The sequence below is a fragment of the Pholcus phalangioides genome, unplaced genomic scaffold (assembly GCF_987345545.1).
Source record: "Pholcus phalangioides strain wild (caught in Gottingen) unplaced genomic scaffold, Ppha-v1.0 ptg000017l_1, whole genome shotgun sequence".
NCBI lineage: Eukaryota > Metazoa > Arthropoda > Arachnida > Araneae > Pholcidae > Pholcus > Pholcus phalangioides.
Window position 1 is genome coordinate 57,651,904 of NW_028301610.1, and position 144,179 is coordinate 57,796,082.

At 36.5% G+C, this 144,179-nt stretch overlaps 1 protein-coding gene across 1 annotated transcript; it reads right to left on the reverse strand.

Annotated features, from left to right (window-relative positions):
* Positions 1-57,218: 57,218 nt before the first annotated feature.
* rl (Mitogen-activated protein kinase rl) lies at positions 57,219-118,521 on the reverse strand. Its single transcript, XM_089246602.1, has 11 exons — positions 118,260-118,521; positions 113,883-114,009; positions 106,532-106,587; positions 99,652-99,841; positions 92,153-92,285; positions 85,905-85,976; positions 83,826-83,905; positions 77,513-77,591; positions 73,595-73,704; positions 72,341-72,485; positions 57,219-59,298 (listed from the first exon to the last, which is right to left on the reverse strand). Exons 1-10 carry the CDS (start codon positions 118,379-118,381, stop codon positions 72,354-72,356), a joined length of 1,101 nt encoding a protein of 366 aa, XP_089102728.1. The 5' UTR covers positions 118,382-118,521; the 3' UTR covers positions 57,219-59,298; positions 72,341-72,353.
* Positions 118,522-144,179: the final 25,658 nt, after the last annotated feature.

The following is a 144,179-nucleotide window of genomic DNA, read 5'->3' on the forward strand; positions in this document are numbered from 1 at the left end:
TCATGTAAGTGCTAGCACGGCCTTTATCTCATCAACCGTCCGTCGAGAGAGGTATGATTCAAATTCATACATTCATTCACTCCCGAAATTGGTACGGGGTAATTTTTGAACACCGGATGAGCATATTTTTTAAATTGGAAATCATACCTCTATGACGGACGGTTGATGAGATAAAGGCCGTGCTAGCACTTACAGGACACCCTGTATCACACATTAGCGATGAAAAGAATGCATTTAAAGCTTATTGGACCGTCTTACTTAAGCACGTCGAACTTTCTCCAGGGATCTCCAGCCACTTCGCGAATTGACCGGCCAAAGAATGAAAAACCACTAGTCATTTCAGACAATCGGACTTTGACCAAAACTCTCGGCCAATCCGTGAACTGGCCGCACTTCGAACTTTGATCGTAACATATACATAATCAATATCAATACATAATATTATGTATTATTATGATTAAAGTTATATATATGTATATTAACTCACGCCACCATCTCTTGCGCACTCCCTTCCAAAACCCCTACTTACGTACCAAATTTCTTTTGCAAGTTTCACTTTTATCGCTAATTTTTAGTCCTTGTAAGATGGAATTGAAAGAAATCATATTTTAATGTATTTTCGTTCGTTTGAAGGAAGTGGATCTACATTCCAGGGTGTGTACCACCTCCTAGTCCCTAGAGAATCCAGAAAGTGCACCCACCTGCTTGTTTTCAATGTAATCTCCTCATCCTTAGACAGTGCTTGTTTAGAATTTGGTGCCTGTTCCTAAGGATAGTAAAATTTCACTAGTAGAATTTCTTTTTTTTGTCCTATTCGAAGGACTAAAAAAAACCATCAAGATGTGGTTCACAAACATTTGCCACCCACTGCTTCCTTGACCAAGTAATCGTTTATCTGCGGTTCCACAGAATAGTCTAGAACATTAAAACGAATAAACATCGTTAAAAAAAAATGGGACAATTGTATAAAAAAATTCGGAACCACCAAAAATACAGGAATGTGCCGTAATACGGGACACAAGCGGTCCGTTGAATTGTTTCACACATTTTACTGGTCCTTGGATTCAGCTAGTCTAGCAAAAGAACACTCTAAAGCAGGGGGTGCCCCACCCTTTGTAGTCCGAGCGACAGATATGTATTATTTCTGTAACTAGCGAGCCAAAAATTGCATATAATAGTGGGGTGACCATATTACCTGTATTTTACTGGGCATTCCCGTTATATTGGCCGTCCCAAATACAAAAAAAATTTCTGGTTTTTTTCCCTTATTTTCAACGAGACTTACTTAAATTTTTGAAATTTAGATTACGATTATTTTCATGACTTATGAGTTATATTATGATAATTATGACTAACATATATATATATATATATATATATAATTTATCATTGTCATATAAATATATTTATCTCGCATATTTTTCAAATAAAGTATATATATTTTTTTGGCGACTTGTAGTGCCCCCCCCCATTACCGCCATTTCCGATTTTTCAATACTTTTAGCGATAGTTTGCAACTATATACTTAACCTTTTACAATTTTTTTTACTCGCATTTGACAATGTTTTGGTGATAGTTGACCATATCCGTATGGATAACGATTTTCCGTATTTTTATGAAAGAAATATGGTCAGCATAGGTATTCATCGTATACTGTTTTGTATATACTGATACTTTTCTACCGGAACACATTTCGTGTGCCTTATGGAACACATTTGCGGGCCGCAGGTTGTGCACCCCTGCTTTAAAACGCTGATCGTAACCGTGGATACACAACAATATCACATATCAATACAAATCAATGACAAAGATTGGTGACGCCCCTGGAAGCCGCCACACACATACACTCTGGGAACCACTGGCTTAAGGACTAGATTTTCGTTAAGGATGACGAAGTGGTAGAACCCAATCATTTTATTCTTCACATAAGGACGGAAAAAATTTCATTTAGAAACTTTAATTGCCATATGAACCTATTGACGACCAAGTTCCAAAAGATCCAAATCCTGTCTAAGGACTACGAAGTGGTGGACCTGCACCCCGAGGAAGATAACTCCCAGTGTTGGATCAGACAGAATGCGATACGATGACAGGAAGCCGGTGATTCCACTCGCTTTAACCCTAGTCTGAAAAGCTTCCCCTCCCACTAACGCACAAAATTGGGAGATTAAAATTAGCCAGATGAGCAAAAATACAATTACACAACATTATGGGTGGCTTTAGAAACATTCTAGTTTCTCAATTACTCTATCCAGGGGAACCGTGTTATCGAAATTATCTATTTTATAAGTTGTGTTACTAATCAAGTGATGGTAAAGATGGCATACCTCCAAATCATGCATGCACACATTGGAACCAAGCCTCTCCGCAGTGGCAATGCTCATCGCCGGGGGGAGGTCAGAAAATTAATTTGGAGGGGACGCCTCCCCCCCCCCCCCACTATTCTATATCAAATTAAAAAAGTCACAAACCATTGTTTGGGAACCAAGTAACCGAAGTAGATATTCCAAAAGCATTGTTGCTGGACAGTTTTTTTGCCCCTATCGGTCATTTGCTCAACTCTGACAAACTCGAAAAAAAAGACTATCGTTTAAGTTGGAGCTTGTTTGGTGCATATATAAAATTTTACAAAGATTGGTACGAAATTGTAGATTTGTATGGAAAACAGACACACACACACACAGAAAACATAGGCGGAGATAGACTTGGAAGTCTGGGGGGGGGGCACATTCATTATTGCTGGGGTGGGACACGATGATGATGATGCCAATTCATATATACGTCAGATCAGTCGACTCTGCCCCCCACGCCCCCCGTATCTCCGCCCGTGACAGAAAATCCATTTTATATAAATAACTGTCCAGTTTTTCGTTTTACAGCGCCATCGGAGAGTGAAATTTGAATTTTCTTATTTATCAAAAAAGAACTCTAGGGGCCACGTGAATAGTTATTTTAGTGTAAACCGCACCTTTTTAAGTCAGTTGGGTGATTTGTTATTAATTTGATATTTATTCTTGGCTTGATATTTATTCTTTGGAGATGCGGTCTTTGGTGACGTCATTTCGTACACGATAGGGGATAATCGAATTCAAAGAAATCCTTGCACAAAAGTTCCGTAGTTTTTCACGATTTACCGTAGTTCTGGATTTTATGGTAGAAACTATGGAAATTCCGTAGTAGCTGGCAAATATGCTCAAAATGGTAAACTTAAAAATCGAAATTATTGAAGAAGCAACGGTAATGGGTTCGACTGGGGCCATCAGTCGAGATTAATTAGTGATGAATCAGGATTTGTAATTAATTAATTTTTGTTTTTCTTCAAAAAACGCTGTATAAAAGGAAGAACGAACAATGCCGTCTCATCATTCGCTCTCTTTTTTGGTTTTCCGTTAGTCCCGTGTGTTCTGCAGCTACGAAATAATGATGTGAAGAATAGATCTTTTTGAATAGAAGCAGGAGAGAAAGGCCACTTGAAACTTCGCAAGGAACGTGCCTCGATCCTTGATGTAATGCCTCGATAAGACGAGACTCCCACAAAAGAGCGGCTTTGGCATGTTTCAAGCAGCTAGAGTGTAGTGAGCTTTGGTTGCTTACTTGCTACAAAATTATTATCGAGCTGACTCTCACTCGTTTCCAAAAAAGCTCTCGAGGTTTGAAACAGCAGCATGCACCATGACAAGACATCTACAGTGGAACCTCGTTTATACGTCGCTCAGTTATACGACTTTAAAGTTTATGCGAACGGCGATGTTTGGCTTCGGTCGCTATTAGTTCATTTTAATGTTGAAATAATTCATTTATTCGACGCAAAACCACAATTATTCGATATTTTCACTTCGACTCAAACTCGAATCTTTTGAAAAAACGTCATTTATGTCCATCAAATGCCCAAACATTTTGTATGCAATGAAAATCCGTTGCTGTAACAGTTCTCTCTTGCATATTGTCACCGAAGAGGCCATATACGGTACACATACACAACAAGTTCTTTCGATCGTTTCCTGTAGAATTTTCTTTCGTTCTGGTGCTTTCCTTACTGGCTATGTCGAATCTGCCGTTTGTAATGTCGAGAAAACGAAAAGCGCTTTCTTTTTAAAAAAAAATGGAAATTTTGAAACAATTCAACAAGAATTTTAAATTAATGAGGAAAGTTGATCTTGTAAAACAGTTGAATATCTCTGTGACAACTTTCAAAACTGTTATAAAGCAGAAAAACAAAATCAAAGACCAAGCTGCTACCAAAAAATGAGAGTCCAAGATGGGAAATTTTCCCAAGTCGAGAAGATTTTGTTGCAATTGTTTACCCAATGTCCTAAAGGTAATGTTCTGCTACGTTTTATTACTTTAACCGCATCACGTACAAGCGTTTGGAAAGAAATTTGGATTATCTCCATTTAATAGATCGGCGATAAATCTGGTAACTTTGTCCAAACCTAACCGCATGTTAGAAAAAAGAAGAAGAGGGGGAGAAAAAACATAAAAGAATAAAGTATAATAGATAAGAGGTAAATAAGACTTTTTTTCTCAACGTCCTCTTCCCCCCCCCCACATGTTCTCTTTTGCTCTTACATGTATGTAGAAGAATGAATCCCATACATCATGTGCGTGGGAAAAGAATCATTGACAGGAGTACAGAAAAAGAAAAGAGGAAAAGAAAAGCAACTTCCGTAGATAATAGTGGTTACTATGAAGCTTCTCGATGATGAAGAAAAATGAAAGAAAACACAGAGAATTTGTTTGAATTTATTCCACCGGAGTTTGAACGCAATAGTACGCCCGTGATCATAAAGAGGAAAAGTGATTTTGAAATGCTATTTAGTTTTTTTTCCCCTCAAGTGTGATTGGAATGATATTTTTTTATAACAGAATTGGAGATGCAATTTAACACATTGAATTTTATAATATTTTGTATGTCTGTGGGGGGGAGTCATTTTTTTTAAAAAAGTCTCAGTTATTTGACTTACACATTTGACATCCGTTTACATGAGAAATGGATAAAGCAAGTTTAAAACCCACTTCAAGGATCTTCACCAAAACCAGCACCTCCTAGAGATAGAAGGCCTCTGCACTGTTTGCCATAAACGTCATTCAGACTACCTAGCGAGTTTGCTACATTTTGAAACACATCATCCTATTTCGTTTTTTCTCATTTTGGCGTAGAATCTTCCTGGTTGGCTCACAAATACCGCATGGTGATTGGATGTGGGGGCATAGAAATCGCCAATTCTGAGCCCGATCATTTATTTTCCGCACAACGATGATACTGGCACGAGCAGAGAATTTTTTTTCCCCTGAATATTCTGAGGAGGAAAATAGACTACTTACTGGCGTCACAAGCAGACTGCTGAAAAATCTCTAGGAGGATCTTCTATCTCTACGAGGTGCTGCCAAAACCCGTTTACATGGACTGGCACTTTAGCCCCATGTTTCAGATCATCAGAGGTCACGTGGGTCAGCCGGTTCAATTCCCCACACAAAGGATTATAGGAGAGGACGTTACACTCCCCAAGTATCCCTCAACAAAGAAAGGGGGCAATTCCTGCACCTCATTCTTTTCCCTACGAGGGAAAAAGGTCGTCCAGTGGGTGCTCTAGAACCCTTAATACTACCGCAATATTGCACATGTAAACGGGACTTGATACGACGTTTTGACTCGGCCTCTTGAACGTCGTATAAACGAGGTTCCACTCTGCATCTCCTTTTGTTTCCTCTCTTCACTAAAATCAATCAAAAAATTTCTGAAGTTCAATTTTTTTTTTTTGGAAAGTTAACGCCGGCCTGAAATTTCTCACCTGCAAAATCTTGTGGTTTTCATGCCACTATCACATCAACTTCCACCCCCTAAAGAGCAGCTTCTTTTAAAAATAAACCGTTAAGGCCTGTTCTTTCTATGCTGTTATCTTTCGCATAGTTTGTGACGTTAGTTCGGATCTGCCAGAGCTTGTTTTTTTGAGTTTGTCTTCTTCTTGTTGTTGGTTGATGGTGCCCCATTGAAACTCTCTTAAGATCATATATATTTGGAAACACAACCGACGGGGTTAAAGCAGAACAGAAAAGAAGGCAATTCAAAAGTTATAATTGGGTATCTCATTTAACAATCTATTTAGAGCGAAGGTGTGATAAACGCTTCTCTGTTTGTGCTTCTCATTCTAAAAGGGCGCGCAAATTTTGAATTTTTTTTTTTCAAGTTTTATTTTAGTTTTGTTGCTCCTTGTTCGCCCCTCCCCCTTCTTTGTGTTGGCAAATGTTTTACATATTATATGTATATACGTAGTTTGTAACTGACTGTCAACGCTCTTCTACTGCCATCCGGAAACCCAATTTAGTAAAGATGGCGATGATGTTCAGTTTGATCAACAGGTGACTACGGCATGGTTTCCAACTGGTGTTCCGCGGAACCCTGGGATTCCGTGAGTTTTTTTTTTTGAGGTGAGGGTTCCGCATGATCAAGCGCCACGGAACCCTTAAAAATCCCGGAACCCAGATTTTACTAATTATTAAGACCAAGAACAGCAAATGGAGGAGAGAGGTTATGATGTTCATAAGGGGTCATTCAAGTATTACGTCAGCATCGGGGGGGGTTTCGGATTTGCTGACTTTTGATGACAAGGGGGGGACGGGGGTTTGAAGGTTACCTACGTCATCAACCACCCCTTTTTGAAGATATGAAATATTCTAAGCTGCTGACGAAATTTTGCTGACGGGGGGGGGGAGGGTGGTCAGTGTTTTGCTGACAAGGGGGGGGGGTCAAAAATGGCTGAAAATCTGCTTACGTAATACTTGAATGCCCCTAACCGGCCATAGTCCCTTCGCTGCCTACCTTGCAAGATTCAAGATAGCTTCCACGTGGATAGATGTGCACGTGGGGAGGTGGGGACAGCTCTTCACTATACGACAGCTAATTCCCCCGGCCAGTTGAAACCATGCACACACAAGGGATGAGCTGCATACTGCAGAGGAAGAGATCTAAGAGACAGCTTACTGACCTAAAGTCCGTTCCAGATAGCTTGGGTCCAGATGTAAATAAACCACTATACCAATTTTTGATATCACTCCGCATCCTTCATCTCTATTGGTTGTAATTTTACCCGCCCCTTCATTACGTGTTCCGAACACGTGCGTTTTTTCCTCAAACGTGAGATCGTAAATTTGTTATAAAAGACTTTTCCTGAAATAATTTTTTTTTTCACTGTTTTCCAAATTTCGTTGAAATAAAAACAGTTGATAACTAATTAAAATAGAAAGAGGTATATATTTCTTTAAAAAAAATTCGATTAGGTATTCTGTCTTTATCATGGCACCCTCCTCAAGAGTTGGGATGACAGGGCTCCAGCCCGGGTGCTTGGGACATTTTTTATTTTTTCACGATACAAGCTTACTATATAGAAGGACTGTTGAATGGTCTAAGGACCCGCTAGAGATCCCAGCCTGGGGGGTCTTGCGGCAGGATGGTCGACCATGGTCGTTGTAACAGCTTAAGAGATCTTATGTTACGGTAGATAGTGAGAAATCCTCATTTTTTCTTATTAATTTTTTTTTCTTCAAAATTCTACAATTTCATTTCTGAGCTAATTTACGCCATATGATTTTCCTGGGCCAGATATGCTACCAATTATAACATAAAACAAATTATGAACAACTTACCGTTGTGTTGCCGCTTTTTATTTTTCTTGCGGGTTTGTATAATTAAATATTTCGTAATTATCCACGGGCTGTAGCAGTTCCAATTTGACGAGAGAGTCATCCACACTATTTCGTTTCTTTACTTCAACCTGTAGTTGATATCCTGTTTTTTCCAAGACAATTTCGGTTTTTTATCTGTGCGTACGTTGGGAGCCATGACCCCAACATCTAGCAGCAGGAGCCTCCGGACTTGGATATTTAATGGGCCCCAGGAGAGACTTACTCACGGGCCACTCCGTAGTGGATCTATAGTGTCTGTCATAATGAGGCTAACTGAATCAAAAATTAACAATACGCTTTCGGGAACCAGATTTTCAAAACTTTACCTTCATGTCTTCGCGATAATCCTCAGACTTTTTCAACTCACCGCCTTCGTCGAAACCAATGTAACTGCCTTCCAACAAGCTGCTCAAACAGAAGTGCGAATTCTTTGGAAATGCGTATATTCACCCCTCCCCCCCCCCCTCAGTGTATGTCAAAGCGTGTGGGTGAGAAAAAAATCTTGTTGACAGCAACTTTGTTTATAGGAGTCACAAAGAAGCTGCAAAGAAATGAATTTTGAAATGGCTCTGCCAAACAAGATAGACACACACATTTCATTTATGTTATCAAGTGATAAAGAAGCAAGCTCTTTTTTTGCAAGAACTCTTGAAGAAGCGTATACAAGTGTATATCAAATCTATTTGCGAATAGGAATAATAATAATAATAAATGATACTTCCGTTAAAAAACGGACGGTAATGTTTGAGTGAGAAAGGCCTATTCTGTCAACACCCACCCTGAAGAAAGCAGCAAAAATACTTTGACCGATCCTTGAAAAAAAAATTTCTCCCCCATCTTCCAAATAACTTTGAAATAACACGGAATAAATATAAAAACAACAAAAATTATGAGGTATTTTATGATACGAGGGGCAAACGACAAAGAACTATATTTTTTGCGGTGTTGTACTGTAAGGAAGGTGAAATGTTCTTCAACCAATCATTTTGAGTATCGCACACGTGCTTTTGACGACATTCGGACCGAAGTTAGAAGGAACAAATTATAGTACGCTACCTGCAAGCGAATCCGCAGATTGTGCATGAGATGACCAAAAACGCAGTCCACTTAGAACCCACCCAACAAATGGTGAGAAGATCTACGAGGGTCAGGCAACCCAGGATTTTCTCCCACTCGTGATCCGGCGTATGTGCTTCTTGCGGGTTAACCCGTTTGTATACATTGTATATATAACTTTTTTTTGTATTTACTTTACATGTTTTTCTGTGTTCTTTATGTTTGTTTTCTGTGTTCTTTATGTTTGTTTTCTGTGTTCTTTATGTTTGTTTTCTGTGTTCTTTATGTTTGTTTTCTGTGTTCTTTATGTTTGTTTTCTGTGTTCTTTATGTTTGTTTTCTGTGTTCTTTATGTTTGTTTTCTGTGTTACCTTACACAAGTTCACAAGTTTTATTTTATTGCATGTATTATCATTATTCTCGTATAATAAAGTCCGCCACGGTCTAGCCCCATTGGGGGGATATGCTATAATTGCCCGACGGCGATAGAGCATGGACCGTGCTCGGTTTGAAAAAAAAAACAGAACCCAGAGAGCTTTCAAACAAGATGACTTTCTTGTTACTTTATTTTGAATTTTAAGGAGATACAGAGGCAGGAATACACTTGAAAGTCTGGGGTGGGGGGCAAGATGGTGATTTCTGGGGGGGTATAATAATGACGTCAGTTCATATATACGCATATACATTATATCAGTCAGCTCCAACTTTGACGATGGGGGGGGGGGGCCCCCGTGTCTCCGCCCATGACGAAATAATGTCTTTTTAAGAAAATCAGGCCACATGGATCACTTGACAACTTAGGAGCAGTAATATTACATTATTTCCGTATCAAATTTTCGAACAAAAAACTTCAGAAGTTCATGAATGTCATTTTTCATTTCATCAGGAAATTATAAGTTGCAAAAACGATTTTTTTTCTGAAATTTTTTATCTATCAGAACTGAGGATTCTTGAATTGCAGAATTAACGTATACTTTACGAGACACCCGGATCCATCCAAGAAAACGGATAGAAAGCCACCCCCGTCCCCCATACAAAAAAGTAAATAGAATGTTCGGTTTCATTTCTAAAAATTCATTCGCGTTCTCCTAAAGTCATTCTTCCGCTTTTTCGAAGCTTAGTTCGTCGTGGACTGGAATATGCTGTAAGGTTTTCGAGACCATACCTAACAGAGGGACATAGACTTGGTTGAAGGGGTGAAGAGAAGAGCTACGCGTGTCCTTGTTGGCATACGGGGCTTGAGTTATGAAAAGAGACTTCATTTTTTGAGTATGTTTATATTGAAAGAACGCATGTGTCGGGAGGATAAGATCAAAGAGCTCAAAATTTTCAACAGGATGGATAGGATGGAATATGAATTATTAATACGCCGTCAATCGACTGATTTTACAAAGGGACACCAGTATCGATTGGTAAGCGACAATTCCAGGTTGTGGTGTGTCGTGGAGAATTTTTCGCTAATAGAGAGCTGTTAATAAATGGAATATCTTACCCCCGGGGGTAGTAAATTCTAATACAATTATGATAAATCGAGAATCTATCCATACTTAGATAAAACAAACATAAATATTTTTTACGGGTATTATATTTTATCATGTATACAGGGTGTATACAGGCAAACAAATGTTTGACATTTTACTTGCGAACCGTTGATTTTAGAGGTATACTTCCAATGTGAAAAAGTTTCCAAATAACATGTAGAACTCAGGTATGTCGTTCATGTTTCAAGGGGTTGTATAGTTATAAAAATAAAAAAATTAACTTTTTATACAGTGTCCGTGTGCCCCAAAACCCAGTTGAAAAGTTTTTGCCCTGTCTCTCCTGATACCAACAAGAAAAAATTCCACGTTTTTAAGTGCAATATTCACTGGGACATTCGAATTCAAAAAACGGAGGAAAGTTGGGAAAAAAACAGCTCTAAATGCGGAAAAACCGTTTTACCCGCATTTAACGCTGTTTAATCCCAAATTTCCTCCCTTTTTCGAATTTTTTTTTCGAACGTGGAATTTTTTTGTTGGCGTCAGGAGAGACAGGGCAAAAACTTTGTAATTGAGTTTTGAGCCACACGGGGACTGTATAAAAAGTTAATTTTTGTATTTTAATAGTTAACAACCTCTTGAAACATGAATGACATATCTGAGTACTACACGCTATTTGAACACTTTTTCTAATTGGAAAAAGTATATCTCTATAGGATCAACGGTTCGAAATAAAATGCCATACCCCAGTTTGCTATGCACCCTGTATATAGTATTTCAGAAATGTCCGTCATCCATATTTGTTATGAGCACCTTTGTCTCAGCCACCTCGTTGGGCATTTTGGCTGTTGTGGCCTTGTATTTGTATATTAAGGCATGATTCCCACCCGGATACGGCACGGGAACCTCATTTGCATATTAACTTCCACGATCAGATCTGGAGCAATGATTAATTGTAATAAATATGTAAATTAAAGAAGTGGTGCTTTAAGCTCTCTTTCATTTTACCCTGGAGATATGATGCTGGTGAGACGGCAGAGGGACACGCATTTTTTTAGATAAATATTCAAAATTTGTTTGAGTTCCGTAGAAAAACCTCATTATCATCAAGGGTTCCACACACACACGGAACAGCCTTATAACTTCAAGGGTTCCGTGAGACCTTTAGCGTTGGAAGCCCTTGAACAATGGAGGTTGTTGACCGTGATGATTTCTCTCTTCGTCTTGATATTTATGCCTTTAGAGACGAAGAGGTATTAGGTGGGGAATTCTTGCCAGAAATTATAGGTAGCGCCAGACGAGCTGAAGTAGTCTGCTTACAGTCTAATTCGCATAATTACGATCGTTTTGAAAACGTTAAAGTGTGTTGTAGTAGTACGCAAAATTTTGTTTGTTGTTTGCAACTTTTAGGTGTAATACGGGACGTGTAAAATGTCTGTTGGAAAATCTTAAATTCGTCACATCATTTGGTTCCATTAAAAATCCAAACTTAGGGCTTTCAAGGCTGCAACCACGATACATTCCGTCTTAGGAGAGTCCACTGTTAGTTCCAGAACAGTAGGATACTGTTTCTACTATGGACAATTTCCCCCGATAATGCAGCTGGAAATTGCGGTGTGCGAGGGCAAAAAAAGTCACCAGACGCACGCTGATACACAAGATGGTCATATTGTGGGATATATGTCATATATATATCATATCTAGTGGGATCACCATGGAATAATCTTCTATGACTTTCTTCCGAAAAGATTGTTCTTGATTTTTTTTTCTACATTCTTTTTTCCAAACAATAAATTTATGGCAAGAACTTTGTTCCCCACTTAATAGAACCCGAAGATTCATGGTGTGGCTGAAGACGTGGAAGAAGACAAGCTGCTCGAAGCAGTTAAGAAGCACTTTTGTGGTGGATTAATTGCTCGGTAAAATTAAAGTACTGAGTGAATTCAAAATGCGAAGAGGTGGCAAGACTTTTGGGTCTGGCGCAGGAATCCGCTACTGTTCGACGAGATCTCGGAGTGATCATGTTTTTGCAGGTTGGTCTTGATGAGAAAGAGTTCCTCCAACCAGGGCTGGACAAATTCAGAGCCCGACATGCCCGGGACCTGTAAATATTATGACCGGGCATGTATTTTTTTAATCACATACCCGACGCTAGCATATTAAATATTGATTCGGACATGAATTATTTTAAATCGGGCATGTAAATTTTTGGAGATTATTCCAGCCCTGCCTCAAAGCAGTGCAATGTTTTCACTGTTGGGACTACGGCCATCTGGCGAAAACCTTCAAGGCGGAAAAAACGTGTAAAAATTGTGGCGAGGGTGGACACAGGAGATTAGTTGCATAAATGAGGTGAAATGTGTCAACTGTGAAAGGTCAAATCAACAAAGGAACACAAAAATATACACTTGTGTGTCTAATTGTGTTGTAATATGTTCATTAGGGAGAGGATGCGTTTTAAAATAGACCTCAATTATGAATCTTAAATTCGTAGAATAAAGTTTATGTGGGCTTGATTTGCAAAATTGATTAGAAATTTTAAATATAATGTCCTCAATGTGAATGTTCTCCCAAAATTGCCGCGTTTGTAAGATTGTAAATAGTCTCCAATGTAAATATCCCCTAGTAAATACTAATTTTGTGACTTTTTAAATATAAACTGTCGCAAAGGTCTATACCTCCCCAAACGAGAACTCCGCCGAAATGTTGGAGGGGTATTGCTTGTTCTCTCCAGATGTGTATGCATCCAGAATCGCTAGTCAGACTAAATCTGCTCTTTCATCCGTAAAGAGTACTCGACCTCAATTTTTCAGCTTAGCTTATAATTTTTGCACACCAGAGTATGAAGGTTCGGATCCTGGATGTCGACCCAAACAGCCAAAGCCAAAGGGCTGACTGTAGCCCACGGATTTGCTCCGTGGTTTAAAATCTGTATCCAAACAATAGACATCTGTGGAAAATGATATATAGGCACTATATTACGAATTAGCCGTCTGCTGACTATCAGCTCGGGGTCAGATCTATACTGTCAGGATTGCAGCGTTTGGTCTTCGTTAATCGAACTCGTATAACCTTGGGACTGGGTCGGAAAGTACAATTATAAGCCTTATCCCTTTAGATGACCGATATCGGTATATTTCGATCACCCCTGCAAAATTTAATTGCTATATACGCCCCCCCCCCCCGGGACTTTACAGACCTTGCAATTTGTCAGCATTTTTAGTTAGTGCGTCGTAACTTCGTGTTCGCATTAAATCGGCTGCACGGTCACGATTTCAGAATGCAATTCACCGTCGCTGCTGCTGCTGCTGATGTTATTTAATATATGCTACAGCACGCGACACGCATTCGTTAAAAAAAAATACATTATAACATGAGGCGTCGACAACAAAAGCAACGAGCATTCCATTCTCGTCAGGTCGTAAGGTTTCATAGCGGAACCTCAGCTATCAATCATTTCCCGAGGATTCTGCAGCAGGACTTGCCAAAGGCTACCATCCCCGACTGGGTTACGTAATCAAAATAGAAACTTTTTGGAGTAAACAGTCATCTGAAAAAAAAAATCTGAATGATTCTTCTCCGCTCTCAGTGTTAAATACAAATGCAAAGGTCACAGCAGGCAAAATGTCTAACGTAGCTGAAAAAAGATGCCCATAAAAATGTCGAATATATCTGCAATACAGAAACCCGAAATAACAGCAATTATCAAATAATTGTGAGAAAATATAATACGCTGCCCATAAAAGATTATGGCTGACAGTATAAGTGAACAAGTGAGTGGATGGGTGACTGTATGAGAGAGTGAGAGTATGTGATTGTATGAAAGACCAAGTGATATTGTTGTGACTAATCATACGGTCACCAACTTGATCACTCATACGGTCACTGCTTTGGTCACTCATACGGTCACTGCTTTGGTCACTCATACGGTCACTCGCCCAATCACTTGGTCATTCACACAGTCAGTCACTTACTTGGACTCTCACTCGGTTACTCGTAAATTTAGTACAGGCGAAATTTCCAGGGGCGAAATGTCGGGGGCAAAATGTTGAGGAAAAATTTCCGGATCCCGTTTTCATTATAAGGTGATGGTATGTTTATTGAAGTTAGAAGAGCTATTGAAAGTGTCCCCAAATGTTTCATATATTCCACACTTTGTAAAAGACGATTGTTAATATTACAGTTATATAAAAAGGAGTAAGCTTTCTGCTAAAGACATGATTTTACATTCGGTAATGTTCAAATTCAAGAAATTATGTTTTCACCATAAACTGAGCTTGTCTATAGAATGTTGTAGTTTCTCAGCATCTTTTCTACTGTTCACAAGGTGAAAAATTCTATTATCATCGGCAAACATTTAACACGTTAGAATCAATGAAATCGGACAAATCCCTAGTGTATAAAATAAAAAGCAAATGTCCGAAAATGGAGCCCTGAGGAATGCCAGAAATACAGGTGTAACAGGAAGATCAAATTCCATCAATGATATTGATGATAACCAATTGAGATCAACCAGTAAAATATCATAAAATATATTGAAAAAGAGCAGTAAATCTCCAGCTCTTAAGTTTCTGAAGTAGGATGTGTACCATGGTTTTTTTATAGGATCAAAAGCCTTAGTAAAATCAGCATAAATAACATCAAGTTGCTGATTGTTATTAACAGTTTTGGAAATGACTTGAGATTATTTCTACCAGATTGGATGTAGTGAATCTTTTGGAAATAAAACCATGTTGACTGTTAGATATCTAAGATCTGATATATGACCATATATTCTATCATACGTGATGAGCTCGAAAACTTTATCTAAATATGGATAGCTTTTCGATTCATCCCAATATGAATATCCTATTTCTTTTGAAACGTGTTGATTGTGGTAAAGTTCAAGACAGGCGGGGGTAAGTGTTTCCATTTATTCACAACCACATTAGAGAAAAATTCCCTGTGAGTCAACAACCTGGAGTTGTCCCTTACGAAATCATAATGGTGTCCCCTTGTCAGAACAGTAGATTAATGGTGTATTAATAACTCATGGTCCATACCATCCATCAGTATTATACATGATCATATTTTTTCCCTCACTTCATTAATTATCATATCTGGACCTTCATTTGCTCATTATTATCCCTTTTAGACCTACTGAAAGAATGATACATGGTAATGTATCATTTGTCCATAATTTATTCCTTTTTTGTCCCATTAATACATTAAAAATATTAAACACTTCGATCATATCTCCGCCCCCCCCCCACCTGCGTTCTTCAAATGTTGACATATTCAAAAAATCGTCTCTCTTCATAATTGTGTGCCCCGTGTATTCACAAGAGCGTGTGTAGTTCTCCGCACCGTCTCGACCAATTATTTTCCCCTCTGTAGGCATGGTCTCCAAAACCATAGTGCATAGGCCAGAACTAAGCCCCGGAAAAGCGGAAGAATAACTTTAGAAGAACTCGAGAAAAGACCTTTTTAAGAATGGAACCAAGCATTCTACTATATGATTTTTCGACCACCGCGGGACAATATACAGAAAACCTGAGTCGCTTGTCAATGAGAATGCTCGATAGGCAATAGATCGGCAATATGCAATATCATAGTTGCAATGGGAATGCCATTCAACTCGTAAGTGAAGCGTGGGTTGTTCACCACTGTAATCTTAAGGCCATTGTCATTAAAGAGCTACTAGCTGAGTCAGGGCTGTCCATACGCAATCCAATTCAGCGCACATATGCGCTCTAAGGGAAGAAAATGCCGGTCCTCTGTAGCAATGGTAGAGTAGTCCCCTGGCCTGCGAGAGGTTGGTGGTTCAATACCCCACAGAGGTATGTGAATTTTCTTTCCGTAATTCATCTTCGCTTAGCATCCAGTCATCTATTGTTCGTATGAATAGCGGAGAGCGGCATCGCGCGTATTTTTCTCTGTCTCTACATTAAAAGGCTTATTTCATTTACATACTCCATCTTTAGAATAATGACTAGAAATATGACTTGAAGATTGTGTGTACCACCTCCATATCCTAACGTGAATTCGGTCATCACAAACTCTTTTTCAGTTCTCACCTAATAACGTAGGAAATTAATTTTGCTATCGAAGTTTCGATTGCCTTATGAACCGATCCTAACTTTGAACAAAGCACTGTCTAAAGATAAGTAAAGTGATACATCCGCCGGATTTTCGTTAAGGGCGAAGAGATTGCATATCTCTTGGATACTCGTTAAGAAAGAAGAGGTGAGACACCTCTCTTGCAACTCTTTGTATTCTCGTTAAGGACGAGAGGTTGTGGTTAGCCTACCCCCCCCCCCCCAAATTCTCGTCGAGAGCGACGAGGTAACACTTCTCTCTGGATTCTCGTAAAGAGACCTGTACAACTGTACAGCCCTGTACTTTTGTTAAGAACGAAGAGTTGGTATATCTCTAAAAGGAAATGGTGCTTCCCCTCCTTTCTCGTTGAAGACGAAAATGTCCGTCAAAGCTTTAATTTAACCCATAATGTAAAGCTTGTATGTAAAGCTTAATGTAAGAATAATCCCCGTTAACGATGAGAATGAGGTGAATGCTTAGATTTGTGTTAAGAACGAGGAGGTGGTACATCACCCGGATTCTAGTCAAGGACAACGAAGTGGTACACCCTCTGCATTCTCATTTACCGCTTTAGGTACAGTCTTTTGGCAACAAGTTAAGGTGATCTGTATTTGAAGTATCGACGATGAAACTAAAAAAAAACTGGTTTCCTTGTTCTCATATTAGAAATGGGGGGAGACTACTGTAGTAGATTTCACTTTCAGCTTCCCCATTAGTTCTCTCTCTCTCTCTCTCTTATGAATATATATAATGAAAAGATACATTATGTTAAGGTGTTAAGGAGGTGGTACGCCACTGTATATTCGTTAGGGACACGGATCGAGTTGGTACACCACTGGGTGTTTGTTATGGACAAAGATCGAGGGGTGCACTTTCTCAATTCCCAGTTATGGAGTGATACACCACTAGATATTTGTCAAGGAGAAGGATCAAGAAGGCATTACGCCCCACCTGGATTCTCATTAAAGACGAGGAGAAGATCTGTCTTCTTGTATAACAACAATAAGGTGTTACATCCCCTGGATTCTCGTGAAGAGAGTGGCACACCCATGGATTCTCATGAAGAAGTTGGCTCACCCCTGGATTATTGTGAATAAGATGGTACGCCCCTGGGTTCTTGTAAGGGGACGGGCAGTGGTACATCCCTGGATTCCCGTAAACCCTTGCAGTGGCAATAGAGATATTTCGCTGAACTTGATGCCTTGTATTTCGACAATTCCGAGCCTTGTATATCACGCCTTCTTAAAACCCTCTTATTTCAGCAATACAGAGCATAAACACGTTTGTAACGATGCTAACTAAGAATATGTTTTCCATCAATCCAACCTGTCATATCAACTGCAGTGAGTGGAGTCACCTTTTTCTCAAAGTTTGATAACGGAAGGAGAGAGAGATGGTGTTTTTTCTTTTTCCTTACAGGGTAGTATAAGAATATGCGTATTGTATAAATGGAAAAAGCCAAAGTACTGCTCTTCCTCGATTGTTTTATTATTCTAAGAGTTCGGGGGAGGGGGAGGAAGCGTTCTCAAACACACAAAATCGTAAAAAACTTATCTGCTTTTAAACGGGTGTGGCATTTGATAGAGAGTTTAGTAATTTTCACTCTAGCAGTTGTAATGCGGATCAGTGAATTTTTAACTCTTCTTATGCGGGTGAACTTCAGCTGTTATGGCACAACACTGATGCGATATTGCAAACTTGCCATAGGAAGTATTTATCCTCTCGCACCTTATCTCGCTGTTACTTTTTTCCCCCTCTTAATTACACAAAGAGAAGGAAAAAATATTAAATTCGAAACACCACTTTTTTCCCCCACTGTTTTCAAGAAGGTATTTTCCACCTTCGGCAACTTTTCGCAGCTGAAGAACGCGTTTACATTCCATTCAGACGAGGTTGGACCGAGATCTCAGATCTCTCTTAAAATTTGAAATTAAACAGATCTCAGTCGCCCCCGCTTGCGTGTGTTAAAAACCGCTTAAAGGGTTAAGGAAGTGGTTCGGCCCTGGATCATTATTAGGGTCAAGGAGGTAGTACAACCGTTTGAATGACGAGCCAGTACCCATATCTTCAACGGAGCGAAAATACATTAAAAGACGATTTTAATTCCATCTTTTTCCCGGTGTTATTTATTTCTTCTTTTTAATTGAAATGGCGAAGCCCATCATTTGGCGGAAGGAACGAAACATTCGAAAGAACCTTCTTCTTCCAGGTGGAAAACGAATGTCAAAGTCTTTCATAAAGAAACTCATCGCATCAATCTCAATGAATCATGTTGGCTGTATAATTACGACTCTCTCTCTCTCTCTCTAGTATATTTGGCACGCATAAGAAGCAAAAAAGCTTCACAAAGGCTTTTTCCCGATTCCTAATTTTTCTATTTCTCGTTTTTTTTTTGTTTTTTTTTTTGTCCTTTCCGTCTTGGCTCCTGGTATATAAAGAATATATATATATGTACATATATTAACACCGTCATAACAAGGACTTACGATGCCGAAATTTTTGTTTGGCGAACAACATTGGCGGTGCTTTCACCTTCATTTATATTTTGGTTTTTCTTTTTTTACTATTTTAAATCCCGAGACAAGATCTGGATCAAATCCAAAAAAATTTTGTATGTGACTTCCTTTATTTCTTCGTCTCTTATACAATTAATTTCTTCTTATTCGCAGGCGACGAACGACATTTTGTTGTATGTATTATATATATATATGTGTGTGTTGCCAAAAAAAAAGACGTTTTAAAATTGGAAATCCCTCGGGATATTTTTAAGTTACTTTCTCTGGCTTCGTGGGCGTCTTTGGAAAAAACTTAGCATCTTGGGTGTAGGAAGGGCTAGGTAAAAGCTGCAGTTTTTTGTTTTTGATTTTTATATTTTTTGGTTTTCTTTTTTGAGGAAAATTTTCTTCGCCATTTATTTCTGTTTTTGCGTCTTCTTTTTTTCTATTATTTACCCCATTCATGCTCTTTCCTCAGCGTAACGTATTTAAGTGTTTACACCCCGATTGGCGGGAGTTTTTGTTGATTTTCCTTTTCTTTGACTAACTACAGTATCTGTTTACGAATGAACTCTGGTTAGCAAGACCCATTCCGAGTCCAAACATCACGTTTTGTTTCGTTTTTAATATATGACATTAATTATGTACAGTAATATGCAGTAATCATTCACGAAATTCTCTCAGATCTCGTCGTTGAAAATAAACGGATCGAAGCATTTAGTTTCGAATGAAGTTGGACTACCATGAAAACCGACTCATTTGTTAAGATCTTCAAGGATTTTCGTTAGTCGGAGAAAACGCTTCACTGCATTCAGAAATTGTACGAAACGCTTCGGCGAGTATTAAAATCACAAAAAGCTAGCTGTACCTCGAGTTCCTTGGAATACTAGGCTGATTCATCCACCATCTTTGATCGAAAGAATGACGTCAGTATTATCATTATAGCCAGTCGCTGTTCCCTACCCTGCTTTTTCCCCCACGATTTCCGTGAGATCACTTGGACCGGCAAATCAGTTCTGCTGCTCAAAGATGGACGACGAGCTAAAACACGAAAGTCGACTCTGTTGCTAAGTTCTTCAAGGATTTTCGTTTACCCCCCCCCCCAAAAAAAAACGCTTCGCTTGCAATCAAAGATGTTGCGAGATGCTTCGGCGTGTGTTACCGTGGTGACAAACCAACTAGACGCTATTCGTAATGCTCTGGCGTTTCCTGTCCGTTACCATGAAAATCATCTCTGTTGCTAAGTTTTTCAAGGATTTTTGTTTATCTCCCTCCCCGCAAAAATATACTGCAATTCTCATATACTTGTGTAATGATGTCAAAATAGTTGTGCTATGTACATGTAAAGACAGATTATTCGAATGCATTCTACCACATTTTAGAAATCAGTCCGTCTTATTTTGAAACACCCTGTATGTTTGCTTACGCCTGAAATGTAACGAAGCATAAGCGATTCTATACTCTATTTTTAGAAGAGAAAAATAAATAAAATAATTTTTTATTTCCTAAAAAATGCATTCAAAGTATATTTAAAATCTGAATAAAAAACGAAATTTCCAACTGCGGTCAAAATGACAGCTTGGCAGTTCTAGTGGCTTGCTTCTTTCACACGCTACGGATTCGTCCACATGTAGGATCGGGCGTACGGTAGACCCTCTGTACGGAGATTATTGTTTTCTGCTTTTAAGCTAGATTTTCCTAGAAGCAGGTTTCTACAGTGGCGGGCAGCGTGAAAACGCTGATTGGTCAAAAAAAAAAACCTGAATTTCGAGTTTTTTTAACCAATCAGCATTTTCACGCTGCACATGGCTCAGAAATTCTACTCCTAGGAAAACCCGGCTTTACAGAGTATCTCCGTGAGACTGAATGTGTGTAGCGTGTGAAAGCATGCATTTAGTCACGTAGGCCACTGTGTTATTGGAAAAGGCACGGCAGCGGACGGTAGCACGACGGCGACTTCTCCGTACGGCACTCGTCCGTATCATGTGAAAGCTATCATCCAATTGCTCACGCCACTAATGGAATGTCTCCGTACGGACGAATCCGTAGCGTTAAAAATTCGCAAAGTATTCATAGTTCGAAAATAAGCTGAGAATAATTGGTGTTAACTGGCGAAAGGCTCTGCTCGTCCAGTTCTTTATTCTGGAGTACGGAGAGGGCGACACTCCTTTATTTATTTTTTAGGTATAAATTTGTTTTGTTTTTTTCCTGTTTTTCGTATCGCGTTAAATGTTATTGTGCTTTTGCGGAGGGTCGCGATAAACGAATTAACCGAAAACCAAACAGGACACCAGTTGAGAGGTGCCGAATTCACTCGAGTAGCTTTTAGGCCTCCGACATTTTGGAGAGCCAATCTAAATTTATGGTTTCACCATATAGAGTCACAATTTATTATTTCGGGATAGTCGTGGATGAAACAAAAGATCATTTGGTTATTTCAGCTCTGAGCTCAGATATTCTCATTCATATGAGTGACTTGTTGCGAAATCCTACGAGCACTCAGAAATATGATGTTCTGAAGGCTAGAATTAGTCAATTTTTAGAATCGGAAACAACTAGACTTCGCATCTTGTTACAAGAGCTGGACTTGGATGACAACAAACGAGAGGAATGAGCTTGCTGATTCACATTTCAAACATGATGCCATACGTGCTCAATATGGCTACAGACACTTCCAGGTCTGTCCAGCAAATTTTGAGTGTTTCAGCCGATCCCACTTGAGACACAAACTACTTTACCGCACACCAACTCCGGTCACGTATCGCCATATGGCACTTTCCAGTGCCATATGGCGGAGTTGGGTGACTGTGGGAAATGAAGGCGCCATCTATATCGGTGGTCGCACCAAGGTAGGTAGGTATAGAACTTGTTTCTCTGATGTTCTTTGCCCGGATTCGAACCCATGGACCTGGACGGTAACTTTCATAGTGGGAGACGATCATCTTACCACTACGTCACTCGGGCAAACTGCGCCGCTTGACAAAATGGCTCTAAATGGCAGATAAAATCGTCGAAGTTTCGGCTATATCCGCAACAATCGCGCACGTTGATAATCGAGATCACCTTGTTACGTCAAGAAATCGCAACGTTGAATGAGCGAGTACGAAATATGATGCGATCGACATCGAGAGACAGGCAATCGCGATCCATAAGTAGTAGTAAGTCTAGAAAATTTGAAACTTACTGGTATCATTTTCGCTTTCATAATAAAACCATTAAATGCCGCAAGCCATGTAACTTCGAGTCGGAAAACTGAATCGTCCAACACTCGCGGCGGCGGATAATATTGGACTTGAAGCTAGTCGCCTTTTCGTTTTCAACAAAGCTACAGAGAATCGGTACCTGGTCGATACCGGTGCAGCGATTTCCGTGATTCCACGTAGTAAAAGTTTAAAATTGTTTGCTGCGAACAGCTCGCAAATAAAAACTTTTGGCACTCTTTTTGAAAATGTAAATTTAGGGTTGAAACAAAAGTTTCTCTACATTCTAGATCGCAGAGGTCACAAGACCTATTTTTGGAGCCGATTTCTTGAATGAATTTGAATTATTAGTAGACATAAAAAAATCGACGTCTTATCGATCAAGTGACTTCGAGCCGTATCAGGGCAAGAACCGTGTCTGTGGTCCTTCGACTGGCTTGAGTTCTGTTTCTAATAATAATCACAAAATTCATAAATTACTTTCGGAATTTCCGGAGATAGTGAATTCGAACTTGTCTCGATCATCCGTACTGCATAATACCACTCATTGCATTCATACTGCCGGTCCCCCAGTTTTCTCGAAGCCACGCAGATTGTCGTCAGAGAAACTAGAAATTGATCGACAGGAATTTGACCGTATTCTTCAAGAGGGCATATGTGTCACCTCAAATAGTTCGTGGGCCAGTCCCATTCACATAGTCCCAAAAAAAAAAAGGATTCGTGGCCCGTTTGAAGTGATTATCTCCGGCTATATGCGGTGACAATACTGGATCTTATATCCGATACCACACCTACACAATTTTACACACATAATCTATTTGGTAAAAATATTTTTTCAAAAATCGATCTCTCGTTCGTGCCTATAATCAGATACCGGACAAGGAATCTTTCGGGGCGTTTTAAATGCATGCCTTTTGGCTTGCGTAACGCTGCGAATACATTTCAAAGGATTATACATGAAGTTTTACGCAGACTTCACTACTACTTTCCATATTTGAATGACATAGTGGTAGCACCTGAAAATGAAAAAATTCATCGCGAAAATCTTCAGTTTTTCAACGATTTAAACAGAGTATAGGTTAGTCATAAATGTTGCCAAATGCATTTCTGGTGCCAACAAATTACCATTTCTTTGTTATTTGGTGAAAGCATCAGGTTTATCACCACTGCCCGAAAAAGTTTCAACTATCGTAAATTTTCCAAAACCTGACATTGTCAAAGAATTACGTCGATTTTTGGCGATTCTAAATTTTTATCACACGTTTATACCAAAAGCCGCAAAAATTCAAATTCCGCTATACCAATCCGTAAAATCTAAAAAGAAAAATGATAAAACTAAAATTAATTGAACAGATACAGCTCTCAACGCTTTTCAAAAGTGTAAGGAATCTTTGGCAACATCTACGTTGTTGGCTCACTCGGCAGTTGATGCAGAAAATTTCATTAATGGTTGACGCTTCTTCTGTCTCTCTCTGTTGGCGCAGTGTTACAGGAGGTAGTGGATAAAAATGTGAAACCTCTCTAGCATATTTCCCCCGTAAATTAACACTTGCTGAATCAAAATATAGTGCTTATGATTTATTTATTTACATTATTTGTGAATGGCAGGGTGGCAGCTGTGAATTTTTTGCTGCATATTCTGCTGTGCGACATTTTCGTTATTTCTTAGAATACAGAAATTTCGCAATATTCATGGATCAGAAATCCCTGGCGTTTGCTTTTCAACAGAGAAATGTTCTCCACGATAGCAAAAGCACCTCGAATATTTAGAGCAATTTAGAACAGATTGAGTTATACATCTGCTAATGAAAATGTTGTCGCAGGTCCCTTTCCCGAATTTCAAGTATTTATTTTCCTAATCAAATTAATTATGAAGAGCTTGCAAAAGAGCAAAATAACAATCAAGAATTAAAGGTGTTGTGGGTCTAGAGATCAAGAACTTGATCTTTCCACTTGCAAACGTACCTGTCTCTACTGGTATGGTTAGGCCATGCGTTTCAGCAGAATTTCGACGACTGACATTCGATTCGGTGCATGGACTATCACACCCAGGAGTACGTGCTACAGTCCATCTCATGACTCAGAAAATCGTGTGGAAAGAACTTAAAAAAGATTGTGCCACTTGGACACGTTCATGTATTCGTGTGAAAAGTCAAAAATCCAGTGGCACGTGTGCCCCAGTTGAAAATTTTCCTCTGGCGGGCGAAAGATTCCAGATAGTGCACATCGATTTGGTCGATCCATTACCAACTTTACAAGGCTGTCATTATTGCCTGACATGCATGGACAAGTTGGCCAGAGGTTCTCCCGATCGCAGACCAGATTGCACAAACTGTAGCCAGTGCCTTCGTCACCGGATGGATATCCAGATTCCGCTGCCCGCAAGCTATAATATCTGATCAAGGAGCTCAGTTCGAGTCTCGGCTGATCGGCCAGCTTGTGAAAGTGCTGGGCATCGAAAAAATGGCATCGCGGCTGCTTACCATCCTGCTGCAAATTGAATGGTAGGGCGGTTTCATCAAAACCTCAAATCGTCCATTCGTTGTCATGCTACCGAAAGATGGGCGAGGCAATTCCATTGGTTCTTTTGGGATTACGCTCAAGTCTACGAGAGGATATCGGCAATTCCATGGCGGAACTCAAATATGGAACTACTCTTGGCTTGCCTGGTGAATTTTTCCACTCCGAACAGAAAGGGCCATCATGTAACGTGCATGAATTTGTTTCTCGCTTACGAAAGAAAACCAACAATCTCAGAGCTGTGTTTTAGCGAGCCACCATATAATATAGTCAGCCAGCTTCATTCATAAAGACATGAATCAATGCACGCACGTACCGATTCAGTACAAAGGTCCCTACCTTGTGCTTCAAAGAAAGGACAGATCGTTTCTCTTACAGGTGAAGGTAAACACCTCGATGTGTCGATTGACCTCCGAACCAACCGTGACCCTACCGCTCTAAATTTGTCGATTGATCGTGTCAAACCAACACCTTCTAGAGCAGAAAGCCTGACCCCAAGATTCGTGACGTCATCGAGATCCGTCCTACGAAACCCATCTTCCCTGTAAGATCGTTTTCCAGCACCACCACACACTGTAACGACGATGTGTTATATATTTGACCCACGTTGCTATATTTTTCTCAATGTTATAGAAAAAGATGCCGAATTGATAAAGACTTGATCACTCGAATAGACAAGTTTATACTTATAATTCATTATTTTTTCAAGTATCAATTAGGGCTAGAGTTTTAATAAAAACTTCACAATATTTGAAAAACTTATGGACCTCAAAACTTCCCCAAGAGCATTAATTTTTCACAACTTCATTTCTGTTGATTTTAACCAAAAAAATATCCATTGAATACCAAAAGAAAATTTAGACTAATTTTTCAACTCTATAACATCCTTTATTTTTCATCACACATGCAATATATATTTTCAGTCATTTATAAAAAAAATTAATATGTAAAAGGAACTTTTCATGAAATAAATATGCGTTGCTTTGCTCCTTCCACTACGGATTGGATATGGATGATTGCACGATTCTCATTCATACACAGATGCATAATATTCTATGCTAAGATGTGATTCAAGTAATAAAAATCTATTTTTAAAATGGTCACCAGCTTCCTTTTTGCATACAATTTTTTGACTATAATTTTTCTTTAAAAGTACATTTTTATTCGAAGGTTCTTTAGAAATACGTTAGAAAAACATCCACAGAGAGAGAATTACCCCCTATCACATTCTAAAACCTGTCTATATTTTCCCCAAACCTGGCTTTTGAATAAGTATTTGTATATATTTTCCAGTTAAAGCAGTGTTTCCCAAACTTATTCAGCCCATCGCCCCCTTTTCAAAAACAAAATTTCTCATCGCCCCCCTGGAAGAGATGTTAAAAACCCACATATTAAAAAGTTGAAAGATGCAGTGACGAATTTTCGATTTTTTTGCATAAATGTTTTCCTGAAACATTTCTAGTATAAAAAGGGTTAGAAATTCTAAAATAATTACAATTAAGAAAATTACAGTAAAGTTCATTGCAAAACAAAAAAAATTAAATTTGTGAATTATAAAATTATAAACATATGCATATAACACAAAACATATGCATTTAGTTGCATTTATTGTGGTCAAAGTAATATTCACATCACACAAAAAATGTCCATTAATGCGCAAAACTACAATTATTACTTAGTTTTAATAAAAATAATTTTATTATTAATAGATGTTTTCTAAGTGTGATGACTGTCGCTTGGTTTTACTATGCAGTGTTCTCAAATCCTCACAATTGAATATCTGTAGGTGATTTTGATTTTTGTCGAAAGATTTGTGAGTGCATTGAAACGTGTCGCACATGAAAAATGTTCAGCTACATTAGAACCTTTCAATAACGGACACTCATGGTAGGGCCATCTTAAGAGCATCATGGACCACCCGTCAAGTGATTTTTCTGAGGCCCTATCTGGGAACTTCTCAAAAAATTCAACTACTTCTCGTTTTTCTGAGCCCCTTCTTTTCTTCAGGAGCCCATGCGTTAAGACGGCACTGACTCACGGGACCGAAAATTTTCGCCGCTAACGAGGAGTGTCCATTAATGGATAGTAAAATAATCAGTCTCAACGGGAGTCCGGAGTCCCGTTGACATAATTCAAAAAGTGTTTGATAACTGGAGGTGTCCGCTAAAAACAGGGAGTGTCTGTTGCGGGAGATTCCTCTATATATCCCCATAAATTCCAGGCACGGTATTTTCTTTTACAGAAAGAAAAATTAATAGCCATCTTCAAATTTGAACGTCACACAGTCTTTTAATGCTATTTCTGCCAATTTTTCTTGTAAATGTGATAATTGATAATGTTGGAGATTGAAAAGTATCGAAAATTGTTATTTTTTTCATTCAGTACAGATTATTTATTTCATTGCAGATTGTAAGGATCTCTTGGGAATACGTGATGATCAGAGAGGTTACATGAAAAAAATATTTATATTATATTATATATTAATCATTATATTATATAATAATATAATTATTATATAATCATTATATTATTAATCATTCATTATATTATTAATCATTCATTATATTATTAATCATTCATTATATTATTAATCATTCATTATATTATTAATCATTCATTATATTAATTAATTATATTATTTTAATCTCCCTCTCCCCATTGTCAACTGCACCTTACACATTCCTGAAACAATTTAAACTACATTTAACATGTGTTACGTACTCCTATGAAATCGCGTATCCAGAAATTTTATTTTATACAAAATTATTCGCACCAACGCATGTTGGAGTTGAGTGTTCTACTTTGACATGGAACACAAAATAAGGTTTTGATGATAAGTTCCAGTGAATGCATAAAACTTCATTAATGATAAAATTCAGCCAATCCTTATTATTCAAGTTCGAACAAAGCCACTTACAACACGGCTTAATTAAAAATTATATATTTATTTAATATGGAATTGATGCAAACTACTCGGCGGTTTCGATTTTATAGTGACTGTCTTAGAAATATGCGCACATGTCTATCCAATTAGAATTAGTGTTGTTGTAACGCACTAAATACGCAATCGTGTTCACACTCTCTGAAGCATGGGTCGGCAACCAAATTTACCCGGCAATCTACTGCTTTGACTTTTCCCCTTCCAACTTTTAAAATTTGATCATTTTTGTCGCACCATGGTCATTTTCTGCACACGAGGGCTAATTAGACCGGGACCTACAATTTATCGCCGATTCCGAACGGCAGGCTTACTTTTTATACTCATCGAGAGGTTGGTGCGCTAACCCTTCGATGGGGGACTCCCTGCGGTAGTAATTTTTTGCTGCGGTCGAGTCGCCGTTTTTTGTTGTCCCCCTGTGTCAGGGAAGTTTTTCTGACAAGGACGAACAGGGTATCGAACTCGTAACACCTCTAAACATCCTTTGGTACTTTAGGCGAGTATCTTATCGACCTGGGCTACCGCGCCCGTTTCAAAATTTAATCGTTAAAATAAATTGATTTTTGAAATTACCGATCTGGGTAAACAAAATATTTGGACTCAAGTCACAGAGGCCCTAATTCCTGCCTTGCCCAGGACCTCTTCGTGTCTAAGTCGGACTAGCTGCCATTTATTTTTCAAATCGCCAGAGTTACTGCGATATTATATAGGTCCATATTTTAAGAAAATGTAATTTTACATTATTTTAAGCGCAGGTCTCTCACTTCTTTCTTGATTAAAACTGACAAGCATCGGGGGACTACAATTGACTCTCTCCCTCTTTGGTTTCTTCTACATATAATTCTGAATGACAATCATTCTAAATATTTACCATTTTTTATGAATATATCTGAAAGTATTGTTAGATTGCAATGAATTTCAACCCTTTCAGCTCAAACATATTAAAAGGAAAAAGATTCGGATTCGGATGAAACCACGCTAATTAAACGTAAAAATACAATAAAAAATACTTTCCGAGAGATACGATTGATAATATAATTACACTTATATATATCCTTAAGTAATACTATCACTGCAGAGCGCAAAAAACCAACGATGTTCACTAAAAATACCCGAAAATTCATTGGTGTTTATTTCCGTGTATTTTTAACGAATATCGATGGTGTTTTGCATTCTACATTGCTAAAAAGGTAATTTCATCATACTATTAATATACTACGATGCTTAAGAATGAGTCGATTTCGAATTGAGTAAAATCACTCTTGAAAAGTCGTATGACAATGCATCGTTTTCTTTCAAGGAAAAACACTACATAAGTCACCGTAAAAAAAAAAATTCAAGTCAAAAAAAATTTTTTTTATAAATTTTCTACTAAACCGACACCATTGCGAGAAGAAATTTCTATCATCCGATGCTGAAGGAGCGTGTATCCCCCCCCCCCCATATTCTTCGCAATATTCGAAACGATGCTTGTTTGCGGAGATAGTACCAAAATTTCCCTTTTATCCTTATTGTCATAATCAGTGCGGTTACGGATAGCGCTCTTGATAAGCATTAATAGATAGTATAGGCACCGAAACCTAGGAGCTGAGGCCCTTTGCGCCCCCCTCCCCCAATAAAATTTTCAAGGGGTACTGACCCCCCCCCCCCCGCAATTAATTTCTAAAAATAAAATGCAATGCACGTTCTCTCTGTCCTGCGTACACGCTTGTCTCGTGTATATGGGACGACAAGCGACTTTATGCCTTTCCCCCTCCCAGTGGCGTCGGAGCCAGGGGTGCTGTGGGTGCTCGAGCACCCACGGAAGTTTGTAGAATGGGTCCGAGCACCCACAGAATTGATTCAAAAATCGAAATTTCTTACATGAATCTCAAGACGGGCACCCACAGGTTCGAAACACTTCCGACGCCCTGCCCCCCTCCAATATTTTTTTCATGTCGGCGCCTCTGATAGATAGTACTGCCCAAGTGTACATAAGTGTACATAAGTCATGAAAATCGGTCAATATAAGAGGATTTAGTAACATCAAAATTTTGATGAAAAAAAATACATTATTGTACTTACGGTGTGGATTCAACAAACATCTCTTCCGCATAACATTCATTTCTTTTCGGACACCATCGAAATTACAAATAGAAACACAAAGGCCCCTAGAGGCAAATTGTCCAACGAGGTGGCTGAAGCTGATATGCATGTTTGAACCATGAAATAGAGGTCCATCCTTCAGTGCCGTCTTAACGCATGGGCTACCCGGGCTTCACAAAAGTGAGATTTGGTTGAAATTTTCTATCATTTACGTGGTAGGGCCTCAGAAAAACCACTTGGCCCGGGGCCCCATGGTGCTCTTACGACGGCCCTGCTATCCGTTGTGTAACAAACACTTTAGGTATGTGACTTTTTTGCACGAAAATTCAAGACTGCTCATCTGTAATTCATAATTTGGTACTTCCACACACGTTATCTTTGGGTTTAAGTAATTCAACTTGAATGAATACATTACAAAAATTTTCTATTACGGCAGTTCCTCAAAGTGAGCGTCGGGGTTCCTAGTGGTGTCGTGACGAGCTATTAACCATTGATGTTTGTGCCTGTTCCCAAGCGGTTCTTTTATAAAAAAAAAAAAAAACCAGAATGCAAAAAAGCCATAGCCGTAGGTGAATGAACAGGGATGCTAAAATCATGCCCCCACCTTGCCGCAGGGTCCCGAGGCTAGGCTCTTTGATGGGCCACAATCTGTATTGAATTTATAAGGTGAAAAAAAATAATAACGAGAATCGTCTCGGGGCCCTGAAACCAGAGCACCGATACCAGCTGCACTTTTTTGGGGGACGATAGCTCCAATAATGAATAGTCATTAGCAAAACCAGTCATTCCCAGATGGTGTTGAAATCTGCGACAGAAGGCTTTATTGATCAATTACAGCAGATGAAACATGTACAACTACTGTGTGCAAATATTAGTTGTTTTTCTTTCGCCCATAGGCACGGATATTTACGAAGGCTTTCTGCTTTCTTCGGAAAAGGATCCCAGTTTTCGAAAACTTATTTTTTCCTCTCGTCCTCCCATCGCCCCGTTATGCTCATTCGTAGCCCCCCCTCCCCCCAATCGTGTCTGTAGCTAGTATCGCCCCGTTGAATATTCCCATCGCCCCCTGGGGGGCGATATTGCCCACTTTGGGAAACACTGAGTTAAAGCATGTAAAACCCAATTCATCAACACAGTATTTTGAAATTTCTAAAGAACCCAAAGTTGTTTATCATAACGCATCGCGAGTCTATTTCGAAAATGCACCTTCTGTACCCATCATTGATAAAAGTAAATTAATTTTGAGAATTATATTATACGAAGCACGTGTGATCTATATGCTCAAGAAGGGCAAAACATTAACCTAACGAAATTTATAAGCGGGGGCGTAATTCTATTCGGGAGAAAGCACCGTTTTTTAATACAGCCAGCTTTTCTGATATTTTTAATCAGATGCACCATCAGGGGAAAAAATGGTCTGGCTCTGTATGTTGAAGGGCGAGGATGAACATGGAAATTTATATGGGGACTAATGGACAAACCCACTATTTTGTTATTAATGCAATTATCAGTTGCGATGGCTACAACAATAAAGCCAATAACATCCACACGTGGATCAATTTTGAGAATTACATTATGAAGCTACGAGTCATATATGTTCAAGACAGGCAAAATATGTATCTGACCAAATTTATAGACATGGGGCAAAATTCTATTTAATACTCTATGATTATACACTACTCTCCCGTTGATATCAATAATTTAATAATCACTTGAATATTTTAAGTTGTTTTATGTGAAGAATTTATGTATAGTTGAAATCTTACCTTTTGTGTGTGTGTGAAGTGTTTCCAATACATTAATAAAGTCAGAGAAATTTGTTAGTTTATATAGAAAAATAAATTGAATTTTTTTTTACATAATACAGCCGAGCCTCGTTGTAACGGCATCATCCGTTTCAAAGAATTTTGGCATTATATCTGATAGTGGTTGAAATAGCGTTTCGGAGAGGGTTCATTACATAAATTCACACGTTTATAATGAAATACTGTATCTTTGTCTTATTAGTGTTATTCCGTAAATAAAATAACCTATTTTACACGCATTCAGAAAATTCATAAAGTTTTAAAAACTGTGCAATATTACTTGAATATTTCTTGATATAAAACATAAGAGACACATATTTTACACTTACCTCTGGAATTATTTTAGTTTTTACATTATAATTCCAATATGGTAGATCTGTTCACTGAAAATTTCTGGCGGCAAGCGGGGTTGGCACTAAAGCAGTGCTATAACGGGGTTCAACTGTACTTTGAAAATATGCAGGAACATTGAAATCACTCACATTTACTGTGAACAAAATCTGGGGATAAGAATGCACCTGTAGTGACAGATTGTGTTCTAAATCTTTATCTGCCTAAAAGCGTAAAACACGCAAGCACAAATAGTCTACCAAAAGACTCATTAGATATTTGGATGCGACGAAACGCTGTTCACTGTATTTTAAACGCGTGCTACTTCATTGTTAATTATATCTAATCAAAATGTTTCACAAATGTTCATGCCCACACACACCCATCTCGACTTGGTTGGTTGCAAGATGGCACGAGGCAAGTCCCATGGAAGATATCTCAATCAAGACGGTTGCTTGGGATAGATTTGTTTCATCATTAGTTGGTAGTTATAATCGAGCAAGTTCCAGTCCTCGCTCTTCTTGGGTGTTCAGCAAATTCACATGGTCCCATGATACTGTCAAGTCATACACACCTATTGACATGAAATAAAAGCATCATTAGACTTTTGATTTCCAAAATTTGTGAATGTATTTAGTTAAAATTATAACATTAAAAAAATTGGGATTTTCATTAATTACTTTGACCCTAGCAGGTGGCCCTCCACAGATCTTACCAAGGGACCCAGTTTCAGGAGGAGGGGGGCATGAAATAAAATATTTCTTTTCACGTAATTATTTGAAATTCCATCGAACTCTCTCACCTGTGTGGTTTCACATATGCAGCTGTACAGATAGGCCTATACTTCCTTCACCGAAGATCTCTGGTGGCCGGATTAGCTGTTGTTTTTTCAACTATTCTTTTTAAATGACTTGGGCAACAATATTGCTTATTTCCTTGATAAGAAATGAATAAAATAAACATTTAAACTTGACATTTATCATTAAAAAACTGCGCGCATGTGCGTGCTAACGGCTGTCAATTTGGCGATCAGGGACAAGCAGCTTCCGACGGGGAAAAAACAGGCCGGAACGTGAGGACGTCACGGCATCGAAAATATAGTGAGCAAAGGCTTTCTGCTTTAGGTGTTCGTCAAACCAGCACCTCCTAGAGATAGAAGGCCTCTGCACAGGGCCTTCTGAAGAGCATCATGGGCCCCCGGGCCAAGTGATTTTTCTGAGGCCCTTCCAGGAAAATTCTCAGAAGTCTCAATCAGTCTCATTTTTGTGAGGCCCCTTTTCTCTTGAGGCCCCCGGGCCGTGCCTTAAGACGGCACTGCCTCTGCACTGTTTGCCATAAACGTCATTCAGACTACTTAGCAAGTTTGTCACATTTGGAAACACAGCAAATTATTTCGTTTCTTCTTATTTTGGCGTAGAATCTTCCCGATTGGCTCACAAATACCGCATAGTGATTGGATGTGGAGCATAGAAATCGCCAATTCTGACCCCATCATTTCTTTTCCTCACAATGATGATACTGGCACGAGCAGGTAATTTTTTCCCCTAAATATTCTGAGGGAAAATGGGCTACTTACTGATGTCACAAGCAGACTGCGGAGACTTTCTATCTCTAGGAGATGCTGGTCAAACCCCCCTTTGCAATGGAATCAAAGCCTGCTGAAGTGCTACGTCCAGTGCCAACACAATCTGTAGCAGGCCTCCGCGCGAAGTTCGTGATGTCACCGAAGAAGGTCATCTCACCTATAGCCATTGGATATACAGGGGTTTGACAAAATAATATGACACCTGTGAAATGAGACAAAATCTCTATTAATAGGCTGTTGGCCCTCCTTTTGCATTAATTACAGCTTGTATCCGTCGTTGGATGGACAAATACAAGTCATGCACAACAGTCACAGGGATACGTAGCCACTCCTCCTGCAAAAAGGTCACTAATTCAGAACGTGTCTTTAGAGGTGGAAACCTACTGCGCAGTTTGACCTCCAAAATACCCCACAAAGGTTCAATTATATTAAGATCGGGGGACTGAGCGGGTCACACGAGATGTTGCAGTTTATCATCGTGTTCATCAAGTCAGTCTCCGACAATTCCAGCAGTGTGAACGCGTGAATTATCATCTTGGAACACAAGTCGAGAATCAGAGAACTAATATTGCACCATTGGATGAAGATGGTCGGCCAGAAATAATGACATAAACCGCTGCATTAACCCGTCCATCCAGGATAAGTGGGTGGATACCACGGTGAGACATCGTGCCCCACAGCATCACTGATCCCCCCCCCCCTCCATGCTTAACAGTAGGAAGGAGACAGTCAACATCATAGGCGCTTGTGCTGGCGTTCTCCAAACATAAACACGTCCGTTAGTCTGGAATAATGTAAACGACGATTCGTCTGACCAGATGACATTCTTTCATTGTTGTTGTGTCCAATTCTTACGTTCGTGACACCATGTTCGCCGTTTCAAGGCATTGCATGGTGTCACCAATGATTTTGTAATAGCCGCTCTACCGTGTATGTTTGCTGCATGCAGTTCACGGCGGATAGTTTTTGTCGATACAACTTCTCCTGTAGATGTGTGTTCATCTCAGATGTTATCTGGAATGCTGTTGTCTTGTGCTTTCTGGCCAAAATCCGCTTCAAAGCCCTTCTGTCTCTTTTATTTTTCGGCTTTATACTTTATTATTTATACTTTCGGCCACTGTTATGTTTGGCAGATGACGTCTTTTCCTGTTTGCTATAGGCTGTCATTACCGTCGTCACAGTACTTTTCCCGACACCAACAAGGGTGGCCGTTTTCGTTACTGTGGCGCCGGCAAGACGGGCTCCAACAATCATGTTGCCTCTTTCGAAATATGTGAGGTCAGCGATAACGAAGTTTTAACGCCCCGAAATGATCGCATCCAAACGCTATCACTGCTACGACTAGACTGATGTGTGGTGTGCACATTCTCGCTCGCTAGGTGGCACTCTTCCACACTAGAGGGCGGGAGTATATGACAGGTTCCCTCGAGTGTTGTTTTTTTCACAGGTGTGCATATTATTTTGTCCAACCCCTGTAGGTGAGACCTTATTATGAGACCCTTACCTCATCCCGAAATTTTGCAACTCCTTACCAATTGATATCCTTAATATTACTAATTTATTACCTTTCAAAAGACACATGAAGCAATATCTTTTTTCAATCAGTGACATCGAGAGTTTCTTTTGATTTTCCTATGCTCCTCAATCAGTTAAATTATGAATCTATTTGATCTTGCGCATTGCAACATTATATTGATTTTTGTTATTTATACTTATCTGAAATCATGCAATGTGTATTTCATATAAAATTGCACTCCTTGCTGTTGGGATTTTATTTCGTTGTGCTGAGTTACAAAAAAATAAATTTCAGGAGCTCGTGGCTGCTTAAAATGTATGAATGACCAAATGAGTGATCACTCATACGGTCAGGGCAGGTGAAATGTCCGGGAGCGAAACGTCGGGGACAACGTTTCCGTAAACAATTTTTGGCATAGCCAGTGAACATCCATGACTCGAATTCAATAGCAACTCGTCGATTGCCCAGAAAGTAGACATTACGGCCGAATTCAAGCACTGTTCTACAAATTTTTCTCATATTGAAAATTACGCAATTCGTGCAATGTAATTGACTATTGGATTTGTTCCTAGACATCTACTGTATAATGTAAAATCACAAACTCGAAATATGCCCGTTTCTATGCAACAGAAATAGGTTACGTTTTTGGCTCATGTTTTCATTTAACTCCTGAATGTATCGGGAACCGTTTGGCCCATCGGGATCAAATTATGTGTATGTACCGAGAGATATGTACCAGTGCTCACAACACTCAGGGTCCGGGTACCCAGGAGTATACCTCCATGGGGAAGTTGGCAGGTTTTATTTTGAGGGGCCCCTGATGAATCTCATTATTTGCTTGTTGCTTTAACATTGAAAACAATTGCTATAGCGGAAGCCCGAGATAAATCCAGTCTGCCCCCCCCCACCCCCACTAAAGTATGAGAATTGGGTTCGGGCTCCTGGATTTTATTTCCTGTTAAAATGAATACAAGTGTAATTGTAAGGAAATTTTTCAGCATTCCTATTTTGTTATATTAGACCTTTTCAAAAAGGTCCCTTCACGTTCTCCCAGTCATTCTTCCGCTTTTTCGAGGCTTAGTTCGTCCTGGACTGGAGTATGATGTAAGGTTTTGGAGACTGTACCTACAGAGGGACATAGACTTGGTTGAAGGGGTGCAGAGAAGAGCTACGCGTGTCCTTATTGGAACACGGGGCTCGAATTATGAAGAGAGACTTCATTTTTTGAATATTTACATTGGATGAACAGCAGGTGTCGGGCAGGGCCGTCTTAAGAGCACCATAGGCCCCCGGGCAAAGTGGTTTTTCTGAGGCTCTACCAGGTAAATTATAGAAAATTTCAACCAAATCTTATTTTTGTGAGCCCCCCCCCCCCACCTTCTCTTGAGGTGCCCGGGTAGGCCCATGCGTTAAGACGGCACTAGTGTCGGGGAGATATGATCGAAGTGTATAAAATTTTCAGCGGGATGGATGGGATTTACTATGAATTATTTGTGCACCGTCAATCGACTGCTTTTACAAGGGGACACCAGTATCGATTGGTAAGAGACAGTTCTAGGTTATGGTGTAGCAGGGAATTTTTCTCTAATAGGGTTGTTAATAAATGGAATAGCTTACCCCCGGGGGTAGTAAATTCGAACACAATTGACGCCTTTAAAAAAATACGATAACATGTTGGGGTAAATCGAGAAGTTATCCACACTTATTAGACAACCATAAATATTCTTTATGGGCATTGTATAATATTTTATCATGTATATATATATTGTTTGTAATTGCATTTTTAATTGGGTTGCTGTATTTTTGAAATATATGGCATCCATATCTTTTTCTCAGCCACCTCGTTGGGCATTTTGCCTGTTGTGGTATTGTATTTGTATGCATAATGTATGAATTTTTTGATGTGACGATTCTCCCTTTTCCCACAGAATATTAAAAGTCGGAGCTAAGGGGGCCCCAGCTATTATTTTCAAACAGCGCCCCGCGTCTGGTAAGGGCGGCCCTGCTGGCAACAAAGATGATCGTGACTGTAGGGTTGCCAGACATCCTCTTTTAGGAGGTCATGTCCTCGTTTTTGATGTCATTTCAAGCGCCCTCCTACGCTTTGGAGAATTCAAACTTTAGTTCTCCTTTTCCCCCCAGAGATTACTGAAGTCCGTTTTTCTCTTTTTCTTTTCTTTGTAGAAAAATTTCTTTTTTTCACTCCGGAACATAACGTTCATTAACATGATTGTTTGTGTGTGTGTCCTTTTTCAGCACAAGTTCACCACTCGTCGTCGAATTTCTCAGAATATACAAGAACGCGAATTACCTCCAAGCATGGCAGATGCTATTCTACAACGGCCCAGCTTGCTTTAGGTGGAAAATAAGTCCGAAAAAGAACTCTGAAAGAAGAGAACCGCAAGTTGCGGTCCGCACATAGGCGTAGATAAACTTGAAAGTCTGGGGGTACGGTCATTATTGATGGGAGGGGCACGATGATGATGATGTCAATTCATATATACACATATACAGGGCGTCCATAATTAAAAGACCCTATTTTAAAGTAGCCTACAGGCAAAATCAGTCATCAGAAAAGCGTGAAATTTTGTGGAGGACTTCATGAAGTGATGGGAATTTGTTTCGGGGCGAAAAAAAAATAGTTGCACATGTCGCCACCAGAGGGCGTTTCACTTTGAATACCTGTAGTTAACATGTAAATTTATGTGATATCATGCAGCAGCTATTACAAAAACCTAGAAACCTTCACGGAGATCTTGTTTCTGAATGTGTTTGCTGCTCACAATGAGTTTACGAGATCGCTCTTTCTTGGTCAAATTGTTTTACCAAAACAGCAATTCCGCAGTAACTGCTCTACGGAAATAACGGACATGGAACAGGACTCGAAAAGGTTGAATGAATGTAAAAAACCTTCGGAGTATGATAACGAAATTTGAAACCACAGGCAGGGCCGTCTTAAGAGCATCATAGGCGCCCAGGCCAAGTAATTTTTCTGAGGCCCTACCAGGCAAATTCTTGAAAATTTCAACCAGATCTCATTTTTGTGATGCCCCTTTTCTCTTGAGGCCCCCGGGCCATGCTCGGGTGGGCCCGTGCCTTAAGACGGCACTGACCACAGGATCGTTGGCTGTTCGTCCTGGAAGAGGAAGAAAACCCGTTTATATAGACTCAGTACAGGAGGTTTCGCTTCAGGTGGAACAGGACAGAGCTTCAAATTCTCGTGGTAACACTAGTGTCAGGCGGTGGATAGGCCACGTTCAACTGTCCATAAGATCATACGATATTATCCGTACAAATTTTCACTTGTGCAGAGGTTGCTTCCACATGATTATGACGCTCGAGTCTGGTTCTCACTGCAGTTTCTAGCTCGCGTTGAGATCGGTTCAGAATGGCCTTGGAATATCCTCTGGACAGACGAAGCGCATTTTTACTTGGATGGTGCAGTCAATACTCACAACTGCCCAATTCGGGAACTAGAAAATCCGCACGCTATCTTAGAGGTTCCGTTGCATTCACCAAAAGTGACGGTATGGTGTGGATTTACTGCATCATTTATTCTCGGTCCCTACTTCTACGAGGAGTTACGTTCTACAGGTCCAGTGATATGTTCGATCACCGGGAAACGATATGCATTGCTGTTACAGAACGAAATTGTTCCGGCTCTGCAAGCACGTCACTGTCTTGCAGACACAATCTTTATGCGAGACGGAGCTCCTCCACACATTGCAGTGTGTGTTAATGATGTTCTTAAAACACATTTTACAGAAGAATGTGTCATCAGCCGGCACGTCCCTAATCTATGGCCTCCCCGATCCCCGGACATTAATCCATGCGATTTTTGGTTTTGTGGGCATTTAAAACGTCTGGTAAGTAGTCACAATCCAAGAACTTTACCTGACCTTAAAGGCATCATTTCACGCCACGTGCTGAATATTTCCCCACACACACTTCTGTCAGTTGTGGAACATGTCATCTTGTGATTTCACATGGTATCTGAAAATGATGGCCATCATGTGGAACGTGTTTTTTTTTGCAGTAACAATTGTGAGTGTTTAACAATTCTTAAAATTGTAAACGTTGGCTTATATGTGTCATTTCTTAATAAAATGCCCTCTGGTGGCGACATTTACAACTAATTTTCCCAACAAAACAAATTCCCATCACTTCATGAATCCCTCCACAAAATTTCATAATTTTCTGATAAGTGATTTCGCCTGTAGGGTACTTTAAAATAGAATCTTTTAATCATGGACGCCTTGTACATTAGATGAGTCGACTCCACCTTTGACACTGGGGGGCAATGCTCTTCCATTCAGAAATATAGAAAATAGTGGTCTTTCTTTTCAGCCACCTCGTTGGGCATTTTGTCTGTTGCAGCCATGGCACTCACATCCTGGAGCCCTGTCAGCCCCACCCTTGTGGGGGGGCCATGGTTGTAGCCTTTGTATTTGTATAAAGTTCTTAGTGTTTTTTTGTCACTATAGTGGCACCATCTATTGTAAAAATTGGGAAAAGTGACGTCACAGAGAGTGCGCATGTGCAGGCGTCCTTCTTTCTCTGTTTCCGAATCTGGTAACCCTACCATGACTGTCCCAGGAAGTGACCTCAGTGGCACACAGTACCGTATATTTAATTTCTCTTCATATAACTCACTACCAACCACACCTGGGCTTTTCTTTCCCCATCGAAACACATCCGTTACAAAACACAATAATAATTTTTGAATTAATTAATGCCCACGTAAAAGAAATATTTATACTATCCGTTTCTGTTTTTTTTAATTGAATTGTTCGTCAGACTTAAAAGTGAGCGCACAGCGCCATCTTTCTCTGAAAATAAGCTTCACATTGATTTATTTTTGTCTTCTCCCTCTCTTCGGAATTAACATTTCCAAAATCAAAAAAGAAAAACTAAACGCAAATCACATCTAAAGATTGAAATACAATTTCACTTGAACTTCATTATCTAAAATGCACATTAAGTAGTAATTAATTATAAGCTTTAGAAGGTTTTTAATTTCAATTCATCGTATTGGCAACAACAATGACGGGGTAACATTAATATAAAGGAGCACTTCATCACTGCCACTAAAATATTTTAACTCCCTTCTTAAGCTTTGACTCTATTAATAGCATTTTTGCTATTATTAATGCCATTCTAATCCTACGCGGTACGTTTTATCTACGTTTAAAACGACAACCGGGGGGGGGGGGGGAAATAGAATCCGAATACGTTGAAAAAACGTGATTTTGGAAGAAAAAATATCGATTTTTATTTTTTAATTAATTTATTTATTTTTATGAAATTCGTATTTTTTGTGAAACTATTCCAAACAGGCATTGTTTTTTTATATGATGCTTAGAACTGAATTTACGTCCACTTTGGTGTTGCGTTTTTACATACAAGTAAACAGTGAATAAAAACTTTAAACGCGTTTCACGAAGAATACTATTTTTTGACATTTTACCTGTGTTTTTGAAACATGATCTATTCAATGCATCATCATATGATATTCTGCTATATATTGTTAAGGTTATGAACGAAAATCTAAGGTTTGTCATAAGTGTTTGTCTAATTGCAATGTTTCATACACGATATGTAGAATGAAATTTCAAAAAATCCACATGTACATTAAGTTAATGTAGCTTATGAGTAGAGCCCGGAAGTTTAGGCACTAAAAATGGTCGAAATAGGCAGGCGAAAAGGCTCTAAAAATGCCTAAAATAGGCACTAAAAAAAGACATTTATAATTTTTGGAAAGCAGAAAAATAACTGAAAACAAAGGTATTAGGGGTCGAAATACTATAGCTGAAAAATTGTTGCACTGAGTCCGTCATGTTTTAATTATAGTTTATAATAGCTGCATTGTCATCCAAGTTGAATTCATTTCAAGCCCAAAATAAAGTGTTGACCCTCAGGATTAGGCCAATTCCTGGGCCACCATAATTAGACGCGGAGCCGATGGAGAAAATCATCTGTGGGGCTCCCTCAAGTTGCGAATAATTCTCGTTTATTTATACAAATACAAATACAACGCCACAACAGGCAAATTGCCCAACGAGGTGGCTGCATCATGGATCCCCGAGCCCCTACCTACTATTGCTACACCACACCCTTCCCCCCGCGGAACCCCCCAACGAATCGTTACATGCGGGAATGTGCGTGTACGTGTAGTGCAACCTGACGTAAAGTTTTGTTTTCTGTGTAATGCTTGTTATGTGTAGTGCTGTCATCTGCCCCCAGTTTTACTAACTATGAGTGAAGTGTTATGGTTGAATGATTTACCGTTGTAGGACTGTTGCTCTCTGTGGCGAGACTTTTTAACGGGGAGATCGGCTCGCATTTGCGCCTTGAAATTGGGAACCACAGAAAACCAACTTCAGCCGACCAGTGTTGTGCCGACCCAGCCGACTTGCAGTGTTATTTGAATAATCATTATCATTTGTATAATTGAAACATGGCTATCTTGTTCCATTTTTATAAAAAAAAATTAACTTTCTTTTTAATATCACGTATGCGGGACTCCTTTAAGTGCGGGGCCCTGTGTGGTCTCATCTGTCAAACGCCCTTGAGACCACTCTGATCAATTTAATCAAATACTAAATCTGTATCTTTAATAAATAGCCATGGTTGTTTGTGGGGCATTTATAGTGCATGGGCCCCCAAAGCCCCGTCTGCCCCTACACCGCCTTGTATGAACCATGACGTCAATTCATGACCTCTTGGGACAATCATCGGTCCGCCGTACACCATGGGCGGAGATAGACTTGGAAGTCTGGGGGGGGGGGCACGATGATGATGGCAATTCATATATGCATATATACATTAGATTAGTCAACTGCACCTTTGACGCTGGGGGGGAGGGACAATGCTCCCCCACGCCCCCCGTATCTCCGTCCATGCACAACACCTAAGCGAGACATATGTGAAGCATGTGGAGAAACTAAATTTTCTGTTTTTTTTTGCTCTGTTTTTCTAACACGGCTGCGTTCATCTGAAACAAAATCATTCACATCTGACACGATCCGGCAAAAGGAAAGTTAATACATGGCAACACTAATCCCTCAGATAACTTGTTTGCGTCTAAAGAGTTGTAGAAAATTTTAAAAAGAGCAATTTATCTTTTTTGAAGTTCACAATGCCCCAAAATATCCAAGTTTTACAAATTATGGCCTCTGAAACCCTATAATAAACTTAAAACTATGTTAAATAGGTACACACACATTTATGACATGAAAATTTCAAGACGGATTTTTACCAACAAAGTTTGAAAATAGACAATAAAGGCATATATATTTATTATTATATTATATATATGACATTTTGCCTGAACTTCCAGGCTCTACTTATGAGAATACCATACAATCCTTAAAATTTCGATTCGTAACCTGCACCATTAGTGTAGCTGAATATACTGGAAATATTCCATTCATAGCATTTTTTGCAATCGTGTTTGGAATATTACATGAATTTTGCTTAAAATTTGACATAAAATGACTTATTCATAGAAAATGGCATAGGTAGTTCAAAATTTATTATTGTTTTCACCATTTTGGGACATTTTAAATCAAAAATTTTTTATTAAAGTTCACTTCAGTACCATTTTATAGAAAAGTGAACAAGAAAGGTAGTCGGTTTATTTAAAACGCCAAAAAAAAAAGCAATTTAAAAAAATTCAAAATTTCACTTTTCTTAACCAAAAAATAATTTCTTCCACAAAATAAAATTTAAAGAATGAATTCAATGTCTTAAATGTGATTCAATCTCTTACACAATAACTTTTCTGGGTTTTTTTTTTTCCTTGGAAATTTGTGATTTCCGTAGTAGTATATGTATTCTCTTCACTTGTCCATTTTACATATCTTGAATATGTTGTCTGTACCAACATTTGCGACTGACATCGATTGAAACCGACATTGAATCGACTGGTGAATAATTTGACAGCCATTCACAATTAGCGGACCCAATTCCTTGGCCATTCAATCTTGTTTGGAAATACTTCAGTCGTTTGTGTAATATTCAATTGAATGAAACTCGATGCATAGAAAATCATTGTCGCGATGCAGAACGCTACTCGGATATTACCATTTTATTCTGCGTACATGTCATACATCCCGTGTCATTATTTCAATTAATAAAACGATTTCTTTCAATAATTTGTCGTACGACTCCCTATAATAAGGATTTAACTTGGTGGCAATATAAATTCGAAAAATTTATATGCGTGGCTGGAGAAAGAGATTATCTTGAAAATCAGTGGTTGGAGCATTACAAGCAGGAAGCCATCATTAATCTTACCATCATTTTCGGGATAGGAGATTCCCCCTTCCCGCTACAAGGGTCCTACTTGAAATAGAGGTGACTGGCTTCAAAAAATTGATTTCACATTAATTACTTGACTTCATCGCATAGGGGAAAATCCGATTTTATTCCAAAAATCTCTCTCTAGAATCTAAAACCGGGTTCACACTAGCAAACTCTGCAGAATTCCACAGCGCAAAACCGGTTTTGAGGTGTGGTTAGCACAGCGCTGGCGATTTGAATGGTAGATTTTTGTAGCCACAAGACAAAACCGGTTTTTGCGTTGCGGAATTCTGCAGAGTTCTGCTGGTGTGGTACCCCACGGCTTAAAAGAAACAACAAACACATTCACGAGGATATTTCAATTCTTTTGTTTTGAAGAGTTTAATTAATTGTACCTTACGCCTAATCCGATTTGATTTTATTTAAAAAAATCATAAATTATTTTTGTTTCTAGCGTACAACAGTGGTGGAGCCCTCACCACAAAACGTCATTTCGTCTTAATATTTGTAATTTAATAAGATTTAGGAGAAACCTTTTCAGGACAAGAAATGTAATTCGATCACGATTTAAATCATTTATATCCTCATAAATCCTGTAATACTATCGTAAGTTCACGGTAACCTTGGAAATTTTAATATATCTTTCACACCATTGTCTTGGTGTCAATATTTATGACACCATTTAGAATTCACTTCGCTATAGGAGGGGGTAGTAGTTTTTATGTAACACTCATCCAAAAGACCCCCTACGTCAAACACCAAAGATATCAATAGAGCTATGCTTGCAATATTTCTCGTTCTGATTTGAGCTTTATTATGACGCGGTCTTCGGAACCTCTTGCAGTCGTCTGCAAACCAGCTATGGAGCTACCGTTTAGCGATTTCACACGGTGGTAGAAAACCCCGAAAAGTGCCGAAGTGATTTCAAAAATATGTGAAGTATTACGAAAGTCGCACCGATAGAAGTAGGTTATATCCCACTAGTGATCATTTTTGCTCTTTACTAGTGCGCTAAACAAAGTCTAGTGGTATTTTGTCCCACCGATTAGCATGTTAAAAAAAAAATTTGACATACGGCTGTATAGCTCAAGCTATGGCTTATTGTTAAAAAAAATTCCTTTTCACTTGAACCTAATACCTCATGTTTCATTTTAACGCCTTCCCTTAACTTTTCGAGACACGTGCATCCACCCCATAGGATACAAAGCTTGATGTGTGCCTGGTCCTTCAATGTGCAAAGAGAAACCAACACGTGTCTTATTTTTATCTGCGCAGACCTGTTATTACACTGCCTTTAACTTATGACACCTGCGCGGAACGAAAAACATGCCTCTGCATGCGATGTACTGAATTTATTCGACGCGGCAAAAACTCTGCATGTGCGGTTGCGCACAACTAAAGCGGGGTCCACAACCGCAGCGCTGCGCAGAAGAGAACCGGTTTTTGAGGTGCAGCTCCGCACAGCACGGTCGATGTGAACGGTGAACAGCACAAAATCGCAAATCCTCTCTCTCGTCGGAAAGTTAGTGATCTATTGGGAGTCGGTACATCAAAGAAACTGACTCATTCGTGCGCATTCTATTTGGACGAAATTTTCTTCGGACACGCATCGCTGTCTGGTGCAGTGATCGCGACTAGCGCGCACTACACATGGAACAAACTGCTCGACCACTTAAACATTCCGTTCAAAGTTGTTCTACTCTTCCCCCCCCCCCCCCGAAAGCAGAACATGCCGAAAAGTGCGACGTACGTCGCAGAACAACCAGGAAGAATTTTAAGAAAAGTGTAGAAAAACGCTATTATGTATATGCGAATTTTTACCGCAGAACATAGTCAGCTGAGGGCTCGTGGCAGAACACAAAACATTCTGCTTTGGGGCTCTCCCCTGCTGTTTTGAGCCGCTATCGGTTTTTTCACGCCGCCGTGTCGGGTAGCGCAGCGGGTGTGGGTTCAGAAGGAACGTTGCCAGACACCTTCACAAAAGCAGCAGCTAGTAAGAAGTGCCCCACATGTTAACACTATTATATTTTCAGAGATAAATCCATACGCAAGAAATACTTGAGATGTTATTCTCAAGTTTTGAGGAAACTAATATTAAATTTCAGTGGAAAATTAATAAATTCTTATTAACGATTTCAATTAGATGCCTTGCACATTCTTTCAGCCAAACTTTAAAATAGGAATTTTTAAAAAAAATCGGATCAGCTCTCCAGGGAATAAAAATACTCAAATCAGTGTTATGTAAAATTTTAATAAAATACTGTACTGAAAAATTCATTTTATATGCTGAAGATATTCAAGGAACAGTAAATGAAGACTTACTGCGCTACAACGAAAACTCACTACAATAATACTCGGTACAACGATAATCCCTTTACGATATTTTCTCTGGTCCCTAGAGTATCACTATACAGATTTCACTGTATTTTCTATGAACTGCTATTGCCACAAATGTTTTCTAAAAAAAGTCGTACTATTAAAAAATAATAGTGTTCTATCATGTGTTTCGATTTTTTTTTTTTTTTTTTGTCAGTAAAAATAATGAATGTTAGCATGTATATTGAAAAAAAGGGGTTAATACAACAAGAATAAATACATATTGGACAACTTTTATTTCATTTGATTTACATCACATAAGATACGCTGATACACAGCCAAAGAAGAATAGATTTAAACCATGCATAATTACATGATTTTCAATATATTCAACAAATACACATTGCGACAGCTTAAATTTCAACTTGGAACAAAATAAAATTTTTACAGCTTCAATAAACGAAACTTATGGGAGGAAATCCTAATATTTGCAAGATTTAATTTATTTTATAATTGAAATAAAATTAAGCCCTGATTAAAAAAAAAAAAAATCAAGGCAAACAATTGGTTCTCCTATTTAACAAATAATGTTCAGATATTCACTATGAAGTTAAAAAAATATTCCAAATTAAATGAATCATTTGCAGATCTTAAAAGAGTCATTTTGTTACACATGCAACAGAGGCTTCATTTTCCAATCAAATATCTAAAAAAAATTTAATGGGCATATAAAAAAAACCTTGTTACATAAACCTGGGGGGGGAAATATATACTTTTAAGACTAGAAAATGTGTAACAGCATGCAATGAATAAGCATACATGTAAAAAGTTTTAAATTATGAAAGTTCCAAGTAAACAGTCAGATAGTACAATGAATGCAGCGTATTGATACATAACTGCTTATACATATCTTAGTATACACTAGAATGAATATACATAACAACTGCAAAAACATGGACTCAGTGAAGGAAGGAAGATGTAAATACATACTTTGAAGCTACAATTAAGAACAGCATTATAACAGAATTGGACATTTTGAACCATGCATGCTGAAAAATTTTACATTTTTATTACCATACAGAGAAACTACAAACAATATTTGCACATGAAGTTTAGAAATACACATAAAAATAAATGCATTCAATACTACTTACATCCATAAACTGCTGATAATTTGGTCAAATTGGAAAAAAAAAGAAACGAATGTAACATCACAAGGACATTATAAATGAATAAACACTTCCCTTTTCTTCATCAACATTGTGTTTATTATATAAGCTACATTTTGAACTTGGAGATACTATACACATTTTAATGTCAAAGAATTATTTAAAACTCCTTTTTTTAAAGGAAAAACAGCCACCCATGATGAATGAGAAAACTTTTCAATGATTATCGTCTTAAAAACAGGGTAACTTATAAATTATAACATCAATTCCTTTACATCTTGCCACATGCAAAATCAATTTTGTATTGAATGAGAAAAAGATGCCTTTTATTTACTCAACAATATTTATCTTACATTATATCAAAAGACAATTTCTATAACAATCATTCAAACCTATATTTTTACTCAAACATAACTTCTACATTTGGAAATTGACTGCACAGAACTGCCCATGTAATTAACATGGTGGTATGCTCTGATTTAGGGTATGCACAGATGGTTAACCATTGACCATCAACTCAAAGAAATTTTTTTTCATACAAATATTAATTATATTTAAAGGTTATCAATGCACATAATTTTTAAAAAACCGAAAGTTTGGTCCTCAGGTTTTGTCAGCTTGGACAGGTTTTATTAACCTCAGTCGAGACAGAATTTTCAACACTTTGCAACAGATGGCGCCCCAATTTGCATCCAAAGACCACCCGGACTCAGCAAATACAAAAGCGAACTCTCCGGACGACCAGACATAAACATCACCCCTCCACGACTCATTTGTGTGATTTCTAACCATAAGGTCCTGATGACGGCTGTCCATTGTAGAGCTGAAACACGTTGACCATTCGACCAATTAAATTTTGTCTTAAAAACGTGTCAATTTTTCGTATATTGTTTTTGTTCAAAATAGTTATTCTTAAAAATATTAGAAGTGGGGGGGGGGCAGTTTGGACCTAATACAATTACATCATGAGAATGTGTGTTTTGTTTTTTAAACTTCAAGAAAAAATTTTAAAAAAAAGTATCCCACTGACAATAAAAGTTAGAAATTTTGTCTATCATCTTTTCAAACAAATTATGAACATGATAAACCAAAAAACTGCTGATCAAAAAAAGATGTTTTCTCATCTTCTGTCGGGTACAAAATCAATCCTTTTCAACATAGCTTGATGAGAGCAATGTATTAAAAACTAATTCAACCATAAAGAAAAACAAACACCTGACATAATAAACTGACTACAAATTATGTCGATATATTCACCTACAATCTATGAAATACGGAAACTGCCCAGAAAATGTGAAGCGATTTAAAGTGAAAAATTGTCAACTTCAGAATTTCAATATGTATTGGTATGTGAAAAAGTTATCTTTGCAACTATAATAAATAAGAGTAAAACTGGATGTATATATAAACCATTTAAGAATTACTAAGGTGTGCTACAGATTACCTGAATGGGAGGGGGTATTTATTATGTTTTACAAAGACATCTACAACACAAAATAAATTAGATCCAAACTACAGGGGGATTATAGTAATAATTAAACTGACCATACTCAATTCATTGATCATTTTTGTTGCACTACAGTAATTTTCTGCACAAGAAAGCTAATTAGACCGAGACCAACAATTATTGGCAATTCCAATACTCACCAAGCGGTTGATGCGCTAACACCTCAGTGTGAGACTCCCGGCAGTAGCAATCTATTTCTGTGGTCATGTCACTGTTGACCATACTCAGACCTATGAAGAGCCTATTCTATTCAACGTATTTTGTTGAAACCTGGTATACATGTTATAGTAAATGTGATAAATCTGGTGATTATACATAACCATTAATTTATCCCATTCACCAAACACATATGTTAGGGTCATAGGGAGAAAGAAAACAGCAATAAGAAATATAGTTCAAATTTCCACTATCAGGTGAAAATATGGCGCATGAAGAAACAAATTGGAAACAAAACTTCATTTAATCACAGCATTCACTTGTTCAAATATGAGTTTGGAGGAGTTCTCTCCCCAAGGCCCTGAAAGGTGTTTCGTTACAAGTGTCTGTTACTGAGAATTTCTGCAATAGCAAGTTATTCCCCCCTTGGTTGAAGGGGTGCAGAGAAGAGCTATGCATGACCTTATTGGCATATGGGGCTTGAGTTATGAAGAGAGACTTCATTTTTTAAATATGTTTACATTGGATGACCGCAGGTGTCTGGGAGATATGATCGAAGTGTTCAAAATTTTCAACAGGATGGACCATGAATTATTAGTACACCGTAAATAGACTGCTTTTACAAGGGGACATCAATATCGATTGGTAAGGGACAATGCAAGCTTATGGTGTCTCAGGGAATTTTTCTCTAAGAGGGTTGTTAATAAATGGAATAGCTTACCCCCGTGGGTAGTAAATTTAACACAAGTGTGACACGTTTAAAAAGAAATACAATAAACATGTTGGGGTAAATTGAGAAGCCATCCATACTTAGAATAAGACAACCATAAATACATTTTATGGGCAATGTGTAACATTTTATCATGTGTGTATATATATATTGTTTATAATTTTTTTGATTGCATTTTTAATTTGGTTGCTGTATTTTAGTAATATATGACATCCATACTTGTTATGGGCATTTTTTTCTCAGCCACCTAGTTGAACATTTTGCCTGTTGTGGCCTTGTATTTGTATTCCTGCCTTACAAGAATGAAAATGTCTGGAAACCACTGTCATTATGCAAGATGGTGAAACAACCCATATTGGCCGACTAGAGAAGGAACTGCCTCATTCTCACTTTGGAGATATTCGGGTGATTTCGAGAAGTTTTCTAAATGACTGGCCTTGTTTTCAAGACAAATTCCTGAAAGATCATGTATATGGAAGAAGCATAAAGACAGCTGAAATTAAAAGCAAACATAATAACCCCACTTGCTATAATTCCTTAAAAACCCTTACCACAACTGTTAAGCATGCTATAACTTGCTTTGAACGTGTGATCGGGATAGATGGAATACACATTGAAAAAATGCTCTGATTAAAAAAGTTTTATGGTTCCGATTTGCATTCCTTGTGCCACTTTTACACCTGATGGTGAAAATTTGAACTATTCCCCCCCCCCCCATGGTCCGTATAATGTACGTCAAGTTTCAAGGAAATACTTCAAACAGAAAAGGCTCTACACAAGTCTTAGTATAGCATAAGTTTAATTTTAACCACCTTGTGTACATTTTTTTTTTAGGTTGTAAATATAAAGGAGAAAACACAGGGAAGTAAGAAATACATACGAGTGATATTGTGAGAAAAACAGAAAATTTGAAGAATCTCAAATTCTTAGGATGAAAAAGAAAAAGTTACCTTCCCCCTTTGCTAATGCTTTTTTTTTTTCCCCGAGTATTGCAAAAACCATATGTATACAAAGTGAGCAAATTTATATTTCAAATAATGAATGATAAAGAACTGATGTAGATTAGCATGGAATCACAAAAGTGAGCTAGAGATCACCAAACAGACATTTGTTTTAATGAAAAAATACATGAAGAGAGGGAAACTGGGTCAATCACAGATCAACTCTCAAGGAAGCACTTCGAAAAAAGAATTTGATTGATACACTGATATAAGCACTGCTACAAGGATTCAACTAAATATGAATAGTCACACATGGCTATAAAATAGTGATAACTCATTCTAAAAATATTCCAACCTAGTAACTCTGGATTACATGGTTAATACAAACAGAATTTCTTGATGTGGATTAAAGACCAATACATATTATCTACAGCAGTGTTTTTCAATTATCACTTACTCTCCTCCTACATAATCAGATCATGTCCCACCACTCTGTCTCAATGAAGAGATCTAGCAGGTGATTGAAGACGGCCATGTTGGGGGAAAAATTATCACTTACCCAAAAACTCATTAGAAATATTAAGGAAACTGAAGACCCCATAGCTGCTTGCTATATTTTCTGAAATGTATCCCTTGCACTCCTTAGCAGCCTCTTGACAACCTTTTGAAAACCACTCTGATATTAAATTTCTTTTTTTAAACAGATAAAGTATAGGTGTGGAGAAAGGTGATTTGTACTGAAAATAGGATGGTCCAGATGCATTTCTTTCTCAAGAGAAGGCAAGATGAGCAATGCCAGTTTAAGAATTTAAAAAAAAAATAATTTAATTTCAAGCAAGTTGTTTACTCATGTTTGACAAATGTAAGATTTTTTTCCTCCCTCTATAACAGGCATCTTCACCACGGTATCAAATTAATCATAAAACATTAGATATCTGAGGTTGAGTATGAGCACACGATGGCTAATTAGATCAGGGCCTACAATTTATTGGCTACTCTGAACAGCAGCCTTTTTTACACTCACCAAGGGGTTGGTGCAATAACCCCTTGATGTGGGACTCCCTGCAGTAGCAATCTTTTTCTGTGGTCATGCTGCCGTTTCTGTTGTACCCATGTGTCAGAAAACACCTCTACACATCCCTTGGTATGTCAGACGAGTATCTTATTGACCTAGGCTATCGTGCCAAGGTCGAGTATGAGGACAGTGCTGTCAGTGAATTGTATGCAAGATCTGTGCGATCAACATATAGTATTGTTGTTTGCAAGGATTGTGTTTTAGACTTGAAAGAATGAGATAAAATCACATCTCAGGCAGCTCCTCTAGCCAGGTACAGACAATACAAAGATGTGTGAAATAAATACACAACCAAATTTCTAATTTAAATGTGCATTAAAAAGACAAAAAATGCAATGTATGAATCTTGGTTTGAAACCCAAATGTAGACATTGAGTAGAAGAAATTTGTTATTTTGTTTGAACCAGGATTTCTCAAAGTAGGCAACAGAATGGTCCAGAAGGGTGATAGAAACTATAAATTTAACATATGCTACTATGTTTATGCTTAAGTTAGGTTTGGGGGGGGGGGGGGCGTCGATAAAGAAAAAATTTCTGATGAAGTGGGCGGTAGAACAAAAAAGTGTAGGAAACTCTTGTTTGTAAAGTATGGTTTGAACTTGCATCACGTGATGTTGCATCTAAACTTATTTTTGCGTTTCAGAATTTTTTGTTTCTTCTGTCACTTCATCCCAGCCAACTCTCATCCATTCTCTCTCATGTATGCAACGTAGGTCACATTTGACCATCTTCTATAAAGGTTTTCTCACTGTATTGCATTTATTTTTCTAACTTTTAAATATGTTGAGATTCTTTCAAATCGCTATGATTGGGTAGTATCCTGGTAGTGACTTCACTTTTTATGAAATCTTAATCCTGAACTGGCGTTGTGAAAATTTTGTGCATAACTGGTGTCGTGGTGCCATTTTGACCCCAAGTATTAGTGCATTTGAAAAATCAACAAAAACAGTTTCCATAAAAGCAATGGGTAAACACAAATTCATTCATCTATTAAGTCACTGAATAATTTTTCAAATTTATTTATTTTCTTAAAATGTTTTTTACTAAGACACACATTTGAAAGAAATGTAGGGATACATGACTTTTGAGAATTTTTTTTAACGCAATTTTCATGATTAAAAAACAAACGTGTTTAAAATATGCTCAGAAAATAAAATTTACAAATTCAAATAATATTTAACATATCTTCACAAGCACTAAAGTTAGTCTTAAAAGGGAAGAAAGTTTGGAAAAAAGTGTTATGCTGCCTGGCAGTCCAGTGGTTAGGGAGCTAGCTTCTGACCATGCAGGTCTGGGTTCCAATCCTGGTTCGGGCATGGATGTCTACTAACACTAACAAATTCCCTGGACAGATCATAAAGATCTCTTGGGAATAGGTGCTGATCACACACATATATTTAAATACAGGTAATTCATTTTACTAGCATTTAATGCCATTTTTTTCCCAACTTTTCTCACTCTTCCTTGAATTTGAATATCTCAGCAAATACTGCACTTAGAAATGTGGTTTTTTTGGCATCAGGAGAGACTGGGCAACAACTTTCTAACTTGGTTTTTGAGCACAGGGTGTTTGTATAAAAAGTTAACATTTTTATTTTAACAGCTATACAACCCATTGCAACATAAATGACATATCAGTATTAAACGTGATTTTGATACTTTTTCTAATTGGAAGTATGCCTCTAGGGTCAATGATTCGAAAGTAAAAACCCATGCCATTACCTATGAACCCTGTGTATATATGTATTATTTTGAATACCTTTTCTGTCATCAACAAAGAATTTAATATGAGTGTTGTCACTAATGTAAATTTATCTTAGTGTGATGTATATAATATTGTAGTGAACCATGTTCAAGTAATCAAAATTATTTAAGTATTTCACATATCATGTTCTCTGAACTAAAGCATCTTGCACCACAGTGCATGAAATAAGGAAAGCAGGGTAATGTCTCCAGTGATGTAGATGATAGCTCCCTAGGTTGGTACAAAATGACGTAAGTCAAGTAGATTGATAGCATGCTTGCCTGGAATGCAAGAGGGCCAGAGTTCAAGTTCCGACGGAGAGCGGATGGCTTTTCTTTCTGAGTTCACCTTTGCATGAAGTCCAGAAAATATCTGCTTCCTTGAAGCATGTCAACAATATTTGTGGAATAGTGTAGAAACGTGAAATTTTCCATTCTTTTTTACCTCTGGAGAAACAGGGCAACAACTTTTTAATTGGGTTTTTGAGCACAGGGTGTCTGTATAAAAAGTGAATTTTAATTATTTTAATAACTATACAACTTGCAACATTCATAACTTATCTGACGGAAGTATGCCTCTAGGATCAATGGTTTGCCAGTAATTTGCAGTGTGTGCTGTTAGCTATGCAACCCTGTATATTGAAGCTGGCAGGGCTGACTGCTTTGAAACACGACCTTTTTAGTATTTAGTCTTAAGCAAACCCCATCTGTAGCTTGAGGAAAATCAAATATGATGATTAGCTAAGTATGTCTAAACTCCATAAAAAGCCACAAATACATACTTGAGGCAGCAGCATGACAAAGTGCATTTAAGCCGCTTGAAGCTTAGAACAAAGGTAGTCAGAGTGCTTAGTCCTATTGACAATCCGCCTAGAAGGCAAAGTATGATTCCAAAATAAGGGTATAGAGAACTCTTATCCTTGGCTAACAGCTGTCTGTCTAAAAGAGAAAATTTATCTAAAACCTTTCCATGTCCTTTAACAATATATCAATCTTTATCTTACATCACAGAATCTTTCCAAGATGTATAACTTGAACCCATATGATTTGGTTGCTCACCGGTATGCTTCAGTTCATCATATGACTGGACAGTGCCACATCAATTGGAAATAAAGACTATTAAAAAATCGTCACTTCAGGTGGAGAAGGACACAGAAGGGTAGGTTTTAACGTAAAAAAAATTGAAAAAAACAAGAACAAAAAAGAACTAACCTCTATATTACATAAATAAATGTACTAACTGTAATGAAATATACAAATATTTATGTTAGTAATATTTCAAAAAAGATTTCGAAGAATTGAGCAAAACAAACTCTTCAGAATCTTTGAAGAGCAAATATTAGATGGGGCAGAATAAAGACTTTTCACCAGAAACTGGCAGACCCCCCCCCCCCTCACCAATCCCTCAAATAAAAAAAAATAAAATGTCAAAATGAATAGACAAACTTTGGATGAAGACAAGTGTATCGGTGGTCATCTTTAATATCTACAATTAAGGGTAATATGCATAAGCTCTTCCATTAATTAAGAGTAAAAATCAAATAGAATTTCAACATTATCAATATTGCAATAATTACGAGGTGAATAGTTGAATATTACCAAACTGGGAAATCAGTATGGATTAAAAATTTATAAAAAAAGTGTCAAAAGTCTTGTAGTCACGATACCATTAAACAATGAAAAATTTACATTGAAAGTAATGAAATTGAGCAACTAGACTCATTACCATAAATTATGCAAGAAATCAAAGCAGAAACAGCAATGGCAAAAAATGTACTTTTTGGGACAAGGAACTTCTAAGAAATTTAAGCACCATTGTGAAGAAAAGACTACAAAAATACTTTATATGGTCAACATTGCTATACGATTGTAAAACCAACAAAAATAAAAGAAATTTACTTGGTGCACACGATAATGCTACGGATTCAAAGTAAAGATGAAGTCATTAATAAAAGATCTTAAGATACAGGGGAAGCTATAAATTGTTAAAATAAATTACCAAAACAAATGAAAAATTGCTAGTCATGTCTTTGGAAGATAAGGCTTTGGCAATCACTGAATGATGAACTGTTGAAACTAAAATAAGAACACCAAGAACAGATGAGTTTGAAAACCTTAGAGCAATGGTGCCAACAGTCACCATAGTGCTATTAAGCCTTTAATTAGCACCCAGGAATGATTAACAAGTTGCTATGCAACATTCATGCAGTTAATGAAATAGCCATTTTGAACAATAAATCAAACACTAGTTTGTACAACTCCCACAAAAAAAAAAAAAAAAATCACATGCACCCTTAGGCATATAAAATATTGGAAACCACTGCCTGAGAATGATTAGGTAATATAGAGAAACTACGTCACTCTTCGGTTGTTCATATAAAGTATCAAAGACTGGATATCAAGCAGAGATGGATGAAGTTTGAAAACTCACATACCTCTGCAGGGAATCGAACCACAAACCTCTTTTGCGGTCCAGGGGGGTCTACCATTAAGCTACAGAGGGTCAAAAATGTTTTGCCTGTAAGGAAGCAGTTCTCCACCAGTGCACCATACACCCTCTGTGCCTACTCGAGGAAAATAAAAGAAAAACAGTAAATTTGACAGAAATAATTTTATTTTTAAATAAGAAAAACAAATCAGTAACTTTGATGAATAAATAAAAAATAGGCCTACGGGACTCCACCATAGAAATTATATACCAGAAAGAGCTCTGCGAGTCAAAATGGTGGAGAACTGCTGCCTTAGAGCATATATGTGCGTTGATTAGGATTGAGCATGGACGGACGCCTGACTCAGCTAATAGAGTTTTAACGACAATAGCCTCTAGATGGCAGAAGAAAGAGACATCATTTTGCTCGATATGTAGCGTTAGCCATTTATGGGCTAATGTTGTTAAAGATGTTATCTTATGAGTCAGAAGGCTGTCCATGCAGAGTCCTATTCATTACACACTCTAAGGAAGGCATCTTCAACCCGGTGCTCCCTGAAGTGCTCAGTGCTCATTCAATTTTGTGCTCGCGAGCACTCGATCAATGTTCCAATTAAAATACCTTGTAAAAATTGTATTCAAGGATTGAAATCATCCTGATTTCATGCATTCGTATGTTAAACTTGCCATAAGGGTGCTCTTCTTTTCATCATGGGTACAGGCCGTGCTCGTGACTGGAAAGAGGTTGAAGACCTCTGCTCTAAGGGAAGGAAGTAACAGACTTCAGTAGCTTGATGGTAGAGCACTCACTCAGACTGTGAGAGGTTGATTATTGAATTCCCCACAGGGGCCACACATGTGAATTTTCTTACCAAACTTCATCCATCTTCACTTAGTACCCAATCTTTCATACTTTATAGTCAGAAAAATAATTATGGAGAAATGAGACAAATTTTTGCATAACAAGAAATGGTAATTCATGACAATCATCTGTCTCTAAATTATATTATACAAATACACAACTTACCAAAAGTTGGGAAAATTATAACTTCAAAAAAAAAGTCTGAACATAGTATGAACTAAAACCTCAGAATTTTGAATTTCTATTTTCAAGTATTCGACAGAAAACAGTAGATGATATTTGGTGGCTCCTATTCTGGAACTATATTACTAAGAAACCAGTTTTAAGTACTTCATTAAATTATACATGTTACACATAACATACATTTCAACAGAGAATGTAAAAGCTGAATGTATTAAGTAGCAATTATATTATGTATATTTTGTTTTTGGTATGTTAAAAACCTCCTCCAGTTATAGATTCCCATTTAATTATTGAGAACCTATTTCGTAAATTCAATGTTTATGCCAACATTATCTTTATTCCAAGATTCTTTAGCTAAATAAGAAATATGATCATTTTTGATTTTCATGATTACATGGTGTGCTTTTATCAAAAAGAATCTCAAATTGAGTATAAATGTAAATATATAGTTTAGAAAACACAATTCTGTGATCTCTCCTTCCAAACTTAATCATGACATTAAAAACAAACTTACAAATTAATAAAACTATGTTTGACGTATACTGGTTACAATTAAAGCCATTAGTGGAATTATTACTCTTTCTCATACACAATCTTTTGGAATGTCTCACATTATTTACAAAAATTTTAGCATTATTCAATACAATATTTTGTGAAATTAAATCTATCTTGCATTGATCAAGGTGAAAATTTTTTCCAGGATATATATTAGAAATTCCATACATAGAATATGTCAGTACTTTCATTTTTCATCACGTTAAAATAAACTGAACATCCCCAAAAAAAACCAGAATGTACAGATAACTGCAAAGTACATCCCTGAACAATCAGTGGAGCTGCAAAACAATCTCGAAAAATTTTAAGAAAATAAGGAAAAAAGAACACCTCATATTTTCTTGACTATTATGGGAATTTTTATCTCGGAACATTTTCAGTCAGCCGAGGGCTGGTTGCTGAACAAATGCAAAACATTCTGCTTTGGGACTGAACACTGAATCACAGTTTGAAAGATATATATGTGCATGGATAATTTTATAGTATGTATGTACATTAAAGAATTAAATGGTCAAATATAAATAAACTGCTGAATTACATTTGTGTTCACAGATAATATTGCTCTATAACACAATATTTTCAGCATGTAACTAGAATATCAACATACTGCACTTAACAGTTGTTGAGTTCCAACTCTGCCCAAAATTTTGTAATTTATTACGGGAATTTTCAAAATTAAAATACAGAAAACAATTGGACATTTGTATTTGTATGGGTATTTTTCTTTATCCATTCAGCCACCTTGTTCATCAATTTGCCTGTTGTGGCATTTGTATGTTATATTATATTGCATAATAGAAACAAACTCCAATCATCATACCCTTCATAGTCATTTTCATGCTCTAAATCAAAATAGGGTACAAATAATTATCAACAAATTCTTTAATTGTCAATTATCTTTAACTTTCGCATAATCTATCTTAATTATAAATTATCTGAGTCTTCCCCAGTTATGCATATATGAGCAATTTATGCAAGTTTTTGTGCCAATATTGAAATATTGCTGAAGCAGTGTTGAGCGTAAATTTAAATGTTCATTATAATTACCTTCATTTTGAAAGAAAAGGTCATGCTCAACCAAATATTGTGAGTGGAAACTAATAGCTTTTAGGTAATAATCACCTCATTTAAAAATGTTATAATTTTCATGTGCCTAATTCTGCTGAATACTTTGGCTACCTAGAGAAACATATTAATAAGCATCTATAAAAAGAGACATTTGTTAATGAATTATCAGGTAAAAAAACTACAGTTAAAGAACAAGCAAATCAGAAATCAATTGTGCAAGACAAACAAAAATTACAGCACATCACATAAATTGAACAAGGTATGTCAAAATAAAAAAATTCATATAAATTCAAATAAAACTACGCCCTACAGAACCATCTCTCTAGACATATTCAAAGGACATATAATACACAAAATTAGATTACAAAGAGATGTTCCAAATTATGCTACATATATATACTTATATATATGTATTTATATGTACAAACTTTTTACAAGAAGCCTCAAACTTAGAGCATACAGTGTTGTAGTGTGATCACTACTAGTATAACACTTTCGTGTGTATGTATAACTATGTACTTCATTTTCCATCTAAATATATTTCCATGAATTTTTTTCCCTTTGCTGACTTGAAATTCATTATATTAGCACCATTAGTAAAAATATAAAAGATTGTCAGCTTTTAATATATAAAACCTCAGTTCATTGATACTTGAACTAACAAAAAAGTTTAGGATTAAAACAATGAACGTTCAACATTCTTTGTGATGCCTCAAAGGCAAAAATGTCGGGTTTGCAGAGGAATTAAAGGAATTAAAAAGAAAAAATTATTAATACTTGAAACATTTTAACCACCACTTGGCAGCATATGCCACTCATACATCATAATTTTTATTGTTACAATTAGAACTGATTTGTGACTTGGATGCTAAGTAAGTGCCAGAAAAATCACAGGAAAAAAACCCTTTAGAAGAAAAAAAATGCACTTAAACATTAAAGAATGTTCTCCAGCGCTATGAAAACACTGTATATATACAATAATCATCTCAAGTGTGGAACAAATTTTGAGCAGCACTCACTCTTCAAATTGTTACTTACAATTACAGAAAATATAATGCCACCAAACCGATAAAATACACACCTATACAGCCTTATATTTCATTCCCACCTCAAATGACTAAAGTAATGGTATTTTGATTTCCTAGTTCAATATAGGAAATCTAACCTAAACGTGCATAAATATGTGTACAATCCAAATTTAATTTATGGACATTCACAACAACAAGAATGAAAAGTCTTTTTACAAAACAAATGCTTAGTAACATCTACATCCAATCACAGCATTCTGCACGACTGAATAATGCACATATCTCAGGAATGAAGGAAAAAAGACACTTAAAACTGTTCATGGAAACAATGGCACCAGTGACTTCCACAGATGCAGTGCTCAGTCATGTAAAACAGCACTTGCCTTGCTGAATTACAGAGGAAAAAAGACTAAGAAAAGATGTTTTCACACATGAACAGTCTTATTTTATTCACTTTGTGATACACCTAGAAGAAAAATTGATCAGATGAGAACAAATTATTTATAAATAAAACATAGAACAAATTATTTATAGATAAAACATATATATATATATATAATCTCATCTCTATTGACAATGATTTCAGCCCATTATCAGATCCACACGTTAGAAAATATACTAAGGCTGGGAATCGATTAAAATTTTTAACTGGCTAACCAAAAAATTTAATTGATTAAATCAAATTTTAATCAAATATTTTTCATAACTATATAATATTAATGCCATAAAAATATAATTTATTCATTTCATGCACCTACTCGCCATATGTAAAGAAGTATAGAAATAGATCAAGAAATTAAAGCTGCCACGTGAAGCAATTTAATACTCGTATGCTGAACATATTTTGTTAAAACCTGGAGTTACTTCATTTGGTTTTTGTGGGATTTTTTGGTGATCATTTGATATTCACTGATTTTGAAATTACTTTAGATCATATACTGTTACTTGTTTTCCTTCAAACTTCTCCCAAATGGTGCTTGTGAGGTGAGGAACTGATACTTCCAAGATTATGAACTACAGTTCATAGTGGAACAATAAATTTTGGTTTCTAAAATTCGCATCAAATTCAATATGAAACTGAAATTATCACAATTTTTCTTTGAATGGACTCGTATTTCTCAATACCAAAAAATTTGATGAAAATATTGATTCGAATGTTTATATGACCACTCATCAAAAATGTTATTTATTCGTACAATACAGGGGTGGGAAGTGGCAGAGCAGCTTTGGAGCAGCAAAATTCAGGATTCAGAGCAGTTTTGGAGCAGCAAAATATAGGATTCAGAGCAGATATTTATAAATTGGAGCAGCGAAATTAGCAATATTTTCGTTAACCCTCACCCCTTTTCAAAATAGAACTGCACTGTCTTTTGTTATCAAACATCTTTTCATCAGCTTGTTTTTTGTGTTTCAGGCTTTTGACACCTTGTTTGAAAGAGCAGCCGTCATAAAATTTTTCGCACCAGTCTATTTAACATGATTTTTGCTTACTGAGGGCACTATTTGCTGTCTGGAACAACAGCCCTTCAAATGGGCTAAACATTTTCTAGTCTTTATAGATATAAATTTTCTATATCAAATTTTCAATTTGTTTATACTCAGAAAGAAATTGTTGCAAAATGGGAGAGATTTTTCGGAAGAATCAACATGATGGTTGGCGATTCAGCACTCATTATTTGGCGAGATTGGCGATCTTACTCGTTATTTCGCGATTTAACACTCATTATTCAGCAAAGTTTCTAAATTAGCAATCATAATTCGGCGGAAATGCTATTTTCACTCCCGGAATAATTCTTTTTTTCACGAAACATCAGGATTTAACGCAATGACGATCAACTACAGTAATTTCTGCTGCTTCCAGTGGAGACTTTTTTTTTTTAAATGGACACTGACTCGCATTTGTTAATGTTTAAATTATTCACACCAGTCTATTTAAGATGATTTTTGCCTACTGAGGGCACTATTTGCTGTCTGGAACAGAAGCACTTCAAATGAGCTAAAAATTTTCTATACGCTTTCAATTTTTTTTTACTCTGAAAGAAATTGTTGCAAAATGGGTGAGAAATTCTGAGGAATCAACACCATGTTTGGCAATTCAGCACTCATTGTTTGGCAAGATTGGCAATCTGACACTCATTATTCTTTCTTTCAAACCAAGCTCAACTCAGGTCTATCACCATCTATGGACGATTTACAACCTAATGAGTAGTGATGGAAGTTAACTGTGTGTACCTAACAGTCTGAGTGCGTATGTAGTGTTGTTTGATTTTTCAGTGTCACTATCTACATTTCAGAAGTGATGTGTTATGATTGAATTTCATTTGTACTGTTTGTAGGTCTGTCGCTCTATGTGGCGAGACTTCTTAAGGGGAGATCGGCTCGCATTCGCGCCTTGAAGTTGGAGGAACCACAGAAACCCAACTTCAGCCGACCACCACAGCGGCGACACTTGTTATTTGGCAACATTGATGATTTAACACTTGTTATTCAGCAACATTGGTCATTTAACACTTGTTATTCAGCAACGTTGGTCATTTAACGCTCGTTATTTGGCAAAGTTTCTAAATTAGCATTTGTAATTCGGCGGACATGCTCTTTACTCCCAGAATGAAATTTTTTTTCACGAAACATCGGGATTTGACACAATGACGATCGACCACAGTAATTTCTGCGCATCTTCAGTTGCACGATCACGAATATTAAGGGGGTTTCGTGATGGAGGGGCCGATAGTCTAAGTACAGTGGAATAAAACTCTCTTTCAGAAAGAATAGTTTCACAGCAAGCAGGAACAAAAATATTTTGCTGTCCTTTCCAAAATTCGAGGCATAATGACGCAAAATTAGCTATTTAGCACAGAAAAATATGAAAATGCACTATTGGAGCAGAATGGCGCAAGATGTTAATTGTGACGCAGAGTTCCTACCCCAGACACATCAAAATTCAATTTTACTAAAAATTTCGTTGAAATACTCTTCCAAATTTTAAGTGATTTTTTTAAATACTTATATCTCACTGATAAAAGGGTCATTCCATTTCAAATCACCCGACAAAATACCAAAATGACACCCATAGTCTCAGATTTCAATGATTTTTTTTTTATTTGTTGCTTTTACTATCCTTATTAACCGTGTGAAATATTATTCGCATATCTCTGAAACTTTGAGAAAAAAAAATGTTGAAATTTATCAAAAACTGATGCAGATGACTTTTCCGAGGCTCAATTTTTAAGCAGCATTGTTTGAGAAAACAAATCCTAACTTTTTCTATTTTCAATATATTCAAGTGAAATTTTCATTAAAGTGTTCACAAAAACATACAAAATATGAATAAAAATAATTCATACACTTACATTTGAAATTTACATGCAAAAAAATTATGTAAATTTTTTTTTTTGTGGAATTTTTCGTTAGAAAAAATACAATTTTTCAAACATATTTTTAGACCAGAGGCACAGGAGTTACCAAAACAACTTTTATTTAAAATTTCTCCTAAATATATGAAGTAAAATACTGGAGAAGAAAAATAATGGTTTTTTGACCGTTAATATGTTTATTCTGGCTTGCAATACAAAATTCATCACAATAAAACTGGATCGTTCCGATTTCAAATCATTCAACTGGATCAGTGATTCCCCACGTGGGCGTTAACGCCCCCTGGGGGACGATGGAATATTTCAGGGGGGCGGAAGAAGCTATGGCTATAACATAGGATCCTATGGGTTAGATTGCGTTGGGGGGGGGGATGGGAGGAAAAACATTAATGAAGGGGGCAATGGGACAAAAAAGGTTGGGAAACTATAAACTAGATACTGAAATGCAACCCATCACCCTGGATTACAATTATTATTGTTTTTTATTGCTTCTACCATGCAAAATTTTGTGTGCATATCTCAGAAACTTTTTGAGAAAAAAATTGTTTTCTAACCTCACGAATGACGTCTTTCAGGCTAACCCCATTCAAGCATTATTTGTGAAAATATATCATAACTTTGCAGATTTTCAATACATTCAAATGAAATTTACACTAAAATGCTCACAAAAAAATGTAGATTATGACTAGGAAAGAAAACTTAACCTTCGCATTAAAAAATTAGATTGCAAAAAAATCGTTGCAATTTAATTTTTGATTCTTTTTATAATAAAAACACAATGGCTCACCTTTGCTTTTTTGTTTACAAAAGCTCTCCTGCTTTTCGCATAGCATATTCAGTGACATTGAACTCTTCAGATTTTTTTCCATGTTCCCCTTTCCTAAAGCAGGGCCCAGAGTTACTATTTGCAGTTTTTCCCTTGTTGTGATAGTTAAATTGAGTCTTATTTCTAATTAACTTTATCAAAATAATCATATCATTTGCTTTCTGTTTAATATCTTCATTAAGTGTGCTTTGAGATTCATTTTCTGGTAATTCTTCAAAAACTTTACAAACCTTTGATTTTAAAGTGTTACAAGCAGATTCAACTTTTCTTTTGGCATTGTTTGACTTGCACTGTGGAGCTACCCTATGAGGTTTAATTTGGGAACCTCACAAATGAACTCTTCTATGTTTTGTAGAGATGAATTTATTTCTTCAAGTGCTTCTTGTTTAGTAATTGACATTTTTCCAAGTTACTTCTCTACATTACTATTGCTGTGATCTATTTCATTAATATAGATGGCAGCATCTAATAGACCTTATTCTGTGCTTTGTTTATAATGTTCAAGTGATTTAAGATTGCTGTCTGTTCTGCTTCTGTGTCTCTCGCTCTCTCGAGCATTCGCAATCATGTAGCCAACGCGTTAACATCTATTTCTATTCGTGCTTCTTCCTTTATCATGTGTGTTGTGTATTAAATGTAATAATTTAAAGAGTACACTAAATCTTCTATCATCTTCCACTCGGACGAATGTTTCAGCGAGTATGAAACAAAAACTATCACTGTTCATCTCTTCACAGTACTCAGTTTTTTCACCTAATTTATTGATGTTTATATTCACTGTCCCTACAGGCATGGCATATTTTTTTCCCTGGAATTGATTTTGTACAACCATTTATTTCATTTATATATGAAAAATACAAGTTTACTATCCTTAAACCTTTTGTTATTTTTCCTTATGACATTTAAAAGGATTAAAGCATACTTTCGGATACATTTCATACTTTGAGAAGAAAGCTCTATGATGCTTAAACACACAGTAGATAAATGTTCAGAACTTGCTCCACTCCTCAAGATCGAAAGATTGTTGTCCGATGGGTCCAATGGGTAACAGATTTTTCACTTTTGCATAACACTTTTTATGACAGTCAGATCCAGTTTCTTTTCCAACACTATAAATTTCAAGTGTCTTTTCTGACATTTTACTTTGAATTCCAAAATGATATAAAATATTTAGCTCAAATGGAAATTGTGTTATAAGAAAAATTTGCTAACCCTGGAGTAGGCTACTCTATGGAGCACATTCTGTCTTCAGCAAGATCATAATTGCAACTTGCATCATTTGATGGGAGGGGGGGCAGTTTAGTTCTAACACACTTTTGTTTTAGTTTCCTCAATGAAGCAGTGACTTTATCATCACCTGCTGGGATGATAAAGTCTTATAATTAAATAAAACACCAGCTGCCCTCTGAAGGACAAAGACCAGTGTGCCATAGTTTATATCTTCACAGAAGCTATTATTTTTTGCAATCATCATCACAACAAGAAACATCACATTTAATATATCACCTCCAGGAATTATATACCTTAGGTTTTCAATTCTATTCTCTTCCATCTGTCTCAGCTACAACAATTAGGTTGTAGCTGATAATTATTTCATTCTTTGTGATTTAATGCCTCATATTCTGGCTTTTTATCAGAAATTTTAAATTATTTCTTGGGAAAAATATATAGAGGCCTGTGTTAAATATTATACTGTAGATTTTTTCACACAAGTATAACCATTTCATATTTATCATATACATTAAATATATGTTTATTAAAATATATGCTGTAAAAATCAAAGTAATTAAAAAAAATTTAACACGTGATAAAATAACTTTATAATTAAGCATGTTAAAAAAACTTCAAAAATACATCTATATGATTAATATTATATATCTGGATTTATCAAATACAAAATAATTCTTTATGCAAAAATATATCAAATTGCAAAAGTTCGCCTTTGTTGCATCATAAGAAATATTTATAGATCAATTAAAAGTGAAATTAATTATTTGGAATTAGAACACTTCTAAGAATCTGAACATGAAGGTAGAGATGTAAAATTCTCGAGAATAATCTTTTGGATAATATTCTCTGGTAGTATATTACTCTACTATTATAAATAACTTGAGAATATTCTCATTCATGATGAGAATATATTCTGTTATTTATAATATATATATAGTTACATATAATATCCTTGAGAATATTCTCCAGAAGGACTACTTTCATAAATTACTGGGGAATATTCTTATAGAAAATAAGAATTATTCTGAAGTTATTAATAATTGTACTTGCAGAGAATATTCTCCTCGATGAGAACATTCTTCAGTTACAGAAATCTTTCTAGAGAGTATTATAAAGAATATATGTAATAACATGTATTATAATAAATAATCTCAAAAAATAACTTGAGAATAATTATTATTCTCTAGTAATTTATAATAGTAGTCCTTTGAGAGAATATTATGAATACATAGGCAGAGATATGGGAGGGGGGGGCAAACGTCAAAGGTAACGACAACTGATCTAATGTATTTGCGCATATATGAATTGACATCATCGTCGTCATGCCCCCAGACTTTCAAGTCTATCTCCGCCTATGGAAGAATATATATATTCTCTGTCCTCGTCTCTCTTCCTGTCAAGAAGATTGTAGACCACAATAATGAAGTTTGAAAGCAAGAAAATTACACCAACAGGGCTGAATTGCACAACTTTTAAAGAAATGAGTGATACGGAATTTAAGAGTGTGTGCATTGAAGAAAACAACAGTTCTGTATCTTAGAATGAAGGCGATTATATAAGAATAGCTTCCTTTATCAATCAACTTTGGTTTAATTTCTTTTGTTGTGAACTTATTTCTGAAAATTTATCTAATTTTAAAATACTTTTTTAAGGTCTTAATCTAAAGGTTTCTAAAAAATCTTCATAATCAAACTTTTAAAATCTCTCATAATGACCTGGAGAATATACTGAGTATATTCTCGAACTAAAAGTTGTCATTGGGGGGTGATTATACCAAAAATTGTTTTGTTGTAAATGTTTCAGGCAATGAAAACTGATTTACATTTCACAATATAAACAAAATTAGTAAAAAAAATTTAAATTTAAAAGAAAAATGAATATTCTCGATTATTCTCCAATTTTTACATCCAGGAGAATATTCTCAGAATGAATGAACGAGAATATTCTTCGGAGAATATTCTCACCTCACATCTCTACATGTAGATTTAATTTAAATTATTTTATTCACCAAAAACCTTTTTTATTCACTAACTCCCATTTGACACATTACATTAACATTTCTAATTATTTAATGAATTCATTTAATCCTAGAATTTTAAAATTTATTAATTGTTTTGAATTATTGCATTAACTACTCATGAAACTTAATATAGTGAATACTGTAATAAATGTATTAGTGTAGATGAAAAATAAAATATAAATTTCTTTTTACTAAGCATGAATCATTATATTAAGTCAAAATGTACAAATATAATTAATGTAGTCATATAAGTACCATTGTGTTTTGTTACTCAAATGTATTAACTGTCAAAATGTTTACTTTTCTACAGTCTTTTAATATATTAATAGGAGATTAAATTTTAAAAAAATTAAAAATTCATGCTGTGCATCCAAAAAAAAGTTTAAAAAATTGTTATAAAAATAAAACAATAAAAAAATTAAATTTGACTTTTTTTCCTCAAAGGTTTAAATTTTTTCTATTCATGATCTGCATTTTTTTGTGAGCATTTTAGTGAAAATTTCTTTGAATGTATTGAAAATCAGCAAAGTTATGATATATTTTCATAAATAATATTGCTTGAATGGTTAGCCTTAGACACGTCACGTCATTCATGGGGTTAGAAAACTTTTTTTTTTTCTCAAAAAGTTCTTAAGATATGCACATGAAATTTTGCATGGTCAACAAGGATGGTAGAAGCAATAAACAAAGAATAATAATTAGAATCCGGGATGATGGTTTGCATTTCAGTATCTAGTTGAATGATTTGAAATCGGAGCGATCCAGTCTTATTTCGGTGAATTTTGTGTTGCGAGCCAAAATAAATATCTTAACGGTCAAAAAACCATTATTTTTTCCCCCAGTATTTTACTTCATACATTTAGGAGAAATTTAAAATAAAAGTTGTTTTGGTAACTGCTGTGCCTCTGGTCTAAAAATACGTTTGAAAAATTGTATTTTTTCTAACGAAAAATTCCCCAAAAAAAAAAGTTTAAATAATTTTTTTGCATGTAAATTTCAAATGTAAGTGTATGAATTATTTTTATTCATATTCTGCATGTTTTTGTAAACACTTTAGTGAAAATGTCATTTGAATATATTGAAAATCGAAAAAATTTATTTTCTCAAACAATGCCTCTTAAAAATTGAGCCTCAGAAAAGTTATCTGCATCAGTTTCTCATAAATTTCAACATTTGTTTTCTCAAAAAGTTTCAGAGATATGCAAATAATATTTCACACGGTTAATAAGGATGGTAAATGCAACAAATAAAAAAAAATCATTGAAATCTGAAACTATGGGTGTCATGGTTGGGTGATTTGACATGGAATGACCCAAAAGAAAAAATATTCTTTTTGGAAAAACAAAAATCAAATCCTTAAAATTTTAAAAATGAATGAAAAAATTGCTCTTTAAAATTATATTTTCAGATAACACTGCTTCAGAACACTCCAACCCATCAATACATCAGAAACTCCCCTCCCCATTACACCCAGCCATCGGGATCTTCTGCAGGGGCTGTGGGTTGCAACTTGTTGCTTGCTCTCACAGTACGTGTGCCACTTATTGGACACTAAACTCTCCACCAAAGGGTAAAAAGCGTGGCAATTTTTGATAGTTTTTTGTGCAAATTAAGTGACTTTCTCCAATTTAAAAAAATGAGAACTGAAAAAAAAGTTATTTTTTAAACAGGTTGCATTTTGCATTTAAGAAATGTATAAAAACGGCTTCCGTTATATCTGGGTACTTTCCATAAAAACTATGGACAAACCGTAGCAGTTGGCAGCTCTGTATGTATATACAGGGGTCTCTGTACAACTGAAATTCCGGTTCACTTTTCAGACAGTACACAAAATTCTGGGTCTGAGAAACAAACCCTTCACAGAATATATATTAACAAAATAGTAAATTTAACATTGAATTTCTTTTATGAAATTTTAACTTGATCGCTTTGCTCTTCCCAAAATTACTTACTTTTCACGAAATTAATGACAATTTTCACAAAACAGGACCCGATACACATAGTGTATACCATACACTATATGTATGTAAAATAAGATGCAGTGAATATCTTATATAAGGATACCCTATGTAACTATATTCGCTCATAAAACAATATTATTCTTTGGTCCCAATAAAATGTTCATAGTGTGTTAAAATATTCCATCTATTATACCTCCTTCAGAACAATGTTTCTCTGGTCCCTAGAGTATTTTTATATAGGTGTTTTCCAGGGCCGTCATTTCAACTTTTTCCAGGGGGGGGGGGGCAAAGAACATGTACTCAATGTGTGTATATATATCATTTTTAGTGTATTTTCAAAAGCCAAGGGGGCTGCCCCTCCCCAAATGACAGGCCAGATTTTTTTCACTGTATATATATAAACCCAGAAGAGAAATATTATTACAGTGGAACCTGTATGAAATGGCAAGAGACTGAAATATTATTCCATTTGTTTTTATATATAAAGATGTATACCAAAATCAAAGCACTAATCACTGATGGGACTATTGAAGAGAAAGAAAAGATCTACTTTGAACATTGTTTCTTTTATCCAGTTTTCAAAATGTGAACAAAGATACTTGTTTGAACACTCTGCCATATTCTGCAGCTGAAAAATAAGGTTTAAATTCCAGTTACATAAAATTGGATCAAGATCTGATTCTTCCACATGTCGATAAAATTTTGCTTCCTTTATGACTGCAATATGGTACTTAAAAAACAAGCTGTATTCCTGAAAATGTGTGCAAATGAAAATCACATTTTGAATGTTTTGTAAACACCCAAGTCCATAAAAAAAAAATAAACTGGCAAGAAAACAACTTTCGCCTATATGTTGAAAGTTACAAACCAGGTGCATTTGTCATCAACAAGCACCACATTCACATTAAATAGGAAAAGTGTTTAATTTTGAAATTGTGACTGCAGAAATTACAGATGCAATATAAGCTTTGGAATCCTATTTTTAAATCATGGCAAAATTTTCATCTTTATATATTGAAAAGAAATTTTGGAAGAAAATGTTATGGAAATTTTTCAAATTGGAACATCTAGAGCTCCACAACAGTTGAGGATGAGAATTCTATTAATTTTTTTTGTATACTGTATGTGGGAATACAGAAAACCTTTTTCTAACAAAATTCAACAAATCAAAAATTTGACTCACTATATCTGATTAAATGAGGTTATTTTGGATTGGGGAAATATCAAGATTTCTGTTTGCTACACTTGTAGGATCGATGTAAGCCACTTCCACTATAACTGGGTTTGAGTGTATTTTGGAAGATGAAATAACAGAGGCTTGCAGCATAAATCTGAGTCCACCTTTGCTAAACAAAGTCATCAAGTATCTCACCAACTAAATTTAGTTATGCTCTCTTTCACTGATTAAATAGTAGAAGTCTATAACTCCTCGCAATTCACGTGATTCGGTGGGAATTATTTTATTGGTCTGAACAGTGAAAGATGTTCAGATATGCTCAGGGCCACCACTCAAAAAACTAGAAAAAGTAGGATGGGAGAGGGTAACCCCCTTAGACACCATAACCATAGCATAACAAAAAAAAAAAAAAAATCAGGGTGTTGAAGTCAAAAAGTCATGTCATAACTTGAATAACTCTTGTTCTCTATTTCCCGGCTGATTCGATGAAAATGATTTTATTGTGAAAGGTTATGTAATGAAAATCTAATAGCTTTTTACTAGTTTTACAGTACCGATCAACTTCTCAGTCTGCTCTGGATGAAACCCAGAATGGATTATTGGTGGAGTCTGCCTACGTAATTTACATTCTACGATCTTGGTATTACTAGTCTAAAAGGACTTTCCTCTCTAATCTCTGAGAGATCTTCACCTGGTGCTGGCTACTGGTGATTTGTTATATACTCAAGAACCTTGTTCTTCAATTAGCAGTACTAACCTAGAAGGATCTACATCGTGTTTACCCTGGTCTACGACTGGAAAGGTGATGTTCAGCAGAATCCAACCATAATCTACTAAAATTCATTTTTGAACTGAACAAAAAACTTAACTGTGAAATTGTTAACGAGAAATTCAGGGTTAACCTGTTAATGTAAATTGGTGCCCTTTCACCTGGCCCCCACAAGGATAGGGCTGCAGCCCTAAGGCTTGGGACAATCACCATCATTGCTTTTTCAGGCTATAAAGTCACTACAGAGCCCCCACTCCTCAGTGAAAACTCTGGTTGCGGACCCGCCAAAGATCCAACAGCCCTGCTGTGATCTATTATATCCCCCCCCCTCCCCAGGAATTATCACGTGATCCTGAGAACACTGCTTTATTACAGATGTTGAAAGGTCTGGACAAGCAAAGAAAAAGTTATTTTTTGTTCATCCAGTCTAAATAGCTTTTTTGCCCCACACATATGATGTCAACCTCCAATGTATGGTGGCTACATATTGGCATGTTCTTTTCTGTTGCTATTCGTCCATCAATCCCTCCGGGGCAAAAAAAAAGAATGAATAGAACCTGAGAGAGAAGAAATATTGAATGCTACAGCTGCTCCAAAGCCTAGATTTTAAGGAAAAATCGAAAAAAATATCTCTGGAGAATCAAAAAATTCATGATCTTCACACAAATTTTGTGACTTTCTCGGGACTTCCATGACCTTTTTCTCATTCCGTGACTTTTCCAGGACTTCGTGATTTTTCCGTGATGGTAGACACCCTGAAAATTCCAAAAAAAAAAAAAATTTCCCATAGCACTATTTCAGTATCCTATAAGTTTGACTTAATTCAAAACAAAATGACAGAAATGACTTGGCTACAAAAACAATTTTTTGCCAAAACAGTGCACTAGCAACCACTGATAATATCTGTTCTCATAATATAAATGAGAATTCTCATCAATTCAAATCAATTCTTTTTTTTCTTTTTTTGGAGTCTTCCACAGTCCAATCTGTCAACTCTCTTCGACAATGGACAGCAAATTATGAAGGCATTCAAGATTTTTAAAAATGACACTCCTTTGAGACCACTTTCAAAAGCAATACAAAAGGTGTAAATCTGATGTTTATTTACATCGACGTCAAGGTCAACCAGATGGAATTACTGCGTTGCCATCCCTATTTTAAAGGGATTTGTTTACATTTCACTGTTTCAATACCAGTGTAATCACTTTTGAAAAATGAAGCACTATCATTTCCAGCTCTTTGCTGAGTATATCGTATACATTTTGTATGCCTCTACATGCCCTAAAAATACAGAAGACAATGGAATGCTATTGGGTAGCATCAGAATCACCAAACCTAGAATAAGCCTATGCATCCAACTGCTTTGTAATGCAAACTGTTGTTTCACCTATACACAAAATGTGCACCATAATTTTGAATGACGACTGCTAGTTACTGTCCAAGACCATGAAAAGTAAATGCAAAATTGTTTTTTCCCTCCAGACAGAAGTTTTTAATGACTGCTCTACTTGTTGAACTCTCATATTAAACAGAAGAAAAATTAATAAACCAAATGGTCCACATACAACTCCCAAATAACCTTGAAAACGATACAATTTCTGCTTTGGCAGAATCATTAATTGTAATCTACAAAATCTGTACTATTTCGTAATATATCGATGATTCCCTGCTCAATTAAAACCAATTACACAAATTTTATTGACAAATTTGGTGGGAAAAGTAGGACAAAAATAAGACATTTTACCAAAAAGTAAGAAAAGTAGGACGAGTGGGAGCCCTGCAGATTGCCTTCCGCACTGACAAAACAGACTGGCTCTGAGTTTGTCTTCTCTCCAACTCTCTCACATGCATATAAAAATTGATTGTTATAGTAAAGATTGATGCAATTTAAAAAATGATTAAAGTAAAATACCGCAAGAAACTCAAACACCTATTTTTTTAAACTTATTTTCTATATTATTGAGAGTATCTTCGGCAGCTCCATAGTTTAGTAGCCATCCGTAGAAACTACAGACAATCTGTATCAGTTGGTAACTCTGCATAGAGAATAATAGTTTTTTTTAGAATAAGAATATTCTCCTAAAGATTCTTCTCAAGAATTTGACATCTCTACCCCTCCACCATAGAATATGAAGCTGATCACATACAACATACCTCAAAAATAGTTTTACTGTTGACGTTGTTCCATGCGCAGTCTCCTTTGGAACGTTACAGTCTCTTCAAAAACAAGTGCTTTGAGTCTTTCTTTTGGCAAATCATCCAGCTCCATATCAAATTTGAAAGGTTCTTCTGCAACAGGCTAAGGAGAAAAAATAAAAATACAGAAAATATTATATTAATTTAATAAACGCAAGTTTAGTTCAGTCATATAATTTTATATTCCTTCAATTACTTACCAATACAAAATAGTGAAAAAGAAAATAAGCTCACTTTACTTGAGCTAGTCTTCCCTAGGACCCTTCTCATATAGGGATAATAATATTGCCTAGATACCAGAAGATGCTCTTTCCAGGCAGCCCACCACATGCATTTCTATTGCACCACTCAGAAATATTGGAGTATTGACAACTAGAACAGTTAACGTAATTGAGAAATGTCTGTATAGTGCACTCTTTCACATATAAATGGCTTTCCCTCTAAGATTTTTCATGTATGCTAGTGCTCATTTTTAATAAATCATTCACTGTTCGTGTTAGGATGTCTCCTATTTTTATATATACTGAGTAAACGGTTAAGTTTGCTCAGTGTGTGACAAATGGCGATCTTCTCTGGCCGTCGTGGCTCTTCAACGACCTTGCCCAGGCTTTCTCTCGATGGATCCGGTATCCTGGAACTGTTTCCATAAGTTACACACGACGCTGGGCGTTAAATTGAACTCTCTAAAAATCTGGATTTGAGATTGGCCTGCTTCTAGCCTCCCCACAATTCGCCACCTCATTACATCATCTAAACGTTGGTGGTTACTCATTTTTACTGTTACCATTTGAAATTAACCGATTGCTGCAAAATAACACCAAGAAATTCGCCGAGGTGTGCTAGCGAACGAAATGCGTCTTAACTTACGCGCGCTTATAAAGCCTGTTTCTCTACTGGCTCCGCCTACACACACGTGTACACTTACGTATTTGACGTACAAGATTTGCATTTTTGTCTAGAAGCAGTGGTTTTACATTCAGTTCAGTTCTTTTCATGAAATTCGATAAAATATGCAAATTCTCTTAATTTATTTCACCAGTGTATATTGTGTAATATGACTTCCTGATCCCTTCCTATTTTCTACACTGATGTTCAATTATACTGCTTGCATTGCCCGGGAAACAATGATGAAAGCAACTGGACTTGAATATTACTAAACATTAGAACTTCATGAATCACTAGTGAAAAGAATAATTAAAGAAAGAAAAATACCTCATCTTCTGGATCATAATATTCTGTAAAATAAGGGTGTGAAAGTGCTTCTTCAACTGTGACTCGTCTGTGTGGATTAAATGTCAACATTTTATCCAGCAAATCCAGAGCTATATAACAAAATAACACACAATAAATGCTTTGCATATAAAATCGCTTTAATAGTTGGACATTAAGAAAAATTTCTCAAAATCTTTTCATAAAATTCACTTGATTTTAAGAAAGCCTTTACTGATAACTGTTATTCATTCCTTTAAGCCTCTGCCAGCAAGGCCTCTGGTGCTACAGTTAGAAAACAATTTTAAGGTTGATACTCATCAAGACTCACCTAAAGTACCAATGCAAAGGATGTTTTGAGGCACTACAAATTCATGCCAGTTTCCTCCTTTTCAAAAACTTTCCTGACATGGGGTTACAACAAAAATGGCAATAACATAACTACAGAAAAAGATTGCTAATGCAGGGAGTCCCACATCGAGGGGCTAGGCTACGTCTATCCCTCCGTTTCCTTAGATAAAGGAGATATAGCAACTTTAACTGCCTTTTGTCCATACTTTACAATTTTATATAATAAAACCTGCCAACAACGAACACTGACGGGACCAAAATTATAAGCAGTTCTGTTCATTACGAATATTTAATTGACTACATACTTAAATAAATTTTAAATTTAATTACAAATTTTTAATTTTTTCTTTTTAAATTTTTAAAATTTTAAAAATATAAGTATTTAAAATTGTTTAAAATATTTTTTTTATTTTTAAAACTAAATACTTTTATTAAACAACATTATCCATGTACGGCGTTCACTCAGGGCTGGATTAACACGTTTGAAAGCCCTAAGCACTTCAATAGTTTTGGAGTGTTCCCCCCCCCCCCAATACATACATATATACTTTACATGATATTGAGTCTATAAACTTTAAAAAAAATTGAAATTTTATATTTCAGAAGTGACTAATCTAAGGATGGGATTTCACTCTAAAAGGTTTATGAAAGTTATTTTATAAAACTTGAAAAAAAGCAACCAATAAATTTATCGGTTACATTCGAGAAAATGCAACCGATCAGCTTATTGGTTGCATTTGTAAAAGAATTATAAAATTTTTATAGTGTAATCCAGGCTTAACACAGAATTGTGATGTGAATATTTCTAAGCACAGACATTTTGAATGTCTCCACCCCTCCCCCCCTTTTTCTACTTGCAAAGTCTTTGATATCTCCTGCTTTTGTTTTTTTGGAACATCATTGGATGTGTTTTTGGAATTTTTTTTTCATATTTTCCAAAAAGACAGATCTTAGATTTTTTTTTTCAAAACCTTTTGTGTGTGAAAATATTTTGAGATATATTCTCCCATTGACTAATTGTGACGATCAAACTGAAAAGGCATCTTTATGTTAAGATTAAACTATTAAGATTATTCTATGGGGCTCTAGATTAAACCACCAAAGAATAGCTCTAGGCTGCCTATGAGCACTGAATCAGGGGTGAAGGAGAAAAATAATTACAAAAATCGGGGGAAAAAAGTTTTTATGCACAAATTTCAAACTAAAGATTTTTTAGAACTTCAGTGCTCGTGTGAAAGAGCATGTGGATCTGGGATCTGGATCCACGTCCGCTCAGTGAAAAATGGGCCTAAAGGTTCTCTACCCACAGGCAGGAAAAAAAAACAAGAAAATAAAATGTTTTTTCAGAAGAAATAGAAAAGAAGTTAAGAGCTGGTATTGGCTTTGCTTTCAACAATGGAAAGGAGGGTCTCTCCACTTTAGATCCCTTCATCTATTTACTCAGAGGGCAAATTGTTTCTTGGCCAGCATTGTAAAATCCCATCCTTCAACTGATAAGACATCTCTCAGTAGGGGATCTGGAGGAAAATGCTGATAAGGATTTTTTTCCTCTCCCTGGGGATCTGAAAAATAATCTTCCATGGAAAAAAGTGAAGGTAAACCATTTGAAAGTAGATTTATCCTCTGATTTTTTCCCCTTCAAATTTTCCCTGACTTTTCCTAAGTATTTAGAATTTTCCCTGAATTTTGACAAATATTTCATATTTTCCCTGACTTTCCCTGACCGTTTTCCGATTCCCTGACTTTCCCTGACCGTTTTCCGATTCCCTGACTTTCCCTGATTCTCCCTGACTTTCTAGGTTGCTGGGAACCCTGCTAGCACATCAACACTATAAAAAAAGTAAAAACGTTGCCTGTTGTCATTCGAGATCAGCAATAAATTGTAGGTCCCAGTCTAGCCAGATTTAAAAAAACAAGTAATTCTTTCAAACGATACCCTTTGTATGCTAAAACATATGTCAGAATTTAATTTGCATTTTCGAGTACAGATTTATTTTTTTTTAGGGGTTTTTTTCATTTCGATAAAAAAAAAATTATCATTGTTGATCGGAGACCGGTAAAACCCTGTGATCTAATTTCATAAAAAGCCTATCCATACTGAATGAATCCAACAAAAGTGCTTGAATGAGGAGTGAGCTATTTTAACTATGAATTGTCAGTACAGGAAAAAAGAAAAATAATTTGTAAATTTTAAGTATTTTTTCTTTGATAATTTAATGCCTATTCTAACATTGTTCAGCTGGAAGTGCATCAAGAATGTTTACCACATTAGATATGAATTACTTTTTTCACCCTGTGGATCAAGGTGTACCATTCAAAATAAAACTTTTTATCACCATTTTACGCACAAGTCAGAAAGTACACACAAAAATTACTTATCAATTACTAAAATTTGGGAAACAGTTTTGTAACTGATGTGGTCATTTTAACAAAATAATTGATAATTATTATCCTATGTGAATACTGATGATTAAGTTGCCATTTGTAGTTATTTTTTGACCAATGATAGATTAATTGGAAAATTCAAACTTTTTCCTGATGACTTTGGACTTCAAATTAACCAAGTTCCACTACTTTCATTTGTATAAGAGAGAAATCCGTCAGCACACAAGCACATTTGGCTATCACCATGAAGTTCTTACATTGCGCATTTAGCTCACCAACCCTTTGATAAGAAACATTTAAAAAAAGTCATTTGGAATAAGCTACAAATTAAAATCCTACTAGTCAACCTGTGTGCATAAAATGACAATAGTGCAACTCCAATGATTAGCTTTTGTGCCTGTACCAAACTGGGCCATACAACAACGAATCCCTTCCATGAATTTAGCAAATAACCCTTTATAACCCTATAACAATTTAAGAGGTGTAAAGGTGTCAGTCGAACTTGGTTAATTAAAAACTCAAAGAGGACAGCAAAATACAATAGAACTTCAATTATCCGAACACATCGAAACCAAAGTGTGTTCGGAAAAGTGAACATTTAGAAAATCAATTTTGAAACCAATTAAACTAATATTAACGTTATTCGAAACTAATAACGAAAAGGAAGAAATTGAAATTCACCAATAAATGATAACCTCCTTCCCCTGCAAAACCGTGATAAGAACGGTTTTGTGACATCGTTTACCTACAGACATTTCAACTACACGTTTTTTCTAGAGTTAAGCTTTTACTCTCCCAAAATCTTTATTGAGTCCGTCAGAATCCGAGGTATTCAAGTTTACAAAGGAAAAAAAATATTTAGCCCTACTTGTGCCATTACCCCATTGAAAAAAGATAATCTGCTCTGACAATGAATTGGCCTTGAAAGACCTTTATCTTTCACTATCTTCATTTACAAAAAGTTTTAGAAAGGGTAACCACTTCCACGAAAATTCTACACCCCTTTTTCCCTATAGAATAGTGCATTGGGTCAAAATGACCCAAACCATGGTTCTAGGTATAAGTGCTTATAGCTCTGAAACACAAAATGTGAAGATAAAATTTTCGTGAATTAATATTCATATGATATCATGAAAAGTCACGAAATTTTTTTTAACATCTCTGCCTGCTTTATTTAATACTTACCTTGTTCATTTGCATTAGGATAGAGACTGCACCATGGAACTTTAGGCTTTTTCGGTAAAGACTGGAGATAGGTCCTCGCCTATAAATTTTGAGAAAACAACCATTTGAATAAAATATAAAAACAAATTTTTCAGTTTAATCATTTGATAACATTTTTCATAAAGCTGCAATGGTCATTTCATAAAGGTTCAGAATCGTACAGCCATCTATAAAAAATTTTTTATTATAATTTAAATGTTTGATATACAAGCAAGTTTGGATAATTAGAATTTTCTAAATTCCCATTGAGATTCCTGTTCAATTTAATGTTAATATTAAAAACGGTATAATTTATATATTTTTTCCTAAGGATTTGAATAATTTGAAGTTCGATGCAGATGTCATAAGATAAAATGCTTTTCCTAAAATTTCTAGCTAAATTTTAGTCATCTTTCTCTTTATTCCGTGGTTTACTGATTTTTTCCACAATGTAACATGTAACCAACATTTGGAAGAGACTGACAGAATTTTGGAATAGGACATTTTTGGGCATTTTTTCTACATTTCGATTAAAATTTAAATTTTAAAGTAAATTGAAAATTATTTTCTCTCTCTCTACCATCCGATATATCAAAGTAAATCAATGTTTTTTTGTACTGTTGCACATGAAAATGCCACATGCATTCAAAAATACATGTTTCATTTATAGAACTTAGATGTTTCAAGAGTGTAGGATTCATGGCCAGTATCCAATGTGTTTTGGCCACTACTGTGTTCTTGTTTGAACTGCTGTTTATTTATCAAAAGTCATCATGTGTGCAAAGGGACAAATTCTGGATAAGAGGAGATTGTAGACCGAAGAATGGGCTGTTTGGGTTGGATTAGTTTATATTGGATGCATTTTTTTTCTTTCTCTTGCACTCTTCGACTAGTTCTTACTACAAGATGTACGGAAGACTGGATGTTGTGAAGATATTTATTATTTGAGATGTTAATTTTTTAAGGAAGGAAAAGGGAGGGACCCGGGTTCGACTCCCGGTAGAGGCAGAGATGAGTTTTTTCCTTCCTTAAAAAATTAACATCTCAAATAATAAATATCTTCACAACATCCAGTCTTCCGTACATCTTGTATTAACAAGTGGAGAGCGACATTCATGTCATAGTTCTCACTAATTAGCGGAAGTGATATATATGCCAATTATCCACTGTTGAACCTGGGACACAGATGAAGAAAACATGTCCAAAAAATGATTTCGTGACAACAGCACCAGCTGATGTATGCAAAATGCTCAATATACTTTGTGATGCCGAGGATAAAATGCTAAAAACTCAACGCACAAGATTTCAAGATGATTCAAAGATTACTAATCTAATGGTTTAATATATACATTTTTCTGGGATACGGTAACAGTTATGTTGCATCAAACTATTATACTAATGAACCAATGGCCTACATAAAAAGAGTCATGCACTCACAAAACAGAAATTGACATACTGTAACCTCAAATCTAGAAAAAAAACAATGAAGGAATGAGTGGTGTTTTAATATAATGGACAAACTTCTCTGGAGTTATAGACACAACTGAAAATCAATAAATAGTGGTCAAAGTTATTCAACAATGCTTTGAACATGCTATCCATGCCATGCTGGATTATACAAAAAGAACAGCAAGAAATAGGCCAGCCATGCACATATTTCAATTTGGAATTTTTCAAATAGAAGTTAGGTCTTTGCTACAAATAGGAGAATTTGAATATTATACGGGATAATTACCCATGCCATTGATAATTTAACCACTTCAATCATATTCTTCCGACAGCTGCGTTCTTCTAATGTAAATCCAAAGAAATCAAGTCTCTCTTCATAGCTCAAGCCTTGTTAGCTAACAAGAGCATGCGTAGCTTTTCTCTGCACCCCTTCAACCAAGTCTATGTCCCTCTGTAGGTATGGTCTACAAAACCTTACGCCATACTCCAGTCCAGGACGCTAATTCTGCAAATGCACCGCTATTCCACGATTTCAGCCAATCGCGTCTCTTCTTGGTTTACGATAATCCCCACTACCTTAATATCGTGTTGTGCTTTCGGTCACAAGGTGGCTCCGTTATGTAATCACTGGAATGTATTCTGAAAGATTAACACTGTATGCCAAATAAAATTGTTCATTTTAATTTGCATAAAGGAAAAATTCAACTTCTGTGGTTAATGGTAGCAAGTGATGGTGAAAAAAATTTCACTAAAAGTATGTGCTTTTGGTGATAAACAGTTTTAGGACACTCCCCGTCAGCTGAATTAGTGTGGGTGATAGTGTATCGGACTGTAACCTAAAGACCAAGGTTCGCGAAAGTTATCCATAATTTTTTTTTAACTCCTCGTCAGAAAATAAATTAAACATTTAAATTCTTTTTGCTGATGCAATACATTTTACAATATATTTTGCGGACTCTTAAAATACAAGAGTACTGTAAATCAGTTAAATATTATAACAAAAGCATGCAGAAGAAATTGAGATCAATAATGTTACAAAAAAAGTAGTTTTTTCCGTATTTCACAGGCTCCGGACTAGAGGGGAGAAATTCACCCTTCATAATTGCTTCTTCTACATGCCAACAAGCCAACAAGGAAAGATGCGTGGGCCTGGCCACGGCAGAGGCTCACCCGAGCCAACCAGGAAAAATGTCGTTCAGGACCTGGCGCTTGGCCACAGAGAACAACAAAGGGCTCAAGCTCAATAGAGCTACAAAGACATCATAAGAGTTCATCGAAATAAATTGTATAATAGAAATATTTTAAAAAATCTGTATATACTTTTTTTTTTTAAATAATTTATTTTTATAATCATGTATTTTACATGCATAATAAAGCACCAGACATCGCCCAGCCCCTTCATCCAGGGCAATGGCTAAAATTGACAATGATCGATAGAGCCTGGGCGGTGCATGGTATGAAATGAAATGCTGCTTCTACATTACATGGATGCACCAAAATATGTGCATGCCCCAATTGAGAAAGTATCTAGTTGCAGTGCTAGATAGATGGCACCATCTACTGAACACAAAACATGCCAAATGCTGGGCACACACACATAAGCACACTATTAAATTTCTCCAACACAAATCTGACATAGCTCCCATATTCAAGTGTGAAAATATGTGGCATCTAAATGGTGACAGATCAGAGTGGTGGACCATCAGAGAGAGAATAAAATCATTTTAATAGGAAAACCAAAATATCTTGGGCAGAGATAGACTTGGAAGTCTGGGGAGCAGTCATTATTGCTGGGAGGGTGGGGCGGGCCAAGATGATGTCAATTCATATATACATTAGATCTGTCCATTCCAATTTTGATGCTGGGGGGCACCCTGTATCTCCGCCCATGCAAAGTATGAATAGGGCATCAGATCATGTGTCTGAGAGAGAATCAAATTTGCTTTAAATCTAATCAGAAGATATTGAAAGTGCTATGATTTTTTTAACGAAATGTAAAATCAATCAGAAGGGAATTTATAGATTGAATTATTAGTAAATATATAAATGTGTGACTCCAACTGTTAATTAAAGTGGGTCCTGCTTATAACGTTTTTAAAAAATGTCATAAAAAACATTATAAATAGGAAAACACTTTAAACGGGAAATCTTAATGAGAATTACTTATTGTTAGGACCACGAAAATAAGTTGTACTAAATGGAAAAACAATGTTCTAAATGGGGGAAACATTATAAACGGGATCAACTGTATATTTGCTTTAGATTTATTACATGTGTGGAATTCCATACGTTAAATTCTCAGTGCTAATGAATGAGCTTCTTTGCAAACTTTTCCTACTAGTAGACAATTAAAGTAAATGACCCTTTGGATAGAACATGTTTTTAGAAATGAATACGTGACTCACAAATACCTTCTTCTCCTACCCAGAACATGACCCACCGCTCAGTCTCAATGAAGAAATATAAGCAGGTGATCAAAGACCTGGGGCATGCTGGAAGAAAATTCATGGAGATACCAGTGAATTATAAGGGGGGAGGGCATGATTTTTTTCAATATAAATTTTTTTTTGAGAGGGACCCACTTTCACTCAAAAAGGACCCAGATTTTTCGAACAATAAATTAGAGTACAGCGGCACCTCTGATGACCCATATGTCAACTTTCCTAAAATAAGTTTTTCCCATTTTGAGCTTTTTTTTAATAACAGAGATGAACGCCACAAAATTCAAAAAACAAAAATATCATTTATTCATATGCTAAACTTCATTTCATTCATGTTCAATAAAATTTAATCGTACTGTAAATATTTAAAATAATTTTATTAGAATGCTTTGAAATAACCTTAAATAGTTAACAAATAGGCCACTAGATCAGTGGTCTACAAATTTACTGCAAGCAATTTCTTGAACCTCTACTAATCCTAATGATGTTCCTAATTTAAAATGCCTGTCCAAAAAATAAAAGGGTTCCAACTGACCTGAGATACAGACCAAAAACCTTTCGTAAACCATTAACCACTTTATTAAAAAGCACAAAACCTGTCCTAACCTATTTGGAAGAATTACATATGAATTTCTATTTTAGCAGCCATAAGGTGAGGAAGGTAAGGTTTTTACAACAAGTTTGCAACACAAAGAAAAGATGGCAAAGCCTTGAAAAAAAAAGGGATACTGGTTGATAAGGAATATCTAATTTGCTCTTTTCCCTACATGTAAAAAAAAAGACTTGAGTATTGGAGACCTTAGCTATACAGAATCCAAGTTTGTGTTGTCATATAGCATAGTTTCCAAAACTTTTTGTTCCGTTGCCTCCTTCTTCGAAAGTTTTTCTTACCCTTACCCCCCAATAACAAAAAATCCCATATCATACTTCTACCAGCTTTCATAGACCATTTCATTGTCCAAAAAAAAATGGCACAGCAGCACGCCAGGGCATACACAGGATCAACCTTTGGGAGAGGCACAAAAAATTTTCTTCCTGAGAAATTTGAGTTACTGTCCTTCAAAAAGCATTTAAACCTAAAGAAATAAATTAAAGGGTATTTTCTTTTGGTATTTTAATTCCTTTTCATTGAAATATCAAAATTTCTCATTTTTGGTCAGCATGGGGGTACGAGCAACCTATGGCTACCCCCCCCCCCCCCGCAGAATTTTCTTACGCAGCTGAGGTCTGGGGCCCTCACATCTCTAGTAACACAGAGTGGGAAAAAAGTCAGTAGAAAGTTAAAAATGCATAAAAACCAGAATAATAACTGAAATAAAAAATGGTTTGCAGGGTTAGCATCGCTAGGTCACAAGAATTTTTTTATAAGACAGGGGAAAAAAAACAAAAACTTAAAAACAGCTGATAGGTGGCACTGACGTACACAAGTCAAAGAAAAGATACAGAAATAATGAACAGAATGCCTCCAATGCAGTATGTGTTTCACATGACCACTACCACAGGGGATAGCGCACAACTGTAGGCGAGTCACAAATCCAGCAACGGCAGAGTACAGCAGGTCCACATACACGGTTTACATCGGTGAGCTGGTTGTGGATTAGGAGCACAAGTTTTTATAATCGTCTCATTTGAATATTTCCACCGAAGTTGATCATACCAGCACCATTTATCGGCTTTTTTTTTTTTTTTTTTTTTTTTTTCAGTCTTAAAAAAATTCCTGAACCCAAACGATGCTAACCTTGCAAATTGTTTTATTTCTCTTATTTTTGTGGTTTTTATTTTTATTTTATTTTTGCCCACCTTGTATCAACAAACTTAAATCTACCCAAAATGAATCCACCTACTTTATTCACGACTGCTGGTCCTCAAGTTCTGTTTCCGATCTTTAACTTGAACTTAATCCCCCCACTTGCTACTCACAACTTATCGCCCGCTTAGCCATGCTTTATAAGATTGCTCATGGTCATCTCAATTTTGATACGTCCGATATTCTAAGCCTATGTTTCCAATAGACTTCACCACACCAAAAAATTAAAACCTATTTTTCTCTAGACTGTTTTAAATAGTTTCTTCCCTAATACATAGTTGAATGGAACAAGCTCCCCTTCTTTATTGCTAACTCCCTCAGATTTCTCGTCAAATATCATAAAACATCTATGTGTAAATCCTTCTTGTATAGGCCTATGAAAGGCCAACAGTATTGCATAAATAAATCTTCCTGGGTTATATAGAGTGGGTTTAGACATTTGGGGAGAAACTCTAAAGTTACTGCAGGAATCAAGAATCGGGATCTCCAGAGCTTCTCTGGTCTGGTCAAATTTCTTATTACTTTGTACTAAACTTATGTCAAATAGAAATATTGAAATGATCAGTGTTATGCTCATTTAGTAATGGAATGTTCATACCTTTTCATTTATGATGCAATTCATGTCTTCTTGTGATGGTGATCCGACAATATTTAGAATATGATTCAGTTGATCAAGGTCTGAAAAAAAAGTTAGAGTACTTCAAAATTGAATAAATGTTAAACTTACCAAAAAATAAAACCAATTTTTAAAAAAATCAGTTAAAAAATGCATGCCATTTTAATTAAATAGGAAATTTGGTGAGAAAATTGTTACAAATCATGAGGTAGAAAAGAAATTTTCCATTGTTAGCAAAAGTATATAACATTTTAATTTAAAAACCTCTCTTTTCTTCCTTCCCCCCTTCTTATGCTCCCCAGCTGTTTTTATGGTGCTTTACTACCTTAAAAAATGACCCCCCCCCCCCAATTCACAAATCCTGTGCTCGCCACTGTCTCTAGATATAATACATTTTTCTTACAGCCCCGTCCTGACTAACATGTTCAAAATGTTTCACAACATTTAAATACTACAGATTTGTTGGCTTGTTGTGAAAATGCTTCAGGGATGTTACAAGCAACAAATAGTAATGTTTATCGTTTCCTGTCGAAATGGGAAACATTTGCTGTCACGAACAAGTTTCCACTAGTCTGGACATGTTTAGAAGTTCGGTTCCATCACCCGCACAGGGAATTTAGCAGGGAAAAAAACTTATCAAAAACTAAGGTATATCAAAAACTGGGTATATTTTTGAAAACCTTAACTTCAATGCATACTTTCTTAAAAACTCTTTTTGATCAAAGGATCAAAAAAACAAAATCACACATGTGAGAAGTATAAATGAATAGTGACAACATTCAGTAATTTTAAAATAAAAACATTTCAACGAATGATTCAATGAATCATTTTAACATGATTAAATAAGTTTTCTATTTTCTTGCAAATTCTCAACATTTTAAAAAGCCATAATTACTTTTTAATTAATCTTTTCAGCTATTACTGGCATTGGTGTATACAAACAGAAAACATTAAGACAGAGGCACATAAAGAAATGTAAATAATGCAAATTTAGCCCACACAAAAAATATCTATGTGGCTCCAAAGGGACATTGGTTCTTCCCGGAAGCCTACAAGGGATATGTAGGCTATATAATATCTTTTTTGCATTTACATAAATAAAAGAAAAAGGTTTTTATTATTAGTATTTTTTGTTAATTCATTGCACTCTCAAAATAATGTATCCCTCATATTCAGAACGAATAATACTCTTAAGTAAATTATGATAGAAATTATAAAGTTTCCTGAAGAAAATACCACATTGAAAATATTCCTTTAAAAAAAATTGTGCTCTATAGTACAACACTTTAAAAATAAACTATGGGAAATAGTAAAAACTTGTACGTAAGTGTACATACATGCATTTTCGGTGTGAAACATAGCAATCAGATATTTCACGTTAATTGGATTTCAAAAAAAAAAAAAAAAAAAAAAAACCTTCTGGTTTTTGAAATATTAGAAATATATACCCATAGTGCTATGAATGCTTGAAACTATATTGCTTCTTAAAATTAACTTCTGTGTATGTAGAGAACATGTATGAGAAACACTTGAGCACTGCCTATAGTCTGGATGTGTAACAATGTTAACAGAATGCTGTGGAACAATGTTTTGGAACAGTTCGGAAACAAGTTCAGGAATTTTTCAGCAGCATTATATAGTGTGGACTAGGTTTTATAGCCTAACCTTAAGTAAATTCGATTAGGCCTTTGACAATTTAATTACATATGATAAGTAAATAGCAACAGTCTTTTGCAACAACAACCAAAAAGTCAAAGCCAGTGTTACACTATTGAAGTTTGATAAAAGTTCTTTCATAAAACTTGAAAAATTCAACCAATAAGCATATTGTTATATTCGAGTGAATGTAACCAATAGGCTTATTAGTTATTTTTTTCCAAGTTTTTTAAAAGACCTTTTATCAAACTTGAAAAATAACCAATAAAGCTCATAGGTTACATTCGAGCAAATGCAACCAATAATCTTATTGGTTGAATTTTTCAAATTTTGTGAAAGAACTTTTATAGTGTAATCCCGGCCTTAGACATATTTAAAATGTATCTAAAAAAATTCATCACTCACAATGTTTCCCTGGAAAAATCGGCTTGTTGGACAGCATTTCTGCAAGTATACAACCCACAGACCAAATGTCAACTGTGCAGTTATTAAAGAATAACAATTTGGATTCTAAAGCATGGAAATGACTCATTATAATAAAATCAATATAGCCTTACATGTGATGTTTAAGCATGTGGTTTTGAGAAGTTCTCCTCTAACATATTTTCCTGCATGTCTATCTCAATATACGAAGCAATAACACTGAATATAAAATACTGATTTCTGGTAAAAAAAGAATTCAGATTTATTTTAAAAATGTATAGTCTATGTGCAAGAAAAAAGGACCGCTTTGAAAAAAGGACAATGAACACATTACAGTAGCAGCTTTCCCACACGATGTGAACCCCCCCCCCCCCCCGGTAAGTCACTTCTCTTCCTTTCTAGCTGACTCACTCGCCTCGCGCATCCCGTAAAATCATGTCATTTGAATGCAATTTTATTGATATGTACATGAGTGCCGCTCAGGGTTGGCATACAGAGAAAATAATGTAATTTCAATTTAAAATTTGAATCTGATTAGAAATACATTTGATAATGATGGACTTAGATGAAACATTGACGATAAATCTGGAGTTATTCGTGCCTTCATAAGTTTATTGTCATTGAATAGCTAATAGTTGAACTAAACATGAAACACATTTACAATATTGTTTCAATATATGCAGGGTGTCCTGTAAGTGCAGCATTTATCTCACAGCCATTATCTCATGAATCATCCATCGTAGAGGCATGATTCCACATTAAAAAACGTAACGCCTGTTGAACAGGCGTTCAAAAACTACCCTGTACCAGTTTTGAGAGTGAAAATATAGTGTGTAACAAAATAAAAACCTTACATTGTTATACCGTCCCTCTGTGCTTTAACTTCAGATTAGAAAGTGTTTAACCTGTCTCTCCTGATGCCAACAAAAAAACATGTATAGTTATTAAAATAAAAAAAATTAACTTTATACCGTCCCAGTGTGCTCAAAAACCCAATTAGAGAGTTGTTGCTCTGGCTCTCCTGATGCGAACTAAAAAATTTTCCCATTTATAAGTACAATACTTACAGATATTCGAATTTGAAAAACAGAGGAAAAAAAAATTTAGGAAAGAACAGCATTAAATGCGGGAAAACCATTTTACCTGCATTTAACACTGTTTTTTTCTCCCAACTTTCCTCCATTTTTCACTTACGTTTATTGCACTTAGAAACGTGAAAATTTTTTAGTTTGCATCAGGAGAGAGAGCAACAACTCTCTAATTGGGTTTTTCAGCACACTTGGGACGGTATAAAAAGTTAATTTTTTTTATTTTAATAACTATACAACCCCATGCAACATGAATGACATATCTGACTCATTATTTGGATATTTTTTCTAACTGGAAATATGCCTCTAGAATCATTGGTTTTCCAGTAAAATGTAATATGCCTTGTTACCTATATATGCTGTATACGTTTAACAGAAAATTACTACTTGCACAAACAATTTGAAAAATGACAAAAGAAATTGGGAAATTGAAATTAGATCATAAAATCAAGAGATAACTGGCAAAATAGAGCTATTTAAAAATTTAATGGCATTCAGAAAATAATGACAGACTCCGCCATAAAGACTAATCCAAGACATCAAGAAAATGTGAGGCATAATTTTCTTGAGAACCTTTTGTATAAAACTATACAGATTGAAAACCTAAGTCTGTTTCACCTCTAAAATAACTTAAATCTTCGACCACAGAGAAACATATTTTCAATTATAAAAAGTATTTAAATATTGTGTCCACCATAGATGTGCCATTTATTTCACTAAGGGCTATATATATATGCAGAAATATGAAATTTAATTTTTCAAACGATCCCCCTTCTCCTTTATCTGTCAATTAGAAAGTTTTTGCCCTGTTTCTTCAGAGCCCAACAAAAAAAATTCATATTTCTCAGTGCAATATTTGCAGATATATTGAAATACAAAAATCTCTGAAAATGAGGGGGGGAACTGTATAAACTAATCATGGTTCGTACTCTTCCAACGGAAAAAAATTCAAGGACTATTCAAGCACTTTTCAAGGTAAAACTTAAAAATTCAAGGACTTTTTTTACAAACATATATTTTTCACATGACAAGGCGCATATTTAATTTTGATTAAAACTTTCAGAGATTACATTTCTACCTACATTATTTCACATCATCCGTAATGAATAAAGGAGGCCACATACACACATATATCATACAAAACATATGACACATTGAATAACACAGTTCGTGCCTGTCAATTTTCTCATTGAAACGTAGTTTAGTCTCTAAATATTGCAATTAATTTTCTTTTAAAGACTAAAAAAAGAACTCTTCTAAAGATAGAAAAAGATTAAATTATTCTATTAATTCTGAATCCATTATTTATTTATTTCATTAATGCTGAAAAAATTTCTTTCGTTAATGCTGGAATAATTTTTCATTAATTCTGGAATTATTTCTTTAATTACTTTTGGAATAATTGCTTTCATCAATTCTGGATTTGTTTCTTTCGCTAATGCTGAAATTCTTTCTTTCGCTAATGCTGAAATTCTTTCTTTCATTAATGCTGAATTATTTTATTGATTCTAAAATTATTTCATTAATTCTGGAATTATTGCTTTATTAATTTTGGAATTCTCTTTCATCAATGCTGAAATTGTCTTTCATTAATTCTGGAATTCTCTCTCATTAATTTTGGAATTATCTTTCATTAATTTTGGAATCATATCGATACTGAAATTATTTCTTTCATTTATTGTTTTAAACTCCTTTAAACAACTATGGATGCCATTAGAAAATAACGGAAATGCGTCGACATTCAACACGTCACATGATGTTCCAAGGAATGATGTAGACCACTGACATCATACAAGTACCAGAACTAGAGGGGGGGGGGAACTGCCCTGGGTGGAAATTTTTAGGTGAACACTTATAAAATTATCAAATTCTGAATTGGTGGGGGCGGCAAGACAATACAAAAATCCTAGTTATGGCCCTGCGTCATACTCCCTCCAGTAATATAAGCTCAATGGATTTCAGCGCCGATTTACCCATTGAAGCACAGCTTGCATTTGGCGGCATTTTTGTCTGGCACACTCAGCAACCAATCTTGATAGAAGGGATTTTTCAGCCACACAAGTAATTAAAAGTACACACACTTGCTACTCATTTCTTGTTTTCTTTCTTTAAAGAACCTTGTACAAGCACTTCACATCACTCCTAAATAAATATTTTGTTGACAGCATGGGAGATACGGGGGGGGGGGGGGAAGGCAGCGTGAAAGGTGAAGTTGACTGATCTAATGTATATATGCATACATGAATTGACATCATCGTGCCCAATATGTGTGAAAATTTTGGAAATTATTATCAAAAGACAATTGGTGAAGTAGATAGACGAAAATAATGTATTGTCGGATAATCAGCATGGGCTCAGGAAGGAGAAGTCATGTGTAACTAACCTCCTTTGCTTCTATGATCACATGATTAAGGCTTCTGATTCCCAAAAGACATTTGATTGGGTTCAACATGGTAGCTCTTGAAGCATTTACATGAGATTGGGATTGGCGGCAACTTGCTGAATTGGACATGATTAAGAGATAGGTCAAAACAGGTTATGGTGAATGGAGAATTCTCTGATTGGACAGGTGTCACAAGTAGAGTTCCTCAAGGAAGTGTCCTTGGCCTCATACTTTTTATCAATAAACAGGGTATCAATGGTATTGTTAGCGAATTCACAGATATGAAGCTAATGGGGGGGGGGGGGTAGTTGGTGAGTATAATGGTGTCACTATCTCGAATGCAACTAGGGTTCAGATTTGGGAATACTCATTGTTCAGCGGTGATAAAAAAACAAATATAATGCTTGGTTTCATTTTTAGAAAGGTCTCTTCGCATTCTCCTGAAGACATTCTTCCGCTTTTTCGAGGCTTAGTTTGTCTAGAGTATGCTGTAAGGTTTTGGAGACCATACCTACGGAGGGACAGACTTGGTTGAAGGGATGCAGAGAAGAGCTACACGTTTCCTTGTCAGCACACTTGACTTATGAAGAGAGACTTCAATTTTTGAAAATGTTTACATTGAAAGAATGCAGGTGTCAGGAATGTGATTGAAGTGTTCAAAATTTTCAATGGGGTGGATAGGATGGACCATGAATTATTAATATGCTGTGAATCAACTGCTTTTACAAGGGAACACCAGTATCCATTAGTAAGGAGCAATTCTAGGTTGTGGTGTTGCAGGGAATTTTTCTCTAATAGGGTAGTTAAGAAATGGATTAGCTTACTCTGGGGGTAGTTAATTCTAACACAATTTCATTTTTTTAAAATTTTAATTTATCAAAGAAATGTACAAGCATACACAAATAGAGACAACTTGACACGTTTAAAAAGCAATATGATAAACATGTTGGGGCCAATCACTTGTGTTGCAAAATCATACAAAAATGCTCTACTGGAGCAGGATGGTGCAAGAAGTTCCCTGCGACCTAATTGGGCAGTGTTTCTATCCATGCCTGAGTGGCACAGTGGTAAGATGCTCGTCTTCCACTATAAAGGTTGCCGTCGAGGTCCATGGGTTTGAATCCAGCCAAAAGAGCATCACAAAAAGTTCTTTACCTATCAAGCCTGAGGCGCCATCATTTCCCAAGCAAAAATGGTCATATAGCGATAGATGACTGGAGTTGGTGTGCGATGAAATAGTAGTGTTTCTATTCCTGTACAAAAGACACTCCTCCTAGCATAACTAATTAATTTTTCACTATAAAATTCAACCCTTTATATCCTGGCAGTACTTTAAAGTACCAGATTAGATAATTTGTTTTAAACTGTTTCAAAAACATTGTTTTTTTTTTTTGTCTTTAATTGGAACTAAAAAAAATGACCTATCAAATAATTTACATAACTATTTATTATCATTACATTTATACTTTTATTTCAATATCAGGTTCTTCTTATCCTACTTTTCACAATGCTTTATATATATAAATCTCATTTCCTAAAATAACCTCATTTTCAAAAAGGTCTCTTCGCTTTCTCCTAAAGTCATTCTTCCGCTTTTTCGAGGCCTAGTTCATCCTGGACTGGAGTATGCTGTAAGGTTTTGGAGACCATACCTACAGAGGGACATAGACTTGGTTGAAGGGGTGCAGAGAAGAGCTACGCGTGGCCTTATTGGCACACAGGGCTTGAGTTATGAAGAGAGACTTCATTTTTTGAATATGTTTACATTGGATGAATGCAGGTGTCGAGGAGATATGATCGAAGTGTTTAAAATTTTCAATGGGATGGACCATGAACTTTTAGTACACCGCCAATCGACTGCTTTTACAAGGGGACACCAGTATCGATTGGTGAGGGACAATACAATGCAAGGTTATGGTGTCGCAGGGAATTTTTCTCTAATAGGGTTGTTAATAAATGGAATAGCTTACCCCCGGATGTATTAAATTGTAACACAATTGACACGTTTAAAAAGAAATACGATAAACATGTTGGGGTAAATTGAGAAGCCATCCATACTTAGAATAAGACAACCATAAGCATTCTTATGGGCATTGTATAATATTTTATCATGTGTATATATTGTTTATAATTTTTGTGATTGTTTTTAATTGGGTTGCTGTATTTTCGAAATATATGACATCCATATTTGTTATGGGCATCTTTTTCTCAGCCACCTCATTGAGAATTCTGCCATTTTTGTGGCGTTGTATTTGTATATTTGTAATATAATTGACACGTTTAAAAAGAAATACGATAAACATGTGGGGGTAAATCGAGAAGCTATCCATACTTATTATAAGAAAACCATAAGTATTCTTTATGGGCATTGTATAGTATTTTATCATGTATATATATTGATTATAATTTTTGTTAATTGCATTTTTAATTGAGTTGCTATATTTTTTTTGGAAGTATATGACATCCATATTTTTATGGGCATCTTTTTCTCAGCCACCTCGTTGGCATTTTGCACGTTGTGGTGTTGTATTTGTATATAAAGGGTTAAAATAACTTCACTGCTGACTATATTTCCCTTATCTGCAAATAGAAAAAGTGTCAAGATTTTTGTAGTATTTTTCATTGATATTTATTTTGTGAGGGTTCATATTTCACCTCATTTGTTAAGAACGAGCCTTGTATCACAATGAGATGAAGACAAATAAGCAAAAAATATCAAAATTATTGTCAAATATTCAAAACAACCATGAAAAGGATACTTGATTTTGTATATCCTTTGCTATTCAACATGATTTCTGGAGCTCTGTACCATCTTGTGGCAACATATTCTGTAAGAAGGCCGGTATGGTCATGGTCCGGATCAGCAACACGTGCCAAACCAAAATCACAGATCTGAAATGAATTGTAACTGCAATGATCAATATACGAATAGAACTATTCATTCTAATAAGGGGAAAAAATGAATTCTATCAACAGACATCATAAGAAAAACTGACACCATATTTCAGGCTGTCATTGGTTCATTGTATCCCTGTTGCTTCATTCAGCCTTCAGCGTCGAACTTTAGCGGTTGTTTACTTATGGCTGGAATTACACTATAAAAATTTAATAAATGATGTCACAAAACTTTTATTGTGTAATCCTAGCCTTTGAGAATGACATTCATTGGGTAGCCGAATATGTCATAGGCCGAGATTACACTATAAAAGTTTTAGAAAATTTCTTTTGTAAAGCTTTTAAAACAACCAATAAGCCTATTTAATTATATGTAACCTCATTTCAGTTACATTTGTTCAAACATATCCAATACGCTTACTGTTTGCATTTTTTAAATTTTATAAAAGAACTTTCTAAAACTTCTATAGTGTAATACCGGCCATCACATAGACGTTCACCTTTGTCCAAGCAGGCCTGCTTGGGTGTTTATGAAAATTTAATTTTCTTTATATTATAACTTATTTCAAGTTATTGCAAACTCATTGCTGATTTGAACGCGAGAAGCTCTTATGCTATGTTACTCATGGTGAACTTGTCTTCTACTTCATCTTGATCGTCTTCATCTGGTACCACTTCAGTTTCAGGAGCAGTCAACCTGCATTAATTGCTCCTCGGTCAATACCTCTGAATTGCTATTAATTAGCTGTTTGACTTCTATATCCATATCATTGAACCATTCTCCACCCACGTGTTTCGCTAACGTGACAATGTCTTTTATAGTCTTTTCAGTTGGCTCTATAGAAATGATTGTGTCCTTTAGTGCACATTGTGTGGCCAAAGTTTAATCTAACCAGAGGTGACTATTTCTCTCTTGGAAGCTGCCACTGCTCTAGTGATGACAGTAATGTCATTAGCGAGCCATCTTAACCACGCACAACTCAAATTTTGTAAACAAAGCACATGAATGACAATTTCTGAGTGTTGCAAAAAAAAAAAAATTTTCAATAAAGGAAAAAAATCCGCAAATACAGGGAGCTGACTATTCATTTTTATACAAAGAATTTCAGATGAATAAAAATGCATAATTATTGGCAGAAAAAAAAACAGAATGTATAGGTCTCGTATTTGGAATTGCTCCATTGCATAAACATGTTCAGCGAATGTTTTGCCTGCTTCACTAAAAAAGGGTGTGATGCGGTCGCGCAGGGACAATTCGCGAAGTCCTCACTCCACTTTCCTTATAGCTCAGTGATCATTTATGGTGACAATTGTTGATTTTCCCATATTTTTATTGAAAAAATACGGTCAGCCCACATAATATACAACTGACATTCATTAATTCAATAATTTAAAATATTTTGAAGAAATATCTGAAGCGCAGTGTTTTGCTGCCAGATTTAGGCAACATCTTTTTAAGCATAGAAATACCTCAGGTATGCGTGACTATGTCCTGTTTTGACCATTGTCACATAATTATTGTACCATTGTTGCTCTACACATTTTTGCCCCAGTGGAATATGGTTTAGGGGGGATTAAAAAATTCAAAGGAAGAAATTCACACAAAATTTTTTTCAAGCACTTATAAGCACTTGAAAATCATTTTTTTCAAGGACTACGAACACTGGGTATATATCATGGAAATCAGATAAAAATATTGCTGTAAAATGCTGATTTTGAGAGGATTTTTTTTTTTTACAGTTCTTATTCACAGAGCTTAAGTGCATTTTTTCAAGTGGATGCCACAAATATTACTTATTTGCAAGACATCGTTTTTCTAATTTTTCAAAAAAATTATTCACTCTTTTTGACAATTTTTTTTCTCCACTCATGTATGTGATGTTAAATCAATGGGAAGAGCTAAGGCATGGCCAAAACTAGAAAGGGTGACAACTGCCATTTTAAAATTATCAAATTTTAAATTGGTGAGAGCAGCAAAATCACGTTTGCCCAGGGCAACAGAAATCCTTGTTATGGCCCTGGCTACAGTGACTAAATCTACCGGAACAAAATAATTAGCAATGCTTTTTTACAGTGGGAATATACCGGAAATAAAAAAAAATAAAATTGATAGATTTATTGTTCAACCAGTACGATTGAATTTGAAAAATATTAATGTACCTATTTTTTCAACTCTGCAGCACGATTATACAAATGTAATGTATTGCACTTACTGATTCTGCCAAAGCAAAAGTTGTATTGTTTTTTAGATTATTTCAGGCTATATATGATCATTCTATTATGGTTCATTAATTTTTCTTTTACTTAGTTTGAGGGTTCAAAAACTTATTTTGTGTCAATGTTTTGAGTAGTCATTAAAAACTTCTATCTGGATAGAAAAAATTTTGTATTTACTACTTCATGGTTTAGGACTATTCATTGCACAGTAACTAACATTGATCATTCAAAATTATAGTACACATTTTATGTACAGGTGAAACAACAGTTTGCATGACAAAGCAGTTGGATACATAGACCTACTCTAGATTTTGTGACTGATGCTAAGCATAGCATTCAATTGCCTTCTGTGTTATTAGGACATGCAGAGGCATAAACAATGTTTACAAAGCTCTACAAAAGCGCCAGAAATGAAAATATTTCATTTGTCAAAAACGATCTTGCTGGCATTGAACAGTAAAATATAAACAAATCCCTTTAAAAAAGGATGGACAGTGCAGTAAAACCACCCAGTTCACCTTGGCTTATTTACATTGGACCTTGTAATTTACAAATTTTGCACTGTGCTTTTAGAAGTTATCTCGAAGAAACACCATTCTCAAAAAAACGTCTTCATAATTGCTGCATATTGAGAAGAGTTGACAGACTGGACTTTGGAAGAATCTTCCAAAAAAAAAACATGTAATATATAGGTATATTGTGAGGAGAGAGAAAAGAATTATCTGTGGTTGTTAGTACACAGTTTTGGCAATAACCAAAATAATATTTTGGCTGCCTAAAATAATTTTTGTTATCAGGTCATTTCTGTCATTTTGTTTTGGCTCAAATCAATGTTACAGGATTTTTTTTTAAATAAGAAATAAATTTGAATTTCTTTTGCTAAGGCTGTAGCAGTTGGCAACTCTGTCCCCCCCCCCCCCCCAACCTTATATGCCCAGCTTTAAGTTTTCTCTGGCTTCATTTTACTTTTGGTCACTTGTTTAGGTTAGCAGCTCTGCAGTAGCATTAAGCAATCCACTTAATGATTTGTATTGATCTTACTGAACTTTGTCTATGCCCTGAAAATGCATACACATTGCAAATATCAATTAAACAATCATAACCAGGCAGTCTGCTCAGCAAAATGGCTCTGAGAAAAAAACACACTGCTGAAGTTATTTTATTTTCACAAACTGTACTAATGCCACCTGAGATACACGGTCAATGGTCATTATAATGAACATTCTATCATATATCCAGTACAATAAGTCCCAAATATTTCCCTACCACATTCCTATGTTATTTTTCCATCTAATATAACCACCCTGCAGAGACTATTTTCAATCCAATAAAACATCTAAACTCAGATCTGACCCGCTCCTATGGGGATACAAAAAAATCTGTCCATAAGTGTTGAAGTTCACCTTCGATACTAGAGAATTTGGTATAATCTGCGTGAAATGGTGAAACACACAATGATTTCTGACAAATTCCAGTTAGAGCTGAAGAACCGATTTGATTTGCTGTATAACACCACTGAGGATGAACAAAATGTCACCACGATGAATAAAACTTTAACCACTACCCTAAAAGAAGTAGCAAAAGAAGTCGCTGGAGAAAAAGAAATCAAACCGGTGAAGTAAATAACAGAAGAAACAAAGAAACTTATGAAAGACTGGAGAGAATTTCAGATTAAGAAGAATGACCCTAAATCAAAAGTGGAATATACAGAACTTTGCAAGACAGTACGAAAACGGATTACAGAAGATGTCAGGAAGTTTAATTGCGATATTGTAAAGAAAGCATTGAAGATAATAAGAGCTTAAAATCAGAGAAACGAAAATTGTGTGTTGGGAGAAAGGAAATTTTACACTAAAAAGAAAAGATGGAACCATCACAAAAGATGGAAATGAAATCATTAGTATTGTTGAGAAATTTTATAATAATCTATACAAACATGAAAAACGGGATCGGAGGAAAGGGAGCAGAAAGAAAAGAAAATGAAGCCGAATTTGTACAAGTAGCACCTGTGCTGAAAGAGGAAGTCTACAAGGCTATAAGATGTATGAAAAAAGGCAAACATCCAGGTGAAGATGGGATTTCAATAGACATTATTAAAGAATCAGGAGAAGAATTTGCCAGTATGCTAGCTGCCTTGTTCACAAATTGTCTCACAAAATCGGATGTGCCTGAAGATTGGAATAACGCAATGATGGTTCTTTACAAAAAGGGTGAAAAAGAGGATATAAAGAACTATCGACCAATCAGTCTCCTATCAGTAATTTATAAAATCTTCACCAAAGTGCTGACATATAGGATTGAATCCAAATTGTACGAAGCTCAACCAAAAGAACAGGCAGGATTTCAAAGTGGATTCAGTACAATGGATCACATCCAAACAATCAGGGAACTTATAGAGAGACACAAGGAATATGAATTACCATTGTGTATGGCTTTCATTGATTTTGAGAAAGCGTTTGACTCTGTCTTCACATCTGCTGTTGTTGAAGCTCTAGATGTAATTGGGGTAGAGAAGACTTACATCACAATATCATCAAGAAAATATATGACAAAGTAACTACAACGATTCGTTGGGATAAAGGAAAAGCAAAGATTAAACTTGGAAGAGGAGTCAGACAGGGTGATACTATCTCAATAAAACTCTTTACCGCTGTTTTAGAAGAAGTATTCAGAAAACTGGATTGGGATAAAAAAGGAATCAAAATAAATAGAGAATTGCTAAACCATTTGCGTTTTGCAGACGACATTGTTGTTATCAGCAGTAATCCAGACGAACGGTGAAGGCAAGTATTCAGGTGGGTTTGAAAATTAATCTGCAAAAGACTTAAGTTATGTTAAACCCTTTTGCGTTGAAGAGAATTATCTTGCTCAACACAGAAGTAGAAAGCTATGTGTACCTGGGCCAAGAAATTACTATGGAAAACGGAATCATTAATGAAATAAACAGAAGGATCAGGATTGGATGGAGCACTTTTAGCAAAAACTGTAATTCTGAAGAGCCACGTGCCATTATGCCTGAAAAGAAAAGGGTTTAACCAGTGTGTGACTGGTTAAACCAACACTGACTTATGCAACTGAAACATGGACACACGAGCAAGACGATACAAAGGCTACAGGCAGCACAACGGAGCATGGAAAGATTTATGCTAAGCATCACAAGGAGAGACAGAAAACGAATCACTTGGATAAGGAACCACACATACGCATATCATGGAAAGAATTAAACGTTTGAAATGGAAATGGGCTGGACATAGTGCAAGACAGGACAACAGATGGACCACAAGTATTCTAGAGTGGTACCCCCGTGGTGTTAAACGTCCAAGAAGGCGTCCCCACGCAAAATAGATTCACGAGATCAGGAAAGTGACAGGAGTCAACTAAATGGCTAAAGCATCAGACAGAGCAGAATGGAAAAATTTAAAGGAGACCTTCACCCAGCAGTGGATTGAAAATGGTTGTTGATGATGACCTGTGTGTGTGTGTGTGTGTGGTCAGGAAAGTGACAGGAGTCAACTAAATGGCTAAAGCATCAGACAGAGCAGAATGGAAAAATTTAGAGGAGACCTTCATCCATCCAGCAGTGAATTGAAAATGGTTGTTGATGATGACCTGTGTGTGTGTGTGACTGTTGCATAAATGACCCCTCTATTTCTCAAAATTCTGGTTTCTCAGAATCCAGATTGAAGAGAACGGTTCCAACCATGAAATAAGGACATATCATCCAATAGGCATTCATAAGAATCAGATTTCTTAGATAAAGGAAAGAATGTACAGGCTGTCCCAAATTGTTTGCACAGCAGATATCTCTAACTGTTGACTTTTGAAACATACTTTCAATCACAAAAAGTTTCCAAATGATGTACAATTACTTAAAACATCAAAAACTCATTTGAAGGGTCGTAATACATAAAAAAAAATGAAAAAATTAACTTTACATACTGTCCCAGTGTGCCCAAAAACCCAATTAGAATGTTGTTGCCATCTCTCCTAATGCCAACAAAAATATTCCACGTTTCTAAGTGCAATATTCACAAGATATTTGAATTTGGAAAACAAAGGAAAGCTCTAAATGTGGAAAAACCGTTTTATCTGTATATTTAATGCTGTTTTTTCCCAACTTTCCTCCATTTTTTGAGAATTTGAATATCTCAGTGAATATTTCACTTGTAAACATGGATTTTTTTTAATTGGGATCAATAGAGACAGGGCAACAACTGTCTAATTGGGTTTTTGGCACACGGGGACGGTATAAAAAGTTCTTTTCTATTTTGGGTATAGGACCCCTTAAATATGTTCCGAGGCCTTAAAATACTGCATGTCATTTGAAAACTTTTATAATTAAAAGTATGTTTGTGAAGTCAACAACTGCAGAGATATCTCCTATGCAAACAATTTGGGAGAGCCTGTACAGACAAGCAGACTTGTTTTCAAATTGAAAGTTTGCTTGTCTGTACAGGCAGTATATTATTCATTTTGTTATATTTTTACATTTTAACAGAATGAATGTTTTAAGCTGTGCCAATAATAAAATGGAATATTCTTAACAAGCTAATTTAATCCCAAACATTTGATATAATGACCTTCAACATAACTTCTGTTTTCAGTGGAACAATGAAGGTCATTATAAAGAGCACTGGCGGTATTTTCATTGGTTTCATTTAACAGAGGACATACTGTACTTGAATAACCTAGCCAGCTGATCATATGCAGTCATCTATGATCAAAAGCTTTCCATACTTGAGGGGATACAGCAATTAAGTGATTGCCTTCTAAAACCTTTGTTTTTAGGTTTCCCAATTTTGAGGTGAAAATGTGAACTGGTTTTCTTGTTAAAAGTATTGCAGCAGCAACCAATAGACCTACACATCATCACATCCCATTCGCTCACAGTATATAAAAAATAAACAACATGAACTGCACACACGTCTCTGGACATGCACTGCTAAGCTTAATATTCTGATATAATTCAAATGATAGAAAATTGTCTTGCGTCCAAGAGGAAAGAAATCTAGCTGGTTGAGACTGTTTACACAGTAGTAGAAAAAATGAGTGGACTAATTATTTTTTTTTTCCAGTAGTTTATTTTTAGAAACAAAAGTTTTATGGCATCAGTTCATATTAAAATATAATATATAAAAATACTCACTTTCAAATCACAAGTTGTGTTCAATAATAGATTACTAGGCTTCAAATCTCTATGCAAGACATTGGCTGAATGGATATATTTCAATCCTCTGAGGATCTGGTACAGGAAATAACAGATATGGTCATTACCCAATTTTTGTGTCTTCAAAAGTTTGTACAAGTCTGTTTCCATCAGACACTGTACAATATAACTGAAGTAGCGTTAAGGAAATGATGAATATTTCAAAAAGAGATTACTGGTCAGATACTCAAGTGCAGTCCTCAAAGTAGAGTGTTTTGTTTTGTTCTGCAACAAGCCTCTAGCTGACTAAAAATTTTCTGCAGTAAAATTTCTCATAAAAAAAGATTTTTGAAATGAATTTTATCTGTTGCAATTTGCATATAAAGATTTAAATCTACAATAACATCGCAAATTCTGACATAGGCATTGTGATGTATGCCAACAATAAAGGAACATATAAAAGAAAGCTCTGAAAAAAGTGATTTGCATTCCAACCTCTGTTCATTCCCAAGTAGCATACCTCTGGTTGCCACTTATCTAGCAACATTTCTTAATCCTTGTTATCAAGTTTTATACATCATGTACAGTATTAATAAATTTAAGTAATGATTCTCAATTCAAAATTGTGGCGCACTAAACCATCTATTAAATTATTATGAGTTACAGAAATGTAAGTCAGCAAAAAGCTGCCTCCCAATTAGAGATATCTCAGGCAGTGCTGTTTAATCTGTTGAAACAAAGACAATTTCAGAGATTGTTTTTCACCCAAACTTGCAAAAGAAGCAGAAAATTGATGGAAAGCCAGAGGTTACAGAGACTGAGATTGCTCTTTAAGATCAGTTTAGAAAAACAAGAGAACACAAGTTTTCAGTCTTACATGCAATTTTGTTTCAAAAAGTGCATAACTTTGCTAATCTGCTTGGAGACCGCAGGTTTACACAATGAATAGTTGGCTAACTTGATGGAACTAAACAATATAATTTACAGAAAACTAAGCATAAACTTTGCAAATTTATAGTACTTTAATTCACTGGTTATTCTGCCCCTTAATAAAATTAAAATCATCAGGATAAAAGTGATTTTAATGACAGGAGCAATATAAAATCTCAATTCTGATAAATAACAATATGGTAACAAAAACTTGTAATTTAATTATACAGTAGGACTCAGATCACCCGAGCCTCCATTGACCAAATTTAGAGTTATCTGAGGTACTTTTCATAAATTTAATAAATTAGAGGCAATAAAATGCCTTGCAACATGAAAAACTAGTTCACAGAATGCTCAAACATGTAATGAGAGCTCTACGGGTTGTAGAGTTTTGGAGGCTGGACCCAGTTTGCCAACCCTGACGATGACGCTGCTCTTCTTTATAGGCTTCTTACACAATGATGCTCCCTGAAGCATTTAAGATTGCTTAATGACAATAGCAGGGGTGGGAAGGGATGAAGTCTATTTTGGAGTAGCAGGATATAGAATTTAGAGAGGTTTTTAGAGCAAAAATATGTAAGTTTTAGGCAGGAATAGGAGCAAAAAAATTAATGCTGGAAAAAAAATCAATAAATTAAAGCAAGAATGTTTAGGATTGATAACAAAAATTTTAAAAAACAAAAACTCATGGGGCTCCTCATAGTGTGGCGCTCAGAGCAGAGCACGGTCCTAGAGCCACCCCATTGACGAGTATGGTTTGAAACCATAGATATTTTTGTAAAATGGGCAAAAAATTTCAGAAGAACTGATCATTTTTGCCCATATAATTTTCAGGAGAACTGAATTTCGTTTGGCAATTTATCACTCATCATTTGGCAACATTGGTGATTTAACACTCATTATTTGGCTACGGTGGCAAATTAGCATTCGTAATTTGGGGGACTAGCTCTTTTACTCACAGAATGAAATATTACGTTGAGATTTGATGCAATAACGATCGAATATAGTTATTTCTGCTGCTTGAGGTAGCGACTTGTTTTCACGATGAAAAGTCCAATGAAGAGCCAGTAATTTAAATAAGGGCTGTAATTATCCCAATCAAATTTTCGGGAATGAAATAAAGAGTGAGAACTTGTCCAAAAAATCTGAAAATAGATTCGGAAAAAAATCTGTGACCCTCTAATTTCGTGACTTCTTTTTACATCTGGCAACTCTTTCAGGGCAAGACAGAATGGATTTCTCAAAGAAGCCTGTTTTGAGGTAAAGTTGCACAGGATAAATAAAAATTAAATATTTTGGATTGAAAAAAAATATCCTTGCAGTACCCACAGAAAATGAAAAACACATGGTTAACCTGCAAGTTTTTCTTCTAATACAGTACTGTACTTTACGGTAGTCAAACTACTTTCCAAGGAGATGAGATAGAAAGACAATGGAAGATTGTGGCAAGGGAGAAAGTCACGCTGAAGCATGGAGAAATAAAACAGGATCCTCTTGGAAAAAATTGAGACACGCAGAAATATAATTCTTCAAAGTTTTTTTGTTTTTTTTTTCAAAATTCCACTAATTGGATGTGCTGAGCACATCATTGGCAATACGTAATACATACAAAGCAGATATAAAAGTATATCAAGAAGCTCTAAGCGCACACATAAAAAAAACATGCGCTACCTGGCACAGAAAAATATGAAAATACACTATCAGAAGAGGATGTTAATTTTGGCACAGTGTGGAGCAGAATTCCCACCCCTGAAATAGTCATTGAATTTTTCAAGCTACTGTGCTTGAAAAACAAACACGCTTTGTACATCACACCCTCTATGGTTCACGGATAGCGTGCGTAACCTTTATCTTGAAAAGAAAAGAGCATTCAGAGAGTATAAAAGTGGCTGAGGTGACCTATCATTGTTTACTGATAAAAAAAGAGTGTTGAAGAAAGATAAGGGGTAGTAAAAAGGAACTTGAATCTAGGTTGGCAGATAACATTTGCTCTGACCCAAAATCAGTTTTACTAATTACTACTAAACCAGACATGCACCTCGTCCATATTCCTCTGCAGAACCTCTAACAAATTGGTACACGTTGGAATGTGTGTATGTGTAGTGAACCTTCCATGAAGTTAATTCCCAAGTCTGCTTACTTTTGGCATCATATTTGACAACAATTGCAAATTTTCTATATACTTGAGATCCTAATTTTCTTGGTTTTTTTGGGGAAAGCATGGTCAGCTTAGAATTGCAAGGACAATTTTTCTATAAAGATACGAAAAATTAGAGGAATCTTGTTTCAGACTGAAAAGATTTTAACAAGGCTGAAAAATTGACTTCTGAGTAAATCGCAAGCATTGGGCACCTATGTATCCTTAGCTTCCCGCATTTACAGATAGGTGTCTTCGTTGGGATGGGATCCATCTAAATAGGAGAGGGGTCTGGGAGGTTTACGATAGGCTTAGATCAGGTTATTTACTTCCAGACCACGTAGTCAGGAATCCGGATTAGTTAATGATAATCACAACAGTACTGACGGAGAATTACCCACCTACTGGGCGAATTAAAATGTGTGCTAATTAATGCTAGGAGCTCAGGTAAAAAGAAAATTTTTTTAGAAACTATGATAGTTGTGGAGGGCCTGGATCTTATAGACATTACAGAATCTTGGGCAAATGATGGGGATGAATCTTTCTTGCACATCTAAGGATACAATGCTTTTTTGAGAAATAGATCTGATAGGGAAGGGCGTGGAGTGCTGGTATACGTGAAATCATGTTTGAAGGCTAGAGAGTGTAATGTGCAGAGAAGTCATATTGAAACTATATGAGTTGAGCTTGAAAACAAAAGACGTCATAAACTTATTGTTGGGGTTTGTTACAATCCACCGAATTGGGATCCAAACTACATCGTCAAACTTCATGATGAAATTTCCTACATGTATAAGCGTAAAAGGGTTGTAATACTTCGGGATTTCAATTACCCGGGTATAGATTGGGAGAATCTTTCAGCTGGAGATCAATATGAAAGGGACTTTCTTAAGTTGGTGCTCGATACTTTTTGCATCAGCATGTATCATAAGCCACTAAGGGTACTGCTATTTTGGATTTGGTTCTTACTAGTTCTGAGGATCTTGTTGAGCATGTTTTGGTGAGGGATGAGTTTTCTACCAGTGATCCTCGTATCGTCAGTTTTCACTGTAACTTTTCTTCAAGTAAGGTTGATAACAAAAGACTGGTTCCTTGTTTTCTGAGAACTAACTTTGATGTTTTGAGAGGAACGTTAGCGGAAGTTTTCAAAGAACCGGTTGGAATCAGTAGGGGTGGTAAGTCAATGGGAAGAGTTTAATACGAAGCTGTCCTCTGTTTTGCAAGGAGTCATACCCTTTGTTTGAAAAAAGCGTGTTTGTACATTGTACCCTCTATGGTTCACGGATAGCGTGCGTAACCTTTATCTTGAAAAGAAAAGAGCATTCAGTATAAAAGTGGACGAGGTGACATATCATTGTTTACTGATAAAAGAAGAGCACTGAAGAAAGCAATAAGGGATAGTAAAAAGGAAGTTGAATCTAGGTTAGCAGATAACATTGGCTCTGACCCAAAATCATTTTTTAGATAAGTCAATAATGGATATAAGGAGACAGTGTTGGCCCCCTGTCGATAGGAGGATCTAGGTTAGAGAGCAATGTAAGCATGTGTCACGCTTTCAATGACTTTTTCGCGTCTGTTTTTAATGATGATATTCAATATACGGAAGTTGCATGGGGTAATAAAATCCTCAATGATATTCAAGTGGAAGACATGGAAGTTCTAAATCTTCTTTGAATATGTTTACTTTTGATGAACGCGGGTGTTGGGGAGATATAATCGAAATGTTCAAAATTTTCAATAGGATGGATAGGATGGACCACGAATTATTAGTACACCATCAATCGACTGCTTTTACAAGGGGACACCAGTATGGATTGGTAAGGGACAATGCGAGGTTATGGTGTCGCAGGGAATTTTTCTCTAATAGGGTTGTTAATAAATGGAATAGCTTACCCCCGAGGTAGTAAATTGCAATACAAATGACTTGTTTAAAAAGAAATATGATAAACATGTTGGGGTAAATCGAGAAGTTATCCATGCTTGGAATAAGACAATCATAAGAATTCTTATGGGCATTGTATAATATTTTATCATGTATATATATTGTTTGTAATTACATTTTTAATTGGGTTGCTGTATTTTTTAAATATATCCATATTTATTATGGGCATCTTTTTCTCAGTCACCTCGTTGGGTACTGTCGCGATTAACAAATTTTGTGATTACAGACGAGATGGGATTAGGAGTTGGAGAAGTTTCGGGGTTTTGTTAAGATGAATGTACACATATTAGAATGGAGGTATGTTTTAAAAGCAATTGAGAGCGCCCCCCCCCCCCATGCCATCTCATGTTATCTTACACTTGCCATATTATATACACACATCTCGTACTGTATATCACCCAGTCTTAATATTCAATAGTTTTTGTAATACTTGCACCATTAAGCCCTAGTTAATCAAGGTTCTCCTGTATAGTAGTAACAGCTTTATGAAAAATAATCTGCCACAAGCAGGGAGATTGTAATTAAAGTTTTGATTCCAAAACTATACAATAAGAGCTACTGGTCAGAATGACTTGAAAATTTGCATGGGTACTCCTGAAGCAATGGAAATTTCTTTGGCAAAAGAAAAAAAGCTCAAGTAGTTCAAAATGTGCAAGTAGACGATGCTGTACTTGGCCAGCAGTATAATCTATTTTGTGCAACCACATCATTTCGGCAGTTCAAAAGCATCAGTGTGTGGATAGCATAACTTTTATCAAGATGCACATCGCAATACCAGCAAAGCAGCAGCTGAAGAACCATTTTGACAATAACAGGATGGCACAACACCTAGCCAGTGGCCAGTTCACCTGAGCTTAACCCTTGCGACTTCTGGCTGGGGGGGGGGGGATACATCAAAATGTTATGAGCAGAGGTCGGATTGCGAACTTTGCTGGATCGCAAGCATATCCACATCATGGCCACGGCATAGTCTGATCTGTTGTTGAACAAGCATTTTTGTGCTTTCACCTCATTGTTATTTTACGGTGTGGACAATATATTTAACATTTCTTGAGTAAGTTGTAGTTATGTTTGATTACTTCATTTTTGTGATGTTTCCATGAAATATGAAATCATGCAATGCTAATTAAGTATCATTTTGCCCTGAATGGCCATCGCTCCCATTCTGCAAGCAAATTTGAGTTGGATGAGTACAGTGTTATTAATTTTCTATTTTTAAGTATTTTTTTCCTTTTTGCCATATAAAATTCCATTGCTTAAAGGAATATTCATGTAAATTTTCAAGTCATTCTGACAACAGCTTTTCTTCTACAGTGTTTTAAATCAGAACTTTAGTTATAATCATCCTGTATATTGTAAATCATTGCTAATTAATCTGCATTATTTAATGCTTCATTAAATACATATTCACCGAATTTTTTATCACAGTTTTTGTAAAATAGCTTCCTAATTAAGTATACTTTAGTAAGTGGAGAAGAAAAAACTTAAATTACATGGTTAATAATAACATTAAGAATTCTCAAACACAAAAAAAGTTATTCATTGAGCAAAAAAAAAATAATTGAAAAAAAAAATGGTTTTTACTAAAATGTAAGAAATATTGATTAATTAATATATGGGAATAGTGTTAATTCTTAATGAACATTTTATTTTAATTAATCGTTATGAGTTTGAATGATTTTTCAGAAATGTTATTGCTTTTAATGTTAATGCTATTTAAACCAAAAAAAACTGGTTTAAACCAAAGAAAACAGTTTTTTTTTTATCAACCCTGGTATAAGCCACTCTAGGTTTGAATCAAAAATAATTTTTTTTTAAAAAAGTATATACAATGCTGATTTAAAAAATAAAAGTGAAATATCCAAGGATACACATCTTTCATTTGTTCAATCGTAGGAGCTCTCAGTATGTCTCTAATATCAATGATCTGAAACAAAAATTGAAATTTTAAGTAAAAACACTCATTGAATGTGCAATGAAAAATTAATACCAAATTAATTTTCATACCATAATTTCAAACAACTATGGTCCAAAATAAAACCATTTTCTACATTAATCATAACTTCTGTATTCAAGCTATACAAAAAAATTTTTTTTGCTGATATTGCAGGTAGAAAGATCAAGCATTAATGTTACAGTTTTTTATTCCTTATGTAGCTCAAATATTGATTTTTTTTAATATTAAATTTTGGACTATAGTTGTGTTACAAAATCTCAACTATAATCCAAATATTTTGTTATAAATTGCTTTATAATGTACTACAACTATATCATATATCCATCTTTATCCCTTTGCTAGAAGGGGTTCTTCTAAATTTGACCCCTAACAGGGTCACAAAAAGGGGAGTTCATAGAGAAATAACACAGAGCCAAAACCACTGAAGCTATCATGAAATTTGGTCAGTTTTGTTTCATGACGTAAAGACGAACTATGAAGGGGTTTTTCGAAATTCAACCGCTAAGGGGGTCACATAAGGGGAGTTCAATAGTGAGGGGGGTCAAATGGAAAAATCAGCCGAGTGGAAAAAGTTGAAACCAAAATTCAACCCCCTAAGAGAAGGGGGTGTATATGGAGCAATGCCGAAATCATTGAAGCCACATATATATATAAGTACGAAATTTAATCAATATATTTTATATTAGATATCCACTAAGACTGGATTTCTGAAAATGCATCCCACCCAAGAGGTTGAAATGTTGCATGGGGAATCATAAAAGAGTAATTTTCAAATTACCAAATCCATGTGACTGAAGCTGCAGGTAACAGCTTGTGGTCCATAAAAATGGTTGGACCACAGTTGAGAGAGTTAAACGTTTTTAACGTTTCTCATTTTCTAAGTGTTATATAGTTTTTAGCAACAGTGTTAGTATGCCTCAACCTCGATTAGTTCTGTATAGGGCGTGGTTTTCCTGATCTGGGGGATAGTAGCCAATAGTTTCAACTGTAAGGGGTGTTTGTATAGGGCAAGGTTGGAATTCTAGGTTGAATCATTACAAGAGAGAGTTAGCGTTTTAGAGGGCCCAGTTATAACGGAACCATCTGTCATCGAGCCAACTGCAGATGAAAAAGCAATTTCCATGAATAACGACAGTTATGAGCAGTGTTTCCCAACCGGGGTGCAGCGAGATATTACAGAAATAAATAAAAAAAATAGTACGGTCCACTTAAGGTCTTAAAGTCAAATTAGTTACTCTCATGCATGACAGATCTCTCCCCGTGTGTGTGTAGTTTGTGGTGAAACACTTAGCAACTAGGCCATGGTACCTAGCACACTGAAGCGGCATCTTACAACAAAGCACCACAGTGCGTCGCAGAAAAGTTTGTCATATTTTTCTCGTCTACAAGAAAGAAAGCAGAAAGCGGCACTGCGAATGGTTAACAGAGTCACCATAGCCGACACTGCTCTTGAAGCATCATTCAAAGTAGCGGAACTGATAGCTAAAAAAAAAGAAACCTCATACTCTTGGAGAGGAAATCATTGACCCTGCATGTAAAATTGTTTCAAGAATACTTAGCGAAGGAGCAGCTGATAAAGTTTCAAAAGTTTCTCTCTCCAACAATACAATCAGCAGGGGTGGGAAGTGACAAAGTTCATTTCGGAGCAGCAAAATTCAGGATTCATAGCAGTTTTGGAGCAGCAAATTCAGGATTTGGAGCAGCAAAATATGAGATTCGGAGCAGATATTATAAATTGGAGCAGCGAATTAACAAGAATATTTTCGTTAACCCTCAACTCTTTTCAAAATAAAACTACACTGTCTTGTTATCAAACATCTTTTCATCAGCTTGTTTTTTGGTGTTTTAGGCTTTCGACACCTTGTTTGAAAGAGTGGCCGTCATAAAATTTTTTGCACCCCTCTATTTAAGATGATTTTTGCTTACTGAGGGCACTATTTGCTGCCTTGAACAGCAGCACTTCAAATGAGCTAAAAAAATTTTTGTTTTCAATTTTTTCCTACTTGGAAAGAAATTGTTGCAAAATGGGAGAGAATTTTGGAAGAATCAACACGATGTTTGGCGATTCAGCACTCATTATTTGACGAGATTAGGGATCTGAAACGTTATTTGGTGGGATTGGCAATCTGACACTCGTTATTTGGCGATATTAACGATTTGACGCTCGTTATTCGGCAACATTGCCGATTTAACGCTTGTCATTCGGCAGTTTCTAAATTAACATTTGTAATTCAAAGGACATGCGCTTTTTTTACTCCCGGAATGAAAAATTTTTTCACGAAACATCGGGATTTAACACAATGACGATCGACTACAGTAATTTCTGCTGCTTCCAGTGGCGACTTTTTTTTTTTAATGAAAACTGACTCGCATTTGCACTTTAAAGCTGAAAGACATTGCAAACCATCTTCACTTCCACGATCACGGGCAATATCAGGGTTTCGGCCTCTCATCAGGCTTTCCATCGCGATAGTTTAAGTAGAGTGGAATAAAACACGTTCCTCTCAGAAAGAATCGTTTCGTGGCTAGCAGGAACAAAAAATTTTTGGAGTCCTTTCTGAAATTCCAGGCATACTGAAGCAAAATTTGCTATTTGGCACAGAAAAATACGAAAATACGCTATTGGAGCAGGATGGCGCAAGATATTAGGTTTGGCACAGTACGGCGCAGAATTCCCACCCCTGAATCAGCCACAGGATATCTGGAATGGCATGCAATATCAACGGGCAAGTCGTGGAAAAAATAAAATCTCATAGGAAATTTGCGTTGCAAGTAGATGACAGTATCGATATTGAATGCCCAAGTGGCATGGTGATAAGATGCTCGTCTACCACCATGAAGGTTGCGTCACGGTCCCGGGTTCGAACCCAAGGAAGGGTATAGATAAGCTATTTTCCCTAACGAGCTTGAGGCGACCACTGATAGATAGCGCCTTCATTTCCAACCCATCTCGTTAATGGCAGTAAATTGCACAATAGTGATAGGGCCAAAGTTGGTGTTTCATGAAGTAAAGTATCAATATTGGTGACAAACCGCAACTTCTTAAGTTTATCAGATATATTGATGATAAAGCTATCAGTGAGCAGTTTGTGTTCTATAACCACTGGAGTCTACAACTACAGGCCATGATACTTCCTATCTCAATAATCATTATGTTTCATGGAAAGACTTATGGTATACATAAGGATAGCGCACTATGTCTGAGAAATTTAAAGGTTTTACTACCAGAGCTCTCAATGAAAATTCAACCTTATTATAACTCAGTTTTTCGCACAGAGAGGCATTAGTCATGAAAGCATGTAATGAAGAGTTGACTGTAGTTTTTAACCAAGTTGTGAAAATGGTGAACTACATCAAGTCTCGATCTTTGAACAGTTATGTCGCGAAACGTATCCAGCTCATACCTCTGTCACTTCACGCAGAAGAAAGGCTAGGCTTACGCAGAATTTTCTCAAGGGGGGGGGGGGAGTTTCAATTTTTTTCTTCTCGAGGGGGTACGTTTTTTCAGGCAAAATAACACTATAATCTTGGCTTGGGAGGAGGGTTAACCCTAACCCTCCCCCCCCCCTGCGTACGCCAATGAAGGCGGTTATCACAAGGTTGTGTGTTGAACTCAAAGAACAGGTGAAAACTTTTTTAAGAATGAAAATCAAGGAACATTTTATGAGCTTTTACTAAGTGATTCATGGTGTTTGGAACTGTCGTATTTGGCAGATATTTTTCATAAGCTGAATGAACTTAATGTTTCAATGCAGGGTCGACAGGAAATAATAGTTTCCACAACCAATAAAATGAAAGGTTTTAAAAGGAAATTTGGTATTCGGAGGTCTCGTTCAGAAAGGAGATCTGTCGAACTTTCCATCTCTTCTTAATCTGGCAGGAGATAAAGATCTGGGTAAGCTGAAAGACCTCATTTGTCATCACTTATCAAGTTTGCAAGATGCAATGGATATATACTTTCCATGATCTTTCCACTGAGAATCCCAAATGGGTTGTCTCGCCATTTGATTTCGCAGACAGTGCGGAGGAAATAGATTTCACTGCATGCGAAAGAGATGAATTTATTGATCTTTGCGCTGATTCTACACTCAAAGGTAAGTTCACTAAAAGTGAGGTGTCAGTGGCTTCTTTTTGGCTTGGACTGAGAGAAGAGTATCCTAATATAATGAAGAAAGCAATTAATGAACTTTTGCCCTTTTCAACATCATATCTATGCGAGCAAGCCTTTTCTGCTATGGCGACAATACAATACAAAGCAAAAAATAGACTGCAAGACCTTGAGGACGATATGCGTGTTTCGATGTCAACTGTAAGGCCTAATATCAAGTATCTGTGCTCTAAGCATCAATCACAAGTTTCACATCAATGGTTAATCGAACAAAACTCTATCGATGTATTTTTACTCAGCGATTCTGTTTTCAAAGAAGGGTGCCCTAAGGTATTAATGTTATTCCCAAGGGTGCCCCGTACTTCAAAAGGTTGGGAAACACTGGTTTAGAGGGTCAATAGATGGTCATGGATGAGGTAGAGGGGAACAATGATAGGGGTTTAATCATCTGTGATTCTGTGGTTAGGGAACTTGGGAACAGAGTGAGTAAGGATTTTCGGGGTTTTAAGGGCTATTGTCTTCCTGGGAGGGGGGGGGGAAGATTAGCAACATCCAGGATGTTTTTCATCTCTGAAAGTTGCCCTTGCAGGTAATCCTGTGGGTGGGAACGAATTGGGTAGGAACAGATATTAGTGAGTCTGTCAAAGTACTGGGATTTACTATTATCTGCTAGGGAGGGGGTTCAGATATGGCAGTGGATCTTATAGGGCCAAGATCTCCATCTTGGGCAAATGATGGGGATGAATCTTTCTTACACATCTCCGGATAAGATACATTTATAAGAAATAGATCGGATAGAAAAGTGGGTGGAGTGATGATATACGTGAAATCATGTTTGAAGGCTAGAGAGTAATGTGCAAAGAAGTGATATTGAAACTATATGGGATGAGCTTGAAATCAAAAGACATCATAAACTTATGGTTGGGTTTTGTTACAATCCACTGAATAGGGATCCAAACTACGTCATCAAACTTCATGATGAAATTTCCTACATGTTGTAAGCGTAAGAGGGTTGTAATTTCAATTACCCGGGTATCAATTGGGAGAATTTTTCAGCTCGACATCAATTTGAAAGGGACTTTAAGTTAGTGCTCAATAATTTTTGTATCAGCATGTATCAGAAGCCACTAGGGGTACTGCTAATTTGGATTTAGTTCTCACTAATTCCGAGAATCTTGCTGAACATGTCTTGGTGGGGACATCAGTTTTCTCTAAGTTTTCTTTAAGTAAGGTGGATAACAAAAGACTGGTTCCTTGTTTTCGGAGAACTAACTTTGATATCAATCAACTGTTTCAATCAAAATGCTGTCCTCCAGAAAATTTCATGGGATCAGTGCAAATGTTTTCAATAGTGACAAGGGGTAAGAGGTGTACAAGTTACTGAAGTGTATGCCAAGAGCTCAAAAGGCAAATTGCTCTCGTAACTTCTGATACATATATGCCAGAAGATCGGATTTCTGTCCATGCAACCATGAGATTGGCTTCAGCCACTCTCATGTGTTGATCCTGCTACTAACATCTCTCTGTGGTATATGAACTGCGGTATCTCTGAGTGCGGGATTAAGCTCTTCCCACTGGGACATCAATGAATGGCTATGTGAATGTGACATTTCAAAGGTGGGTCTATCCTGTACAAGCTTGAGTTCCTCCGATAAATATCTTTGGCTTTTTTTTCTTTTCCACCCATGCATAAACCATTAGTATAAAACCATTAGTAGAAAATACATTTTCATACCTTACTGCCATACAAGGTTTGGAAGGTGTGGAATCAGTCACATCAATGTACCACTAGCATTCCCTGTGAACTTCCTGTTTAGAGCATGTTGGTCATGCGGTTCCCAACTTTGAGGTGCGAATGCAAGCTGATCTCCCCATTTAAAAGTCTTGCCGCAGAGAGCAACAGGCCTACAACTGTAAAATCTTCAAACATTACACTTCACTCATAATTTGAAAAATATGTGGTAGATGGCAGCACTATAACAAGCATTACACAGAAACAAGCTTCACGTTAGGTTCACAACATGGACACACATTCCAACATGTACCAATTCGTTAGAAGTTCGTTCCGCAAAGGAATATGGACGAGGTACATGTGTGGTTTAGTAATAGTACCATGTTGGTCATTTTCCTTGATATTAAATACATCTCTACGTCCCTTCCACATTATAAGGGAGCTAAGTAAATCACTAAAGGGCAATGCACAGTACAGGTAGTGTGGATTCACCTTTATTCATACATTAGTTTTTATAAATGTATAGGGAGATCACTGTTTTCACTACCCTCCCATTATCATACTTAAGTTTTTCCATAAATTTCTCATTTCTGATAGTGAAGTGAAATTCAAAGAGCTTTTCAAGCTTTTAACCCTTTAAGTGGCATTGACGAGATATCGTTTTCTTAAAACTCTTATATTAGCGCATTGATAAATCCAGATTTATTTCTCAATGGAACACTTTTCCCCTACACCCCTTAGTTAGCACCTGCTGAAAATCGGAAGCCTACTTCACATTATACACCACACTATTTAAAAAAAGATATGGTGTTTTGAAAGGGGTTTAGTGATTTCTGTTGTGTGCTTAAAGGGTTTTAAAAAAGAATTAAAAACCATGTCTACTCATGTAGAAGCCGCACCCCCCCCCCCCAAGACCACCAAAAAAGTGGTGGCCACGTGTGTGAAAAGTGGTTTTTCTTCTCAAAAACTGACCAGTATATAAGCTGACCCCCCTGCATAACAAACAAATTTTTGAACAAAAAAAACGTCTGCTTATACACAAGTATGTATGGTAAACATGAAAAGTAATTTATCATTATAATGAAAGAATAATTTAGAAGACTTGAAAATTTAAACACAAAAATGTTGAAGCATGAGGCTTTATAAGATAGAAAAACATTTAGTTCCAAAAATTCTCAACAAACCCCCAATGAAATAATCATTATTCAAGGCCTATTTGTGAATCTATTTGTCAAAATGAAATTCATTGCAAGATGTTGATAAATTCAAAAATTACCCCCCTTCCTGCAAAAGTTTGCATTGATTTAACCCTATGTCAGGCAAATCACAAACTTTTACTTTGCACTTCTAATATTGAGCTTGAAGTAGGGTTAAAATAAAACGTATAGAAATGTCAAATAATCTTACACATTCAAATATTCTTACATTTTCATGTTTAAACCTCGTAAGTATTTTTATTTCCCTCAGAGTTCTCTGGCAATATGTCTGATGCTCAAATGGTGATATCTTTTTGATCGCTACTTTTTCCTTTGTCACATTGTCAAAAGCAGACCTAAAATTACACATATAATAGTCTTGCATAAAAGTAATTCAACATTTTGATAATGTGTCATGGTTTTGAAACTGCATACACATAATAAATATTATTGGACACACAAATGAAAAATCATTAATACAGCTGTATGAATGGTAAGGTTTGACAAATCCCAGGTGGGTGCAGCAACTGAAAAAAAATTAGAATATTTTGGCCCCTAAAATTTTCTATGTGTGATTGGCGATGTGCCATATACTACACCAATGATGTATTTAATTATTTTGCATGCACTGAAGCATTTTGACTACACATACGCACAGTTTAGAGGTAACAAAGATGGCAAGAAAAGTCCCTAAGTGATATAGCATGATACGCATTCACTTGTAAATCTCTATATGAAATAGGCCTATGCCTGCAAACACATTTCACTGTACTGTAATAGCCTGAAGTTACATGATAGCTGGACCAACAACCAACATATAAGTGGAATTCAGGTAAGTGAGTATTTTGCATACCAACACATATTAGTTAATTGTGACAAATTTGGGAAAAACACGTCTTTTGGTGAAAATTGCAATCAAAACTGGTTATTCCTGCACAATGTACAAAATGGAGACAAAAGAGAAAAAAAAAGTTAATAAGGATGGCTTCATAAAATTTAAGTTGCCTTGGGGCCAGAGTCAGGTCCATGAAAAAGTTTATTTTTTCTAAAATCTTTGCAAACAAACATCATGATTAATTGAAAGTTGCAGCTGGGCAAAATGTCAATTGGTAAAAACTTCTTAATGATTTCAATTATTAAAAGTTAAAAACAAAACAGGTATTAAAATTCTTACTTTTTCATTCAAAATACAAATGGTTAAAAAAATTGTTCTAAAAATATATAGGTAATATACTATCCCAAAAACATGTTTACAACAGGGCATAAGTGCCAGGTTGCCATGGCGACTAAAAAATTAATATTGACAACATAAATAACAATTAAAAAGACATAACAGGTTTATAGAGTAAAATAAAAGCCTCAAATCCAGAGCTTTAATAATTTAATAACTTTTACGGATATGGAGCAACCGCAAAGGCAGCGCTGACAGGGCTCTAGCCCTGGGGTGCGACTCGTTTATCATTTTTTGTTTTTTCACATTAAAATTCACTATAGAGTGGGCCCATCAAATACCCCACCTTAGGGGTCCGGTTGCAGGATGTGGGGGGAACATAGTTACTTATTCAACATTTACCCCTCGATTATAAGAATTTTAGGAATGTCACCAATTGGCATTCTCCCTAATGGAATATTTTCTGCTAATGCTAAGGTTTTATTAAGCAGTCAAAAATAAATGTGAGATCAATGCATTTAAATTGTTTTGCGTTCTGAAGGCCCAGGGTGGCAATACAGAGCATTATGAAGGGAAGGCCCCCCCCCCCAAGTATCAACATGAATAAATGAACGCCAGGGGCTCTGCCACCGGACTTATCCCGTTGCCGAGATCTCTTCCAGCCCAGCTTCGTGGCAGTGTCTGGGACAAAATGAGTGCACCTAACAGTGTAAGTGTAGCTAGTGTTGTGTTTGATATTTCAGTGCTGCCATCTATACTTCAAATTGTGAGTAAAGTGTAATTATTGAATATTTGTAACGTTGTAGGCCTGTTGCTCTCTGTGGCGAGACTTTTTAATGGGGAGATCAGCTCGCATTCGCGCCTTGAAGTTGGAAACCACAAAAAACCAACTTCAGCCAACCACCACTGTGGCACCAGTGGGGTTCGAACCCGGATCCTCGCGATGCGAATCCGTCACTATGACCACTCGACCACCACAGCGGCCCCAAGTATCAACAGCATTAGACATGAAAGGCTGGGGGAAATGATAATGATGATGCAAAATTCATATAGTATATATATACTATAGCTGCCAACTTTGGAAAATGAGAATTCTGCAGGTTTTCGCATGGATCCAAAAATTCTGTATAAAAATAAATGTAAAAAAGATCTTTTAAAATATTAGGGATTTTTCTTAGTAAAAGGGAAATTTTAAGGACATTTTCTCATCTCAAAAACCGTGACACCATACAAGCCATCACCAATCATGGTCAAAAGTCCTTGGGTTAAATTACTTCTCACAAATCAAATCTCGCAACCCAAAAAATCTGTCTGGCTCGAAATGGGACATATGAATAAAACAGATACACGCGATTGTGTCAATTTTGGATTTCTAAAAGCCAGATTGATACTTGCTGATTGGCGAATTTCATGTTTTTTGCCTAAAAATGAAATTTTTTGTGATTTGACGAAATGGCCACAATTTACACAATGTTCATGCAGCAGTTTTTTTTTTTGGGTAAATTTTTTGGGAATCTTTTCCGTAAATGTAGGGATTTTTACAATCATGGGCAAAATTTTGGAGAAAGAATTTTTCGAGCATCCGGGAGATAGAGTAGAAATTTTGGAGACTTGGCAGCTATGATATACTGGATTCATCGACGTTGGGGGCCCTTGCCCCTCCCCACATCTCCACTCATGACTAAGCCCGATCAATAATGAAAACTCGTACTTTTTTGTGTATATATGTACTGGAGGACCAGACATGACCCAGGCTCTGTCCAGCAAAGTCTTAATGCATGGGCCTACGCGAGCACGGCCCGGGGACCTCACAATAGTCGGAACTAGTTGAAATTTGAGAATTTGCTAAGTGGGACCTCGGAAAATCTCTTCGCCGGGGACCCATAATGCTCTTAAGACAGCCATGGCTCTATCCCATGGGAATGCAAGCCTTCTGCCCCGAGGGAGCTGGGTCACGCTGGAGCAGCGATTCTCAATCTTTTTTTGACTCACTGAGTCCTTTTTAGTAAAAAAAAAGTCTATGGCGGAACCCCGTAGACCAATTTTTTAATTATTCATCAAAGTTACTGATTTATTTTTATTAAATATATTAATAATTATTTTTAATTTTACTGGTTTTTTCGTTTTTCTCAAGCGGCTGCAAAGCCCCTGGAGAGTGCATAAGGAGCACCAGTTAAGAGTATCTATGTACTGCCACACATTGTTCTTTTTTTTCAAAGCCTTTCATCTACCTCTAATTTATCAACTGTGACCCAGCATACCCAATTACAACCTTGGATGCAAGAGAAAAACCTAACATTTAGCAACATAATCCACTCTTGAAATAATTTTAATTTATAACCGAACTTGGCATTAATAAAAATGTTGAAACATTATCAAAAGTCTAGCCAGCAACTTTACAAAAAGGAAACAAAAACAAGCCGAATAATTTTAGCACTCAAGAAATTTACTGAAACTATTTCCCTTCCGAAATAATTGTTTACTTTCTTGGGACTAAGAACCCCTTCCTAATGATGGTTGACAAACTCGCGTGAATTCGAAAAATTTTACAATGTCCTCAGACTCTAATATAACTAATAGCATATAAAAAGTTTTAGGCGCCAATACAAATTTTTTACTTGCCATAGACACATAGGATTAATTAAGTACCAGATTAATTTCTCTTGTGTAAGTAGAATGTGTCAAAAATAAAACTATTTGACATTTATTGTATGAGCAATCATTGATTCTTTAAGCAACATTCAACAATGTTTATAATTTATTTTAACCAATGCATATTTAACATGTCAAAAATGAGGCAGATATATACAGTGAAATCTCAATATAAGGATACCCTGTGGACCTAGAAGAAATACCTTTGTAGAGGGATTATCATTATATCAACAGGCAGTAATTTAATACGAGATTATAGGCATTTCCAAACAATTGAAAAAATATCGCTGTGGATGGATATCGCATTATATCGACTATCGCTGTAGCGAGGTTTCACTGTACATAACAGTAAAATAAATAAAAATTGCATATATAATATCAACACACCTGTGGAACATGGATATTTTTGTCAAGTAAACAAGATGTTTACGCAATAAATAAAATTCCTATTCATTATTAAATGCTCAAGCATTAAAAATGAACGTACTAGAAACAATTTTTAAATTGTAAATAGTGATAGCGCATTTTAGTGCAAGAGATACATGTTTCAATGTTTTGATTTGGAAACTAAGAGTTTCCCCCCCCCCCTATTGTATTTTAATAATATTTAAATCAAATCGGAAGATTTGTGAATAAGAATTTTTGTGTGTAGCATTTTATATTAAAATGAAGAGAGATATAAGTCAAGAAAAATCGTGTTTTGTTTGATGTTTAAGTGAAGGTTAGAGTTGCCATCGTAAGTGGAAGCTTTAATGATAATATATTTATTAGATTGCCACTTACACCACCATGCCGTAAGCACCTTCTCCGATGTAAGATAAATCGGTGTACCGTGGTCCAACTTCAAAAACTTGCCCCCGTACGATTTCCGTGGTTCCTCGCTGTCCATTGCCATCCGCAGCCATTTTTTGCCTTAGGTCGATAGCTTTATTCAGCTTCGGCACTTTTGAGTTATTCCCTTCCGGGGAAGAATGAAATGCACCTGTCTGAGCTCTGGACAGGTGACGTAAGAGACAACCGGCCAATCACAGACAACAACAAAGAACTGAAGCATTGCCAAAATTCTCAAGACAAATTATTAGTATTTTTACCAGACATATTAATCCGAATATATAAAACAGGGTTTTTTAATCTATGGTAGTGATGGGCAAACTACAGCCCGTTTACAAGTTCCTTCCGGCCCGCCGCATATTTCAAAATGCAGGCAACCCTCGATTTACGAACAGCTCGGTTTGCGAATGTTGTGGTTTACGAACAACAAAAAAAGATTCGGCTTACGAACTAATCCCGATTTACCCCTTTAAGCACGAGCTCGAACGATCGTGTGGGTGAAATACTTTGCCAAAATTCATATTTTCAAAAATTTCCCGGTCTTAAAGGGTTGCAAACACGCTAAACTGCCTAATACCGGAAGAAGCTTATTTCATGTCTGAGATTACATTTTTTTCGTTAGAATTTAGTTGAAGAATTACATTTTATCATAGTAAACAGGGTCGGGCTTAGTAATTTCTCGGCCCCTCCAAAAAAATTATATGCAGTTGTTCCCCAACTTATAAATTTTTCGACTTACGAACATAAATCTGAAAAGGAAAAAAATTATTCAGAAAAGAGAACTAATTTTATCATACTCATTTTTTCATTATTTCCTGAACGCATTGATAGTTGAAATAATAATTAATAGAGCCCGGAATTTTAGGCACTAAAAATGGTCGAAATAATTACTAAAAAAAGGCATAATTTATGAAAGGAGGGAAAAATAACTAAAAATTAAGGTATATTAAGGTTCTAAAAAGTAGCTAAAAAATTGGTTGCACTTAATCCGTCTACTGTTTTAATCAGAGTTTATAATAACTGCATTATTATACGAGTAATATTGATTTCAAGCCTAAAATAAAGTATCTGAGGTCCCTCAGGTCAATTCCAGGGCCACCATTAACAGACGCAGAGCCCAAAGAGAAAATGATCTATGGGACTCCGAGTTGCTAATTTGCTATGGAAATGATACTGATTATTCCAAATAATGTAATATTTGGAATAATCAGTATCATTTCTATAGTTGAAACATAGCTACCTTGTTCTATTGTTGGAAAATAATTTACTTTTTTTATATTCCCGCATATGCGGGACTCCTCCGAGCGCGGGACCCTGTGTGACGCATCTGTCACACACTCCTGAAGGCGATTCTGGTCAATTTAATCGATTACCAAAAAATATGTATGTAAAATAAATAGCCCTGGTTGTTTTTCAGTGCAGTTATAGTCTAAAAACGAATTCAAAACCAGAGGCGGCTCGAGCCAACACCTTTTAGAGCAAGAATGCTTTAGAAGGTATTGCTCGAGCTCACCTGCCGCCCGGGTGCAAAGCTTTATGTGCTGCCTCTAAAGACGACCCTGTTGTGAGGCTAATAAGGCTCTAGACTAGGGTACTCTGGGATAAACCTGATTTTTGTTATCCGTCCAAAGCCACAAAACAATTTTTACCCAACAAAATGCCCTTGACCATACGTCCCACTTTTAAAGAAATTCCTTTTTTTTCTTTTTGGTCCAGAATCATTTTATTTCATCGTTCAATTATTACAGGTAAGCTCACCATATTTGCTTGAAGAAAATACGGGACATCGGCAAAAAAAATGGTGCTAAAAGTGAGAAAAGTTGCCAGCTCGTGCTAAAATCACAGAAAAGTAGCTAATCGCGGTAAATGAAGCACATTTCAAATTGCAGGAATTTAAAAAAAAACGACACACATATGTAAGATGAATATTCTTATTCAGTGATTATCATAAAGTAATTTCTGAGATGGAAAGATAATTTTAAAATTGTTTTGAAAAATAAAATTGAGAAAAAAATCAAGTTGGCTTCGCTGAAAATACATAAAAAACCGTGACATTTTCATACCGAAGTCAGGACAGCCAAAAAAAACCCAGAAAAAACCGGCACTGTCCTGGCACTGGACGTGTGGCCACTCATTTTGAAACAGAAAAAATGTGAAACATTCGTAATGTGTAACACTGCCTTACCACGGATTTGATTTCTCTTTCACGCAACGTATTGGTAAAAATTTCTTTCCACAAGCCATAGAAGAAAAACCTTTCTTATAAAAGGATGACGTCACTCTCCGCTACCATACGAAGGTTTTTTTAACAACTGGCTGTTGCGAAGATATATTTTGGAAAGAGAGAAAATTCAACTGCTCCTGCGGGGAATTGAACCACGTCCTTTCACTTTCCTTGTACTCGTGTACAAGGAGTGTACACGAGTTCCAAGGAAAGATTGCGAGGTTCGGTGCGTCTGTAGTGTAGTGGTCTAGGGCGTTTACCCGCGAAGTGAAAGGACGTGGGTTCGGTTCCCCACAGGGACAGATGAATTTTCTCTCTTTCCCAAATATATCTTCGCAACAGCCAGTTGTTAAAAAAACGTCGTAAAACCTTTCTTCCCCAACAGTTCAACTAGTTAATTCTCTGAAACTGATTTTACGGGATCAGGTCCGCAACTAGATGCTTTGTCACCCAGGAATTTTGGCACCATTTGAATGCAGAAGAAGCAGTTAAAGGGTAAATTCAGCATCCCATTTGGTCCAGTGCTTGGTCCACCAGACCCGTCTGCCACCCCCCCCCCCTAGTGGCGGCCCAGACGGTATAGTTTTTCGAACTTTCTGTGTGCTCTTTTGATGATTTTCAGAAACTTGTTTTGAATTCGTTATAATGGATTACTCATTTTGTAATATCGTAATTCACATTACATTGTTCCTATGTAAATTTATTTAAGGATTAGAAAAATTTTCGTTACAACGAGATTTTCGCTATAACGGTATTCGTTAAAACGGGATTCGACTGTATTCATATATAGAATTTTATTTGTGTATATGGTATGGTAAAAGCCTGAAGGCGAGTTAGTAAAAGCCCGAAATACGCTTGTAAACGTTTGAATTTCAGACATTTACCAAGTCGAAGCCCGTTTCTAATGAATGAGTCATCCATCATGAACTCATTAGTTCCTTATTAATTATTAATTATAACTAATCAATAGTTATAGTTAATTAATAATTATAACTAATTAATAATAAACAAATAAATTAATTAACTACCATGAAATTATTAGTTGCTTACACTAATTAAACACTTGTTAAATTATTTACTCCTGACGCAGATTAAGCAGTTATTAATTATTATTCATACCTAATTAACCTACTCCGACCATCAATGATCATCATGACCATCAATGGTCAATTGGTTCATTGAAAATGGATTTTAATTGTTCAAATTAATTAATATTCTCCGAACAGTATGAAGTTTAAATCAATCAATTAATTAATGATAATTGGTCATTATTTCGTTAGCGTCAGGAAGTATTGAGTTCTAGTTGGATGACTAATTCAATAGTTAATAATTATAATTATTAATCTATTAGAGTCAGGCACTTTCATAATGGTTAATTTATTCATTAAAAACGTTAAATTGGCTCTGAGCCAAAATCATTTTTTCGATACGTCAATAATGGATGTAAGGGGACAGTTGGCCCCCCTCTCGATAGGAAGCTCTAGTGTAGAGAGCAATGTAGGCATGTGTAGTGCTTTCAATGACTTTTTCGCGTCGGTTTTTAATGGAGATAATGATATTCAATATACGGGTGTTGCATGGGGTAATAAAACCCTCAACGATATTCAAGTAGAAGACGTGGAGGTCCTAAATCTTCTAAGAAATGTATGTGCAAGTCCTAAATCTTCTAAGAAATGTATGTGCAAGCAAAGCACCAGGACCAGATGATATCTATTCCAGGGTCCTCAGGGAATGTGCTAATGAATTGTTAGGGCCAGTCGCGCAGATATACAGGAGTAGTGTTGCTGAGGGTATCGTCCCAAGGGATTGGAAACTTCTTAATGTTGTTCCGATATTTAAGAAGGGTAGTAGAGAAGCTGTGTCCAATTATCGTCCAGTGAGTTTGACGAGCTCCCTCTCGAAAATTTTGGAAATTATCATCAAAAGGCAGTTTGTGAAGTGGATAGACGAGAATAATGTATTGTCGGATAATCAGCATGGGTTCAGGAAGGGGAAGTCATGTGTAACTAACCTCCTTTGCCTCTATGATCACGTGACTAAGGCTTTGGGTAAGAGCAAAAATGTAGACGTTGTTTACCTTGATTTCCAGAAGGCATTCGATCGGGTCCAACATGGCAAACTCTTGAAGCGTTTACACGAGCTTGGAATTGGGGGCAACTTGCTGAATTGGATAGAATCGTGGTTAAGAGATAGGTCGCAACGAGTTATGGTGAACGGGGAATTCTCTGGTTGGACAGACGTCACAAGTGGAGTTGCTCAAGGAAGTTACCCTGGCCCTATACTTTTCACTTTTTGTCGATAAACTCGATCATGGTATCGAAGGGTTTACTAGCAAATTCACAGATGACGTGAAGCTAATGGGGGTAATCGGGAATCAAAGCGATAGGGAGTTGCTCCAGGCCAACTTAAACAGGATTGCAGCATGGGCAAATGAATAGAGCATGACGTTTAGCGTTGACAAGTTCATGTTCGCTCATTTTGTTTCGAACAACCCACGGTTCTCTTACGAGGTGAATGGTGTCACTATCCCGGATGCAACAAGGGTCACCGATTTGGGAATTCTCATTGACGAGCGGCTTACAGCGGTGGTCAAAAAAGCGAATAGAATGCTTAGTTTCATTTTCAAAAGGGTCTCTTCGCGTTCTCCTAAAGTCATTCTTCCGCTTTTTCGAGGATTAGTTCTTCCTGGACTGGAGTATGCTGTAAGGTTTTGGAGACCATACCTACAGAGGGACATAGAATTGGTTGAAGGGGTGCAGAGAAGAGCTACGCATGTCCTTATTGGCACACGGGCTTGAGTTATGAAGAGGGACTTCATTTTTTGAATATGTTTACATTGTATGAACTCAGGTGTGAGGGAGATATGATCTAAGCGTTCAAAATTTCCAACAGGATGGACCATGAATTATTAGTACACCGTCAATCGACTGCTTTTACAAGGGGACACCAGTATCGATTGGTAAAGGACAATGCGAGGGTAGGATGTCGCAGGGAATTTTTCTCTAAGAGGGTTGTTAATAAATGGAATAGCTTACCCCCGGAGGTAGTAAATTGTAACACAATTGACACGTTTAAAAAGAAATACGATAAATATGTTGGGATAAATCGAGACGCTATCCATACTTAGAATAAGACAACCATAAGCATTCTTATGGGCATTGTATAATATTTTATCATGTGTATATATTGTTTATAATTTTTGTGATTGTTTTTAATTGGGTTGCTGTATTTTGGAAATATATGACATCCATATATGTTATGGGCATCTTTTTCTCAGCCACCTCGTTGGGCATTTTGCCATTTTTGTATATTTGTATTTGTATATTTGTATTTGTATATTTGTATTTGTATATTTGTATTTGTATATTTGTATATTTGTATTTGTATATTTGTATTTGTATATTTGTATTTGTATATTTGTATTTGTATATTTGTATTTGTATATTTGTATTTGTATATTTGTATTTGTATATTTGTATTTGTATATTTGTATTTGTATATTTGTATTTGTATATTTGTATTTGTATTGGCGGCATTTTTGAATTGACAAATGCAATCAATAATCGTATCGGTTAACTTCGAGCGAATGCAACCAACTGTCTTATTGGTTGTTTTTTCCAAGGTTTGTAAAAGATCTTTTATCAAACTTTTGCAGTGTAATCCTGGCCTAACCCACAGAACCACAAAAAAAATAGATGCACTAAATCAGCCCAAAACATGAAAAGCCCCTATCGAATAATAGAACAGCTGTCTTCAGTGCTGTTTCGAATCAAACACACACAGAGACGTGCAAATGTTACACTCCGACCAGTTAACAAAGGTGTCCCTAGATCGCAAGGTTTCTAAAATATAATTGTGTTTAATGTTTTGATGATAATTGGCGATGTCCCGTATTTTAAGGATTGTTATTTAAAGATTCCAGTTTACCGTATTTTTCTCTATGAAATATGGTCATTGGAATATTTTTTTCCATGAAACAAATTTTTGTTAACTGAAATTTGTAGCAACCCTTTATTTCAACACCCTTCAGCAATTTTAGTAGTATTTATCAAATTGCGTTTGAAACAATAAATTGTGTTTTTCCACAAAATTTAGTGTCATCCCGTATTTAGGATCGCAATTTCTTGTTTTCTCCTCGGTGACGTATGGTGAACCTAGGTATGTAGTTATAATTTTATTTGAACCCATATGGATATTACTAATATTAATTACAAGTAGTGAATAATTTTATCAAGTCTGTCTTCGTCCGCGGATCATAGGTTGAAAAACGCTGCTCCAGACGAAGTTGAATATGATTGCAGCATGGGCTAATGAATGAAGCATGACCTTTAGTGTCGATAAGTGCATGGTCACTCATTTCGGTTCGAACAACCCACGTTTCACTTACGAAGTGTATAATGGTGTTACTATCCCAAATGCAACTAGGGTCACCGATTTGTTAATTCTCATTGACGAACGGCTTAGCTGAATATTATTCAGCGGTGGTGAAAATAGCGAATAAAATGATCGGTTTCATTTTCGAAAAAGTCTGTCCACGTTCTGTTTAAGTCATTACTCCGCTTTTCAGAGGTTTAGTTCGTCCTGGACTGATGCCGTAAGGTTTTGGAGACCATACCTACAGAGGGCAGATTTGGTTCAGGGGGTGCAGAAAAGAGCTACGCATGCTCTTGTTGGTACACAAGGCTTGAGCTAAGAAGAAAGAATTAATTTCTTGAACTTGTTTACATTACGCATATGTTTACGTTACTTTTACGCCGGTGTTGGGGGATATGATCGAAGTGTTCAAAATTTTCAACGGGATGGATCACGAGTTATTAATACACCGCCAGTAAACTGCTTCGACAAGGGGACACCAGTATCGTTTAGTAAAAGGCAGTTCCAAGTTGTGTCGCAGGGAGTTTTTCTCTAATAGGGTTGTTAATAAATGAAATAGCTTATACCTCTGGGGGTCGTGACTTCTAACCCAATTGACACGTTTAAAAAGAAGTACGATAAACATATTGGATAAATCCAGAAGCTATTCATACTTAGATAAGACAGCCATAATCATTGTTTATGGGCAGTGTATTATATAGTATTTATTAGTAGTTTTTTCTTTCGTGATATATGCTTTTATATTGGGTTGCTGTATTTTGGTTTTATTTGACATCCATATTTTTTATGGGCATCTTTTTCAGCCACCACCTAGGCAATTTGTCTGTTGTGGCCTTTGTGTTTGTATTTGTATAATCCACAGGAAGTTTATGAGGCACATTCCAATTACTCCACTCTTTCACTCACTCAGGGCGAAGTTTCAGGAGGATGTCATGCTGAGCAATTGAACCGATGTGATGAAAGCATGGTGGTGGGGGGGGGGGGGCTGAAAGTTGCCATTCGTCCCGCGGTGCCGTCTTGAAAGCATCGTGGGGCCCAAAGGGACAAGTTATTTTAACATTTTCGTTGCCCTGAAATTTTTGAGACGCACCTGGCCTCACTATTATTTTTGCTAAGGGTCCCGCGTCTGGGAAAGGTGGCCCTGCATACAAATAAAATACACTACTTTCTACGGAGTTATCCAGAAACAAATATTTTTATTTTTCAACAAAACCACATTAATAATAAACTCAATTTACATGAATACAAATAAAATAAATCACAACAAATAAAAATAGTCAAGCAAAGTGATTGACAAAATACAGAATGTGTTTCACAAGAAAACTCAAAACTCGCCTTGAAAATTCAAAAGCCATCACATTATAAACAGAGTATTACAACTGCAAACACAAAAGTGATTTAAATTAAATTTTTAAAATCAGTTTAAAATAATTAGGGGGCAGAATATTAAGCAAAAGCTCTTGAAACATTTGTTTTTTTTGGGTTGATACACAATCGAACATCACATTTTGAAATACATTTAAGAGAAAGTTTGAGCTACACAAGTACACACATGAATAATACTATAAAATACCTTATTTCTCGTAATAAGCACAAAAGGAAATAATATTAGAAATAAAATTGGATTGAATATCTGATTCCTACCATTCTACTAAGAAGAATTCGCCAATGGTTAATATCAATCTTCAAAACATCAAAATTGATATTCAGAATTCATATCTTAAAAAGACACGAAAAATACACTAAAAGCACTGAAAACTATTTACTTGAGTTGGTTTGAAGTAACTTGTTGGGCTAGGTTCATAGGCATATTAGACAACCCTTCCATAAAATTGTTTCGGAAAATAAATTGAAATTCGAGGAATAGAAGAATACCAAAACGTGGTGCTAGAGAGTTTGAAACCATTTTGTTTCGTCCAAGTTGAGCACAACTCCGGTCCATCGCCATGGGCAATTATTACTGAGTGAACTGTGTTCGATGCGTTTTCCACAATGATTTTTCCTAGAGCCATAAACATTCTCAATTAAGACGCCACAAATGACGGAAAAGAGAAGCAGTATTTAAGCATCGTATTCAATTTATTCCATGCTTTATGTACACGTTGCTGATAATGTTAGTTTGCAACATCAGATTTAACATTCTTTAAAAAACGTACAATATCATACCCAACATCTCCGTAACGATGACCATGATCTCAATGTTGCTAAAAATCTCCATTAAACTCTAAAATATTTCATTTTAATAGACAGGCTGACCATATTTTCTCGAGACAAAAACTCGGAAAATTGATATTCCAAATGCGGGGAAAATACGAGAAATTGCCACCTATTCTCAAACGAAACCAAACTTGGCAATTGATAAAATCACCGCAAAAATCGTCTTCGCGGGAAATGGAGCATTACTGCTAATGTGGGTTAAAATGAATTTTGTGAACGAAGAGATTTAACCTCAGCAATGAAATCGAAGTACATTTTGTTAATTAAATAATTAAAATCCTCTTCAATAGAAATAGCAAGTTTCATCTTCATCTTTATGATAGGAAAAGTGGAAGTATCAATTGTTCGAAAATATATCATAAGGGAACAACAGTAACAACGCAACCTAAATAGATTCAGCTGATTCCTATTATTTCCTAAGAGAATAGTCTCAAAATGTCTAATATATAAATCTTAAACATATCAGACAACCTTTTGTGAATTGATTATTCGAATTAATAATATGTTAGTGGCAAAAAACCTTTAAATCAACTCCAAAACGATATTAAAACAATTGCTAACGATTGAAGTAGATTTGAAATAAAGCTTCTACCAATGTTAGCTTTACCCTGCTCTAAAATAGTTTCTACAGTACGCCTCTCACAAGTATAGAAAATATGTGTCTCCTTTTTTTTTTTTTTTTAATAAAATATCAACGAAAGCTTCATCCAGAAAAGTTTCAACACATGACCATAAAATAAATTAACATACGTCTTTGTAAATGTGAAATATAAGCAAAATTCACATTTGAGTTATAAAAAAATATTCATTAAGTGCAGTCTCCAAAGTATAGACGAAAAACGTATAAAAGAGCGATTTCTCAAATAAATTTAACAAATTTGCATAAAGTTGTATAGTACATCGACAGTCCTTCGGAAGAGTATATAAAGGACTCAATAACTTTCACTCTTCATAAATTAAAAAACTACCACACGCGTAATGCTCATCTTGGAAGCCTTGAAAGTACGACCAGGGAAATGAATAGAAATAAAACAGCTATTCACAAAGTTTTTTCAACAAATAGTGATTTTATCTGAAAAAAAAACAACAGGACGGCCAAGAAAAACAACAGAAAGAGATGACCACGTTTGTGTTCATCGCAAAAATTATCACTACGTTAAGTTTTTCGGTATGTCGACCGCTCGTGAAGGAGGCGCGTGGGCACGCCCCCCCCCTCTGAAAATTACGTCATCAATTTAATTCTTTAAATAGATTTGATACCAATTTAATACCATTGAATTTTTCATTTTCATTTTTGAAATGAATTTAATAAAATAGAAAAGAAAAATTTTCGGAAGCATTGATTAAGAAAAAAGTCCCGTAAACTACGGGTCATATGGTCAAGGTTCTGCTGCGTTTTCTATGGAGAGAGAGCTCTGTATTCTTCTTTCCGCTTTGGCCGCTCTCCGTCGGGAGCCGTATGAAATACTCTTTGGTAGTATAAAAACCAGAGGAAGGAGAAAAAAGGGATGGGGTAGAGTACAAGGATATCATACTCATCTTAACGCGTAAAAAAAGCGCCGCGAATACTCATGCTGCCATCCACTTTCTTTTACAAATATACAAATACAAATACAACGCCACAACAGGCAAAATGCCCACCGAGGTGGCTGAGTAAATCTACTCCTTTTTAAATCTGTTGTGGCTTCTAAGTTAGACTATACAGTGGAACTTCGGTTAACGAGCGGTTTGGTTAACGAGAAATTCGCATAACGAGCAAAAATTCTGAAAACTTTTGACTCGGTTAATGAGCGATGATCCGCATTACGAGAAAAAATTTTGCGCTTCGTTTGTTTATTTTCACATTATCACAACTGAGCTTATGGTTCGGCCCACACACTTGTTATAGAATTGCGGGTAATATTCTCTCCTACCGTCTCCGGTAAGCGTGCCTCACTCGGAAAATTAACACCCATTAATATTTAAGATGCGAAACTAGATGTAGCATTGCAGCTATGCGTATGTGCGCTTGAAATTTGTTTTTTTAATTCTGCTTCGAGAAAACTGTGCGCTGATTGCATTATTGAACGCAACTTTGAGGGGTCTAGCTCATAAACAGGAGCCACTACTTGTTGAAGATATTGTGTGCTTGGGGAAGACCATGGACTGGAGGTGCATGAGGATGATATTCAAGAACTAGTGGTGAAAAGGTGGTGTAGAAGTTGACGGTAGATGAAGGGATGGATCTCTTTTGCACGCACCAGCAAACGTTTATGGACGGTATCTCATCAGAGGAAGAAAGAAGTAAGAAGTCCCTCACATAAAATGATATCAGAGAGATGAGTGAATATGTGGGAATCTACGCAAAACTCTAGAAAAGAACCACCTAAATAAAGCTGTAGCAGTGTGCGTGTGCGAGCAATGAATCTGTCCAACGGACACTGCAATTTCCTATTTCCCAGAAATCCTAAAAAGGAGGCAAAAGTAAGTGTCAATGGATAAGGTTCTTTTTGAAAGTCGTGCCAAAAGGATAGGTGTGCAAACAACAGTGAGTCTGTAAATCGTCCTAAACTTGGGTTACGAGAGAGAGTAGAGAGTTCTACTCTCTCTCTCTCGTAACCCAAGAGTAGAGAGTTCTACTCTCTCTCGTCGTTTAAAGTAAGTTAATTTGTAAACATTATCGTATTTTGTATGCAAATACAAATACAAATACAACGCCACAACAGGCAAATTGCCCAACGAGGTGGCTGACTTAAGAACATCATGGATCCCCGAGCCCCTACCTACTACTGCTACACCCCACATGCACCCCCCCGCAGAACCCCCCAACGAATCGGTAAATGCGGGAATGTGCGTGTACGTGTAGTGCAACCTGACGTATAGTTTGTTTCTGTGTAATGCTTGTTATGTGTAGTGCTGTCATCTGTCCCCAAGTTTTACTAACTATGAGTGAAGTGTTATGGTTGAATGATTTACCGTTGTAGGACTGTTGCTCTCTGTGGCGAGACTTTTTTAACGGGGAGATCGGCTCGCATTTGCGCCTTGAAGTTGGGAAACCACAGAAAACCAACTTCAGCCGACCACCACTGTGGGGTTCGAACCCGGATCCTCGCATCACGAGTCCGGCACTATAACCACTCGACCACCACAGCGGCGGTATGCTTATTTATGGCGTTATATTATGGTTATTTTATTGTGTTATGTATATTATTATTATTGTGTTTAATTATTGATTGAACGCCGTTTTTATTAGTCATTTTTGTGAATGAATAATTGTGGAACGAATTATCCGAGTTTCTATTATTTCTTATGGGGAAGTTTGATTCGAATAAAGAGCACGTTTGCGGAACGAATTAAGCTCGTTAACCGAAGTTACACTGTTGTTTGAATAATAAAAAATATATATTTTGTAACTTTATCATATAAATTTATACACCTTTTAAATTAGAGTTGTAACGAATCTATTTTCCCAGTATGGATATTTTTACTAACTCTCTGTGGCCTTACAGCACCTAATGCGTTTTGTTTGTTTATACGTTGTTAAAAGAAGTTGAGAAGAGAAAATCTATCTTCCAAGAGAAGAGAACGTGAGTTGGAATTTGGCTTCCGTCCTGGAAGGTTGTCTGTTTTGAGTGTGCTTCGAAATAAAGGTTTCTTCGTTAAGTTCCGTAGTTTCGTGTATACATTGGACACCCCTCCAATATCAAGTGATTGGGGATATTCCGCCACCTCACGGAAAAGAGACACACCTCCTACTCGACGTCCCCTTATAAAAGTGGCGCCCAACGTCGTGGCTCGAACTCAAGGCAGTACGAAACGGACATTCGATCTCAACTGTGAGGTTCCTGATAGCTCCTAAAATCGAAATGGCGTACTTGGCCAAAGGTAAGAAACGTGATTTGATCCTACTCGCTCTAGAATTAGGAGAGGAAGTTCCGAATGATTCGTAGCATCTCAAGCATATAATAACAAAGTCCTCCGGTTATGAGGAAGAATTCGTGAAAGCCCTGCTGGCTACTATTATCGGAGAAAGAGAGGGAGAAGAAGAACGAGCTAGAATAGTTGAGGAAAGAGAAGAAGAACGAGAGAAAGAACGAATCGCACTAGAACGTTCGTTTGAACTTGAAAAGATGCGGTTGCAGCTTGAGTTTCAACGACTCTCGCAACCGGCAGAAGAGTCATCCGTCGCTCTCATCGATCAGCCCAAGTTCGATGTGAAGAGGTTGATCCCGAATTTCAATCCGAGTGAAGATGATATGTCGCTATTCCTAAAGTTGTTTGAAAGACAGCTAAAATTCTTGAAAGTGGAGAAGGTGAACTGGGTTGCGTATCTGCTGGGAGTTTTGCCGAATGAAGTTGCTAAACTCATTGCTCGAGAACCTGAAGATAAGGCTCATGATTACGACCACATCCGGGAGGTTCTCTTACGCCGTTTCAAGCTGAGTGCGGAAAGGTTCCGGCAGCTCTTCTCTACTCACAGAAAATCACCTGGAAGTACCTGGAAGGACTATCACTTTGAGATCCAAAGTTATTTCGAAGGCTGGCTGTCCGAACTGAACATTAGCAACTTTGACGAGCTGAAAGATCTGATGATTTCGGATCAGATGAAGAAGAGGATTCCACCCGAAGTAAAAGAACATTTTCTGGATGTTTGGAGTGAGTGGACTACCCCTAATGAAATCGTGGAGAAGCTTGATGCTTATGATAACCTTCGAAACAAAAAGAGCGAGATCCAATGCGAGAGGAAGAAGTTGTTGTCAAAGCAACATGAACCCCCTAGGTCCCCAGTGCGACAAAGAGACTTTCATTCTGATCAACGTGCGAATCCGGAATCGGAAGATGCAGGACGTCATCCTGTCTTAAGATGTTATGGTTGTGGGGAACCTGGTGTTACCAAGTCCCGATGCCGAACGTGTAATCCTCCAATGGATAGACCAGGACCCAGTGTCAACGCTTTGGACTTATACAGTTTATCACCCCATCCTAATACGGAATCGAAAGATGACAGTAGCAGTCATATCCTAAGATGTTACGGGTGCGGAGAACCTGGTATCGTCAAGTCCCGATGTCGAACGTGCAATCCTGCCACGAACACTCCAGAAGTTAGTGTCGACGAGTTGGCCTTTTACAGTTTCTCAACTGAGAGACGTCAAAAAAATGCTATCGAAGTGATGATTTGTAACAGGCGCGGAGCAGTGTGTGCTGACACGGGTGCCACACATTCGGTGGCAGGGGAGAAGCTATATCATCTCCTACAAGAACATGGTTTGCCCTTTTCCCACAAGACTATCGTTATGAGACTAGCCGATGGATATGCTCGTAGAGCCGAAGTCCTAACAACAACTGTGGACATCAACGTCCAGGGTAAAGTGATTCCCACCGAGATGATGGTGCTACCACAGGCCAGAGAAAACCGAACCCTTCTCGGTACCGACTTTCTCAGTGATGCTGGTATCGTCCTGGATGTTCAGCAAGGAAAGTGGTACTTCTCTGAAGCTCCTGAGAAGCGACATCCGTTCGTCGAAGGCCCATCTGAAAGCAGTGCCCTCCTGGCACTACCTGCTGAGTCACAATCGTGTCGACTTCGTGAAGATAAAGTTACCCACCTTACTTCTCAGCAACGAGAACTTGATTCATCCCCGGCGGAGTTCAAGCGATGCTTCAAGCCAGGGGGAGGCCCGATACCTTTCATCGAGCAGCGAGAACTTTATTCCTTCTCAGAAGAATCCCATAGATGCTCCAAGTTAGGGGGAGGAAGACCTTTCTTCAAGCACCAGATCAACAAGAGTGGTAATGACAGGGTATACCGCTGTAAAGGTGGCCCTGGAGAAGGCTACGAAAAGTGTCGTGTTTCAAATTCTCGCTCGACCTTGCGAGGAAGGCATGCTTGCTATAACTGCGGTCGACGTGGACACGTTGCCCGAAGATGTTGGGATCCGATAGTGTGTTATCAGTGTAAAAATCGTGGTCACATTGCCCGTAACTGTCCAGGCAGCCACACTGATAAGCTATCCAGTCCAATTGGTAAAGGAGCCAAGCAGTGTGAGCTGTTCAACTTCGTTGTAGTGGAGAAGAGTTCACGGACTCTCCGCGAGTCCCAAAGTGGGAATGATGTTTTGGATAAGATCATTGAAAACGTTGAGCCTACTCAGGAATCTGAAGATTTCCTTAATGGGAGGAAACAAGAACTCGTCTTGAATCCCGTAAACCAGTACCGATTCCAAAGGGAGTTGATTCCATTACGAGATGCTGAAACCCCAACCGCGGTTTCCCAGACCCCAAGAGAGCGGCGTTCTTCAAAAGTGCATCCGAACCCAAGTCGACGTCCCCAGAACCGGTGTGACTCGAAAACTGAACTTCGACCTGACACAAGAGTGTCACCAGTTGCCCGGAGCTTCCCGTTCTGTTCGTCAGGAACTACTCCCAAAGGAAAGATGGCTCTTACTGGCTCCTCGCCGAGACGTCGTCGGAGCCAGAGGGGGAGATTGTAACGAATCTATTTTCCCAGTATGGATATTTTTACTAACTCTCTGTGGCCTTACAGCACCTAATGCGTTTTGTTTGTTTATACGTTGTTAAAAGAAGTTGAGAAGAGAAAATCTATCTTCCAAGAGAAGAGAACGTGAGTTGGAATTTGGCTTCCGTCCTGGAAGGTTGTCTGTTTTGAGTGTGCTTCGAAATAAAGGTTTCTTCGTTAAGTTCCGTAGTTTCGTGTATACATTGGACACCCCTCCAATATCAAGTGATTGGGGATATTCCGCCACCTCACGGAAAAGAGACACACCTCCTACTCGACGTCCCCTTATAGAGTATAATATTCAGGCGTCTGTCCAGATCTTTTTTGTAGGGTCCGGTTTTTGTGAAAATCATTAATTTTATGAAAAATAAGTAACTTTGCGGGAAGCGTAGTAATCTAGTTAATCCACACAAGAGAAATGAAATTCCAAACTTATGGTGTCATTATTTTTTTATTTTAATAGAGTCTGTTTTTCTCAGGTCCGGAATTTTGTGAAAGGTTCGGAAAACGGGCCCGAATTTTGGCTGGGCGCAGACCCCTGATATTGGAAGACAAAATCCATTGCCGATGGCAACTGCTAAACTTAAATGATTTTCAACGTTGTTAAGACATCGCTTAAGATCACTGCGCAAACTTTTTTACGTAAACGCTGTGTTGATATATAGAGCATTATTATTTTTGTATCTGTATAATTACAGGGTGATTATAAAAAAAACTATTCCGACATATGGGGCCCCTAACTATCATACCATTCACAGAAACTGAATGAAATTTTGGCATAAGGTATTTTGATGTATGCGCTCAAGAATGATATGGAAAACAACAGTGTCACTCTAACAGTTACGGTTACAGTGAGAAAATTTCGAAAATATCAAATGGCAACACCAAGTTTTTTGTATTGGAATGTGATCTCCATTGTGAAAAACCCTAAATAGCGTTCGAACGGCAACTGTAGCATGAAAATCACCGGCGGTAGATAGGCTAAAAGTGAGGACAACCAATAAGGACAGAGAAGCAGCATAAAATAAAGCATTTTATTGTGTTTCACAAATTTTCCACATGACCTTGTGGAGGACTAATCAGGCTGGGATCTCAGCCGAAGAAACGGTGTGACGAATGAAACGAACATTAATGCTCTGGTGCACGGCAAAGTCCTTTTTACTTTTTCCTTGCCTAGCTCCGGGGATTTTCGTGCTACAGGTGCCATTCCAACGCTATTTAGGGTTTTTCACAATGGAGATCACATTCCAATACAAAAAACTTGGTGTTTCAATTTGATATTTTCGAAATTTTCTCACTGTAGCCGTAACTGTTAGAGTGACACTGTTTTTTTCCATATCATTCTTGAGCGCATACCTCAAAATACCTTATGCCAAAATTTCATTCAGTTTCTGTGAATGGTATGATAGTTAGGGGCCCATATGTCGGGATAGTTTTTTTATAATCACCCCGTATACAGATAATGTGAAAAATAATTTGATAAACAAAAATATAAACGTTTTCAATGCAGTGCAATACTTTACTAATTGTAAATAGTACATGCACTCAGAGCCGGAACTGGAAGGCGGCAAAGCGAGCGATTGCCCCAAAAATTTAGGGGGCGACAAGTTTTAGGGAGAAACGAAGAACACCATTATATATGAAATTTAAAATGAATTTAATATATGAAATTAAATTTGTGGGGGGGAGGGGGGCGGAAAAATCATGTTTGCCCTTGGCAGCAAAAATCCTAGTTATGGCCCTGCATGTATTTCACTACATATCATCACCGATAGATGGTGGTATATTTTTGGAAGTCTGCGTCCTCCAAAATATCCGACCACGAGCCGCTACTGGTCGACTGTAATATCTCAAAGTACAGAATGCATCGAAGTATACATGAAAGCAGTAACATTGTGAGTCGAATAGGTACCCCTCTGTGTACTACTACTACACCACACATGCATCTTGTCCATATTCCTCTGCGGAACCTCTAACGAATTGGTACATGCGGGAATGTGCGTGTACGTGTTGTGAAACCTGATATGAAGTTTGTTTCTGTGTAATGCTTGTTATGTGTAGTGCTGCCACCAGTTTTTCTAACTATGAGTGAAGTGTAATGATTGAATGATTTATCGTTGTAGGCCTGTTGCTCTCTGCGGCGAGACTTTTTAATGGGGAGATCGGTTCGCATTTGCTCCTCGAAGTTGGGAACCACAGGAAACTAACTTCAGCCGACCACCACTGTGGCGACGGTGGGGTTCGAACCCGGATCATCGCGATGCGAGTCCGTCACTATGACCATTCGACCACCACAGCGGCCCCTCTGTGTACTGGAGCTGTTGTGAAGATCATGTCTGAAACCGTGCAAGTATCCAATCATGCAAGTAAATTATGCCATTTCGGTTAGTAAATACCAAGTTGTGCCTTTTTTCATCAGAGAAAATATTTGTGACACATCCATCTTTCCAAAGCATATGAGAACAAACCCATGAAATCGGGCTTGTTTGTAGTGCACATGCAATTTTTGGAATCGAATCCATTTGGCGATACACAATGTTACCGCTTTCTATACTTCGAAACATAGGGTACTTTCAGATGCTTTCTTTCTTTCATACCGAGCACAACTTAGGTCTATCACCATCTATGGGCGATTAACTACCTAGTGAGTTACTATGTAGTGTTGTGTTTGATTTTTCAGTGCTGCCATCTATATTTCAGAAGTGAAGTGAGTGGTGTGTTATGATTGAATTACATTTGTACTGTTTGTAGGTGTGTTGCTCTCTGTGGCGAGATTTTTTTTAAATGGTGGGGGATAGGCTCGCATTCGCGCCTTGAAGTTGGGAACCACAGAAAACCAACTTCAGTCGACGACCACTGTGGCGACGGTGGGGTTCAAACCAGCACCTCCTAGAGATAGAAGGCCTCCGCAGTCTGCAGTAAGTAGTACATTTTCCCTCAGAATATTCAGGGGAAATAATTCCCTCCTCGTGCCAGTATCATCGTTTTGAGGAAAAGAAATGATCGGGCTCAGAATTGGCGATTTCTATGCCCCACATCCAATCACTATGCGGTATTTGTGAGCCAATCATGAAGATTCTACGCCAAAATAAGAAGAAGGATAGGATGCTGTGTTTCAAAATGTGGCAAACTTGCGAGGTAGTCTGAATGACGTTTGTGGCAAACAGTGCAGGGGCCTTCTATCTCTAGGAGGTGCTGTTCGAACCCGGGACATCGCGACGCGAGTCCGTCACTATGACCATTCGACCACCGCCACTTTGAGATGCTACAGTAGATATGCCGAACAACTTCACGTTGTGAAAATTATTACGATGAACGCAAACGTGGTCATCTCTATCTGTTGTTTTTCTTGGCTATGTGCAGTTTGTTTTTTTCTGATAAAATCACTATTTGTTGGAAAAACTTTGCGAATAACTGACTCATTTCTATTAATTTCCCTGGAAATTCGTGAATACATTCACTTCAAGTCGCCATACCTTGAAAGAAATACGAACATTGAGCGTGTGGTTTACAATTTGGGAAGAGTGAAAGTTATTGAATCTTTTATATACTTTTCTGAAGGACTGTGTCCATGTCGAACTTCATGCAAATTTGTTAAATTTATCTGAAAAATCGCTGTTTTATACGTTTTTCGTTTATACTTTTGAGACTGCACTTTTTTGAATATTTTGTTATAACTCAAATGTGAATTTTTCTTAAATTTTGCATTTACAAAGAACCTAATTATTTTATAGTCGTTAATTAATTTTATAGTCGGGTGTTGAAAATTTTTTGGATGTTGTTTTCGTTGATATTTTATTCAAAAAAAAAGACGTATTTCCTATACTTGTGAGAGACGTACTGTAGAAACAATTTTAGAGCAGGGTAGGAGCTAACATTGGTAGAAGCTTTATTTCAATCCGACCTCAACAGTTACCTACAGAGGCGCATTTATGGTTTTGTGCCCTTCTCCCATTCTAGTATAATTTTCTTAGCTGCTCTTCCCTCGAATTTGCCACCCTGTCCGTGTGATATAACCCGTTTGGCCTCCCCCCCACTCCTGCAAGTACACCTGTGTCTCTAAGTCACTCCCATACTCACACACTCTACGTCACTCCCATACTCACGCACTCTACGCCATCCCCATACTCACACACTCTACGTCACTCCCATGCTCACACACCTCACACACTCTCCAAGTCACTCTTTTTGTCACCCCCATGCTCAAACATCCTCTAAGTCACTCTTTTAGTCATTCACATGCTTGCGCATTATTTTGGTCACTCACATACTTGTACATGCTCTAGATCACTCTTTTGGCCACTCAGTGACATGGTTCCTTGCTGTATAGGTCACTCTTTTGGTTATTTACACATGCTATATGTCTTTTTTTTTGCTCATGCTTTCATGCTTTTTTTTGCTCATGCTTTCATGCTTTTTTTTTGCTCATGCTTTCATGCTTTTTTTTTGCTCATGCTTTCATGCTTTTTTTTGCTCATGCTTTCATGCTTTTTTTTAACATGCTTTCACACTCTCTGGCTCACTCTTTTTGGTTATTCACGTGCTTGCACATACTCTAGGTCACTCACTGACTTGGTCCCTCGCTCTAGGTCACTCACTGACTTGGTCCCTCGCTCTAGGTCACTCACTGACTTGGTCCGTCGCTCTAGGTCACTCACTGACTTGGTCCCTCGCTCTAGGTCACTCACTGACTTGGTCCCTCGCTCTAGGTCACTCACTGACTTGGTCCGTCGCTCTAGGTCACTCACTGACTTGGTCCCTCGCTCTAGGTCACTCACTGACTTGATCCCTCACTCTAGGTCACTCACTGACTTGGTCCCTCGCTCTAGGTCACTTACTAACCTAGTCCTTTGCTATGTAGGTCACTCTTTTGCTCACTCACGTGCTTGCAAAGTCTCCAGGTCACTCTTTTGCTCACTCACGTGCTTGCAAAGTCTCCAGGTCACTCTTTTGCTCACTCACGTGCTTGCAAAGTCTCCAGGTCACTCTTTTGCTCACTCACGTGCTTGCAAAGTCTCCAGGTCACTCTTTTGATCACTCACTGACCTAGTCTCTTACTGTCTCGGCAGCGGCGGATTTATTTAAGGTTATACAAATTTTTTCACAATTTTTCTCCCATTCTATATATACAGTAAAATCTCGATAAGTCGTCACCGCAAGTTATCGAAAAATTATGACGACTTAAGCGTAGTGCCGTCAGTTTAAATGTGCAATGTTGTGAAAATCGTATAAATTTAAAGTAATATGAAATTTATCAAAGTATGAATCAAAATAACAATATTAATAAAATTTGTAGATCGCGAAAGAAAAAATAATAGCAATTTCTTACCTTTTTTATCTCCTATTACTTAATTATTGTGGTAAAATGTGCTGTACACTTTGATTTATAATAGTAATTTTTAATTTAGACTAACAGAGCAACTGTTAGTCTAAAGTAGGGGTCTTCAACGTTTAACGCTCGAGGGCCACATAAAATATTTGTCGCGTTCCGCGGGCCACTCATTAGTGGCGTAGGGGGGCACCCCCCCCCCCCCAAAGACGATCACAAATTAAATATATTTCAAAATATTTTATAGAATTTAAACATTCAATTCAATTAATTTTAACAAATATTAATTTTGAATGATTTAAAAAAAAACATTTCAAATTATAGTGTCAAAAAATTCCATTTTTGCTATATTAATACATTTCTGTTACTGGAAAATGCTTTTGAAAGTTGGTAAATTGTATAAAACAGAATGAAAATGGATGATTTTATACATATATATATATGTTGAATTAATTACGCACCAAATAAACAAGAAAATCTTTGGTTACTTACATTACGAATGCGAGTGGATGTAATTCCTAAATTAATGCGAAACTTGACTGTGTTTTTTCTTGACTAAAGCTTCAATGCTAGGCAAAATTTGTGTTGTGATTCGTGAAGTATCCTCCAAATGCTGATCAGTCAGACCTGTTCTAGTTTTTGATTTTGCATTCTTAATTCGACTAAACAACTATTCTCATATGTAAGTGCTGCCAAATATAATAAATTATAAGGAAGCAAATATAATAAAAATATGCTGCCTATATATAGAAGATATGAACAATGCATATTTGCATATTTCTGGATACTTTTCTTTGAACACATATTTAGAATAAAAATCAATTAATGAAGGTATTTTAAAAAACTTTCATTTAACTGCGGAGTCACATTGCATATCTGCAAATTCTAATTGCAGCTCAGGTGGAACACTTTCGATATCGACCGAGAATGGTGAGGAAAATGTTTTCATAGAAATTTCGTTCTCGCGGAAGTCGGAAAATCTGCTTCTGAATTCCATTCTCAGATTTGAAATGCACTGTCTATAATCGTCCAGTTTCCAAGTTGTAGATCTATTTACCAACTTCAATAATTTTGTATGCAGTTTTTGTTTTGCAATTGACGTGTCCAAAGGACTAATTTAGTTTCGAATGCTTTTACGTTATCATAAAATGGATAAGTAGGTCTTTTCCCAGTAAGTGGTAGTTTAGATCATTCAGATGACCAGTGACATCGACAAGAAATGTGAAATCTCCCACCCACTTTTTATCTTGAAACTCTCCAGTAAGTTTTCCTTTGGATTTCATGAATTCATCTCCTTCCTCCTTCAAGGAAAACAGGCGCTGAAGCATCTAGGGATGACCACTTCTCTTGAAAAAAATCTCATTTTTTCTTCAACTTTCCTTTTTTTTGTTATCACGGTTTGCCATCGTGCACTCATTAAAAGGCTTCTGATGAAAGGCTTCAAAGACCTAAAACACAACTAAACGAACTGTACCAATATTGTACAAATCCTTTTTCCAACCAATCAAGATGCATGCATCCACCTGCTCCTTACCCGACCATGCACCCGAGAAGTACGATACCATGGAAATTTCGTTCATTTCTGCTTTCTCCCACTCAAGGAGAGTGGGATGTACTCGAATTTATAGTGAAGAAGTGTATGGCGTGGTTTCCTTTACGTTAAAAGCCTTATTAAGAAGCTAAATACTGTACACTGATCAGCCTGTCCTTGTTATAAGTCTATGTGAAGCTGGGTGACTTTTTTTTGTTGAAATCTTCGTTTTACCCTATTTTTGAATGATATTGTGTCAATCGATCGAAATGTTTTGGCGGGCCACCAAAATAGCAACGGCGGGCCACGGGTTGAAGCCCCCTACTCTAAAGCATAGTTTCCCAAACTTTTTTGTCCCATCGCCCCCTTCACCAGAATTTTTTTTCTGTCATCGCCCCCCCCCCAACTCAAGTGAACCCATAAGGTCCTATACTAAATACGTAGCTTCTATCGCCCCCTGGACCATTCCATCGCCCACCAGGGGGCGATATTGCCTACTTTGGGAAACACTGGCCTAAAGATTTAAGTAGCTTCAAGTAGCTATAAGTAGCTTTTCTTCATAATAGAACTCTCTATTGCACATTAATTTTACAGACATCAAATTTAAAAAATTTTAGTATTTTAATTCTTCATCAGTAGTCCATGATACAACTACAAAGTGATCTCGAACACTTTTGACTTGGTGGAGGGGCCCTGGGCAGGGAAAAGTAAACAGAAGACCTCAACTTGGGAAAGAATGTCTAATTTTTTTTAACAAAGCTATTTTGTTCAAATTTCAAGAGCCCATGCTTAAATTAGTAGAGCCCATGCTTTCTATGATTATTTATTATCCGTGCCCGCGTTGCACTTTGACTTGATTAATTTGATTCTTCGATTTACATAATTTTTGATTTCCTTACACTATGTGTAATCTTTGACGTATCAATAAATCTTGGTTTTGCCGGAGATGCCCTGGGGGGGGGGGCGAAGTGCTTACGTTGCTTCTTGCGACAAAGCCTGGGTGTCTCGCGGTTTCTCCAGTAGAGCCCAGGCAGAAATGAGATCTAGCTTGAACAGTTCCCAACGTTCCAAAAACCTTAGTCGGCAAATGAACTTTCCCAGCGTAAATTTCGTTACTTAAACTGTTCCGTTTGGGTATATAGAATTTTATGGTGACTTTTAAGCATATGGCAATGCTGTTAACAAGCTCTTTTTTTAATGGGATCCATAAAAATAGTCTGTTCCACTTTCTCAATTTTTTTAAGGGACGAGTTAACCGAAATTAGCGACGAGTAAACGAGGGTTTAATAACATTATTGTGTATGAGAGATGGAAGGGCCTGAAGAAAAATGACGACTTAACCGGGGTGACGACTTAACGAGGTTTTACTGTATGTATATATATATATATTTTATTTTTTTGGCCACTCAATCAAATTTTCCGCTCCTCCGAAATTGGCCCTGGGCCGCTAAGCTCCCCTGTAAATACGCCACTGGTTACCTATAATTTTAATACTGTTTTGTGTGGAGTCGATTTAAAGTGTCTGTCTTGCCACTAACATATTATAAATTCGAATTATCAATTCACAAAAGTTGTCTGGTGTGTTTAACATTGATATATTAGACATTTTAAAACTAGTTCTAAATGATATAGGAATTGAAATTGGAAATGATATAGGAATCAGCTGCTATCTCTATTTAGGTTGCGTTATTACTGTTTCTTTATGATATATTTTTTCGAACAATCGATACTTCCATCATTTCTATCGTGATGATGAAAGTGGAATTTACTATTCCTTAGGAGACGGTTTTAATTATTTCATTGCCAAAACGTGCTGCTGGAAAGACTTTCGTATTTGGTACTTCGACTTCATTGTTGAGGTTAAACTTCTTCGTTACAAAATTCATTTTAATCCACTACAATTGACAGTAATGCTCCATTTTCCGAGAAGACTATTTTTCAGTGATATTATCTATATTGGCAATTTTGGTTTCGTTTGGGGATATAGGTGGCAATTTCTCGTATTTTCCCCGCATTTGGAATATCAATTTTCCGAGTTTTTGTCTCGAGAAAATATGGTCAGCCTGTCTATTAAAATGAAATATTTTAGAGTTTAATGGAGATTTTTAGCAACATTGAGATCATGGTCATCGTTACGGAGATGTTGGGTATGATATTGTACGTTTTTTAAAGAATGTTAAATCTGATGTTGCAAACTAACATTATCAGCAACGTGTACATAAAGCATGGAATAAATTGAATACGATGCTTAAATACTGCTTCTCTTTTCCGTCATTTGTGGCGTCTTAATTGAGAATGTTTATGGCTCTAGGAAAAATCATTGTGGAAAACGCATCGAACACAGTTCACTCAGTAATAATTGCCCATGGCGATGGACCGGAGTTGTGCTCAACTTGGACGAAACAAAATGGTTTCAAACTTCCTAGCACTACGTTTTGGTATTCTTCTATTCTTCGAACAGCAATCTATTTTCGAAACAATTTTATGGAAGGGTTGTCCAATATGCCTATGAACCTAGCCCAACAAGTTACTTCAAACGAACTCAAGTAAATAGTTTTCAGTGCTTTTAGTGTATTTTTCGTGTCTTTTTAAGATATGAACTCTGAATATCAATTTTGATGTTTTGAAGATTGATATTAACCATCTGGCGAACTATTAACTCCTTAGTGGAATAATAACACTTAATTATTCAGACAAGCTGATTTCTTCTACAGTTTCTTTTTGTATTTTATACGTTTAGTTATAATTCGAATATTTAGTTATAACTAAAATAGGAGTTTTGCTATTCATGTTAAAATTATTGCAAAGGCCTATGTTAATTAGTTCTATAGTCGTGTATGCGCGATTTCGTTAAATCTACACCATATTTTAAAATAATTCCTCTCCTCTGTAATGAAATCGAAGTATCAAATAACAGCTGTAAGTTTCCCAGGTGCACGTTTTGGCAATAAAATAAGTGAAACTCTGCAAAAGAAGAGCAAGTTGCTCTTCCATCATCGATTGAAATAATTAAAGTGGTGATTGTCAAAAAAATTATCATTAACAACATTATTTTATGTGAAGTAAAAATTTAAAAAAATTCTGCGGAAAACTAGCAACATAGTTTTCTACGAAGATTTTTGAAATATCAATCATAATACCGTAATTTCTCACTGAGAATTCCAGATAACTTTCACATTGAAAATTTCAAAAAAAAATTACTAAAATATCATTTATAACACTGCCTATATGCTGACAGTAATTTCTACGGTATAACTTACCCATTTAAATTTCGAACAAACTCTACTAAAGCACCAATGCTCTATCATAAATGAATAACTGTAATCGATATATATAAAATTGATTTTCTGTTTGTGTTTGCATATATACCAAATGGGACCCGACTTGAACGATAGGCTACTTTAAAAGTGCGTCAGGGCAGGGCGAATACCCGAAATGGGCAAAAAACTGTCTGGCAACAATGGTTTCTTGGCCTCAACAATAACTTTCGTGATGTTTACTTTGGTTGCCGTGATTCCCTAGCAATGCGTTTCAGACACGTATATGCCTTACAATGGTTGTCCCTTCTTTAATCCTGTCAGTAATGTATAATAGTTTATACGCCTTTATAATGATTTGTCGCTTTTTCAATCCTCTCAGTAATTGAAGAAAACCCGGGCAGCGCGCGCCGGGTATTATAGCTAGTTTATATTAAACTCCTA

What these genes read in the sequence shown, in the direction of transcription:
- rl (XM_089246602.1), bottom strand. Translation starts at nt 118,381, where the DNA reads ATGGCTGCGGATGGCAATGGACAGCGAGGAACCACGGAAATCGTACGG. An exon ending in ACACAACTTGTGATTTGAAA is followed by an intron (nt 92,286 to 99,651) that starts GTGAGTATTTTT and finishes AATTCATTTCAG; the next exon opens with ATCTGTGATTTTGGTTTGGC. An exon ending in GATTTTTCCAGGGAAACATT is followed by an intron (nt 83,906 to 85,904) that starts GTGAGTGATGAA and finishes CTTTTTTTTCAG; the next exon opens with ACCTTGATCAACTGAATCAT.